This window comes from Mixophyes fleayi, chromosome 1, assembly GCF_038048845.1.
Source record: "Mixophyes fleayi isolate aMixFle1 chromosome 1, aMixFle1.hap1, whole genome shotgun sequence".
Lineage (NCBI taxonomy): Eukaryota > Metazoa > Chordata > Amphibia > Anura > Limnodynastidae > Mixophyes > Mixophyes fleayi.
In genome coordinates, this window is record NC_134402.1 from 1,100,662 (window position 1) to 1,227,014 (window position 126,353).

The window sequence follows — 126,353 nt, forward strand, 5'->3', positions numbered from 1 at the left end:
CAGTAGAGAACAATGTATCCCGGATTTTTATGTCTCTAACCGTCTCCTCCCAGTGTTCCCTGTAACATCTTGGTCACAAGAAAAATGGCCAATGTCACATGACTCTATCTTTAACGATATCATTGGTTACTCTATGGCTCAGCTGCTTTTGGGCGGAAGTTACACCTTGTGTGGGCGGAAGTTACACCTAGTGTGGGCGGAAGTTACACCTAGTGAGGGCGGAATAAAGAGAAGATAATCAGCAGAGAGCAAGAGGTGAGACCCTATAAGAGACAGCTTCATATCTGCTAGAGACAGCTCCTCACTGTGCTAGAGACAGCGCCTCACTGTGCTAGAGTGCTGAGACCCACTGGAATAGAGACAGCTCCCCACTGTGCTAGAGACAGCTGAGACTGCTCCCCACTGTGCTAGAGTGCTGAGACCCACTGTAATAGAGACAGCTCCTCACTGTGCTAGAGAGAGCTCCCCACTGTGCTAGAGTGCTGAGACCCACTGTTATAGAGACAGCCCCTCACTGTGCTAGAGACAGCTCCTCACTGTGCTAGAGTGCTGAAACCCACTGTGCTAGAGACAGCTGAGACTGCTCCTCACTGTGCTAGAGTGCTGAGACCCACTGGAATAGAGACAGCTCCCCACTGTGCTAGAGACAGCTGAAACTGCTCCCCACTGTGCTAGAGACAGCTCCCCACTGTGCTAGAGACAGCTGAGACTGCTCCTCAGTGTGCTAGAGACAGCTCCTCACTGTGCTAGAGACAGCTCCCCACTGTGCTAGAGACAGCTGAGACTGATCCCCACTGTAATAGAGACAGCTCCCCACTGTGCTAGAGACAGCTGAGACTGGTCCCCACTGTAATAGAGACAGCTCCCCACTGTGCTAGAGACAGCTGAGACTGCTCACTGTGCTAGAGTGCTGAGACCCACTGTAATAGAGACAGCTCCCCACTGTGCTAGAGACAGTTGAGACTGCTCCTCACTGTGCTAGAGTGCTGACACCCACTGTGTTAGAGAGAGCTCCCCACTGTGCTAGAGACAGCTGAGATTGCTCCTCACTTTGCTAGAGTGCTGAGACCCACTGTGCTAGAGACAGCTCCTCACTGTGCTAGAGAGCGCTCCCCACTGTGCTAGAGAGAGCTCCCCACTGTGCTAGAGACAGCAGCCCACTGTGCTAGAGTGCTGAGACCCACTGTAATAGAGAGAGCTCCTCACTGTGTTAGAGAGAGCTCCCCACTGTGCTAGAGTGCTAAGACCCACTGTAATAGAGACAGCTCCCCACTGTGCTAGAGTGTTGAGACCCACTGTAATAGAGAGAGCTCCCCACTGTGCTAGAGACAGCTCCTCACTGTGCTAGAGACAGCTGAGACTGCTCCCCACTGTGCTAGAGTGCTGAGACCCACTGTAATAGAGAGAGCTCCTCACTGTGCTAGAGACAGCTGAGACTGCTCCTCACTGTGCTAGAGTGCTGAGACCCACTGTAATAGAGAGAGCTCCCCACTGTGTTAGAGACAGCTGAGACTGCTCCCCACTGTGCTAGAGACAGCTCCTCACTGTGCTAGAGTGCTGACACCCACTGTGTTAGAGAGAGCTCCCCATTGTGCTAGAGACAGCTGAGATTGCTCCTCACTTTGCTAGAGTGCTGAGACCCACTGTGCTAGAGAGAGCTCCCCACTGTGCTAGAGTGCTGAGACCCACTGTAATAGAGAGAGCTCCCCACTGTGCTAGAGTGCTAAGACCCACTGTAATAGAGACAGCTCCCCACTGTGCTAGAGTGCTGAGACCCACTGTAATAGAGAGAGCTCCCCACTGTGCTAGAGACAGCTGAGACTGCTCCCCACTGTGCTAGAGACAGCACCCCACTGTGCTAGAGTGCTGAGACCCACTGTAATAGAGATAGCTTCCCACTGTGCTAGAGACAGCTCCTCACTGTGCTAGAGACAGCTGAGACTGCTCCCCACTGTGGTAGAGACAGCTGAGGTTGTTCCCCACTGTGGTAGAGACAGCAGAGACCGTTCCCCCGCTGTGCTACAGAGATTTCTGTTTCCTGTCTCTCATGATCTCATCCTTCTGTATATTACTCCAGGTGTTGCAGTGGTCACGTTGAGTCCATCTCAGAGTGAATGGAGTCCTTAAACTCTGTCGAGGATCCGCAGTTGGAAGATGGCGATGAGGATAATGTTCTGCTGGACGATGGTGATGAGGAAGATATAGATTTGGAACAAAACCCATTTGATGGGCTTCCATTTTCCTCTCGGTATTACCAGCTTTTTGCCAGACGCCGTTTATTACCTATTTGGGGTGTAAAGTACCAGTTCATGGAGAGCCTACAAAGCAGTAACATTGTGCTCTTGTCTGCAGAACCTGGATCCGGCAAAAGTACACAGGTGAACGTGGTATTTATTTCCCATTATCACACGGCCGCTGCTTGGATAGATTCTTTCTCTTCTTAGTGTATTCACTAATTATGTGGTGATTACAGACACTGTGCTAGTTCCTGACTCTGGGCAGTTGGTGATTACAGACACTGTGCTAGTTCCTGGTTCTGGGCAGTTGGTGATTACAGACACTGTGCTAGTTCCTGGCTCTGGGCAGTTGGTGATTACAGACACTGTGCTAGTTCCTGGATCTGGGCAGTTGGTGATTACAGACTCTGCTAGTTCCTGGCTCTGGGTAGTTGGTGATTACAGACACTGTGCTAGTTCCTGGCTCTGGGCAGTTAGTGATTACAGACACTGTGCTAGTTCCTGGATCTGGACAGGTGGTGATTACAGACACTGTGCTAGTTCCTGGCTCTGGGCAGTTGGTGATTACAGACACTGTGCTAGTTCCTGGCTCTGGGCAGTTGGTGATTACAGACACTGTGCTAGTTCCTGGCTCTGGGCAGTTGGTGATTACAGGCACTGTGCTAGTTCCTGGCTCTGGGCAGTTGGTGATTACAGACACTGTGCTAGTTCCTGGCTCTGGGCAGTTGGTGATTACAGACACTGTGCTAGTTCCTGGCTCTGGGCAGTTAGTGATTACAGACTCTGCTAGTTCCTGGCTCTGGGCAGTTGGTGATTACAGACACTGTGTTAGTTCCTGGCTCTGAGCAGTTAGTGATTACAGACTCTGCTAGTTCCTGGCTCTGGGCAGTTGGTGATTACAGACACTGTGCTAGTTCCTGGCTCTGGGCAGTTGGTGATTACAGACACTGTGCTAGTTCCTGGCTCTGGGCAGTTGGTGATTACAGACACTGTGCTAGTTCCTGGATCTGGGCAGTTGGTGATTACAGACACTGTGCTAGTTCCTTGGTCTGGGCAGTTGGTGATTACAGACACTGTGCTAGTTCCTGGCTCTGGACAGTTGGTGATTACAGACACTGTGCTAGTTCCTGGCTCTGGGCAGTTGGTGATTACAGACACTGTGGTAGTTCCTGGCTCTGGACAGTGGGTGATTACAGACGCTGTGCTAGTTCCTGGCTCTGGGCAGTTGGTGATTACAGACTCTGCTAGTTCCTGGCTCTGGGCAGTTGGTGATTACAGACACTGTGCTAGTTCCTGGCTCTGGGCAGTTGGTGATTACAGACACTGTGCTAGTTCCTGGCTCTGGGTAGTTGGTGATTACAGACACTGTGCTAGTTCCTGGCTCTGGGCAGGTGGTGATTACAGACACTGTGCTAGTTCCTGGCTCTGGGCAGTTGGTGATTACAGGTACTGTGCTAGTTCCTGGATCTGGGTAGTTGGTGATTACAGACACTGTGGTAGTTCCTGGCTCTGGGCAGTTGGTGATTACAGACACTGTGCTAGTTCCTGGCTCTGGACAGTTGGTGATTACAGACACTGTGCTAGTTCCTGGCTCTGGACAGTTGGTGATTACAGACACTGTGCTAGTTCCTGGCTCTGGGCAGTTGGTGATTACAGACACTGTGCTAGTTCCTGGATCTGGGCAGTTGGTGATTACAGACACTGTGCTAGTTCCTGACTCTGGGCAGTTGGTGATTACAGACACTGTGCTAGTTCCTGGCTCTGGGCAGGTGGTGATTACAGACACTGTGCTAGTTCCTGGCTCTGGGCAGGTGGTGATTACAGACACTGTGCTAGTTCCTGGATCTGGGCAGTTGGTGATTACAGACACTGTGCTAGTTCCTGGCTCTGGGCAGTTGGTGATTACAGACACTGTGCTAGTTCCTGGCTCTGGACAGTTGGTGATTACAGACACTGTGCTAGTTCCTGGCTCTGGGCAGTTGGTGATTACAGATACTGTGCTAGTTCCTGGCTCTGGACAGTTGGTGATTACAGACACTGTGCTAGTTCCTGGCTCTGGGCAGTTGGTGATTACAGGTACTGTGCTAATGCCTTTCTTGATCATTTGCACATTGTGCAGAATATAATGATGGGACCGTCACACTCCTCGCCCCTGTTTATTATTATTATTATTATTATTATTATTATTACCATTTATATAACGCCACTAATTCCGCAGCGCTGTACAAAGAACTCACTCACATCAGTCCCTGCCCCATTGTAGCTTACAGTCTAAATTCCATAACACACACACACGCATACACAGACACACAGACTAGGGTCATTTTTTAATAGCAGCCAATTAACCTACCAGTATGTTTTTGGAGTGTGGGAGGAAACCGGAGCACCCGGATGAAACCCACGCAAACACGGGGAGAACATACAAACTCCACACAGATAAGGCCATGGTCGGGAATTGAACTCATGATCCCAGTGCTGTGAGGCGGAAGTTCTAACCACTGAGCCATCGAGATGCCCTGAGCCCAGTACTTGAACGGTTTCCCTACTGTTGATGCCTAAGCCACACTCCTATCAGTTCTGTTCCACCATTATCGGGGACCTCCAGACTGTCAGTTCGGTTTCACTGTTCACGGGGTCGTCATCTGGTTAATATATGTATAATTTCTCTTTCCTCCCATTGGGGGACACTGCGAGACATTGGGGTATAGTAGTGGGCTCAGGAGTCTTGTCACTTTTACTTGTTAAGTCTGTGCACTCCTCCTCTACTTAACCCCCCCTCTCAGAGAGATCCTCAGTTTTTTGTAAGTGACTTGGAGCTAAGGTCACTGGACTGTAGGCTCCTGCCTGTACTCTATTAGTCTTTATAGATATAACATGTTTTTATTTTTTCTTTCCCTTAGGTGCAGCGCGGGACTCCAGCCTAAGACCCAGGAGAGTGAGTAGGACGCAGCTCTGCTCACTCGGGGTCCCAGCGCAGGTAAGAGAAGCCGGGGCTCACTTACCTTCACCTTCTGCCGGTATTTCCCCTTAGAGTAGCACAGGACTCCAGCATAGCGGACAAGGGGAGAGAGATGGCAGTCAGCTTCTCCTCCCATGCCGCTTCAGATGCCGGCAGGTCCCCGCTCGCCTCTATGGCAACGAGCAGCTAGGAAAAGAGGGGACAAGCGGCGCTCACACTCATTTAGAGGTGAGGTGGCCGTTTTTCATGACTCGCGCTCCTGGGCATTATAGGTGGATACAGCGCGAGTCCAGCGCTTCATGGTGGCCATTTTTGCGAGGTCAGGATGGCGCCTGAAGGCGGAGGCAAGCAGGGTGGACAGAAGCAGCAGGAAGGGGAGGAGAAGTAATGACAACTTCCTCCTCCCAGGCTGTATTTCCCCGCGCACAGGATCCAGTCTACTCGTGGGAACACGGAAGTAAACAGCGTGTCAGCGCTGGCCAGATCCTCTGCTTTGCCTCTCCTCTACCGACAGACATAACTGCCTTACAGATTAACAGGCTTGTATGACTAATGGAGTATTTTGTGGAGGTTTTACATATGTATGCTTTTGTCATGGGAGTTATTTCATGTTACAGGAATTTTCACAGACAGTACTGTATAACTTTTTGTTTGTTGTTATTTGGAGTGGTGCTCTTTTTCTAAAGAGACTTCCTAGCACAAGAGACTTTTTTTATAGTCTCATTTTGTCTATATTTCTTTTTATAATTATTTTAAGAAATAGGACAATGGCTGAGAAGGGGACAGCTAAAGGCAAGGGACGCTCTGGGCCTTCTGTTATGTATTTTACCTGTTCAAAATGTAATATAAAACTTTCTGTTGGGCACACAGACCGGGACGCCCTTTGCGCAGCTTGTACTGCGGAGGCTCAGGTGCGTGACAGCCCAGTCCGGGCGGTATATCGCCTGCAGTGGTGGAACCGCCTTGGCTGCAATCCTTCTCTTCAGCTGTGGAAAGACTGACGACAGTTATGCTGCGCGTGACAGAGGTACGTGAGAACACTATCCCACTTACACGCATAGGCAGTCAGTCTGAGGAATATGCTTCCACATCACAGGAGGGCTCATCCCAGAGGGAAGACAGGTTATTATCCGTTTCCCAGAGGAGTAAGAGACACAGGTCTGGACCTAGAACAGGATTCAGATCTCTCCTCGGCAGAGGAAGGTGAGGTAGATTTGAACCCGGAAGGGGAATGTCGTTATGACTCTGACTCAGTTTCCACTAGTGTGGATGGTTTCATTTTAGGAATCAGGCATACATTAGGGTATGCTGATCCTGAGCCCTCAGCGCCCATGGGGGTCTCTCTATTTAAAAGAGCTAAGGCGCAGTTGGCTACATTCCCCCATTCTCCAGAGATGTTGGAGATTATATTTGAGGCTTGGCAGCGACCAAGTAAACAATTTATGATGCCAGGAAAGTTCAAATCCCTTTATCCTCTGCCAGCTGAGGACACGGTAAGGTGGGAATCATCTCCTAAGGTGGATACCCCGGTGGCCCGTTTAGCTTCTTCATCTACTATTCTTGTCCAAGAACGGATAACCCTCAGGGATTACACAGATAAAAAGTGTGATTCTGCTCTTCGCTCAGCATACACGGCTGTGGGAAGTATGTTTAGACCCAATATGGCTGTGGCCTGGGCCAACAAGGCCGTGCAGTTATGGATGGAAGCTTTGATTAAAGGGCTTAGAGATAATATTCCGTGTACAGAGCTCTTACAGATGGCAGAGCAGGTACTGGAGACCTCAGAGTATGTGGCAAACGCAGCTATGGATGCGGTGTCAGTGAATGCTAAGGCATCTGCCCTGATTGTAGCAGCTCGGCGTAACCTATGGTTACGGACATGGTCGGTGGATGCAGACTCTAAAAGGGCTTTAGAGAATCTACCCTTTGACGGCTTAACCCTATTCGGGGCGGAGCTTGAGAGGGTCATTCAGGAGACCACAGGGGGAAAGAGCACTTCTCTCCCTACTGCTCCGAACAGGTCCCGTCACGGAAGGTTTCGTTCCTTTCGGAAGTTCTCCCGAGGGGGAGGTACCGTTAATAGAGGGCAATACTCAGCGCCTAGGGCTCCTGCTATCAGAGGCAGAGGAGGTAGAGGTGGAGGTTGAGCAGATAAGCCCTCCGCATGAAGGGGTTGTTCAGGGGGAGCATCAAGTAGGAGCTCGTCTCCTTCAGTTCAGAGATCAGTGGTGGATATCCACGCCAGATCTCTGGATTCGAGGGATTGTATCCAGGGGCTATGTAATAGACCTTGCCCACTCCCCCCCGTCACAGATTTTTTATCACCCCTCTCCCCTCTTGTCCCCTCAGACGGGTGGCGCTTCAGGAGGCTATTCAAAGACTTCTAACAGCGCAGGTTGTTGTTCAGGTGCCTCCTCTAGAAAGAGGTCTAGGTTTTTACTCGAACCTGTTTCTGGTACCAAAGCCAGATGGGTCCTTCCGGCCCATTCTGAATCTTCGGTCATTAAACAAACATCTGACTATTCAGAAATTCCGTATGGAATCCCTTCGCTCTGTAATAGCAGGAATGGAGAAGGGGGAGTTCTTGGCGTCCATAGACATCAAGGATGCCTACCTACATGTACCAATATGGGAGGGACATCAGTCTCTCCTTCGGTTTGCAGTGGGAGACGCACAGTTCCAGTTCAGGGCTCTCCCTTTCGGTCTGGCTACTGCTCCCAGAGTCTTTACCAAGATTATGGCCATCATGGCAGGTCTGTTGCGTCAGAAGGGTATAACAATTATACCTTATCTAGACGACCTTCTATTGAAGGCACGATCGGCAGTTCTTCTGTCTCACCATGTGCAGATAGTAATACAGTTTCTTCAGAGTCACGGCTGGGTGTTGAATTTACCCAAGTCATATCTTGTTCCAGCCCAACAAATGTGTTTCCTGGGTCTGCTTTTCAATACTCAGTCTCTGAGAGTTTACCTACTAAGGGAAAAAGTCTTAGCCCTGTGGAAAAGGACCAGAGTCATTCTAGTAAAAAAGAAAGTCTCAGTCCTCAGTTGCATGAAACTCTTGGGGACAATGGTCTCGGTTTTTGAAGCAGTCCCTTTTGCACAGTTTCATTCCCGTCCACTTCAGGCAGAGATCTTACTCAAGTGGTCAGGGTCTCAGAAGAACTTGGACAAGCAGATTATTCGTCTGTCCAGATCCACAAGGCTGTCTCTTGTCTAGTGGATGTCCCAAACCAATCTGGAAAAGGGTCAATCCTTACAGACCTGGGCTTGGACTCTAGTCACAACAGACGCAAGTCTGTTGGGATGGGAAGGTGTTACAGGAACTCTGAGGCTTCAGGGTCTCTGGTCCCCTCAAGAATCACTTCTCCCAATAAACTTACTAGAGCTCAGAGCAGTGTACAATACTCTGATAGGAGCCCAGAAATTTCTAAGAGGAAAGCCACTACAAATTCAGTCCGACAACGCCACCACGGTGGCATACATAAACCACCAGGGGGGCACTCGCAGTGCGGCTGCCATGCGAGAGACCAGGCGCATTTTGTCTTGGGCAGAGCATCAAGTGCCCAAGATTTCGGCCATTCACATTCCGTGGGTGAAGAATTGGGAAGCAGACTTCCTCAGCAGACACTCACTTCATCCCGGAGAATGGGCTTTGAACAGTCAGATCTTCTCCCTTCTGGTGAACCGTTGGGGCTTCCCGGACATAGATCTGATGGCGTCCAGGCTGAACCATCAGGTTCCACGCTATGACGCAAGAGCTCGAGACCCAGGGGCGGAAATAATAGATGCCATGTCAGCTCCATGGCCATATCAGATGGTGTATCTTTTTCCTCCAATACCTATGATTGCCCGGGTTCTAAAGAAGTTGAAGAGTGAGAATGTTCCCGCTATTCTAATAGCTCCATTTTGGCCACGCAGAGCGTGGTTCTCAGATCTGCTATTATTAGCAGGGGCTCCTCCATTCCGGCTTCCCATGCGGGCAGATCTTCTGGTCCAGGGTCCATTCCCTTTCCAGGGTTTAGATCAGCTGGCTTTGACGGCCTGGCTACTGAAACCCTAATACTTAAAGCAAAGGGTTTCTCTCGAGGTTATATCTACCATGATTAAGGCCAGAAAGCCTTCTTCTTCCTCTATATATTATAGAGTGTGGAAGACATATATTTTGTGGTGTGAGTCTAAAAGATTCCAATCCTCTAGATTTAAGCTTTCTCGTGTGTTGGATTTTCTACAGGATGGGGTTCAGAGGGGTCTTTGTCTGGGCTCTCTCAAAGGCCAGATATCGGCCCTTTCTGTTTACTTTCAGAAAAAGATTGCAAGTTATTCTGACATTTAGATTTTCTTGCAAGGGGTGTTACATATGCAACCTCCATTTTTCCATCCTGTCGAGCCCTGGGACCTCAATTTGGTTCTTCGCGCTCTTTCTAAGCCTCCATTTGAACCTGTGGGGTCAATAGACTTAAGGTATCTTACGTAGAAGACATTGTTTTTGTTGGCGATAGCTTCTGCTCGCAGAGTGTCTGAGCTTGGAGCAATTCGCTGTGACCCTCCTTTTCTTATTTTCCACGCTGATAGGGCGGTCCTTCGTACTAAACCATCTTTCGTTCCTAAGGTGGTTTCCAGGTTTCACCTTAATCAGGAAATTGTTGTACCTGTGTTCAAGTCAAAAAAGGATTCTTCAGAAGGGTCTATGCAGTACTTGGATGTGGTACGAGCTCTACAGGCTTATGTAGACCGTACATCTCAGGTCAGAAAGACCAGAGATCTTTTTGTTTTATATGACGCAAACAAGAGGGGTTGGCCTACTTCAAAGCAGTCAATTGCCAGGTGGATCACGTCCACAATTCGAGAAGCTTACATTGCAGCTTCTCTGTCCATTCCAGGAAATTTGAAGGCGCATTCTACTAGGGCAGTAGGTGCCTCCTGGGCGGCCAGGCACGGGGCGTCTGCAGAGCAGTTGTGTAGAGCGGCGACTTGGTCTTCCGTCCACACTTTCTCTAAATTTTACAGACTTCAAGGCTTTGCGGCGGCTGATGCAAGCTTTGGTCGCAGGGTTATGCGTGCAGCTGGTCCAGAGCATTCCCACCCTTGAGGAAGCTTTGGTATATCCCCAATGTTTTGCAGTGTCCTCCAATGGCAGGAAAGAGAAAATAAGATTTTTACTCACCGTAAAATCCATTTCTCTGACTCATTGGGGGACACTGCGCACCCTCCCTTGCTCTGTATATAGTTCTGTGTGTGAAAACTTTGGTTATGGTTCTTTATAATTTAAGACCTGTCCAGGTTATATTACCTCCTTTACGTTCACTCTTGGTTATTCAAAACTGAGGATCTCTCTGAGAGGGGGGGTTAAGTAGAGGAGGAGTGCACACACTTAACAAGTTAAAGTGACAAGACTCCTGAGCCCACTACTATACTCCAATGTCTCTCAGTGTCCCCCAATGGAGTCAGAGAAATGGATTTTACGGTGAGTAAAAATCTTATTATTTCCTGATGTGGTATGTGTGAGGTAACGTGTTGGTGCGTTTCTCCCTCTCGCAGGTCCCCCAGTGGTGTACGGAGTTCACCCTCTCCCAGCAGTACAGCGAGGGCTCTGTCATTTGCTCCCAGCCATACGCGGCTGCCGCCGTCAGCTTAGCCCTCAGAGTGGCGGATGAGATGGATCTCAACTTGGGCCATGAAATTGGATTTTCAGTCCCACACGAAGACTGTACCTCCTCTGGTACTATACTGAGGTGAGCAGGGTATCGTTACATACGTCTTGGTGCAAATCATCATGTGTATTGTGGTTATCAGATCTCTACGTTGTATGTACTACGCTCTATACCCCACTGAAGACCCAAGGAATGGAAACCAGTGGAAGTCCTGCATTGGGTGTAATATAGAATAATATTAGATTGTAAGCTCTTATGAACAGGCACCTCCAGCTTCATTTTGCCTAACTTTTATGTCCCTGTTTTATGTATTCCTTATTTTCCCCTTACAAACCAACGACAAGAGTAATGACCCGTAAATGTAATGTGTGTTTAATGGAATCATTTCCACAGTCACACTACACAGAACATACTATACATGTTTACATGTAGCCAATTACAGCCTCTCCCGTTTTATTAGCAGCGGGATAGCGCTCAGACCCCCTAGTTACTGCGCGTACTTACAGCGGCTGTGCGTTATATCCTTATTTATTGCCTTACATGGCAGAATGAACATGGATTTATTCAGGAATTGTTACCACGGATCATCCCAAAATGCTTTGTAATATCTAATAAAAAAACAAGCGATAACCAGAGAACCGCTATAGTATAATACCGCAATTTATTCATAAAAAACATAAAACTGATTATAGCGTAAAATAAGAATAAAACGCTAATAATAATGACAACACCGTTCATGGCAATGTTGAGCTTCACACATACAAATCTCATGGTAATTGCTATTTCAGATCACAACACGAACGTGTGAATAGTTCCAGAACTTAATGGTACTATAGATTGTTGTAAGGATCTTAGCTTTAATTAAACGCAATGATTATTAGCAGATGTTGGTGGTGGTAAAAGACAACCATTCTTTGTTTAGATGTAGATCGTACTGTGCAGCTGCTCCACATCCAGTGCTTAATGATATTAGTCAGAAATATGGTAAAATAGGAATGATCCAAACCCTACATCTGACTTGGGATGAGAACAATCTTTTGGTATAATAACTGTTCAGTCTGTTCATGCTGAGTCGCAAAGGAACATAGATAGATATATATATATAATCTCTCATTATTATGGTAGATTTATAAGGCTCCACAGTGCTCCGCAGCGCTGTACAGTAGGGAAAACAGGACGTACATGAAACAGGGACGTGCATGAAACAGGGACGTGCATGAAACAGGGACGTGCATGAAACAGGGACGTGCATGAAACAGGGACGTGCATGAAACAGGGACGTGCATGAAACAGGGACGTGCATGAAACAGGGACGTGCATGAAACAGGGACGTGCATGAAACAGGGACGTGCATGAAACAGGGACGTGCATGAAACAGGACGATACATGAAACAGGACATACATGAAACAGGACGATACATGAAACAGGACGATACATGAAACAGGACGATACATGAAACAGGACGATACATGAAACAGGACGATACATGAAACAGGAACATACATGAAACGGGGACGATACATGAAACGGGGACGATACATGAAACGGGGACGATACATGAAACGGGGACGTACATGAAACGGGGACGTACATGAAACGGGACGATACATGAAACGGGGACGATACATGAAACGGGGACGATACATGAAACGGGGACGATACATGAAACGGGACGATACATGAAACGGGACATACATGAAACGGGGACGATACATGAAACGGGGACGATACATGAAACGGGGACGATACATGAAACGGGGACGATACATGAAACAGGACGTACATGAAACAGGACATACATGAAACAGGACATACATGAAACAGGACATACATGAAACAGGACGATACATGAAACAGGGACGTACATGAAAACGGACGTACATGAAAACGGACGTACATGAAAACGGACGTACATGAAACGGGACGATACATGAAACGGGACGAAGCATGAAACGGGACGATGCATGAAACGGGACGATACATGAAACGGGACGTACATGAAACAGGACGTACATGAAACAGGACGTACATGAAACAGGACGTACATGAAACAGGGACGTACATGAAACAGGGACGTACATGAAACAGGGACGTACATGAAACAGGACGATACATGAAACAGGACGATACATGAAACAGGACGATACATGAAACAGGGACGTACATGAAAACGGACGTACATGAAAACGGACGTACATGAAACAGGACGATACATGAAACAGGGACGTACATGAAAACGGACGTACATGAAACGGGACGATACATGAAACGGGACGATACATGAAACGGGACGATACATGAAACGGGACGATACATGAAACGGGACGATACATGAAACGGGGACGTACATGAAACGGGGACGTACATGAAACAGGGACGTACATGAAACAGGGGCATACAAGGTAGACAAAAAAAACACAAAAAAACACATGGCATTAAACAAAGGGTGTGGCGGACCCTGCTCATTACAGAGCTACATTCTAAGTGAAAGAGGGCACAGCTGAAACAAGAGGAGCGAGTGTGGCTCAGAGTGGAGATTGGGACAGATGTGAGGGTGCATTAGTGTGAATAGTGTTATCGGGGGTAAGGTCTAATAAAGAGATGGGTTTTCAAAGAGCGTCTAAAGATTTGAAGGCTGTGGGAAAGTCTGATTGAGCGTGGGAGGGAATTCCATAAGTGGGGAGCAGTACGGGAGAAGTCTTGTAGGTGGGAGTGAGAGGTGGTTACCAGAGACGAGACAAGGCGCAGGTCAGAGGTAGATCTAAGAGGGCGGGAGGGAGAGTATTTCGATATGAGATTTGAGCTGTATGTAGGGGTAGTGTTGTTGTTGAGGGCTTTGTAGGTAAGGGTGAGTAATTTGAATTTGATTCTGGAGGACACAGGGAGCCAGTGTAGGGATTTGCAAAGTGGTGCAGCAGATGTGGAGCAGTGAGAGAGAAAGATCAGTCTTGCAGCAGCATTTAGGATGGATAGAAGTGTGGATATACGGGTGTCAGGAATGCCAGATAGCAGGAGGTTGCAATAGTCAAGACGGGAGATGATGAGAGAATGGATAAGAGTTTTGGTACCATGTTGAGTAAGAAAAGGATTTATTCTGACAGTTATTAAGGTGGAGTCGACAGGACTGGGAGAGAGTCTGGATGTGAGGAATAAAGCAGAGGGCAGAGTGTGACACCGAGGCAGCGGGCTTGGGAGACTGAGGAAATTGTGGCGTTACTACAGTGAGGGAGATCTGAGGGCAGGTGGTGACTCTGGCAGGAGAGAAGATAATAAGTTCTGTTTTGAACATGTTGAGCATTAGGTAGTGTTGGGACATCCATGTGGAGATAGCAGAAAGACAGTTACACGAGATAGTACAGAAGGAGAGAGGTCAGAGGAAGAGATATAGATTTGGGTGTCATCAGCGTAGAGGTGATATTGGAGGCCGAATGGGCAAATTACTGCCCCAAGAGAAGAGGTGTGTAATGAAAAAAGTAAAGGGCCAAGAACAGAGCCTTGTGGGACCCCAACAGATAGCGGGAGTGGAGGGGAGGATGTGCCAGAGGGAGAAACACTAAAGGAGCCGTTCTATAGGTAGTAGGTGAACCAGAGGCTAATGGAGGGAATGGGGTGTAGGAGAAGAGGGTGATCAACAGTGTCAGAAGCAGCAGAGAGGTCCAGGAGAATGAGTATGGAGAAATGACCCTTAGACTTAGATCATTGGTCACTGTTGTGAGAGCAGTTTCAGTGGAATGTTGGTGACAGAAGCCGGATTGCAGAGAATGGAGAATGGAGTGAGAGGAGAGATAGTGAGACAGGCGTTTGGAGGAAAAGGACACTAGAGAAATAGGGCGGTAGCTAGAGAGGGAGGCTGGATCTAGAGATGGTTTCTGTAGAATTGGTGAGATGAGCGCATGTTTAAAGGAGGATGGAAATCTACCAGGGGAGAGAGACAGGTTGAAGAGGTGAGATAGAGGTGGGCATGCAGAGGAGGAGAGGGAGCGGAGACGTTGGGAGGAAATAAGATCGAGAGGACAGGTTTTAGGGTGAGATGATAAGATGAGTGCAGAGACTTTGTCACCAGTTACTGGAGAGAATAAACTAAGGGTGGATTGGGGAGTGTAGGTAAAGGTGGGCAGAGTGAGTGGAATTTGTCATGAGGAAATATCTTGTGGAATGGTATCATTTTTGTCTTTTATAAATAGGTGACAAAATCTTGGGCAGTGATGGAGGAGGTGCAGATGGGCAGAGAAGGAGGAGGTACAGGTGGGCAGAGAAGTGAGTTGAATGTGGCAAATAGGTGATGTGGGTTAGAAGACTGGGTGGATATTAAAGATTTGACGATTGTTTGGGATTGAAAGGGCAGCGCTGTAAGATGAGAGGATGGATTTATAGGGGAGGAAATCAGGATAGGAACGAGATTTCCTCAAGTGGCGCTCTGCAGTACAGGAGCACTTTTGTAGGTAGCGGATCTGTTTGTTGTACCATGGCTGGGGTTGGATCATCGGAGACTATATGTAGCAGCTGGAGCTGCATTGTCTATGGTCAAGTGTTTGTTATAGACAGGGGCAGCCTGATTAGGACAGCACAACGCTGTCATTGGAGAAAATAGTTGTTTTAGTGAAAATGAGAAGTGGATTGGGTTAAGAGGACTTAGGTGGTGTTGTGTACGTGTGTATTTGGTTGTAGGGGGAAGGGCATGAGGTACGGTGAGGCTGAAGGAAAGGAGGTTGTGGTCAGAGAGTGGGAAGGCTAATTGGACAAATTAGAGATGGAGCAGTAGTGGGAGAGGACAAGGTCAAGAGAGTGTCCATCACAGTGGGTGGGAGATGAGGTCCATTGGAAGAGACCAAAGGAGGAAGTAAGTGAAAGAAGTTTAGTGGTAGAAGAGACAGTGGGATTATCAATGGGAATGATGAAATCACCTAGTATGAAAGTAGTCAGGTCAGAGGATAGGAAAAAAGTGAGCCACACTGCAAAGTTGTCAAGGAATTGGGAAACTGAACCTGGTGGGCGATAAATGACAGCTACACGAAGGTGGAAAGGATAAAATAGACGGATAGTGTGGACTTCAAAGGAAAAAAATGAGAAGAAGGTTTCAGAGGGTAACTTGGAGAAAGTAGAATTCTTACTCAAACACCTTGTCTGTTTCTGTGTCTGGGGTTATGGCTGAGGGAGATTTCTCCGTAGGAGCTGCAGGGGATGTAGTGTCAGAAGAGGTGAGCCAGGTTCCTGTAATAGTAACGAGGTTGAAGGATTTTGTAATGAATAGATCATAAATGGATGCAAGTTTGTTGCAAACAGATCTGGCATTCCATAGTGCACAGGAGAAGGAAAGAGAGGGTAGTGGAGATATATGGAAAAGGATTGGTGGGATTGCAAGTACAGGTGGATGGAAAGGTTTGGGGTGGAGCAAGGAATGTGAGCAGATAATGGGGATTGTACAGGGACCAGACTTAAGTGAGTTGTTACCAGCAGCAATGAGTAGGTGCAGTGTGAGAAAGAGGACATGTGAGGAGGATTAGTGGGTGTGAGGTTTATTTCTGTTTATGTAGCTGGTGAGTGCGGCGGGCGAAGGAGACAAAACAGTTCATGTGTACAGACTAGCGAGGAGGGAAGTAGTGAAGGGGAATCATAATAGGGGAGGGAGAAATAGGATGATGGATAAAGAAGAGGAGTTTAGAAAGAAGTACGGTGACAGTGAATAGGAGAGAGTGTAAATTGAGTGGGTGCACGATGGAGAGATGTGAATGAATGTGTATTAGTTAGGGTAGGTAATGAGAGAGTGGAAAAGAACAATTGATTCAAATTTTTGCAGGACAATGGATGAGGTGAAGGATACTTTACCGCCCCCTGGCTGTGGTTAATGGAATAGGCAGTTTCTGCAGCTCTGACATGACGAGGTCCAGGAGGATGCTGACAGCTGGGTGCAGAGGGTCCAGCAGACAAACAGAGATGGTAACAGCGATCACAGCTGAGCTCTGTAGGTCCCACGGCTGAACAGAAATGGTAGACCAGTAGATCCTAAAATAGCTTTGTTTTTGGTATGAAGTTGATCCTCAGAGCTGCTGTGATGTTTGACAACAATATTCAGAAATATCCAAGAGTTATATTTGTGAGAATAAGGAAAAGTGGGAGCTGGGCAAAGAGCTGAGCCAGTGGGCAGCTTACTATAACTGCTGTCCTCATGCCACATATATAGAGAGCGTTATATATATATATAGTCAGTAAGCCTAGTATATAATAGTCACATTGTTACCAGACTGGTCGGGGGGGGTGGGGGGTACATTTGAGCACTCATGCTCCCTACGCTCGCTCCTCCGTGCAGGCTCCTAGATCCCAGTCACGGTGCTGACGGTGTGTCCTAGTGCAGATGTAATAGAAGAGGTCTGTGTACAGCTTGTGTAGCAGCAGCTGCAGCCAGATGTATTCTCAGAGATCACTATATAACAACACGTCTCGTCTACTCTTTGTAGACTCTTTCCAAGCCACGGGCTAGTGAGCCGACTGGTCGGCTTTGTAAAGTGCAAGCAGAACAAGTCTTTAATTGGCCGCAGTTGCAGCCTAATTGTTATACAAAGAATCAGATTAGATCCTTGATTCAAAAAGGTATAATATATAAATACACCAATCAAATATATTAATCTTGTATGTAATTAATTACATAAGCATTCAGCTCTTCTAATGAGTACGGTAATAGCCCAGAGCGGAGGTTATGTCATTGACTGGCACTTACCTTTGTACAATTAAAGTTTTTTTTAGTGGATTTCTAAATAAATACATCTGTTTGAATGGTTCTACAGTTAGTGCGCTATCAAACCAGAGCTTCATCAGGAAGATCAACGAACCGTGGAAGCAAATCTGATAAACTCTAAAATAACTTTTAATATCCCCCAGAGCTTTAAGTCCATCATAAAGAAATGAAGAGAATATGACATAACTGTAGATTTCTCTGTAACAGGCTGAGCACCTGTGAGGGAAAGGCCCGTGTTTTGGAGGCCACCATGAGGCACGAGGCATATTCTACCTTTGTAGAAATGGAAGAAACTGTCCATGGGACTGATAGATATTGATCAGTTAATAAATATGTGGTATATTTAGGAATGTAATGTGCTAATATTAATGTATAAAGTGTAGCACATGGTATTTCCGTGAACTATTCTGGGTGTTGCTACTTTACACTGAGCTGAATGGACAGAAGTTGCAGTGAATGTCTGACCACCTGTGTAAGTGGACTGAACAACATGTACCTTGGAGCTCAAAGCTTTAATCAGATGCTGCGTGTGCTTGAGCTTAGCACGCCCTTACTGTACCTGACTACGTGCATACTCCCATTCTCCTCCGCGTTACACCTATGACCTCACAGCCTTTGTGCTCGTAGAGGAATTACTTGCACTTGTGTTCTCTGCAGTATAGTCCAATTCTGGCCATGTGCAGAGCAATTTAACGCAAAACACACATGTATCGGCATTTACGGTCCTTAATTCTACTCTTTGTTAGAAAATCTGCGCACAGCACACAGCATATAATGATTGTCCGAAAACAAGCACTCTGTATATTTCAGTAATCAAGAGCAGTCAGGAAAAAACACAGACTCTGAGGTAATGCAGTGATGAGTATTCAGCTAAAAGACAATGCAGGAATATAACAGTCTTTGTTGCACTACAGATATTTCTCTTTCCTGCCATTGGAGGACACTGCACCGATGGGGTGTAGTAGGTGGACTTTAGATCTTAGGGTTCAGAGATGATTACAGTATTTGGTTCAGTATAAAGGGTTTGGATTTCTTTATAATGATAAACATACTGACAAATTAAAGATATCTTTACAAGTGATTTCCATAAAGAGACTCGTTCTCGAGGGGTTTATTGTAAGATGCGGTGTTATCTGTCATCTGACCACTTAGTATCTGCGTCTTGGCTGTGGGGGTTCATGTCTAGATGATCCTGAGCAGTGTTTCTGGTTGTTTCTTTTGGTGCCTGTTATAGGTGCAGCTACTTTAGTCCCTTTGATTCTGCCCCCAGATTTTCTCTGGACCTTGGAGGTCTTTGACTTCCTCCAACCTCCTTCTGTGCCCGCACTGTCCTACGTGAAGTCTAATCTAGGCCCCTAAATCCTGCTGTATGAGAGACGGTGGCTGCCTTCAGTTCTGGAGGTTTATCCCATGATCTGGAATCGCAGTTGTCTGATCCTTGTAATAAAATATCATATTTCACAATTTTCTTAGTTTTCTCAGTTTCAATTTGCAGAGTCTATAAGAGCCGTGTTCAGCAATCTTCTTCTAACCACTCAATTATTGTAGCTCAGACTAAGTAACTATACACCATGGTATGTGCTACTTAATAAGACTGTAGTCTAGTAATTCCCATGGATTTCCTCATAAATCCTCTGCTCCGTAAGCGGTCAGGACATATTTCTAGATGGAGACAATGGCCGTGTTCTGTATACACCACTTGCATGTAACCAGTACCAATGCTTCCTGTGGGAACTACTTTTATTATTTTCATGTCTGAGAAGCTACAATTATCGGGTTGTTGACACTTGGGAAGATTTGACTGTGGGTTACAGTATGTTATAAATATAATATCTGTCCTGTGCAGATTTTGCTGGGACTCTCTTCTGCTCCAAGAATTGACCTCTAACCCATTGATGCAGACTGCTGGTGTGGTCATTTTGGATGAAGTAGATGAACGTACGGTGGCCACTGACCTTCTCTTGGGCCACTTGAAGGACGTCACTCAGCAGAGACCTGCCCTACGGCTGGTGGTGATGACATCACCAGGGCTACAGCAACGTCTGGTTGAGTTTTTAGGAACCAGTGCCTCCGTTGTGACCGTCCCAGCCCGGGATCAGATGCCGAGTGTTGTGTATCGACCGTCACATTCTCATGACCTGGTGATGTCTGCATGTCACATGGTTCTGGATATTCACCGTAGAAATGAACCAGGAGATGTGTTGGTGTTCTTGGCCAGTGAAGAAGTGAGTGGGGCCGTGTGTGCTGACCATGTGTGTGGTGGTAATAATGTGTAGATATCAGAATGTGTTCTTTGTTCTGTGCTTCACAGGAGGTGTGCCGATGCTCCACAGCACTGTCAACGGAAGCGGTATCTCTGAGTCCTAGTTTGGGGTCCCTGTTGCCCCTGACTCTGCTGCCCAGTGATGGGGGTTCTGTGCAGTCTGTGTATGAAGCTTCGCACAGTGAATCCAGTTACGAGCGCCATGTTTTTCTCTCATGCTCTCTGGCTGAATTATCCTTCTCTCTTCTGGGGATACGATATGTAATTGATACTGGAAGCGAATTACAATCTGTGAGTATAATGTGTGATGTTTCTTTCATTGTCTCATAATTTGTGTGTAGATGTCGCCTAGATACAACGGAACATTAATCTGACATGTGCGCAGACGACACGTGACTAAGCATGTTAACCTTGATGTTCTTCTACGTTCCCCTAATTACACATCTGCATGAAGTTCTCCACCTTCTGCATAACTATGAATATTTATGAGTATTAATGAGGGGGATCCCATGTCCTGGCGGGAGCATGCTCACTATGACATCATCAGGCTGCTAGCTGTCACTACATTGGCTCTGAATGGTCACATGAGCTCCATGTTACAGATACTCCTGACCACTCCTACGGGTGTTACACAGCCAGCCGACACTCACACGAGTAGTCACTGCCACCACCAGGCTCTTTCACCGCTTCTGGCTGTTGTATATAGCTGCTGCAGCACCTCTTTGCTGATTGCGTACTCTGGATCAGATCTGCAAGGTAGCAGGCAGGACACTGGATTCGGGTGGTAAGGTCTCATCTGTAGGTCACAGCAGATCCAAGCATCTTCCAGGAATTGTTCATAAAATTAAAAAACCCCAATAAGAAGCGTCAGTCACCTCCGGTTATATCAAGTATTCATTAAACAGATATCACAGAATACACCCAGATTCCTGATAGTCATTAAAAAACATTTATGTCCCCCTCTTTAACTAAATCATAAGTGAATTAGTAAGAGAGGGGTGCGAGCTGGCCAGTCGGCCCCTCCAGGTACTGTTTGAATCACTAACAATGTCCAGATAGGACTTGATATTAGTATATATATGTGTGTGTGTATGTATGTATATATAATATATATAGGATTTTTACATTAGATTTGATAATCTGGTAATTATTGTTCTTACCATTGTGGACATCTTCATCATCATATACATGTGTGTATGTATTTTATATGTGCTATGAATGATAAATAAGTTTGTAGATAGCGATATAGTTATATACATAATTTATTTTATTGATTTTGTATTCTGTTTAATGTTTATTTGATATACCCAAGGTGACCGGCGCTCCTTATTGGGCTGAATAATATTGGAAGCAGTTGGCGCCTCCATCCATAAGGAGCCGACTCTCGCTGGTTTGTTTCTTTTCAAACCTGGGTCCTAGGAGATTTGTTTTTTGTGTTTGTCAGAATTGTTCACAATCTTCAAGAAGAGTCGTGGTTATTGCTGTATAGTATCTGTTACACATCACTGAGAGCTAGTGCATGTGCACCCACGGATGGAATATACACAAAGCAGATAGAACGTCCAGTGCCCTCCCTGCTATAAACTGAAATGAGCACTTTTAATACTTTTATTTTTATTATTATTATTATTATCATCTTTAATCTATAAGGCGTCACAAAGGGTCCGCAGCGCTGTACATAACAAACAAAAAACAGTGATGACACAACATGATACAGAAAGAACAAAAATATATACACAGACACAGGTAACATGGTGCAAATCAAATTATTACTGGGACAATGAGTGAAAGTGATGGTAGAAATGAGCGAGAAGTAGGCCGAAGCTTAAGAAAATAGGGCTAGGGAAGCAGGCCAAGAGGTACAGGGGGTGATGGAATAGGAGAAGGAGCACACAAGGAAAGAGGGCCCTGCTCATGAGAGCTTACATCCTAAAGGAAAGGGGGAGACACAAATAGTGTGGTACTAACTGGGGGAGAGAGCCGGGACAAGGGAGTTAGGAGAAGGACTGATAGACTTGAATAAAGAAATGAGTCTTAAGGGCACGCTTGAAGCCTTTGAGAGTAGATACTAACCTGATAGAACGTGGAAGATTGTTCCACAGCTGGAGACGGGAGTGAGAAGAGGTGATCAGTGAAGCAGTGAGACGGCGGTCACAGGCAGAGCGGAGGGAGCGGCTAGGAGTGTAGGTAGAGATGAGATTGGAGATGTAGGAGGGGAAGATTGACTAAGAGCTTTAAAGGTGAGGGTGAGAAGTTTAAATGTAATTCTGTAGGCCATGGGGAGCCAATGCAGTGACTGTTGGAGGGAGACAGCAGAGATAGAGTGGAAGGAAAGAAAAGTGAGGTGCGCAGGAGCATTGAGGATAGACTTAAGAGAGTCAAGGTGAGAATCGGGTAGGCCACAGAGAAGGAGGTAGTAGTAGTCAAGGCGAGAGATTACAAAAGAATGAACAAGGGTTTTTGTAGCTCCCATGGTGAGAAAGGGGCGAATATTGGATATATTCTGAAGGTGGAAGTAGCAGGATTTTGAGAGGGACAGAATATGGGTGATCAAGTTGACCAATTTGGGAGAGGGAGTAGACTACAATGAGCCAACCAGTCCAGGACTATACGTAACAGAGCCAATGCACAAGGACCATGTGAAGTTAGTGGACAGACCTCTCCTCTTTCAGCACAGTGATTACATAATGGAGGAGATCTGAGCGCAGGGAGCAATGGCTGAACTACAACTGGGGTTTAAATACAATTTACAGTAATCTGTGATTCCCAAGTAACTGCATCATTGGTGAAGACTGACCGGTGGAATGTGGTTGTCGGTGATGCTTTCCCCCTACCTGGGCTCAGACCAGATGCATAATTAGCACTATGCTGTGGGCATCCTGCTCGTACGTCTGTCCTTAATGCGCTTTCTACATTTACAATGCTAAACACAGGGCGCACTGCACTGATACTAGCAATACGTTCTATCTTCTAGGTGGATTCAGCCACACAGCTCCCTCAGGTCCATGTTCCTGCTCTGTTACACACAGCATCATGATTTAATGACTCCAGTTCTGTTTTCTTTGATGCCTGATGTGAGCTGCAGTTATGAGGTTTATGTAAAGCCCATGCACATCATTGTAGCATGAAGAGGGGAGTTGAGTGTTTGAAGGATTGTACGTTGGGGTAGAGGGTGGCAGGGCAAGGAGTTCCTTAGGTGAGGAGAAGTCCTGGAGGCCGCAGTGAGAGGAGGTTATGAGGGGCAGAGCGTTGAGCGTAGTGTTGGAGCCAGGGTATATCTCATGAGGTCAGAGGTGTAAAGAGGGGAAGCATTAGTGAAAGATTGAACTGATTTCTGGAAGGAGTGAGGAGCCAGTGAAGGGATCTAGTGTGGGGCAGGAGAGGATGATTGGGTTAGGATGGATTGTAAAGGTGCAATGTTACATATGGGGTTAATTCATTTTATTTTATATAGATTTATATAGTTCACTTTGATGTAACATAGAATTCTTTTATGAAACAGTCCTGTGACAGGATGGACCTTCTATGCCACCCTGCTGTGTTGCTGGGGACCAGCTGAGCTTGCTTTGCCACTGTCTTTACCTCAAACTTGCCCCCTCCAAATGCTATGGGGGCGCTGTACTGCCACCACCAGGCTCCTTCATCGGCGCCTAGAACCGTGTCCTTCTTGGTAACTGTCGCTGCTGGTGTACCCCCTCGCTGGGCACCTGGGCTGGTACTCCTGACCTCTTGCCTTTAGATCAGGGTTGCTGTGGATGGATTCCCCCTGGCCTATCACACTTGCCAGAGCTGCTGGGTAGTGGGCAGAGCAGTGGTACTGGATACTGGGTCCAAACCACAGAACAGCCGGATAACGAATTCGATTAGGTCTAATCTGTAGGTCACAGGAATTACAGGAAAGTAGACGTCAAAGCAGGATCTTGAAGCAGTAATGTTTAGCTCAAGTGTCCTGATAAGGACCATTTATCCATTAGTTAGAGGTACTAGGGATCACCAAGAAGTACAGATGGTATGCACTAGTTAAAATACATTCAGTTTCTGACACGTTGGCAGGGAGTAAACCCTAACCCCTGCCCATACCAAGCCCACAAAGTCTGAGATATCATCAATGCTTCATCAGGATGTAATATATTTATTCTCTTAACTTGGATCTAATGCAATTTAAACTTAACAAAACTCGCATCAATCTGTGATTTCCCAAATTCCTTACTCTTTCATTGTTCAGGTGTTTTCCTTATCTGTCTCTAACACTGGGTACAAAGGATAACGACCCCCTGTTGTGCATTCAGAGATGTGTTGGTCACTTTAAGATGAAAAACTTAATTAACATGGAATTTCATTTCTATTATGATGTTACAATAACAAGTTGCCTCCAACATGGCATACTAAAATACATTACTGTGACAGGATGGGCCGCCTGTGTCTCTGTCTGTTGTTGCTGGGAACCAGCTGGGCTTACTTTGCCACTGTTCCCTTTCGTTATCCTAAATGCGCCCTCTAACTGCAGTAGGAGGGGCTTACAAATGCTGCCACCACTGGAATCCTTACCGGCATCCAGAACCGGGTTCCTTCTGGGTACCTAACGCTGCGAGTGTACCCCGTTACTGGTGTACCTGGGCTGGTACTCCTGACCTGTTCCTATGGAACAGGGTTGTTGTTGATGGATTCCCCCCTGGCCTATCACACTGGCCAGAGCTGCTGGGTAGCAGGCAGAGTGGTGGTGCTGGGAAGCTGGGTCCAAACCTCAGAAACAGCCGGGAACGGATTAGACTTTGGGTCTAATCTGTAGGACACCGGGATAGAGAAGTTTCCAAGCAGGTCTTTGAAGCAAGTGATGTTTATTTGCTCACCCTGGTTGAAGGTACTGGGGAGCAGGTCAGAAGGAACGAGAAGAACAATTTTCAATACAAGACAGTGCTTTTTATACAGATTTGAACACAGTCTAAAAGGGTAAGCCAGCCACTGAGGTCTGAGCTATTTTTAGAATCAGGATGCAATTTGTTTACCCAAACATGGATTTGCATGCAATGCAAAGCTAACAATATTTACACTTATCTGTGATATCCTAAAACTTGCTGTGAGTTCCTGCATCTTATCTTGGACACAGGAAATCTAACAGCAGTCTAATTAAACCTTCCTGCACCTTCAGGTGCTCGACTCTCACACATCAAAAGGTCTAATTAACATGGGTTCTTTCTTCAGACAGTTGCAGAATACACATTCCCAAAGAAAGGAACAAAACTACAAATTAAGTCATTTCCCCACATCACGATACACAAAAGACTTCCTCCACAAAGGCTTATTGTATCAGATGTATACCTCAGAAATAATGCATTTCCTCTAGCAAAGATAAAACAAACAAATTTCCTCCCCTGGTCTCAGAAATAAAGATATTTCCTTTACCAACATACCCACAATATCAAAAATAAGTACATTTGCAATGATATAAATAAGCGCCCTGCACTATTTCCTTTAAATAAATTTATACCATAAGTTATTTATAAGTGATCCAGTCACAATTACCAAACCAAAAATCAGTACTTTTACAATGATACATCGGCGCACTGCACCAGTAATTGGAATTAATTTATACAGTAAGTTACTTTGTCTTTTCCCCAGGTTTACAATCCTCGAATCCGTGCAGATTCTCAGGTTTATCGGCCGATATGTAAACGGAGAGCAGAGATCCGCAAGATGAGAGCTCAGGTTGAGGATGGTGAGTACAGTACTGGGGTGTGTGTATGGGGGCGTCTCATCCTAGTTATGTCACTGACAGTACTCTGTCATTTCTTCTCCATCTTGCAGAATTTATTATTGAACTTTATTCTTTAGTCTCTCCCCGCACAATGACATTACATTGTCGGATGACTCCCGTTTCCATTTTTACATTAAATCCCTTTTTTTTGCATTGGCCATTTCTCACGTGGGACATATTTGAAAGCGACAAGTGACTTTCAATGTTCTCTTCCTGGTAAAATACTTTGTAAAGAATTCTAGTGAAATCAACGTTTATGCTGCGCGGAGTCCAGTTATACTGTCCGTTCTCACACAAGAGGTCTGAGAGAGCTCAGGTATCCCTGTGTGTTACTACATTGCCTGCTGTTTGGATTATCATCATCATCAACATTTAAATAGCGCCAGCACATTCCGTAGCGCTTTGCAGTTGGGAACAAACACAGTAATAAACAAACCGGGTAATACAGACAGAGTTGAGAGGGCGCTGCCTGCAAGCTTACAATCTATGGGACAATGCGACTTGGATACATGAGGTGAAGTCTACAGATTGCATTTTGGTCCAGCCAGATTGCAAAGGTAAAAAAATAACACAGAAATGTTTGTCAGACAGTTGATGTCTTGTGTGAATTGTCTAACGGGTGGTAGTAGGGTAATCTAGTGAGGTTAGGAGGGTGGTGAGGAATATTATAAGCTTGTCTGAAGAGGTGATTTTTTCAGAGAACGCTTGAAGGTTTGTTATGAGAGTGGATGAGAGGCGCAGAACGGAGGTGTCTAATTGGGAGATATTTTGAGACCAGTGAGAAGATGTTGGTGCAGCTTTGTTGACGGCCTTGTATGTTAGTTTAAGAATTTTATATTGGATTTGTTGAAATACAGGCAACCAATGTAGAGACTGACAGAGTGGCTCAGCAGAGGAAGAACGATTTGCAAAGAAAATAAATCTTGCCGCTGCGTGCAAAATAGATTGTAGGGGTTTGAGTCTATTTAAGGGAAGACCTGTAAGGAGAGAATTACAATAGTCGATGCGGGAGATGATGAGTTCACGAATTATAGTTTTTGCAGTGTATTGTGTGATATATGTACTTATTCTGGAAATGTTTTTAAGATGTATGTAATGTGATTTAGACATAGTCGATATGGGGAACAAAGGATAGTTGCGAGTCAAGGATTACACCTAGGCAGTGAGCTTGCGGGGTGGGATTTATGGTCATGTTGTCAGCAGAAATAGAAATGTCAGGTAGATAACTTCTATTAGTGGTTGGGAATATTATTAATTCTGTTTTTGAAACATTGTAGGGCATCACGGTGGCTAAGTGGTTAGCACTTCTGCCTCACAGTGCTGGGGTCTTGAGTTCAATTCCCGACCATGGCCTTATCTGTGTGGATTTTGTATGTTCTCCCCGTGTTTGCGTGGGTTTCCTCCGGGTGCTCCGGTTTCCTCTCACACTCCAAAAACATACTAGTAGGTTAATTGGCTGCTATCAAAATTGACCCTAGTCTCTCTCTCTCTGTCTGTGTGTGTGTGTGTGTGTGTTAGGGAATTTAGACTGTAAGCTCCAATGGGGCAGGGACTGATGTGTATGAGTTCTCTGTACAGCGCTGCGGAATCAGTGGCGCTATATAAATAAATGGTGATGATGATGATGAGTTGGCGAGAGGACATCCCAGATGAAATGGCAGAAAGACAGTCAGTAACGCGAGACAACACAGATGGTGAAAGATCAGGAGAGGATAGATAGATTTGTATATCATCTGCATAAAGATGATACTGAAATCCAAAGGAGCTTATTAGTTTTCCAAGAGAAGCGGTGTAGATAGAGAACAGCAGAGGACCTAGGACTGAGCCTTGTGGTCTCCAACTGATAAAGGAAGCGGAGCAGAGGTGGATCCAGAGAAATTAACACTGAAAGAGCGATTAGATAGGTAGGATGAGAACCAGGATAGAACAGTGTCTTGAAGACCTAGGGATTATATCGTCTGTATGAGGAGAGAGTGGTCAACAGTGTCAAATGCAGCAGAGAGATCCAGGAGAATTAGAAGAGAGTAATGGCCGTCAGTTTTAGCAGTGATCAGATCATTGACAACCTTGGTCAGCGCAGTCTCTGTGGAGTGTTGAGAGTGGGAGTCTGACTGAAGAGGATCCAATAGGTTGTTTGCTGTAAAAAGTGTGTGAGGCGAGTGTAGGCAATTCTCTCTAGGAGCTGGGAGTTGGGAGATGGGGCGGTAATTGGAGAGAGAGTTTGGGTCAGAATGTTCTTTTTTCAGAATAGGAGTAATCACTGCATGCTTGTATAATGACCGGAAGATACCAGTAGAGAGCGAGAGATTGCATTATATATTAAATTGTATAATTATAATATATTACATTATAGATAAATATAGAAATTGACAGGTTCTGGGCGCTTGTGGGGAGATATGAAAACAGTTTAATTGTGATAAGACTTTATAAACAGTATGTTCCGGCCGGAACAAAACAGCATAGACTGATGTTGTGAATGCAATAAAAGTACATACATGTAATTACAGTAACAACAAATAAAAACAAATAATACATCAGACTCCAATTGGTTTACACAGGAGTCTATAGCTCGCTATGGCGCCGTGGGAGTATGCGGTGTAACAATTGATATGCCACCGTAATGTACGATAATGTAGAAAGCACTAGGCATAAAGAGTGTGGTCATGCAGATCGGTCTAGAGACGCTGATAGATCCCGGGATGCAGGAGTATTAAATAGTCTATGATTGATCAGTGCTGATCCCGCAGTAATCCTTAGTAATGTCGTATGATAATAGCGTACTGAATACTGAAAATATTATGATGCGAGTAGTATCGGCAACAATGAAGTCATTTGTCCAGTGTTGTGGATTGGAGAAATTACGCTGATAAATACAATGCAGGAATAATTAAAGGATCTGTAAAAACAGTTACTCACATGGTGCGGGAGCGTCTAAATGTCTGTGGTACAGACAAGCACTCAATGGCGGTCCCGCGGTCTGTACTGATGGTATTAATTGTTGGGTGCGAACTGAACGCTTACCTCCGATGGTAAGCAGGCACCCAGCAGGGTACCAGTAAATAGATCCGATTTGAGTCCTCCTGGTTCCCGGGAAATCCTCTCTCCTTCTCGGTACAAGTTGTGGCTGGACAGGAAAGGAGATAGTCCCGCTGTAAAGGGGCGTATGCGCGCTCCGGGCTGGTCTCCGTAGATAAGTATCTGTGAGAAATCAGTAGAAAGTCCTAGCATGCTAGACAGTGCCAACAGAGCACTGATGTATTGAAGATGATAAACAAATGAGGGACAGGTACCAACGCGTTTCGCCCGGGGCAATATCCAGCGGGCTTCCTCAGGGATAATAAAGTCCAACTGGTCTTCCTGGCCAGTATATGTAAGAGATCCGGATGTGCCAATAAACCAATTAGGCAATTGAGTAATTGGATGATAAAAAGATCAAGTGGTGAGCACTGGTAATTGCACAGATAATCCGGTAACTACGTAGTTGGATTGCAGGAACAAACGAAAAGTATAGTGTACAGATAATACAAATAAATACAGTGTATATACAATTAGCATAAAAAGTGATGGACCAAATGGATATGGGATAGATTGATGAGAACATGCATATAAATAAATGTTCATACATGGATGATAATAGTCATCAATGGTAAACTGAACACAGATGGATAAAAATGCATATTCCTGCATTGCATTTATCAGCGTAATTTCTCCAATCCACAACACTGGACAAATGACTTCATTGTTGCCGATACTACTCGCATCATAATATTTTCAGTATTCAGTACGCTATTATCATACGACATTACTAAGGATTACTGCGGGATCAGCACTGATCAATCATAGACTATTTAATACTCCTGCATCCCGGGATCTATCAGCGTCTCTAGACCGATCTGCATGACCACACTCTTTATGCCTAGTGCTTTCTACATTATCGTACATTACGGTGGCATATCAATTGTTACACTGCATACTCCCACGGCGCCATAGCGAGCTATAGACTCCTGTGTAAACCAATTGGAGTCTGATGTATTATTTGTTTTTATTTGTTGTTACTGTAATTACATGTATGTACTTTTATTGCATTCACAACATCAGTCTATGCTGTTTTGTTCCGGCCGGAACATACTGTTTATAAAGTCTTATCACCATTAAACTGTTTTCATATCTCCCCACAAGCGCCCAGAACCTGTCAATTTCTATATTTATCTATCCTTGGTCGGGAGGTTTAGGGATCTCCCATTCAATTTCAGGTTCCTATCTGGCTGCTAAACATATTTGGAGGAAGCGCAACCTATTCCCTTTTTTACTATATTACATTATATAATAGTTATAGGTGGAATGAGCACAGGAGACAGGGACCTATCAATCTGTGAGGGTTAGGGAACAAGAGGACAGGAGGTAGAGTAGGGAGATAAGAAGAGAGTAGATGCTTCATCTTCATTTGTGGATCAAATGAGAGGGTGACAGAGGGAGCTGGGAAGGAATTGAGCTGATTGCTGGTCCAGGGAGATTTCTAGCCGGATGTTATCAATCTTGTCCTTGAAATAAGAAGCAAGATTCTGGGCACTGATAGTAGATGGAGGGTTTGGTGTGAGAGGATTAAGAAAATATTTAATGTGTTAAAAAGGCGTTTGGGGCAGCACGGTGGCTTAGTGGTTAGTACTTCAGTCTCACAGCACTGGGGTCATGAGTTCAATTCCCGACCATGACCTTATCTGTGTGGAGTTTGTATGTTCTCCCTGTGTTTTCGTGGGTTTCCTCCGGGTGCTCCGGTTTCCTCCCACAATCCAAAAACATTATAGTAGGTTAATTGGCTTGTGTCAAAATTGATCCTAGTCTGTCTGTCTGTGTGTGTGTGTGTGTGTGTGTGTGTGTGTATGTTAGGGAATTTAGACTGTAAGCTCCAAAGGGGGGCAGGGACTGATGTGAGTGAGTTCTCTGTACAGCGCTGCGGAATTAGTGGCGCTATATAAATCAATGATGATGATGTTGGCAACGAAGAGTCGCTGGAGCCACGTGATCCAGGGCAGTTACTAGGGTTTGGTGAAAATGAGGAACTGCCCGATCAGGGGAGGAAAATGTAGAGATTGAAGAGAGAAGATGTTGGAGAGAGGTGGAAAACTGTTAAAAATTAATAGTTAAGATTTGTGCGGTATGAGGAGGCTTCGAAGAGTTTGACAGCAGGGAGGTTAGAGCATTGGGGGTGAGTGTGTAGCTGATTAGTTGAAGATCTGAGAGGGAAAAGGGAGTGTTAAGGAAATCAGAGACTTAGAAAAATCTAGAGCAGCGTTGGCTAACACTCCAGGTGTTGTAAAACTACAAGTCCCAGCATACCCTTCCAGCAATAAGCTGCTGTATATTGGCAAAGCATGCTGGGACTTGTAGTTTCACAACACCTGGAGTGTCACTGGTTAGCCTACACTGATCTAGACAATACAAGATCAAGACAGTGGCCATCCTGATGAGTAGCGGATTTAATCCACTGGGAGAGGTCAAGTGAGGAGGTTAGAGAGAGTAGTTTGGAAGCAGCATTGGAATGTGGATTAGAAATAGGGATGTTGAAATCACCCAGGATGATGATGGGGATGTCAGAGGAGAAGAAGTGAGGGAGCCATGCAGAGAAGATTTTAAGAAATTGTTGGTGTGGTCCAGGGATCGATAGATAACAGCAACACGCATAGAGAATGGGTTCAAAATCCTAACAGCATGTACTTCAGAAGATGTGACCGTGAGTGATGGGACATTTGGTAGAACTGTGAACGTGCACTGTGGGGAGAGAAGTAGTCCAACCCCCCCTCCTTGTCTGCCTCCCGGTCTGGGGGTGTGGGTGAGATGGAGACCATGTGAAAGGGCTGCAGGTGAGGCAGTGTCTGATTGTGTGAGTCATGTTTCTGTTATTGCCAGAAGGGTGAGGCTGTTTGCAATGTCCAGTGCAGTCAGAGAAGAGTCAGGTTGTGGTAGATGCAGCTTCTTTCTGGATATCTTCAGATGATCTGTTTGTTCACCTGTGTTGTTTAACTACATTTTGTAGACACTTTGTGAGAGAAACGCTTAGTGCAGAAAGATCGTCTGTTCCCCCACTGTGTGTCCCCCTAGCAGTGATATTATCCATGATAAAAGCTCATTAGGGAGTCTCCAGCTAGAGGACACAGCAGGTGCATGAGGCAGAGAGTTACTCAGCTCACAGGAGAGTGTTGGATGTTGTCCTCCTGTAGCAGTGATGTCGGGTAGAGTGTTTTTCTCCTGTAGAACTCTAAATTATGTTGTATCAATCTTAGTACACAGTACTAGCTCAGCAGCCAGAACTGTTCTACTAAAGCTCAACTGTGCGCAATCCCATCCTGGATGTCTGGGAGAGGACTTGGAGTGGGAGATATTCTGCTTCCGATGTCTGTGTGACTCCCTTGGTGTCATCTCTTAGGCCGAGAACAGTAAAACCCACTATTTATATGTAATCAAATATAATTCATAATCTACAATGGGGTAAAATAAGGATCACGGATGTAATTAGTGGGGTTGACTTTGAGGGGGCGGTACATTGCAAACAATGTTTTTCTCTCTGTCTCCATTCTTGTATGTGTATGTTATGACTCCATCTAGTGGTGTGTGTGTGTGTGTGTATGTGTGTCCTGGCTAGTGGTGTGTTACTATTGGTGTATGTGTCCTGTGTGTTTAGTGATGTTTTGTTATGTTTTCATTTTAAGGTATTTGTTATCGATTGTACTCAGAAACTACTTTTCAAACAGAGATGTCAGATTTTTCACCTCCTCGAATTCTGCAGGAGAATCTGAGCCGTATGGTCCTCTTACTGAAGAGACTGGACATTGCAGACCTTGGACAATGTGATTTTTTGGACAGACCTGGTAAAATACATTGAAATAAATGAGTGCATTGGTGTAAATTGAAGATTTGCTGTGTGCTTTCCCAAGTTTGCCCCAATTCTCTTTATACCAATGTGGATATCCTGACCATTCTTTTTTTCCCCATAACCTGTGATTCTCCTTCCCACACACTTTATATGAAATATGGATAAACTGTCTCATTCTCTCTCTCCCTATGAACAATCTGTCTTATCCCAAACCACGTGGATTCCCTCTCACATGTTCTATCTATATGTGGACAATCTGTCTTCTCCTGAACCTTTAGGAATCCCTCTCGCACGCTCTCTCTATATGTGGACATTCTGTCTTCTCCTGAACCTTTAGGACTCTCACTCGCACGCTCTCTCTATATGTGGACATTCTGTCTTCCCCTGAACCTTTAGGACTCTCTCTCACACGCTCTCTCTTTATGTGGACATTCTGTCTTCCCCTGAACCTTTAGGACTCTCTCACACGCTCTCTCTATATGTGGACATTCTGTCTTCCCCTGAACCTTTAGGACTCCCTCTCACACGCTCTCTCTATATGTGGACATTCTGTCTTCTCCTGAACCTTTAGGACTCTCTCTCACACTCTCTCTATATGTGGACAATCTGTCTTCTCCTGAACCTTTAGGACTCCCTCTCGCACGCTCTCTCTATATGTGGACATTCTGTCTTCTCCTGAACCTTTAGGACTCTCTCTCACACGCTCTCTCTATATGTGGACATTCTGAATTCCCCTGGACCTTTAGGACTCCCTCTCGCACGCTCTCTCTATATGTGGACATTCTGTCTTCTCCTGAACCTTTAGGACTCTCTCTCACACTCTCTCTCTATATGTGGACAATCTGTCTTCTCCTGAACCTTTAGGACTCCCTCTCACACGCTATCTCTATATGTGGACATTCTGTCTTCTTCTGAACCTTTAGGACTCTCACTCGCACGCTCTCTCTATAGGTGGACATTCTGTCTTCTCCTGAACCTTTAGGACTCCCTCTCACACGCTCTCTCTATATGTGGACATTCTGTCTTCTCCTGAACCTTTAGGACTCCCTCTCACAGGCTCTCTCTATATGTGGACATTCTGTCTGCTCCTGAACCTTTAGGACTCTCACTCGCACGCTCTCTCTATATGTGGACATTCTGTCTTCTCCTGAACCTTTAGGACTCCCTCTCACACGCTCTCTCTATATGTGGACATTCTGTCTTCTCCTGAACCTTTAGGACTCTCACTCGCACGCTCTCTCTATAGGTGGACATTCTGTCTTCTCCTGAACCTTTAGGACTCCCTCTCACACGCTCTCTCTATATGTGGACATTCTGTCTTCTCCTGAACCTTTAGGACTCCCTCTCACAGGCTCTCTCTATATGTGGACATTCTGTCTGCTCCTGAACCTTTAGGACTCTCACTCGCACGCTCTCTCTATATGTGGACATTCTGTCTTCTCCTGAACCTTTAGAACTCCCTCTCACACGCTCTCTCTATATGTGGACATTCTGTCTTCTCCTGAACCTTTAGGACTCTCACTCGCACGCTCTCTCTATATGTGGACATTCTGTCTTCTCCTGAACCTTTAGGACTCCCTCTCACACGCTCTCTCTATATGTGGACAATCTGTCTTCTCCTGAACCTTTAGGACTCCCTCTCACACGCTCTCTCTATATGTGGACATTCTGTCTTCCCCTGAACCTTTAGGACTCTCACTCGCACGCTCTCTCTATATGTGGACATTCTGTCTTCCCCTGAACCTTTAGGACTCTCTCTCACACGCTCTCTCTATATGTGGACATTCTGTCTTCTCCTGAACCTTTAGGACTCCCTCTCACACGCTCTCTCTATATGTGGACATTCTGTCTTCTCCTGAACCCTTAGGACTCCCTCTCACACGCTCTCTCTATATGTGGACATTCTGTCTTCTCCTGAACCCTTAGGACTCCCTCTCACACGCTCTCTCTATATGTGGACATTCTGTCTTCTCCTGAACCTTTAGGACTCTCACTCGCACGCTCTATCTATATGTGGACATTCTGTCTTCTCCTGAACCTTTAGGACTCCCTCTCGCACGCTCTCTCTATATGTGGACATTCTGTCTTCTCCTGAACCTTTAGGACTCTCACTCGCACGCTCTATCTATATGTGGACACCCTTTTCATCCAGCAATTTTATACCGCTCACAATATCCGGTGTTCTCCCTCTTGTTCGTCCTTGCTATATGTCAGATGGCTTCATCATATCCAGATCACTTATAGATGGATATTTTGACTTTCTCCTAGCCCCTGAGACTCTCATGCAGGCTCTTGAGGATCTGGACTACCTCGCAGCCCTGGACGACGATGGAAACCTGTCTGAGGTTGGAATTGTCATGTCGGAGTTTCCGTTGGATGCTCAAATCTCCAAGTCTCTCATAGCAGCCTGCGAATTTCAGTGCGTCAGCGAAATGCTCACACTGGCTGCCATGCTGACCGGTACAAGAGAGAGTGTTCCACATTATAATGGGAGGAGTTATAGGGAGGGGTTATATGGAGTAATAGTTGGAGATATAGGGAGGGGTAATATGTAGTACTAGCAGGGTTTATAGGGAAGAGGAATAGTGAGTAGTAGGAGAGGATCTATGGAGTAATATGAGAAGTTATAGGAAGGGTTATTGTCACGGATTTCCCAGGTATGACCACGGAGAGGGGATAAGTGGTTATAATGAGTTTATTAACAAACACAGATGACAAGGTAACTCACGAGACAGTTCAATGTGCAGATGAGAAACAACAGGTAACTGCAATAGTAGATTTCAACAGGCAGCGTGGAAATATAAGTACCAGGTATAATGGTTGAAGATGCAGGAGTCCAGGACACAGGTAACTGCAGTAGAGAATTCAATGAAGTAATATGCAGGAGTCCAGATAGCAGACAGAAGCTGAGCACATGGAAATGCTCACAGGAGTGACCTGATGATCTGGCCCAGACCGTATGAAGCAGGCAGGTTTATATAGGCCTCATGCAGGTGAGACAACTCTCAGTAATCAAGGAAAATGATCAAAGTAGCACAGTGGCCCCTTTGGTGGGCAGTGGTACTACAAGTAGAATACATAATGAATCCAATAAAGTCACTGCAGACAGCAGCTGCAGAGTGCAAGTCGTGACAGTTATATGGACTAATAGAAGGGGTTATAGGGAGTAGTAGGAGGGGTTGTAGGGAGTAGTAGGAGGGCTTGTAGGGAGTAGTAGGAGGGGTTGTAGGGAGTAGTAGAAGGGGTTGTATGGAGTAGTAAGAGGGGTTGTAGGGAGTAGTAGGAGGGGTTGTAGGGAGTAGTAGGAGGGGTTATAGGGAGTAGTTGGAGGGGTTATAGGGAGTAGTAGGAGGGGTTATAGGGAGTAGTAGGAGGGGTTATAGGGAGTAGTAGGAGGGGTTGTAGGGAGTAGTTGGAGGGGTTGTAGGGAGTAGTTGGAGGGGTTGTAGGGAGTAGTTGGAGGGGTTGTAGGGAGTAGTAGGAGGGGTTGTAGGGAGTAGTAGGAGGGGTTGTAGGGAGTAGTAGGAGGGGTTATAGGGAGTACAATTATTATGTTATTATTTTCCGCTGATGAAATCTCAGTACCAGCCAGCCCTGTTCAGCTTACACTCTGCCAGTTATATTACCCATTTATCTCTCTTATACATCCCCAGCCCCATGCTGCTTCCTGCCAGCTCCTCATAGTGACTCTGTGCTGAGCGCTCGTCGTGATCTGCAGGTGACTGAAGGTGATCACATGACTCTGATCAATGTGTACAATCACTACAAAGAAGGTGAGTACTCACATTCCCATGGTGTGTGTGTGTATGTATGTATGTATTTGTGTGTACATATATATGTGTATGTCTATATATATATATATATATATATATATATATATATATATATATATATATATATATATATATATATATATATATATATATATATATGTATATATATGTTAACCTGTGCATGATACTCATGCATTCTAGTCAAATCAAGCTACTTAAGGTGTTAAAAAGGTTCTTGTCATGCATTTGGGCCATAGCCCAGGCCTCAACCACCAACCACTCCCCACTGTCACCCCCGGCAACCACCAACCACTCCCCACTGTCACCCCCGGCAACCACCAACCACTCCCCACTGTCACCCCCGGCAACCACCAACCACTCCCCACTGTCACCCCCGGCAACCACCAACCACTCCCAACTGTCACTTCTTCAAGAAATATATATATATTTTTTTAAAATCTTTATAAACACTTTTAACAATTAACAAATTAAATTAACAAATTAAAAATTTTTTCCACACACACTAAGAATTTAGTAGGTCAGTGTATAACTCCGCCCAGCAGGTGGCGCTGCAGCTTGGTTTTATTTTTTCCACACACAGACAGACTAACACACACCACTAGACATTTATATTATAGATATATATACACACACATTTTCAATGTTATAATGGTCTCAAGCACTCTATGAATATATATTTTATGATATAAGAAATTCTCTCACAAAGGTAGAATAACAAACATAATGATTCATGATAATAAAGGTAACTATCTAATGATAATCTTCACTATGGAGTTAGGGACATGCAATAAATTGATAAGACTGAATGCGCATTAGCCAATACTATAAAGCATTAAGCATATAATTATGTGTGTGTGTATATGTATATTCGGCAACAAATGAACCGTCCATTCTTGAAGTTGATGTATTGGAAGCAGTAAAATGGGCAATGTGAGGATCTAAACAACTGTGACAAGGGCTAAATTGTGTTAGCTAGGTGACTGGGTCAGAGCATCTCCAAAACGGCCGGTCTTGTGGGATATTCCTGGTATGCTGTGGTTAGCACCTATCTAACCCCTCTAACCGCAGTAGGACGGGCTCTGCTGCCACCACTAGGCTCCTTCCCGGTGCCTAGAACCACTTCCTTCAGGGTAACTCCTGCTGGACACCTGGGCTGGTACCCCAGACCTCTTCCTTTAGATCAGGGTTGATATGGATGGTTCCCACTGGCCAGAGCTGCCGGTAGCGAGCAGAGCGGTGGTACTGCATGCTGGGTCCCAACCTCAGAACAGCCGGATAGCTGATTACTTCGGGTCTAATCTGTAGGTCAGGGGATTTACAGCAGGTAAGTAGGCACCAAAACAGAAATTGTTTTAAGCAATGATGCTTATTAGCTCGTGTCCTAATAAGGACAGTTACACACTAGTTTAATATGCAATAATGCATTACATGGTAAAACAGTCCTCTTTTTATACAGTTTTGCAGTCCTACCCTGGCAGATGGTAATCGAGACTCCTGCCCCTTTAACCAATCCAGACTGATTCATACAGTCTGCACATTAATCAACCCAGAGGGGTTAACACCTTTCTACAGTGCTGCTAGTGGCACCACAGCGTCTGATATATTACATCAGATATTTAACACCAGGGTGTGATATATTCTCTAAACTTGTTAACACAGTTTTAAACTTTAATAAAACTTGCATCAATCTGTGATTTCCCAAATCACTTGCTATTCTATTATTCAGACAGGTTGTAAGACTCACAATGAAAAGCTACACAGGAAAGAAAGGTAACGGCCTCCTGCTGTGTAGATAGGCTAAACAAGTGTTGGTGACTCACATGAGAATAATTTATTATTATTAATTTATAAGGCACCACAGATCCCATAGCTCCAGCTACAGAAGCAAGTAACAAATAGATGAGATAATACACGTAAGAAGCACAGATCAGTGTGAGTAATGCCATTAGTAGTTTCACAATTCAGAAATTGAGTTATTACTCACTGTGTCCCCGTTCTATATATATCCACATGTCATGCAGACATGTTTATTGAGCCTTGTTCCTCTGACCTGAGGGTTTACCGCTGATTTTAACATAGTTGGTGTAAGGAAATTTTTAAGATTACTATTCTATTTGAAAGCCACCTTTTGGTTGCTCACTCAGAAAATTTCCCAGAGCAGGGTCTCGTCTTAACAATTTACAATAATTTGCGATATATTCCTAATTTTATAAGTCTTGTTGTTATATTTAGAAATAAACAGCAATAAATTTCTTCTATTGTTCCCATGATTCTCTACTCGCCCTGGTTAACATATCAAAAGATCTTGTCTGTCCTAAGTGCATGGTTTTTAGCTTCTTTTATCATTTGAGCCGGATAACCTCTATGGAGAAAGGTTTTCTGCTTGTGTTAGATAGTCCTCATCCAGCGTACAGTGGCGCCGTAACCTGTTTATCTGTCACTTTTGGATATTTTTAACCCACAGTCTATAATGACCACTATTTTAATGAATATTGGAGCTCGAATCCACATTTTGGTCTTAATTAGTTGAAATAATTATTTCATTACTTACCGGAATGGTTACATCAAGAAAATTAACTGAAACAAAATCAATTGGTGAGCGAATTCTAAATTAAACAAATTATTATTTAAAAGTGACAAATTCAGGTGCTAAATCAGAACCACCTTCCCAAATTATAATATATTATCAATATAATGGCCATAAAACACCAAGTTCATCACATAGGGACCACCCAGATATACTGGTCCTCAAAGGCCCCCATATATAAGTTCTCATAACTGGGTGCAAACCTGGTGCCCATGGACGTCCCATGTACCTGAAGGTAATAAGTGGATTCAATAAAATAATTGTGAGTTAGAATAAACAGAATAGAAGCCAATAAGAACTCACATTGTGGCTCAGAGATCCCAGTGTCATTCATAACAATAAATATAACCGATTCAACCTCTGCCACATGGGAGATATGTGTATAGAGGGCCTGGGCATCCAGCAACCTGGGCACCAGTGTATCTGCTCAAGTAGTTTCAGAATATGCATTGTGTCTCTGACCTGGGATCTTTGAGTGACCCTGAAAAAATGTATCAATGTAAAATGATAAATTAGAAGTCAGGGACCCTATCCCTAAAATAATAGGCCGTCCTGGAGGTGAGTGAAGTGACTTGTGAATTTTCAGCAAATAATAAAAAAGATGTGTAGCAGGATGTTTAGGTAAAAGAGAATTAAACTCTTCCTTTCTTATTACCCCCATCAACAAGGACAGACTCAAGCTAATTCTTTAATTCTGTCTGGAATTTATTAGTTGGATCTTCAGAGAGGATATTATAAAAAGTGATTTTACATAATTGTCTGAAGGACTCCTTCAAATAGTCTGCTCAATTAAGAATTAAAATGCCCCCTTCCTTATCAGCGGGCTTAATAACCAAAAGGTATCTTTCTGAAGATTTTTGAGGGCCCTCCTCTCTAACTTAGGTTATTTCCTCCTAAATCTTATGTCAGATGTTTCCTACATATTTTTTTCAAGTTTTGCGTAGTATTCTTGTAAAACATCTGTATCGCAGGGCTTCTTTGGCTCAATGCACGACAATACATGATCTCTTCCTCTCAAACATCCTCAACCTTCTGGTAAAAACAGAAACATGGCTCATGCAATCAGACACTGCCTCACCTGCAGCCCTTTGACATGGTGGCCTCCATCTCACCCACACCCCCAGACCTGAAGGCAGACAAGGAGGGGGAGGGTTGGACTACTTCTCTCCCCACAGTGCACATTCACAGTTCTACCAAATGTCCCATCACTCACGCTCACATCTTTTGAAGTACACGCTGTTAGGATTTTGAACCCATTCTCTATGCGTGTTGCTGTGATCTATCGAGCCCTGGACCACACCAACAATTTATTGAACACTTCTCTGCATGGCTCCCTCACTTCTTCTCCTCTGACATCCCCACCATCATCATAGGTGACTTCAACATCCCTATTTCTAATCCACGTTCCAATGCTGCTTCCAAACTACTCTCTCTAACCTCCTCACTTGACCTCTCCCAATGGATTGAATCCGCTACTCATCAGGATGGCCACTGTCTTGATCTTGTTTTCTCTAGACTATGCTCCATGTTTGATTTCCTTAACACCCCTTTCTCCCTCCCGGATCATCACTTATCAGCTACAAGCTTTCCCCCAGTACTTTAATTTCTCTGCCTTCCACCGAGACGCATTATACCCACATAAATCTTAACTGTATTAATTTTCAACAGTTTTCCATCTCTCTCCAGCACCTTCTCACCCCAGTCTGTACATTATTCTCCCCTGATCGGGCAGTACCTTATTTTCAACAAACCCAACAACTGCCCTAGATGAAGTAGCTCCAGCGACTCTTCATAGGCCGCGTGAATGTCACCAGAGGTACAATAACCCAACACAAAATCTTCATAAACTTTATCACAAAGCGTCACTGACGTCGGTCTTGTACGTCCTTACATGTACTGTTATCTACCACTCCTATAGAAATGCTCTGGACACTGCTGAACAAGCATAATCTCAATCTCTCATCTCTGCTCAGGCTTCTAACCACAAACACCTTTTTTTTTTAATTAATTTTTTTCTTTCAAATTATTTTTATTGACATTCTGAAGCAAAGCAATACAGAATATAATATTGATGGATATAGTGTTTAAGTAACTATGTATTGAGAAATATCGTACAATCAAAATCTATTATGAATTGCAGGAGATAATTTTAAATACACCATATACCAATAAGGTTCTTAACATGTATAACCATGGTTAGTGTATATAACACGTATGAGAATTATTAGAGTAGTTTTGATAGAGGCTAAAGATGCTTAATGTGCTCTGTTACTGCCGTGTAGGAAGGTGCCCCCTTTTACAATAGAATAGGTGGATCATCAGCAACAATTCTCTACCATGAGGTTGACAAGAAACCTTTATACATTTGTGATTTGATATCCAGATGTAACGAGTCCATGTAACTTTCCCACATTTCGAAGAAAACTTTAACTTTAGACTCTCTAGTAAGTGAGGCTTCGAGCCAGTCTGTCTTGGATATATAGGACAACCTTTCTTTAAATACATTGAAGGGAGGAGTCCCAGGTTGTGACCATACCTGCAAAATGGTCTTTGTAGCCGCTGCACTGAAGGAGACATCTACCTCCCCTAGTCACGTTGACCTATAGGTAGGATGCCCAGGATTGTCCACTGAGGTATAAAAGGGAGATTATTTACCAGACACCTTGACCTTAAGCCAGAAGGCTCTAACCAGGGAACAGCTCCATAGACAATGGAATCAATCTGCATCCACTTCATGACAGCGTGGACAGCGCTGAAAACATGTTGAGCCCATCGTGATACTGCGGTGAGGGGAAAATATTTATTTAAAAATAATTCAGTATAAAACTGCGGAATTAGTGGCACCATATAAATGGTGATGATGATTCCTGGTATCAAAGAAACTTCTGGGTTCTTCAGAAGAGTATCTACAGGTAGATCTGGGAATGAGCGTAACCATTGAGAAAGACCTGTTCTAACCTTACAGTGATCAGTTCGATCTCTGATGAAATTATAATGGAGGGTAATGGCCTTACATGAGGAGGACTAAAGGGAGTCCAAGGATTTCTGCCATTCATCTGGTGAGAATTCTCGAATTACATTAGTGATATAATGGTGTATCTGGAAATATGCAAAGGGAAAGGGACTAAGAAAATTAAATTTCTCTACCGCCTGGGCATATGTAAGAGGTCGCTTGTTTGGAATATCCAGCAGACAGCCTATGTTAGTAATACCACGTTCTTTCCAAGTCACAATAGGGTAGGAGGATGAAAATCAGGGTTTAATGTGAGTGTTTGAAAAATAGAGTTATGAGAATTTAGATTTAATTTATGTCTCAAAATTTTTACGTATAATACATAATTATCTCTTATATCTTAATGTCCCGGACCTACATACGTAATAAGGAGACTAAGTTGACATTCAGAAGACAGTTACTTTCTAACAAAGTATTGTATAAATATTCATACCTAGTGACCAATCTCCTAGGTGGTTGTAAGGCTGAGTAGTTATAATGTGTGATATTTGGAAAACAAATCCCACCATTAGATTTTGGTTGTTGCAATTTTATCAAACTTATTCTTGGCCTTTTATTACAAATAAAGAGCGGAAAAGTGAGTTAACCAATGTAGTATCTCGTTGAGTGAGGAGAAGAGGCCGGCATTGTATAAAATACATTAGTTTGGGAAATGACACCATTTTCATCAAGTTTGCCCTTCCGAATAGGAGAGCCGGAGACGACCCCCCCCCCCCCCCCTCCAAGTCTTTGGTAATGGATGATATAACATTTGAGATATTTAAATGATATAAAGATGAAGGATTTTTGCTGATTTGAACCCCAAGATACGTAAAACTTTTGGTAGCCCATGTAGATGGGACATCTCTGCCCCATGCTGGGCAATTAGTTTCTGGTCTAAAGTAAAGAGCAGTAGATTTCTCTACATTAATAGATGATCCTCATATAGATCCAAACTCATCTATTTTTTTTTAATATTAATAGTAGTGAAAAATCAGGATTGGCCAAGTATAATAAAACATTATCAACATTATCAGCTGTGATTTTAACTTCACGGTGGCCAACCCTGATTCCTTGAAATTCCTGGTGTGGCTGGATCACATATAAATAACTTCTGGTATAAATTTGTTTAAAGGTAATAGAGCAGGGCGCTTATTTATATAATTATATAATTATTTCTGAGACTAGGGTAGAACATTTGTTTTTCTATTTTAACCTTTGTAGAGGAAATGCCTTATTTCTGATGTATATATCTAATACAATAAGTCTTTGTTTTGAAACATTTTTGTATATCTTAGTGTAAGGAAATGGTTTGTTTGGGGTTGTACCTGTCTTTGGGAATGTGTATTCTGCGACTGTCTAAAGAAAGGATTCATGTTGATTGGATCTTTTGATGTGTGAAGGTTCACTTGAAGGCAGGAAGGTTTAATTAAAGATGTGCTGCTAGATTTCCTGCGTCTAAAAACAAGATGCAGGACATCACAGAATTTCTAGAATTTCACAGATAAGTGTAAATATTGTTAGCTTTGCAATGCATGTAAATCTATGTTTTGGTAAACAGGTTACATCCTGATTCTAAAAATAGCCTGTGTCCAAATCTGTATAAAAAGCACTGTCCTGCACACTGAAATGTATCATTCAGATGTTCCATCTGACCTGATCACCTGGTACCTTAAACCAGAGTGAAAGCAAATAAACATCACTTGCTTCAAAGACCTGCTTGAAAACATCTTCAATATTGCTGTAATCCTGTGACCTGCAGATTAAACCCTAAATCTAATCCGTTCTCCGGCTGTTTCTGAGCATGGACCCAGCTTTTCCGGCACCACTGCTCTGCCTGCTACCCAGCAGCTTTGGTCAGTGTGATACGCCAGGAGGATCCATCCACAGCAACCCTGATCTATAGTAAGAGGTCAGGAGTACCAGCCCAAGTACACCAGCAACGAGGTACGCTAGCAGTGACAGTTACCCAGAAGGAACGTGGTTCTGAGCGCCATAAAGGAGCTCAGTGGTGGCAGCAGGCTCCACCCATTGCAGCCGGAGGAGCATATTCATAACGAAAAGGGACGGTGGCAAAGTAAGCCCAGACGGTTCCCAGCAACAACAGACAGGGTGGCATAGGCGGTCCATCCTGTCACACCTGGGTTTGCTGCAAAATGCGTAATAATGGGTCTAGAGATATGTTAGGAGGGGTGAAAGTGGACAACCTTGGCGTGTACCACGGTGCATCTCTATCCTATTCCCACACAAGCCTTTCAGAAGAAATGTAGTATTAGGTGTATTGTAAAAATAGCGAATAAGACCAATAAAGGCGTCTCCAAATGCCCTACCTGACAATATGTTATATAGATGAGGCCACAAGATTGTGTCGAATGCCTTGTTAGCATCCAGACTAAGCAGCATAGTTTGTGTTTGTGGATTATTTTAAGATACAACCGTGGCTGCAATTGCGGCTCAAATACCCTTAACCGAGGGGCGACCCTTCACAAAACCCAGCTGGTGGCTCGTCAACAGATCAGGTAGAAAGGTTTGTAATCTAGTGGCCAGAATTTTGATATCATCATTGAGAAGTGTGATAGGTCTATAGGATGACACCAGCTGGGGGTCTTTAGTAGGTGTTGGAAGAAAGATTGTCTGGGCCTCGTTACAATTTGGATAATGTGGATTGTGTTTATGGATTGATTGATATAGAATTAAGAATGAGGTAACCCTTTTACGTTTAAGTGGTGAATTTAATCCTCCAATGTTCCAGCACGTTAGTTTAAAGAATAGGTTGTTACCTAATTGTGTGGGGCTATGTGTATAAGTAAGATATAGTTAGTAGAAATAAGTAGAGCTCATCCTAGCCCCTCAAAGGGCTTGTTTGTAAGACCCCCTTGTCCCAGCGAGCGAAGGAACCAGAAGTTATGGAGGTTCCCGCACGACAGCCATCAATAGATTCAAAATTGGATGACAAAATTCCTAGATAAATGGAATAATATAGAGCACACAATAGCATTATAAGAAGCAATGCCTCAGAATCTAAACCATTTTCATTTTTCCAACCAGTTAAATTTGTGTTGTGCATCCACTTATCAAGTGGGACACAAAACAAAGTAATTAAGAATAAACAAAACAAGAATAAGAATAGTAACTGTATAGAACTACACCCTAAAGAGGGTGTGGGGGAGTCAGTAACAGAACATATGCATCAATGAATTTACTAGAAGCAAAATATTAGACTCTGACAAATTACATGTTCATTAAGGATCATCGCGACTTACGTGATCGTGGAGGAGAAAATGAGCTTTGGCTTTGTTCGGGTCTGTAAAGAACAGCTGGATACAGGAGGGTGAATCGCTGATTGTCAACCAGGTGCCGACACACTGTTGAGAATTCTTTTCTTTTTTGTTCCATGGAGGTGGTTGAAATCTTGGAATATCATGATGCATCTGTCATCAATTGACAGTTGTGGTTGTTTTCTGAACACCATTAATATCTTCTCCTTGGCCCTGAATCCAGAAACCTAGCGATAGCCGAACGAAGGCGAGAGTCATATTTGTGTTTGGGGCCCAGCCTGTGTGCTCTTTCAGTTTGGATCGGTTCTGTATCAACGTTAATGCCTAGAGCCCTAGGCAATGTAAGGCTCAAGTATTGTGCCAGGTGTTGGCCTTTAATCGGCTCCGGTATCCCTATAAATCTCAAATTGTTCCTTCTGTTTGTATTCTCCAAGTCCTCCATATTTTCAGTAATTGATTGGAGCACCCTGGTGTGGGAATCAAGTGGTGCTTGACGTGGATGTGCCGAGTCCTCCACATCGCTGGTGCCCTGTTCCAGACTGGCAGTTCTGGAGGTGTTAGATTCACTTGTGGCACGTGACGAGTTCTCCACATCGCTGGTGCCCTGTTCCAGACTGGCAGTTCTGGAGGTGTTAGATTCACTTGTGGCACGTGACGAGTTCTCCACATCGCTGGTGCCCTGTTCCAGACTGGCAGTTCTGGCGGTGTTGGATTCACTTGTGGCACGTGACGAGTTCTCCACACCGCTGGTGCCCTGTTCCAGACTGGCAGTTCTGGAGGTGTTAGATTCACTTGTGGCACGTGACGAGTTCTCCACATCGCTGGTGCCCTGTTCCAGACTGGCAGTTCTGGAGGTGTTAGATTCACTTGTGGCACGTGACGAGTTCTCCACACCGCTGGTGCCCTGTTCCAGACTGGCAGTTCTGGAGGTGTTAGATTCACTTGCGGTGCGTGCCGAGTCCTCCACATCGCTGGTGCCCTGTTCCAGACTGGCAGTTCTGGAGGTGTTAGATTCACTTGTGGCACGTGACGAGTTCTCCACATCGCTGGTGCCCTGTTCCAGACTGGCAGTTCTGGAGGTGTTAGATTCACTTGCGGCGCGTGCCGAGTCCTCCACATCGCTGGTGCCCTGTTCCAGACTGGCAGTTCTGGAGGTGTTAGATTCACTTGTGGCACGTGACGAGTTCTCCACATCGCTGGTGCCCTGTTCCAGACTGGCAGTTTTGGAGGTGTTAGATTCACTTGCGGCGCGTGCAGAGTCCAGTGATGTTCGAAGATCTTCAAATTTCTTATTAATTTGTTGCATGATCAATTTTGAAATCTCCTTTGCCACTTCAGCGATTGAGTTAGGAGCTAAGACCACCACTTCTTCTACTAGTTGTGATGATTGTGAATCCGAGTCCTCATCTAGGGAGGGTTGTGAAGATGAAGATGATTTGTTAGCTGGTTGTCTTGTTTGGCCCATTTTCGATGGAGTACAAAGTAGAATGCCTTTGGATGAAGAGGATTTGTCAATACATTTGTCCATGACAAGCAATTGATAGCTGGAAGGCACAATCACCCTAAGATTAGAGTAATGTTATGTCACACAGTAGTATTTTTTTTTTTTGTTAAAAGATCTGAAAATTACTTCCCCTAAAGAAAGGTGATCAAAATTACATTTTATCAATATAAACAAAAATATATGTTAATAAAGTCTGAATAGAGAGGACAATGTCAAAAGTGCTAACGCAATTTTGTGAATAGTTACAATGTATCAATTAAGTAAAAAAAAATAATTCAAGCACAAATAGACGGGGTAACAGTCTATAGTTATTGAGACAATAACTCGAGTAGTATTTGTGAAGGATCACCTGATGGCAGCTAACCTTTTACTGCAGTTGGTAAATTTGGGAAACTGACACAGTACAATACGGTATAAGGGGCAATATGGTATAGTTAGTATATAGGGAACAGCAGTTTTTACAAGGTGAACCAAAATTGAAAGTATTGGCAGTTGGGCGTTAACAATCTACATGGGGGCAACAGAAGTAGTTTAATAAGAATGTAGGTATGAAATACCCAAAATTTGCAGTGTATTATAAGGCTACTTTGAACAGGTCCGTACCCTCATTCACCGGACCCTACATCAAAACTTCACTCACCAAGTAGAGCGTAGCCCACAGGACCACACCCCTATTGTTGGACCCCACACGCTGCTGACCTGCTAGTAAACCAAATTTTAGTAATTGTGATGTTGTCAATATAGTGTAATTTTACTATGTTTTAGCAAAATATAAATATCTGCAAATATTATTTATATTCAGAAATTGAGTTAGTGAAGCACCAATTCACTTACCTTCAATATCAGAACAATGAGAGAATGCTTTGTGATTGTTCTAGGTTAGTATATCTATGGAACAAATATAATACATTTAAGTAATGATACTATCTCAGAATAAACACCTTTTTAACACATTTAAATATCTTCTAGATCCTCCCACCCCAAACCCTCCGCCTACTATAAGTGCTCAGGATCCTGCCTCCTACTTCACCACCATTTATTTATATAGCGCCACTAATTCCGCAGCGCTGTACAGAGAACTCGGTCACATCAGTCCCTGCCCCATTGGGGCTTACAGTCTAAATTCCCTAATATAGACACACACAGACAGAGAGAGAGAGACTAGGGTCAATTTGATAGCAGCCAATTAACCTACCAGTATGTTTTCAAGGACAAGATTGATAAGATCTTGCTAGAAATGGTATCATCTCCCTTCGACAAGCAATCAGCTCAATTCCTTCCCAGCACCCTCTGACACCCTCTCTTCATTTGATCCCACAAATGAAGATGAATTATCTACTCTCCTCTTACCTTCCTACTCTACCTCCTGTCCTCTTGTTCCCATTCCCTCACAGATCAGTAGGTCACTGTCTTGTGTGCTCATTCCACATCTAACTAAAATCTGTAATCTCTCTCTCTATACTGGTATCTTCCCATCATTATATAAGTATCTAGTGATTACTTATATTCTGAAAAAACTAAATTCTGACCCAAACACTCTCTCAAATTACTGCCCCATCTCCCAGCTGCCGTGCCCCTCCAAGCTTCTTGAGAGAATTGCCTACACTCACCTCACACGCTTCCTTTCCACAAACATCCTACTGGATCCTCTTCAGTCAGGCTTTTGTTCTCAACACTCCACAGAGACTGACCAAGGTTGTCAATGATCTGATCACAACTCAAACTCAATCTTTTAAAAACAGAGTTAATAGTATTCCCATCCGCCAACAGAGGTTACCTGCCTGACATTTCTATATCTGTTGACAACATGACTATAAATCGCACCGCACATGCTCATTGCATAGGAGTTATCCTTTCCCCCCCACATCAACTCTCTAACTAAATCATGTTACATACATCTATAAAACATCCCAGAATACACACACGTCTCACAAGAGACACTGCCGAAGCTGTAACTGCTCATCTCCCGCATTTACTATTGCACATCCCTCCTTACTGGTCTTCCCCGGATCGGACTCTCACCCCATCAATCTATTTTGCAAGCAGTGCCTCAATTTGGTTTTCCTTGCAAATCGTTCTTCCTCTGATGATCCACTTGTCGGTCTCTACATTGATTATTATTATGCTGTATTTATACGGCACCAGAGACTTCCAAGAAGGACATTGAAGACGAGCCTGGTCCATATTATGAATCACCGTCCATTTCGTATGAAAAATGTTTCTCTAAACATCGCATATTGGGAGTAAATAGAGGCTGGTTTAAAACATATCAGTTTCAATGTTGAGTAACTTGCAGGGGGTGCTTTTGTGGGAGCTTTAAGAACTATTCTTGGTTGGCAAAAAAACAAACTACCACATACTACATCATATGGAAATCTGCTTGAGCGCTGCAGGGCTAGGAGTTCTACATCTTGATATTGATATTAAGAATGCAAATTACACTTTGGAAAGAATAATGCAAGAATTCCTTGACATCTTCGCTTTACAAATAAGATTTGAATTGCTTTAAACATTTGCATTCGGCAGATTACATCAGTGTTCTGTGTGATGAAACGACAGACATCTCAGTTTTGAAGCTGATTTTTATATACATTATATACGGTTGTCAAAAAAGAGATTACTGTCAGTCAACATGTAGTATCATTGATGGCAAAGCAGAAACTATAACTAACAAAGTAATTGTAAAAATTGCCAATATAGAGTTGAAAAACATCTAGTTTGTTGGGTGTAGGCTGTGATGGAGCCGCGGTCGTGATGCGGAGCACAGAGGAGTAGCAGATGAAACAGGTGGAGTAATGGTCATTGTATAAACCACCGCCTGGCCCTTGCGAGGGCCCAAGCAGCTGCTGAGGGGCCTTATTTAGTGAAATGTAACAATATCTGTTAGATATTAGATAAGACAACTGGTTTAACTGAAATCCAGAATATATTGAACTGTCCTCAGATTAAACGTAAATTGGCTGCTGCCACTAAGTGGCTGTCTGTTGACTTTGCTAAGAGAATCCTTGGTGAGTGGGCACTGGTAAGAGGCCACTGAACGAGATGACATCACAGCTGAAGGTTGAAGCAAATATATGAGAACATACAATTCCACAGCTTCACTTACGATGCTTTCAGATCTGCTGCCTCATTTGTCTAAATTGTCTAAAGTTTGGCGAAGGCAAGATGTCTTTTTAACAGAAATAGACCCCATTTTAGATTCCACAAAACTGTTTATGGAACTGAAACACTCACCTGCTCATTTTAAAAATCTTCATCTGCCTTTAGCTGGTTACTGCTCAGTGTAAAGCAATGGGCATGGGGTATGGAACCAGTGTTACAACCCTTTAATCTAATCCACATCTGAACTGCACTTTTCAGCCATGTTGTTATCAGGAAGGATCAGTGATGTAACTATAACATCTCCTTGGAAAAGTACTTCAGAAGTTACATTCCCCCTCCACAGGGAACACTCAGGAGTTGAGTGAATTAAGCTACCGTTGTTATATCTGTTCTCTCCACTAGTGAGCTCTAGAGACAGTCAGGAGCCTGACCCAGCAGGGGTCACCTGAGGGAAGACACCTGGGGAGGTAGGGGAGGGGGCTGGATAGTGTAAGCAGTCCACCAATCCAGACCTTTTACAACTCTCCTGGACAGGCAGATCCCAAGGTGGGATTAGGAGGTGATAAAACAGGCTACCCTGGTAGCTGGACCTGTGTGACTAACTTTTGGCCAAGAGATGATGCTGTGGAACATATCTCACTGGATTTATTTGAACTGATTTCCTCACTTGTTGGACCTGCCATCGTTACTGGGCCGTGCTGTATTTAATCCTGTTCTGCAGAATAAATCATCCTTCTATTTTTCCCCTAATACCGTGTCTGAGTGATTTGGGAACCTCGTATCTTCACAGTCAGACCTTTACATAAATTATTCTGATGCTAATACTGCTTTTAAGACTAATATCTATGGTAAATATATAGACACGATTATTAACCACCTAGAAGCATGATTTCCAGATATAATCATATCCTGTGTTTCAAGAGTTTTCAGCACAGACAACCATGATCACAATGAGGCTTGTGAGATTCTCTTTGAGCATTATCCTAAACATGGATGTCCTGCAATCCTAAACTATTAGAATAGTAAAGTAGAATGGGCTGTTGCATCCAGATTGTTTGAGCTAGAACCCTACAAAAATCTAGATTCAAAACAAATAATGCAGACATTTTCAACAACAACTGAGCTCATAGAATCTTTTCCAACATCCAAATATGTGCATAGAAAGGACAATGACCACACCTGTAAGCTCAGCTGAGTGTGAAAGAGGATTTTCCACTCTAAAGCGAATTAAAACCTGTTTAAGAAATCGCATGAAGCAGAGCACATTGAATAAACTGATGCTGATTTCGCTAGAGGGACCAAATCCTTCCACTTGCGCTTCTGGGTAGTGGGTATAGCTGCTGCAGCTGCTCTTTTCTGCCTTATTATGGCCAATTCCTTCTTTGCAATTACAGTAGGACTACTGGATAGCTCAGACCACTGAGGCCAGACATCTCCTCCTAGAGATAGATGGTCTGTAAGTCTTATCCCTCTGCTGAGGTTTATACTGGCGTTATTCACCTAGAGAGAGACGGTCTGTCAGTGTTACCCCTCTGCTGTGGTTTATACTGACGTTATTCACCTAGAGATAGACGGTCTATCAGTGTTACCTCTGCTGTGGTTTATACTGACGTTATTCACCTAGAGATAGACAGTCTGTCAGTGTTACCTCTGCTGTGGTTTATACTGACGTTATTCACCTAGAGAGAGACGGTCTGTCAGTGTTATACTCTGCTGTGGTTTATACTGACGTTATTCACCTAGAGAGAGACGGTCTGTCAGTGTTACCCCTCTGCTGTGGTTTATACTGACGTTATTCACCTAGAGATAGACGGTCTGTCAGTGTTACCTCTGCTGTGGTTTATACTGACGTTATTCACCTAGAGATGGACGGTCTGTCAGTGTTACCTCTGCTGTGGTTTATACTGACGTTATTCACCTAAAGATAGACGGTATGTCATTGTTATCCCTCTGCTGTGGTTTATACTGACGTTATTCACCTAGAGAGAGACGGTCTGTCAGTGTTACCCCTCTGCTGTGGTTTATACTGACGTTATTCACCTAGAGAGAGACGGTCTGTCAGTGTTACCTCTGTGCTGTGGTTTATACTGACGTTATTCACCTAGAGAGAGACGGTCTGTCAGTGTTACCTCTGCGCTTATTGAGACCATCTTCTACTTTTTGTTTCTTGTTTGTTATGAGCTTCTCCATTGTCCCCTGATAAGAAATAACGTTCTGCTGTCTGTCCTCCTGCATTGTATAATAATATAGTAACAACTTATCTTTGTGTTTCTAGAGGGTGATGGCTGGTGTGCCCATTCTGCCATATGCCCGCGGGCTCTGCACCATGCTGACCTGCTCCGCGCAGAACTCACAGATATCATGCAGAGGATCGAACTTCCAATCTCTGTCCCAGCTTTCCCTGATGAGGACTGTATTCTAAACATTACAAGGGCACTGTTATCCGGGGGCTTCCTGAAGGTGAGACTGTTGTCCCCACCACACATAGAGACTTAGTGAGAAGATCCGTCAAGCAGTCCTTATGCAAAATATTATGTCGTATTATAAAGTAATAATATATCTCCACGATGGGGACCTGGGATCTCCGGCGATTTCATGTGCAAAGTCGCCATATGTATTAACCTGCGGTATTAACATTCCAAAATCCAATCTCTGGTGATGTGTTGAGTTCAAAACACCTCTCCCGGCGGCCATTCAGTCACCGGAGATTCAACAGAAAGAGACTCTCGTCCGAGATCTAACAGTTGTTCTTAGAGTGATCTGACCATTCCTCATCTAACAGGAGCACAATACAAGGTGTAATGAGGGTAATCATGAATTCATGTTTACAGGGGTAAAAAATATTTTCTGAATAAATTAGAGGGCCAAATTCATTAATGATTATATGTAAGGGATTATTTAAAAACATATTATATTATAGTTGCTTACTATTTCAGTGGGGTGATAAAAATGTTATTCTGATAGGGAACACCTAATATTTCCATATGGGGACACCATTTAACGTACGTACCTGTGTCACTACAAGTGACAGCATGCACATGGGCACAAGAGGGCCCACTCAGTTTTTCATAAAATAATTTGGGTCCCGTAGAATAATGAATAATAACTTTTACTCCTCCAAACAAGAACTCCTGATCACCCTCATAATTAAATCTTGTATGGTGCCCCCTGTCATGTTCGCATTGGCCCCCAGTGGAGAGCTAACGTGTTTGGTGATCTCACCCATGCAAAGCAGCGTGTTCATTCCGGTGAGTTTCACAGAAATCTCGGGCAAGTTTACAAAATCACAGCTTCATACACGTGGGGACTTGTATTCTTAGTATGGCCAAAAGTAGGGACATCGATTTGTAGTCTATTTGGTTACATCACTTTACTGCCTGTTTACTATCACCTTGCACATCAGCGGGTTCAAACTCACCCGACAAAAGACAAATCGCAGCTTGATTAATTGTGCCCCTGGTCTTATCTAGATATATAACCTAGACTGTAACCCACGTGTACATCTGTTTCTCTAATGTTTAATAATCACAATAAGGTTTCCCATCAATTCCAGAATTCCTTATTTAGCACTAACATTCTCAACACATTCAGAAAACTAATACTCATGTTATTGGCAGCAAAACAAATCTAACGCATTATTAGGGTGTTTTTGTTCCCCTTTAGTTTGGTAAAACCTGTAGCAAACTTATAGTCAGAGGTGGATTCATCCAGGAATAACATCGCTGAATACACACACAGCGTACGGCTAAACAGAACATTGCTGGAGATGCTCTGCACCTGCCCTGGGGTCAGTGTCCACCCAGCGGACGGGTTGTTGAGGAGCAGAGGGGAGGAGATGAGGGACGGTTCCTGGTGAAGTGTGGACTAGGAGTGTCGCTGAGGCGAGTTTATGGCGCAGAGTAGATACAAGATCTCATTTTACGGATGGAGATTATTGATGTAGCATGGAGAGGGTGATTTGTAATGATGCTTCTTGTTGTGTCATTATCTCAGGACTGGAAGACTCTAAGGGTCGCCCTGTACTTGGGACCTTCCATGTTACAAGCAATGTGATGAAACGTTTCAGAGAACTGTCACATGACCGTCCTGATGTTCCTAATGCTCCAAATGGAGAACATCATAAATGTTTTATCCAATGAAGGAGTGGGTAATACGTTGGGTAATACGTTGGGTAATACGTTGCAGAGATGTCTCCTGCGAGGGCAGGATAGGTGGGCACCTTGGTGTGTGCTGAGTGGACCATCCAGACACAACTTACTGTGGCCATCGAGTGCATTTCATACATTACCTTCATTGATGGCAGCTTCATATCTTTGCATTGTGTTTGTAGTTTCCCAGGGCAGCAGGTTCCATCCGTGTTTTTCACTCCTTCATTTCAAATAAGTTTTGGGTAAGACACCCGTCAGGGGGAACCAGAATACTAAGTGAGCAGTACAGAAGCTTCATCAGCTATTTAAAGTAGCAGAGGGGGGCAGTGAACTATACAGGGATCAAACAGTCTGCTCCCCCAAGAGGTATCGTTTCTGCTGGTTAATAGTATAGGAAACATATCCACAGTAACAGAGGACAATGCAGATCAAACAAATGTGTACAAATGTCTGGAGCTTAGGAGATAAAATCCCAGATCTAAGTGCGATAATGACAAGGGATGATCTGGATATTGTGGCTATTACAGAGTCATGGTGCAATGAAAGTCATGACTGGGACATCTCTATACCGGGATATACTTTATTTAGGGCAGAGTGGGAGGAATCGGAGGAGCAATGTATATGAAAACAACCATAAATGCTACTTTAATACAAAGTATTGAAGCAAAAACTGAGGCCCTTTGGGTGACCATAGAATCGGGGACAAGGCTGTTCTTCGTACTGGGGTGATCTATAGACCATCAGGTCAGGAAGAAGAACTGGACAGGAACTTACTGCAGGACAGCAATAAAATGGCATTACAAGGAGAGGTAATAATCATGGGAGACTTTAATCTACCTGATGTGAACAGTGAGGGGTCTTCTGCAGGTTCCACTATAAGTAGGGACATTCTGGAGTCCTTGCAGGAAGCATCCCTCAAGCACATGGTGAGTGAGGCCACACGTAAAGACGCAATATTAGACCTAATTCTTACAAATGGTGATAGATAATCTGATGTAAATGTGGATGAGAACCTAGGATCCAGTGACCATCAAGCAGTATGGTTTAGTATAAAGACAGACTTATACCACACAAAACAAAGGTGTTAGATTTCAGGAAGGCTGACTCTGCACAGATGGGAAATGTGTAAGTGACTCTTTGGCAGAGTGGGGGAACTTGAAAGGAGTGTAGGAGAGGTGGGAAAAATTAAAAAGTGTAATACTTAAAGCAACCGACCTCTGTATCAAAGGGGTTAAGAAAAGTACAAGGACAAGGAAGTCAGTGTGGTCTGCAAAAGAAGTAGCAAGTATTGTGAAAGGAAAGAAGATGGCCTTTAGGAGATATAAGCAGACCCAGAATAATGCAGACATAGAGGTGTATCTTGTTATACAGAAGGAGGCTAAGGGGGGATCAGATGTGCAAGCTGAAGAGAATATGGCCCAGTCAGTAGGTAAAGGGGGCAAAACTTTATTTTAGGTATATAAGTGAAAGGAGAAAAACAAAAGGAGGAATAATAAGACTAAAGACAGAGAGTGAGGGTCTTGTTGAGGGAGACAAGGTAATAACAGATCATCTTAATAATTATTTTTGCTCAGTGTTCACTACAGATAGAGCCGGGAAGGGGCCACAGTTAAGTTTCATGTATACTCATAAACATGAGGTAGATACAAGTACATTACAGAGGAGTGGATAAATCAATGGGGCCAGATGGGATACATCCAAGGATACTAAAAGAGCTTAAAGGGAGCTGGTAACACCATTAACAGAATTATTCAATCAGTCACTAGATACAGGAGTAATTCCAGAGGACTGGAGAAGAGTGAATGTAGTCCTACTGCACAAAGTGGAAGCAAGGAAGAGGTAACTACAGACCAGTGAGTCTTACATCAGTAGTAGGGAAACTGATGGAAACACTCTTAACAGAAAGAGTTGTAGAATATCTCAAATTCAGTAAATTACAGGAACCCAAACAGCAGGATTTACTGGGGGGAGATTGTGTCAAACAAATCTTATTGACTGAGTGACTAAAGTAAGAGATCAAGGAGAGGCCGTAGATGGAGTTTATCTAGACTTTAGTAAGGCTTTTGACACTGTCCCACATTTCGGACTGTTAAATAAACTTGAAACTTTTTGATTAGATTCTAGGATGGTTGAATGGATAAGATCTTGGTTGCAGGATAGAAAACAGAGAGTTATAGTAAATGGAGAACATTCATAGGAGGGAAAGGTTACCAGTGGAGTACCCCAAGGATCTGTACTTGGACCAGTGCTTTTTAATATCTTTATTGGAAACATTACAAATAGTATTGAAGGGAAAGTATGTCCTACTGTAGATAACGCATAGATATGCAGCAGGGTAGACACACCAGGAGGGGTAAAACAAATTATTGATGATCTAGGTAGACTAGAGGAATGGTCAAGAGAGCGGCAACTACAGTTTAATGCCAAAAAATGCAAAATCATGTACTTGGGTCTCAAAAACCCAAAGTCTAAATATAGTAATAATGGCACTATAATTGAAACTACTGAGGAGGAAAGGGATCTAGGAGTCATTATCTCAGGTGACATAAAGGCAGGTGAGCAATGTAACAAAGCAATGAGGAAGATGTCAGATGCTTGGTTACATAGGGAGGGAATCAGTAGCAGAAAGAAGTAATAATACCACTGTATAGGTCATTGGTACGACTTAGCCCCCTCTCCACCCTGTCGCCACATAAGACCTGCTCTGGGTCTAGTTCTTGCTCCAAGCTGATATTGACTCTAACTTGTGGGGGAAGGGAGGAGCCAGACAGAGGCACCAGAAGGAAAATAATGAGTAACGTTACATTACGTAACTGACTAGTTTTACACCATGTAGTAGAAACCACAAAGAAAGCAGGAATTGTGTTTCCAGGGCACTCTTGTCGTGAGGGAAATAATCCAATATTAAAATATATAACCTACATTGGTATGCTTCAAAAACAGTTATAGCAAAATATTTAAAGAGATTATAATGAAATGTTGAGATGATGCAAAAAATACAGTTAAAAAAGTAGAAAAACTCCCCAGCTGGCCTGATATTAATATGTGTAAGTAATAATCCACTCTATTAGGATTTAATAATAATGATGTCAGTCCTACAATCACACTTGGTAGACTATATTACTTCATTCAATCCGTATCCCACCTAGTATGTACTGTTACATGGACTTACAGGCACCCTGTAGAGATATTCCAGGCTCTATGAGCTATGTAACAGCAAGTGATTCACTTCTCCATATATCAGCATTCCAGAGATCTCTATAATTAGGGCAAACCTATATAGATATAGCCATAATCTCACAGTAGTATAATGCTGCTGACAGCCGTCCCTACAAGCTCAGATAAGAGTATTCACGCTGGATTAACTGCTACACGTTAACTAACATTATGAGAGTGGAATGTAAACACAATAAATATCATCCAGCAGAAATACTCTTAGCTGAGCTGTAGGGACGGCTGTCAGCAGCATTATATTACTGTGAGGTCAGCAGCATTATATTACTGTGAGGTCAGCAGCATTATATTACTGTGAGATCAGCAGCATTATATTACTGTGAGATCAGCAGCATTATATTACTGTGAGATCAGCAGCATTATATTACTGTGAGGTCAGCAGCATTATATTACTGTGAGGTCAGCAGCATTATATTACTGTGAGGTCAGCAGCATTATATTACTGTGAGGTCAGCAGCATTATATTACTGTGAGGTCAGCAGCATTATATTACTGTGAGATCAGCAGCATTATATTACTGTGAGATCAGCAGCATTATATTACTGTGAGGTCAGCAGCATTATATTACTGTGAGGTCAGCAGCATTATATTACTGTGAGATCAGCAGCATTATATTACTGTGAGATCAGCAGCATTATATTACTGTGAGATCAGCAGCATTATATTACTGAGATCAGCAGCATTATATTACTGTGAGATCAGCAGCATTATATTACTGTGAGGTCAGCAGCATTATATTACTGTGAGGTCAGCAGCATTATATTACTGTGAGATCAGCAGCATTATATTACTGTGAGATCCGCAGCATTATATTACTGTGAGATCCGCAGCATTATATTACTGTGAGGTCAGCAGCATTATATTACTGTGAGATCAGCAGCATTATATTACTGTGAGATCAGCAGCATTATATTACTGTGAGATCAGCAGCATTATATTACTGTGAGGTCAGAAGCATTATATTACTGTGAGGTCAGAAGCATTATATTACTGTGAGATCAGCAGCATTATATTACTGTGAGATCAGCAGCATTATATTACTGTGAGATCAGCAGCATTATATTACTGTGAGGTCAGCATTATATTACTGTGAGGTCAGCAGTATTCTATTACTGTGAGGTCAGCAGCATTATATTACTGTGAGGTCAGCAGTATTCTATTACTGTGAGATCAGCAGCATTATATTACTGTGAGATCAGCAGCATTATATTACTGTGAGATCAGCAGCATTATATTACTGTGAGATCAGCAGCATTATATTACTGTGAGGTCAGCAGCATTATATTACTGTGAGGTCAGCAGCATTATATTACTGTGAGGTCAGCAGTATTCTATTACTGTGAGGTCAGCAGCATTATATTACTGTGAGGTCAGCAGCATTATAATACTGTGAGATCAGCAGCATTATATTACTGTGAGGTCAGCAGCATTATAATACTGTGAGATCAGCAGCATTATAATACTGTGAGATCAGCAGCATTATATTACTGTGAGGTCAGCAGCATTATATTACTGTGAGATCAGCAGCATTATATTACTGTGAGATCAGCAACATTATATTACTGTGAGGTCAGCAGCATTATATTACTGTGAGGTCAGCAGCATTATATTACTGTGAGGTCAGCAGTATTATATTACTGTGAGGTCAGCAGCATTATATTACTGTGAGGTCAGCAGCATTATATTACTGTGAGGTCAGCAGCATTATATTACTGTGAGATCAGCAGCATTATATTACTGTGAGATCAGCAGCATTATATTACTGTGAGATCAGCAGCATTATATTACTGTGAGATCAGCATCATTATATTACTGTGAGATCAGCATCATTATATTACTGTGAGATCAGCATTATATTACTGTGAGATCAGCAGCATTATATTACTGTGAGATCAGCAGCATTATATTACTGTGAGGTCAGCATTATATTACTGTGAGGTCAGCATTATATTACTGTGAGATCAGCAGCATTATATTACTGTGAGGTCCGCAGCATTATATTACTGTGAGATCAGCATCATTATATTACTGTGAGATCAGCATTATATTACTGTGAGATCAGCAGCATTATATTACTGTGAGGTCAGCAGCATTATATTACTGTGAGGTCAGCAGTATTATATTACTGTGAGATCAGCATTATATTACTGTGAGATCAGCAGCATTATATTACTGTGAGGTCAGCATTATATTACTGTGAGATCAGCAGCATTATATTACTGTGAGGTCAGCAGCATTATATTACTGTGAGGTCAGCAGCATTATATTACTGTGAGATCAGCAGCATTATATTACTGTGAGATCAGCAGCATTATATTACTGTGAGGTCAGCAGCATTATATTACTGTGAGGTCAGCAGCATTATATTACTGTGAGGTCAGCAGCATTATATTACTGTGAGGTCAGCAGCATTATATTACTGTGAGATCAGCAGCATTATATTACTGTGAGATCAGCAGCATTATATTACTGTGAGATCAGCAGCATTATATTACTGTGAGATCAGCAGCATTATATTACTGTGAGATCAGCAGCATTATATTACTGTGAGATCAGCAGCATTATATTACTGTGAGATCAGCATCATTATATTACTGTGAGATCAGCATTATATTACTGTGAGATCAGCAGCATTATATTACTGTGAGATCAGCATTATATTACTGTGAGGTCAGCATTATATTACTGTGAGGTCAGCATTATATTACTGTGAGGTCAGCATTATATTACTGTGAGGTCAGCATTATATTACTGTGAGGTCAGCATTATATTACTGTGAGCTCAGCAGCATTATATTACTGTGAGGTCAGCAGCATTATATTACTGTGAGGTCAGCAGCATTATATTACTGTGAGCTCAGCAGCATTATATTACTGTGAGCTCAGCAGCATTATATTACTGTGAGGTCAGCAGCATTATATTACTGTGAGGTCAGCAGCATTATATTACTGTGAGGTCAGCAGCATTATATTACTGTGAGGTCAGCATTATATTACTGTGAGGTCAGCAGCATTATATTACTGTGAGGTCAGCAGCATTATATTACTGTGAGGTCAGCAGCATTATATTACTGTGAGATCAGCAGCATTATATTACTGTAAGGTCAGCAGCATTATATTACTGTAAGGTCAGCAGCATTATATTACTGTGAGGTCAGCAGCATTATATTACTGTGAGGTCAGCAGCATTATATTACTGTGAGATCAGCAGCATTATATTACTGTGAGGTCAGCAGCATTATATTACTGTGAGGTCCGCAGCATTATATTACTGTGAGATCCGCAGCATTATATTACTGTGAGGTCAGCAGCATTATATTACTGTGAGGTCAGCAGCATTATATTACTGTGAGGTCAGCAGCATTATATTACTGTGAGGTCAGCAGCATTATATTACTGTGAGGTCAGCAGCATTATATTACTGTGAGGTCAGCAGCATTATATTACTGTGAGATCAGCATTATATTACTGTGAGATCAGCAGCATTATATTACTGTGAGATCAGCAGCATTATATTACTGTGAGATCAGCAGCATTATATTACTGTGAGATCAGCATCATTATATTACTGTGAGATCAGCATCATTATATTACTGTGAGATCAGCATTATATTACTGTGAGATCAGCAGCATTATATTACTGTGAGATCAGCAGCATTATATTACTGTGAGGTCAGCAGCATTATATTACTGTGAGGTCAGCAGCATTATATTACTGTGAGGTCAGCAGCATTATATTACTGTGAGGTCAGCAGCATTATATTACTGTGAGGTCAGCAGCATTATATTACTGTGAGGTCAGCATTATATTACTGTGAGCTCAGCAGCATTATATTACTGTGAGCTCAGCAGCATTATATTACTGTGAGGTCAGCAGCATTATATTACTGTGAGCTCAGCAGCATTATATTACTGTGAGCTCAGCAGCATTATATTACTGTGAGCTCAGCAGCATTATATTACTGTGAGCTCAGCAGCATTATATTACTGTGAGCTCAGCAGCATTATATTACTGTGAGCTCAGCAGCATTATATTACTGTGAGGTCAGCATTATATTACTGTGAGGTCAGCAGCATTATATTACTGTGAGGTCAGCAGCATTATATTACTGTGAGGTCAGCAGCATTATATTACTGTGAGATCAGCAGCATTATATTACTGTAAGGTCAGCAGCATTATATTACTGTAAGGTCAGCAGCATTATATTACTGTGAGGTCAGCAGCATTATATTACTGTGAGGTCAGCAGCATTATATTACTGTGAGATCAGCAGCATTATATTACTGTGAGGTCAGCAGCATTATATTACTGTGAGGTCCGCAGCATTATATTACTGTGAGATCCGCAGCATTATATTACTGTGAGGTCAGCAGCATTATATTACTGTGAGGTCAGCAGCATTATATTACTGTGAGGTCAGCAGCATTATATTACTGTGAGGTCAGCAGCATTATATTACTGTGAGGTCAGCAGCATTATATTACTGTGAGGTCAGCAGCATTATATTACTGTGAGGTCAGCAGCATTATATTACTGTGAGATCAGCAGCATTATATTACTGTGAGGTCAGCAGCATTATATTACTGTGAGGTCCGCAGCATTATATTACTGTGAGATCCGCAGCATTATATTACTGTGAGGTCAGCAGCATTATATTACTGTGAGGTCAGCAGCATTATATTACTGTGAGGTCAGCAGCATTATATTACTGTGAGGTCAGCAGCATTATATTACTGTGAGGTCAGCAGCATTATATTACTGTGAGGTCAGCAGCATTATATTACTGTGAGGTCAGCAGCATTATATTACTGTGAGATTATGGCTATATCTGTATTAACTGTATTTTTTGCATCATCTCAACATTTCATTATCTCTTTTTAAATATTTTGCTATAACTGTTTTTGAGGCATACCAATGTAGGTTATATATTTTAATATTGGATTATTTCCCTCACAACAAGAGTGCCCTGGAAACACAATTTCTGCTTTCTTTGTGGATTCCACTAAATGTTACAATTTGTGTGGGTGCCCCTCCCCTCCTATGTACGATCATACATCTATAGAGGGGTTTATATACTTCTCTGTGCGGTGTCACAGATACAATTCATCCTTAATTATCATGTTCATCACCAGGTGGCTCGTGACGTGGACGGCCAGGGAAATTATGTGATGCTTACACACAAACACGTGGCTAATCTGCACCCGTCCTCCGTGTACTATGGATGCTCTGATCCTCCCACCTGGGTTCTGTACCACGACTTCACCATCTCTCAGGACAACTGTATCAGTGTCACAACAGAAATCCTTCCCGAAATGTGAGCCCTCAATCCCCAAATGCTCCTCCTCTGAAATCTGTCCCTTCACCAATAATTACTGCATCCTAAATCTTCCCCACATCCATAACCTCAAACAGCTGCTGTATTGTCCCAAACCACACCCGAAATAAGTCTGCCATGTCCCAATCCCCCAGTACAGCGTTTACATCGTCCCAAATCTCATCCCATTCAGATACCCCTCAATGACTGTATTATCCTAAATCTGCCCGACCACCAGCAGCAGTTGCACTGTACCATATCCCACCTCCACAGCAGCTACTTAGCCCCAAATACCCCCCACAACAACTGCATGATCCAAGATCTCCCACTCCCACCTATAACAACTGCTCCACCCCAAGTCCACTCCACAAGCAGCAATTGCACCATCACAAAGCCCAAATGTCCCCTTTTTCTGCATGCTGAGATATCTCCCCTCCTAACCGCAATCACTTGATCACAAATCTTTCTCCTCCTGGCGATTGTTGCATGACCCCCATATTTCCATTCGGTGTTACTCATTGTTTCCCAAATTCCAAGTGCATCATCCATCCTCTTATCTCTCTGCCGCTCCTTTGTTTCAGCCTTTTCAGGTCCTATTTGTTCCAACAGGTTGGTGGAGTTTGCCCCTCAATACTACTTGAGTAACCTCCCCGTGAGTGAGAGCCGCGATCTACTTATGGAGTTGCGGGAGAAGCTTCAAGACCAAGAGACTCTTAGGGTCCAGAGTGAAGAAGAGGATTATACTGAGGAGGAGGAGGAAGGGAAAGACTCCTGCTCTGTGCAATGAGGACACGCTCCACTACTGGAAAGCACTTTATATAGTTACTGAGCCAACACTACAGTTACTCTCCGGAGTAAGGAGCAGTATTGACGTTATCCTGCCAATAACTGGGGGGGGGGAGTCTGTGTGATCAGATTACGTCTCTGTCTCTAACGTTCTGCTATGTAGCTTAGTGTGTATAGTACTTGTATGGTTCAGTTGTCCTCTCTCTTGGTACATCATTCATTGGTACATCTTTAGAAGGTAGGTAGAGAACTGGCGCAAGATAGAAGTTGGGACATTTATGAAACTTTATAGTTTTTGTAGATGTAGAGCGTTGTTAGTTGTTGTTTTGTTAGCGTTGTTAGTTGTTGTTTTTTTAAACTGTTCCTTTTGTGCAACATCTATCTTTTGTTTTTATAAGAAATGCCGCCTGCTGTGTGTGGTATTGTGCCGGATGTGTGTGACTAATCACAGCCAGCAGGGGAATGACTGATCCTATTACCTGTATGTGTTGTGTAGTGTCTATCTCTGTAAGACGCATGTAATGACGTGCCCACGGTCTGGCAATGCTTGGTGAGCTGCGCAGCTTTATTACTAATTGTTCTCTCCACTAATAACTAACATGTTGGGAGTGAAGTTTGTATTAAGCATGGCCACGTTGTTGGGTCACGGGGCTTGTCGGATCTTGTGTCATTGAATAATGGGCCAGGGATGGTTCTGGGTAAAGTGCGTGTAGCTGTATACACTGATTATGTCAGGAGCAAGTCTCAATTGGGCAATAAATCAGCATAATTGTGTGAGATTATATCGGGGCTTCCTGATAAGTGCTGGGACGTTGTGCAATGCTGCTTATGTGAATTATCTCCAGAATGATCATCTCTCTCATCACTACAAATGTCTGTACTGTATAGGGACTGTGTGACAAAGATCACAATAAATGTCATGAAGAACAACTCTAATCTCATGTCAGTAAATTGTAACATGCATCGTTATAAACTCCAGGCGCTTCTGTCAGTAATTACAATGGCGTGCAAAAGTATTCAAATCGAACGTCAACAGATTTATCTGTATTACAAATGACACTTACACAGATTGTTCCAGACAGTATTTTATTGCTAACCATTAGGCCCTTACTGAATTAGGAGTTTGACATTTTACTTTGTCTGCAGATTTTTAAAAAACGGAATAAAATAATTTGCATAAGTATTCAATCCCATGAAGACTAGTACTTTTGCAATAACCACTTTAAGCCTGTTGGGTAAGTTTCTGCCAGGTTCGCACACTGTTTAGGAGTGATGTTTGCCCATTCTTCCTGGCAGATTTGCTCCAGGTTGTTCAGGTTGGTTGGATGACGCTTGTGGGCTGCAATTTTCAAATAGTGCCACAGATTCATAACTGCAGAGACCTGGCCTGTGACCTGGCCTGTGACCTGGCCTGTGACGTGGCCTGTGACGTGACCTGTGACGTGGCCTGTGACGTGGCCTGTGACGTGGCCTGTGACGTGGCCTGTGACGTGGCCTGTGACGTGGACTGTGACGTGGACTGTGACGTGGCCTGTGACGTGGCCTGTGACGTGGCCTGTGACCTGGACTGTGACCTGGGCTGTGACCTGTGACGTGGGCTGTGACGTGGGCTGTGACCTGGCCTGTGACCTGGGCTGTGACCTGGCCTGTGACCTGGGCTGTGACCTGGGCTGTGACGTGGCCTGTGACCTGTGACCTGGGCTGTGACGTGGACTGTGACCTGTGACCTGGGCTGTGACCTGGCCATTGTCGAACACTCACATTTCTGTTGTTCAGCACCCCAGTGTTACTTTGGCCTTGTGCTGGGGATCATTGTCCTGCTTGAAGGTGAACGGTCTCCCAAGCTTTAGTTTTCTAGCAGATTGAAGCGGGTCGTCTTACAGTATCTCCCTGCACCATTCATCCGTCCTCCAGTCTCCCCACAACATGATGCTGCCACCCCAGTACTTCACTGTTGGCAGGGTGTGTGCTGAGGAATGGGCACTGTTAGGTTTGTGCCACACACAGCATTTTGAATGTGGGCCATAAAGCTTAATTTTTGTCAACTGACCACAAAGCCTTAGCCCACATTTTAGCTGGGTCACTCTGATCTCTGGCAAACACCAGACATGGTTTGATGTGGGTTGTATGCAGAGCTCTTCATATGGATGACTGGTCGTCTGACCTCCAGTCTCAGCCACTGAACTCAGCAGCTTCTTCATAGTGATCGTTGTCCTCACAGGTCTCCTTGCCCTGATGCTGAGTGTTGAGGGACGGCCTGGTCTAGGCAGAGTCTGGCTGGTACGATGCAGCTTCCATTCCCTCACCACTGGTCCAACAGAGCTCACTGGGTGATCCAAGCCCTGGGACATTATTTTTTACATCTTCCTATCTTGTGCATTTCTATAACTTTATCTTTAATGTCCTTAGGATGCCCCTCGGTCTCCATTATCACAGTATGAGCAATGTTATGTGAACTAGGGAGTCTTTATCCATCAAACGTGATTCACAGGTAGAAGCTAATATCTTTCATCTGTGTAAACTTGGAGCTTCCACAGCACATGGGGTTGAATACTTCTGCAAGTACAATTTTTCCATTTGTATTTCTTTTTTTAAATCAGCAGACAAAAAAAAAATAATTATGAGTTTGAAAATTTACTTTAGGAGCCTTCTAGTCCACAATAAAGATACTGACGGGAACAATCTGTGTAAGTGTCATTTGCTGACTTTTAGGAGTTGAATACTTTTGCAAGCCGCTGTATTTTTATTTTATTTTATAAAGAACCTGGAAATGCAGTTCTCAGCCGCATGTAATCTGACAAAACCATTCCCAATAAAGGTGTACAAGAGGCCAACTCTGATCTGGTGCAAAACAAAGTCTTCTGTAGGGTGACGTAGTAGAAGGAACAAACTTGAGGTCATAGACCAGTTTTTAAAGTTTAAACTGTTATTAACCTTTTAAATGGAAATGTCCTCTCGCCCCCTCAACACAAGGAAACCATTAAACATGAGCCCTCTCCACGCCGTTCTCTTATTTCAGTAACCTTGTGTCTGTGGTTCTCCTACGCCGTGCGTTACTAGGACGGCACTCGCTCTGCCGCACTCCTCCCCTCTGTCTGCCGCCATACCCAGAAATCCAGGCATCTCGGTGGACATCTAGATGCCAAAGATATATATTAGTAAGTTATGGTAAATTATAAACTTTTATATCTAAGTTTTTACCATTCATTTTTTATTACATAACCTGACTTTTATTTCGTTGTTTCATGTCATTTTGTTGTTTCATGTTATTTTGGTTGCAGGTTGGCAGCTCCACTGTTTTGGAAGCAGCAGATGTATAGATAGCATAATATAAAATGTACAAAATGCAGTGTTTTTAGTGCGCCTGTATATACGTCTTCAGAATCTGGATGCACATGGTGAGTTTGCATAAACTAAAAGGAAAGTGCAACAAGGTGATCCAACTTAGATGTACGATGGCCAAGTATTTGGCAGTACTTAGTGCACTATCCACACATCTGGTTTCTGTAACGTACAGAATGAAAGTATTGGAGGATGGGTGCAGAGAAGAGTAGAAAGTGAGTTGGGAAGATAACAGAGCGGCTAAAGAATGTGATAACTTTTTCGGAAGAGGTCAGGTTCAAACCTTTCAGAACTTTAGGAGAATAGCCAGAGTATAGATGCAGCAGGGGAAATGGAAGTCGATGATAAGGGGAGATGAAGACATTATTATTATTATTATCATTTATTTGTTAGGCGCCACAAGGTTTCCGCAGCGCCGCACATAGTACAAACAGTAGACTATACAGGGTATAACAGTACAGAACAATAAACAAAAAGTACCAATACTTCAGAAACTCCAGGCAGGCAGATGCAATAGACACGGAGCAGAAGAACGGGTAAGGAGACAGGAGGGAAGAGGGCCCTGGTCATGCGAGCTTACATCCTAAGGGAGGGTAAAACAGACCAGGCACAAGAGGAGCCAGTTAAGGGAATGGGAGAGAGGGGAGAATGAGCGGAGGAGATGGGGGGTTAAGTGGATGGTTGGTAGGCTTTGAGAAAGAGGCGAGTTTTGAGTGCACATTTGAAGGAGCACAGAGTAGGAGAGAGGCGGATGGAGCGAGGGAGGTCATTCCAGTGAAGGGGGGCTGCACGGGAAAAGTCCTGGATTCTGGAATGAGACATATCTGGAAGAGTGGAGAACACAGTGAGGAGATTTTGTTACAAATCACCTGTCCTCGCTCCAGCACCGCGATCCTCTCTCTCTTCCGGGTCGCGGCGGCGCTGTCACGTGACAGTCGGGGCGGGGAATTCAAACTTGCTAAACTACTAAAGACCTGCTCTGACGCCTGGGCAGCGTTAGAGCAACTTCCTATGTTCCCTGACTTGGTGATTCCTCGTGATTCTCCGTGTACCTGTTGTCCTTGCTGACTGCTCAGATTATCTCCACTCCAAATGTACCAAACCCAGACTTGTACCACGCATTATCTTTATCCAGTGTACCAGACCTCGGCTATCCTGATACTACCATCCAGTTCCAGTGTACCTCCTATCCTTACCTCTAGAGGCAGACCAGTGGACCGCGACCTGCGATCCTCCGCAGCAAAGCCCATCCCGCCTTGCGGCGGTTCTTGGTGAACACCAGGGGGTTCGTTAGACTCCGCACCACCGGCCGGCCAGCGCTGATCTAGAGTAAGGCAAGTACTCCATATTTATACCTACATTCTGCATTGTTGTACACATTACATAATTGTTACAGATTTAAGACAAGAGAGGATGCAGTTGCTGCATCATTGAGGGCTTACAAGTGAAGGATAAAAACTATGATTTATTCCCTGCCAGGATACGGAAACCAGAGCAAAAGCTGGAATAAGGATGGATGTGGCTGATGGTTTTTAATTGGAAGCAGCAGGACTGTGAACATGATTGAAAGCCATAAAGGTTGGGCAGGGCTGAGACAACAGTGGACTTTTGTTGTGGGAGCGATGTCCATCTTGTGGATCAGGCAGAAGGTGGGAGCACCAGTAGTTCAGTATAGAGGGTGACACATCCGATTTAATAGGAGACCTCAGAAAGGTGATCAGCGGTGTTGATTAGAAGAGTGATATATCTGCCAACTCTCACCCACAACTTATTAAGTTAATACAGTGATAATTGTCCTCAACATAAACCTGTAACGTGTGAATTGATACAGTTTTCGTGAACTTACAAGTCCTCAGAAAATGACAAGTGTCACAAAAAACTGACCCCCAGTACAGATATAGTGACTGGGGATTTACAGGTAATATAATAATTCTGGATTTTCAGAATGCTAAACTTTTGTTTGTAACTCTGTACATCTTTATGTACACAGATATTACATACTGAAATAAAACGATACAAGAGGGTGAAGAGGATTTGTAATCTAAAGAGAGAAGGCAATAAGTGAGACGAAAGGTGTGATCTAAGTTGTGACAATCAGGCTGAAACTGCTGAATGGATAAAGGAGAAGTATAAAGGAGGAAGATGGACTATGTGGAGTAAGAAGAAGTATAAAGGAGGAAGATGGACTATGTGGAGTAAGAAGAAGTATAAAGGAGGATGATGGACTATGTGGAGTAAGAAGAAGTATAAAGGAGGAAGATGGACTATGTGGAGTAAGAAGAAGTATAAAGGAGGAAGATGGACTATGTGGAGTAAGAAGAAGGATAAAGGAGGAAGATGGACTATGTGGAGTAAGAAGAAGTATAAAGGAGGATGATGGACTATGTGGAGTAAGAAGAAGTATAAAGGAGGAAGATGGACTATGTGGAGTAAGAAGAAGTATAAAGGAGGATGATGGACTATGTGGAGTAAGGAGAAGTATAAAGGAGGAAGATGGACTATGTGGAGTAAGGAGAAGTATAAAGGAGGAAGATGGACAATGTGGAGTAAGGATAAGTATAAAGGAAGAAGATGGATTATGTGGAGTAAGGATAAGTATAAAGGAGGATGATGGACTATGTGGAGTAAGGAGAAGTATAAAGGAGGAAGATGGACAATGTGGAGTAAGGAGAAGTATAAAGGAGGAAGATGGACAATGTGGAGTAAGGATAAGTATAAAGGAGGAAGATGGACTATGTGGAGTAAGAAGAAGGATAAAGGAGGAAGATGGACTATATGGAGTAAGGATAAGTATAAAGGAGGAAGATGGACTATGTGGAGTAACGATAAGTATAAAGGAGGATGATGGACAATGTGGAGTAGGAAGATGGACTATGTGGAGTAAGAATAAGTATAAAGGAGGAAGATGGACTATGTGGAGTAAGGAGAAGGATAAAGGAGAAATATAAAGGAGGAAGATGGAGTTAGGGTGTAGGGGAATGGTCTCATGGAATTAGAGAAGCCCTGTAGACTGATTATCTTGTGGACCGCTCAGGAGTTACATCTGTTATAAGGAACAGGTACCAGCAGTTGTGTTAATTTTGAGTCATTTACTATGGAATTCAATCCCGTGATCTCTGTTGCTGGATTATAGTGTATTACCCATTGTTGCACTGTATAATTACTGTTTGTTGCTAGTTATGGTTACTATCACTGTTTGCAATACCACTGTTTATCCTCACTATCATTTTGATACCTCTCACTGCTGACTGTTTGCTCAATATCCTGTGTATTGTATTATGTACTGTTCATGGTCATACTTCTACCCCTCCCTGGCTGCCTCTCATCACTTACCGAATACCACTCCCCCCTCCCTCTTCCCTACTGCGTCCCCATACCCTATGGTTCCCACTCTTCCCCTCCTCTACTGTGCGTCCTAAACCCAGCACACCACTGCACACTTTCAATTCTACCAATCCCATTCACAGTTCCCCACTTTCCACTCTCCCTTTTTCCTGTGCCCTTTGGAGTGCCAGATTCATCCGTAATAAATTGCTCTTTGTCCAGGATCTCTTCATCTCCTCTTTTAACCTCCTTGCCATCACTGAAACCTGTCTCTCCTCTCTCTGATATCGCTTTCCCTGCTGCTTGCTCTTATGGGGGCCTTCCCTTCTCTCATCCCATCAGGGCTGGGGACTGTTCTGGCGGTGGTGTGGACATCCTCCTTTTCTCCATCTCCACCTTCTGTGTCATCCCTCCTGGGCCTTCTTTAACGGTCTCCTGCTTTGCGGTCCACTCCATCTGTCTCTTCTAACCTTTTCATCTCTGTGTCACAGTCATTTACCAGCCCCACTTCCCAATTCCTTGTTAACTTTGTAGCCTGGCTACCCTGCTACCTCTCCTCTGACCTCCCCTACATCATCCTGGGTGACTTCAACATCCCCATCGATAACCTCTCTGACCCAGGTTACTTTAAACTTCTTGTTCTTTCCTAATCTTATAGCCTATCACAAGGAACCTCCTCACCCATACATTGTCTCGGTCACTCTCTTGACCTTGTCTTCTCCCACCTTTTGCACTCTTTTTGACTTGGCTATATCTTCATTCCCTCTTTCTGACAATCATCTCCTCCCTTCACCCTCTCTTCTCCCTTACCTCTCCTCCCTACCAAATACACTCTCGCTCAGCATAATCTTGATACTCTGGACCTTGCGATCTTTTCCTCTTCCCTTGAAACTCTTCTTTTCCCCTTAACCAATCTGACCTGCCCCAACCTGGAACCTCCGTCAACAACCACACCCTCTTTTCTGCCCTTGACTCTGCCTGCCTTGCCACTACTGTTTCTCTTAGCCATTCCAACCCCCAACCTTGGCACTAAAAACTCTCACATGTTTCCTTAAATTATCTTCACCTACTGCTGAACGCCACTGGAGGAAATCTTGTTCCCTGGAAGACTACTCCACTTCAAGTTCATTCTCTCCTCCTACAGCTTTGCCCTCTCCCTTGCCAAACAATCCTTCTTTAAATCCCTCATTATTTCCCAGTCATCCAACCCCCATCGCCTCTTTGACACTTTCAATTCCTTACTTCCCCTCCCTCTCCTCCCCTTTTATCTTCCATTTCTGCCTATGACTTTGCAACGTTCTTCTCCAACACAATTGATGCCATCAGAACTGAGATCGCCTCCACCCACTTCTCTCGTATCCCCCTCCCTCACCCATCTTGTTGCCCTCTAACTATCATCTTATGCCCCCCTTCCTCCCCACCTTGGGTGAGGAAGTCCATTTTCTACCGCTTCTAACTGCCCCCTCGATCCTATCCCCTCCCACCTCTTCAGATTCCTCTCGCCTATTGCCTTCTCCCACCTAGCCTACCTCTTCAATTTATCACTCTCCTCTGGAATTTTCCCCTCTCCCTTCAAAGAAGCTTTAGTCTCACCCATTCTAAAAAAATAAAAATCTTTATCACACTACCCTGTCCAATTATTGCCCCATCTCATCCCTTTCTCCTCTAAATTGCTCAAATAGCTAGTCTACAGCCAACTCGCTAACTTCCTCCCCGACATCTCCCTCCTCGATCTTCTCCATTCTTGATTTCACCTCCTCCACTCTACAGAAAGTGCCCTAGCTAAAGTCACTAATGATCTTTTATCCGCCAACACTAAAGGTGTTGGCGGATATAAGATCAGGTTGTAGATATGTCCTCTAGGACATATCTACAACCTTTGATACAGTTGGCAACCTCCTGCTGCACACCCTACACTCCATGGGCCTTTCTGACACTGTCCTCTCTTGGTTCACCTCTTATCTCTCCAACCGCTCCTCCTCCCAATTTTCCCTACTTCCCATAGGAGTCCCTCAGGGCTCCATCCTCCTCTTTTCTTTTGTATACCTCCTCACTGGTTGATCTTATCAGTTCCTTCGTCCTCTAGTACCACCTTTATGCTGATGACACCCAAATCTACCTCTCTTCTTCTGTCCTCTACCCTTCCCTCCACACTAAAGTGTTCTGCTGCCTCCTTGTCAATTCCTCCTGAATGTTCCAACATTTCCTCATACTCAGTATGGCCAATCTGAACCTCTAGTCTTCTCTCCCTCAAGAAACTCCTTCCCTCCTATACTCTCCATCACTTTTGGTGCTTCCAACATCTCCTCTTTTCCCCTAGTTCGATGCCTGGGTGTCAACCTTGACTCCTTCTTCTCATTCACCCCCCACATAAAATCCTTTGCTAAATCCTACCGCTTCCATTCTGCAATATAGCCCGGATCAGACCCTTCCTCTCCATTGATGCCACCCAAACTCTCATCCATTCTTTGATCATCTCCTTCCTTGATCACTACAACTTCCACCTTATTGGCCTCCCTCTCACCATCTCGCCTCTCTTCAGTCCATAGTCAATGCTGCAGCCTTGTTCATCGTTCTCCATCTCCGGTCTTCGTCTGCCTCCCCTCTCTGTCAAGGTCTACGCTGGCTCCCTCTCATTTACAGAATCCTCCTCAAACTCCTCATAGTCACTTATAGCCCTCTCTAACTCCACTGCTCCTTACCTCTCCCACCTTCTCTCCATTCATACTCCATCGCGCCCTCTATGGTTAGCCATTGACCACCTCCTCCCCTCCCATCTGGTCACCACTTCTCAGTTCCGCATTCAATATTGTTCACATACTCCCTTCTCTGGAACGCTCTCTCTCGTTCTATCAGGCTATCCCCTGGCTTGCAAACCTTCAAACGCTCCCTCAAAACCCATCTGTACAGGGTAGCCTACCCTTCCACTGTGTAACCTTTCCCATGCCCTCCTCTTTCCCTCATTATTATCCTCTTTCACTAACCGTACTTCACCTCACTCTTCCTCTGCTCCTACTCCCTCTTGCTCCTCTCTCCCGACAGAGTTATTTTCCTCTCTCCCTATCTCCCCACTTGGTGTCTCCTTTCAGTCTCCCCCTCCCATCTAGATTGTAAGCTCCTTTGGGAAGGGCCCTCTTATCCTTGTGTCCTCTTCCGCCTGTGTGCCTTTGTTTTTGGCTCCCCCGTCTCCTTTCTACATCTCGACACTTCACTCCTGTCCCTGTGTCTCAGCTTCGCCATTGCCTTTGCTACTCCATCACTGCCCTGATCCTGTTATTGCCCCCACTGCTGAGCACAGGTTCAGCTTCCTTTAGTTCATTCCCCACCTCACTCCATCCCTTTCCCACGTTCTCTTTGTTCTGGACTTGTACCTCTTTGCCCTGTGCACTTGTTCCCAGCCAAATTTGTGTTTATTGCTCTTTGTCTTTATACTGCCCTTTATGCCATGTTCTGCTTTGTCCCATGCTCTATATACAGCGCTATAGAACTATAATAGTAATAGAGCCATTAGTTGTCTGTGCCAGGAGCCTGTATATAAGTTGTATAGGCTGCTGTTTATATATTGTGTGAGCTGATATTACTTATTTTTCCCATATATTGTATAACAAGATCTAGCATTTTGTAATGTGGACATTGTTGCAGTCTGTGTTGACACTTCTTAAATTGCTGAAAGGTTTGGCTGTCCAGGCTAATATGTCAAAGAAGATTAAAATATCTCTGTACCTTCCCCTCCCACTCGGCCAGAGAGTAAATCTAATCACTTGGTCACATCTCTGATTGTAGATTCTGCCTGTGGAGAGGGAAGTACAACATGATGTGAAAAGCCCAAAAGAGGAAGCTTGTAAGGTCCCAGTAAGCAAACTGAGTATTTTTACTATATCCGTCATCTGGAAATAATTGTGCACAGAACAAGGTGTCTTCTTCTTTAATCTGTCATTAACATTGTTTAGGAAAGTGCAAAATGTGGGTGTATGCTCTTCTGTTTGTGAAGATGGACCATCCGGTATAGATGCACCCCCACATTATTGTCTCTTCGACTTCTTCTGTGTCCTGACTTGAAATATACCAATGGACCTTCACTTCCAGCCCCACATCGATTCCTGATCACCCCTTTAATAATTTCTTCTGAAATACCGCTCATTCTAATTTCATTTATCATCTCACATTAATCATGAGAGGAATGGGCCAGTGGGAGCTGCTGGCCCCTGTTAAACAGGGTGTTCCTTGTCACACAAGCCGAAGTCTAAATTTTGCATGTGTGTATAAATAGGCATATTTGTGCTACTGCCATCAGTACATGTAACATTTTGCAACTTTACAGGTGTTAAAACGTGGCCCAGGAATACATGCGCTTCTCTGCAAAACAGGTGCATTCATGCGGTAAGATAGATGCAAAGACATATGAACAGCTGGAGGTGGGTGAAGGGGAAAAAATAAATTACATTCCAACAACTAGACAAAAAAGCAAGAATGTCAGACCCACTGCTAATTCAGTCTCTCTCAAATCTTACCTCATGTCTCATAAGGCACCGGGGTCTCCCTCTATATGTGCTGGTCCCGCATACTGGGATTGCTACCATCTTCTAAGATGGCCTCAAGAGGACCCCAAATTCATACATTCAAAACAGCTGCGCTACCCCAAGATTTTTATGCCACCAGATATTTTTTTTGCTTTTTGGATTCAAGCTGGCAGATCCTGGGTTGAAGATTTTTTTGCTATGAGCCAAAAGCTCCTCTGACAACCCTTAATGGTTAGCTGCTGTCAATGAATTACCAGCACCTGAGACTTGTTATTACAGGCCTATATAAACTGCTTCCTGTATCAACAGAGTGCCAGCTTATTGAATCACTTTCGTAGTCTTCTCTCTTGGATTACCTTCTCTGGCTATGACCTTTGTATGACAACCCTCCTGGCTATTAACCCTTTGGCACCGGGCTACAACTCTACTTACTTTTATCCTCAGCGATCTTACGAATTACTTATCTGGCTAGCATCATGAACATTAAAGTACCAAAGGTACAAATACTTTTTGGTTGTTCTTCTTAATTCATGATTTCTTTGTTTCCTGATGAATACTAGTAAAGAAACATTTTTATTAAACAACCAGTATGTTTCGTCCTGTTATTTGTAACGCCCAGCAAGCATTCCAGGGAAATTATACACAGAATCAGTAAAACATGCAATTCCATAGCAGAGATAAAATACAAGGATGTAAAACAGTGCAAAGAAGAAGAGAGTGAACCCCGACTTGCTGTGCTGAAAATCTACAGTTCCTCCATCTGGCTGATGTCAGAACCACAGTTTGTAGCCCCGAATGCAGCCCTTAAACCACATGGTAGGGATGTCTTTTGAAGTATTCACCAGGAGCCGCTGGTTCATAGCTCAGACGAATGTAAATGTTAAACTCTTTATGAGTAAGATGATGACAAATGCCCTCTCCACTTGTTTATATCTACTTTACATTTCATATAAAATAAAATTATATTCTACTCTGACACCAGTTGGAAGCTTTATGTGTGATAAAAAAAAACAGTCAGTATTTAACTTATGTGCAAAACAAAATACTAATTTGCACCCCTTGCATTGTAACATGGTTTTGTCCAGGAGACTGAAACAAGAAGTTTCTCAAGATAAGATCCTTAATGAATTAGGCCCCTGGTACCTTCAACTAGTGTGACTGCAAATAAACATCACTTGCTTCAAAGACCTGCTTGAAAACGTCTTCCATGCTGAAAATCCTGTGACCTACAGATTAGACTCAAAATCTGATCCGTTTCCGGCTGTCTAAGGTTTCGACCCAGCTTCCCAGCACCACCATTCTGCCCGCTACCCAGCAACTCTGGCCAGTGTGATAGGCCAGGGGGGATCCATCCATAGCAGCCCTGATCTATAGAATGAGGTCAGGAGTACCAGCCCAGGTACACCAGTAACGGGGTACATTAGCAGCGTCGGTAATCCAGAAGGAACCCGGCTCTGGATGCCGCTAAAGGAGTCCAATGGTGGCAACATTTGTAAGCCCCTCCTACTGTGGTGAGAGGGCGCATTTGGGATAACGAAAGGGAACGGTGGCAAAGTAAGCCCAGCCAGTTCCCAGCATCAACAGATAGGGTGGTAAAGGTAGTCCATCCTGTCACAGATTTCTGGTGGCAAGCGGTGGGATAACTGCAGACGGCTTTTCATGCACCAGTCGGGAGAGCCAAGTTATTCAGGAGAGGAATAACTGCAGCCAGGAGAAAGCACAGGATGTCTGATTACACCAACGTGTCCAGGGCGGACCTCGAGATTCTGTGCAGTGCCAAGGGCATGACATCAACCATTCGCCAAACGGAGGAGATGAGAGAGGAGCTGAGGGAATGGCGCCAATAGCATGGTACCCAGGTGGAGGAAACTGATGACAGCAGTGGCCAAGGCAGCGGTCCAGTTGATGACCGGGAACAAGGTGAACCAGACCACCTGACAGCAGCAACCTCTACACAACAGACTATACCCGCGCAACCAGCCCCTCAGTCCTATGATGAGCGCAAGGCAGTCGGGCTAAAGATCCAGCTGGTGGCCTTAGGGGACAATACAACTGCAGCTGAGTGGACACAGATCATCAAAGCATGGCATCAAGAGGGAACGGCGCCAACCATGCAGCCAATGGGGGAGGTGCTCCCCAGGGATCAGGACTGTCATATCTTCCTTGCCTTAAATTTGAGGACTGTGTTGGGAATATTGATGAGCACCTGCAGGTATTTGAAAGGACCTGCAGGCTACACGCTGTACCCAGAAAGGAATGGGTTAAGCATCTGGTGCCCACACTGCAAGGACATGCAGTGGAGGCCTACCGTGGAGTGCCCACGGAGGACTTTGTGGACTATGATATAGTGAAAAGGGCACTCCTTAAACAGTACATTACCCCAGGGATCAATCGTCTGAAGTTCCGGGACCTCCACGCCACCCATGAGGAGTTTGCCAACCTGCTGCGGGAGTCTGCCAGGAAGTGAGTGCATGGAGCAGTTGCCCAGGCCATGCAGGAGATAATAGTCTTAATGTGCCAGGAACAGTTTCACCACTGGTGCGCACCGAAGGTGACAGAATGGGTGCTGGACCGGAAGCCAGGCACCCTGGAAGCAGCCGCCCAGCTAGCGGATCAGTATGTGCCAGTGAGGGCACACTAGCAGAAGCGCCAGGTTAACAGCTAACACCAAAAGACTGTACAATCAAGGGGACACCTCTCTTCTACTCACCCCCAAAAGCAAGCACCTAACCTTTTGGGTACCATTCTCCAGCCACAGCCCTGTTCTGTCCCTGAGAGTTATCAGAGACCACCGGAGCCCAGGCTGGAGAAGAGGTGCTACAACTGCATGAAAACCGGTGGACTGTTCGACAGCCCAGTACCCCAGACTCGTGCCCCTAATCCAAGTCCTGGAGCCTGGCTGACTTGCTTAACTGGCGAAGGTGAGCGATTAGAGACTCCAAAAGACCCCCCAAAAACATGTTGAGGAACCTGCAGCCCGTCCAAGTGGTAACCCTGCAGGGTGAAGGACTTAGAGACTCAGGGGCCTCAATTACGGGCAGCACGATGGCGAAGTGGTTAGCACTTCTGCCTCACAGCGCTGGGGTCATGAGTTCAATTCCCGACCATGGCCTTATCTGTGTGGAGTTTGTATGTTCTCCATGTGTCTGCGTGGGTTTCCTCCGGGTGCTCCGGTTTCCTCCCACACTCCAAAAAAAACTTACTGGTAGGTTAATTGACTGCTATAAAAAATTGACCCTAGTCTGTCTCTCTGTCTGTCTGTCTGTCTGTGTGACAAAACGAGTGTGATATGTGAATTATAGCAAATACTTTTTATAGCCTTCTTTTGTTTCCCCAGCTCACCAGACTATAACTGCATTGTCCATTAACATGTGGCTAAGGGGACATTGTAGTTCAGTATACATATGTATATTGTTTATTGTATATTAATAACTTGAAGTAAGGTTGCTATTCATTGTCTTTAAAGTGAAGCCAGGGGGATTATGGGTAGGGATCAGGTTGCCATGTGCCTGAGTAGGAAAACTAATTAGTGTCCATTGTTCTCACCAGGCTAGTCCAGACAGGCCATCTAACAGGGGAGGTTCTCTGAAAGGACAGCTCATCTTCACTCCCCTGTCCAACCCCCCCCCCCCTAGTCCAGCACTGACCAATGGTTAAGAAGAATAGATGCAGGGGTTTGCCCAGGGAGGGGAAAGACTGTGGAAATTAGACCTGTGATATATAAGGAACAACTCCAGGGGGGGAGGGTGTTCATGCTTGGATTTCATTCAGGAAGGTGCAAAATGGAGTTTTGAATTGTCGTTTTCTAACTCGAGTATATATATGCAGCTGAGAGGGATCCATGGGTCATGAAGTCTGGACAGCAGGTGACAATATCTCCTTAAGTTATTGGGGTAAGGGACAGATGATGTGGTAAATCTGCCTGGCATTTATTTACTGTTTGTACATAATATTGTAGTGTGATTTGTATGACAATAAATATACTGTTGTATTTTTATAACTGCATTTTGCCTGAGTGACCATACGAATCCTAGAAGGTACGGAGTAGCACTGGGCCAGATAAACCCGATATCTTCACATTTTTGGTGGCAAGCAGTGGGGTCACTCAGTCCCAGGTCCTATCTGGGTAGAGCTGCAGGGGAACTGTATCGTGATACATTCCAGGGCTCTGCAAAGCAGTTGGCACTAGAAACCAGTTACCACATTATCCTGAACTTACTCCTAAAGGCTTTAAGGTAGAAAGTGTCACGAAAAGCGTTGTGGGCTTTAGGCGAGGGAAGATGCCGCCTAAGTGCCGATTTGATAAGGGGAAGCGCACCCTGACAGAGGAGAGCGGAAGATGGAACCGTGTCTCAAAGAGGGGAAATCACAGTGAGGTGATCCCTGGAAGTAAAATGGCTGTGAGCTCTAGGAACAAGAGAGCAGATCACAGCCCAATGTTGCAAAAGTTCCCAAAGGAAGGGATGAAGCAGTCCAGTACACCCAGGAGAAAGTTGTACTGGGATGAAGGACTGTGGGAGTGTCTGCAGGATGGGGATATGGATGTGTTGCACCACCCCACCACAATGCAGCACATTTTGGATTATTGGGATGAGGAGTGCCCAAAGATTATTATGTGGGAAGGAGCCAGTCTACAGGAGAAATTGGAGAACCTGTTGGATGTGTTCCTAATGTTGAAAGAGGAGGCAAGTGCCTGTAATTTTCGGGATGAACCAGCATGGGATGATTTTACGCATGAAGTTATTTGTACTATGCAGAATCTGGCCAAGGGAGAATCCAGATACAACAATAATCAGCAGTACAAACAAGACGTAAATGGACTATTACAGCACAGGAACAAGCCTGATGAATCCCCTGCAAATGTATTAATAGAATCTGTCCCATTAGCAGATTCTACAGATTCACTAGAGACAATGAGTATGGAGGAGCTGATAGTGGAATGCCAGATCCGGGGTGTACCTTACCTGTACAGCACACACATGGATATCCTGAAACGTTTGTTAAAAGATCAGGAGAATCCCATCAATGCCTTTAGTGTTTATAGAAAATGGATGCTCACTTTAGGTCCCCATATACATCTCTGGGAACAAATGCAATGTCTGCAACAGAGTTTTGAAGAAGCAAAGGATGAGGTATGGCGGCAAGGATTTACGGACACTGAAATGTGGCAGGATCAGTGTTATCGAGTGAATACTGAAAAATGCCAATTGGAATATCTTTTGTCACACTCTAAAAAGATGGCTGCTCAGTCTGTTAATCAGGGGGAGGTCCATCCCAGTGGATTAAATACAGTTGTCCAAGCTATTATCTTGGGGGAGACTGGAGAAGAACTGCTTGGTGAGGATGTTGTACCTCTGACTACTCAGAAAGGATTAGGAGAAATTCTCCCATTTGGTGACTTGGATGGAAAAGAGCTACCAAGTAAGTACCATGTAGTAGCATCTTCTGATAATTTGCCAGTGTTATTGGAACCTGAGACTGTGTCTGAGTTAGAACAGAATTACAGAAAAGACCAGTTATCCACCCCTGCTGTGCCTGAAAATGTTTTGGTTAATGAAGTAACACAGGATACCGTATGTGTGCTCTCCGGGGCAAGTGATGTACAGCTGTACCCAATTGTGGCAGAAGAGAATCATAAACTTGCGCAACATATGATCTCAGCAGAAATCATGTTTACAGACTGTAGGACAGAATTAATGGGAGAGGATAAAGGAATTGTCATGTCAGAGGCCACTACCATGGGTTCCTGGGAAAACTACACTTATGCCCTCCCCAATGCAGAATTGGCAGATGAGGAGATGTTTACTGAGTGGGTGTCTGAGAGGGCACCAGCACCGCAAGATTCACCAGCCCCACAAGCTTTGAAGCATCTCACTCCAGCTCCAAATCTGGGAATCCAGGACTCAAAACCAGAGGCCTGCACTGGACCATCCACTTTGCTTTGCTGCCAGGAGGACAAGTCTGTGTCCAATGAGGATTCACACTACCCCGATGCGCCAGAGGCGAGGGAAGTAGTGCAACATTTGGATGTGGTAGCAGGGGAGGGGAGATGCACACCAACATACTTACAGAGGCACCCACATGTGGTTTGGGAGGGGGACAGAGGATTCCCCATAAGCAAAGAATTAATGGAGCCACCACCTTTGCCTGCCACTGGGCAGTTTTCCTTTAAGTGTTTGGGGGAGGGGGGATTGGATCTTGGCCAAAAAAAAACGGACAAAGAGCCAGAAAGTTTGCCTGCCACTTGGCAGTTTTCACTCGAATATGTGGGGGAGGGGAGCATGGTCTCCAGAAACAGAGGACAGGCCAAGGGACTATTTGCAGTTGGGCAATTAAGGGTGGATAAGGCACCCAAGGGATGTTGGACTACAATTGTAATACAATGGATGTATGCACCGGAGTGGCCCAGTTTTATTGTTGTCTCATCTTATGACACAGGGCAGCATAAACCCCTACTCCAGCTGGGTGGGAAGATATGCCTGCAGCCATGGGACCCTGGTGGGAGAAAGAGGAACTGTGTACTGCGGTCTACCTTACCATCAGACCCAGGAGAAACCACAGCAGGCTAGAAACTTTGGACTTGTAAGAAATGATTACTTGGGGCTAGGGAGCCACTGGGGAACAAGGGCTAAAAAAAGTAGGGGAGGAATGTGACAAAACGAGTGTGATATGTGAATTATAGCAAATACTTTTTATAGCCTTCTTTTGTTTCCCCAGCTCACCAGACTATAACTGCATTGTCCATTAACATGTGGCTAAGGGGACATTGTAGTTCAGTATACATATGTATATTGTTTATTGTATATTAATAACTTGAAGTAAGGTTGCTATTCATTGTCTTTAAAGTGAAGCCAGGGGGATTATGGGTAGGGATCAGGTTGCCATGTGCCTGAGTAGGAAAACTAATTAGTGTCCATTGTTCTCACCAGGCTAGTCCAGACAGGCCATCTAACAGGGGAGGTTCTCTGAAAGGACAGCTCATCTTCACTCCCCTGTCCAACCCCCCCCCCCCCCCCCTAGTCCAGCACTGACCAATGGTTAAGAAGAATAGATGCAGGGGTTTGCCCAGGGAGGGGAAAGACTGTGGAAATTAGACCTGTGATATATAAGGAACAACTCCAGGGGGGGAGGGTGTTCATGCTTGGATTTCATTCAGGAAGGTGCAAAATGGAGTTTTGAATTGTCGTTTTCTAACTCGAGTATATATATGCAGCTGAGAGGGATCCATGGGTCATGAAGTCTGGACAGCAGGTGACAATATCTCCTTAAGTTATTGGGGTAAGGGACAGATGATGTGGTAAATCTGCCTGGCATTTATTTACTGTTTGTACATAATATTGTAGTGTGATTTGTATGACAATAAATATACTGTTGTATTTTTATAACTGCATTTTGCCTGAGTGACCATACGAATCCTAGAAGGTACTGAGTAGCACTGGGCCAGATAAACCCGGTATCTTCACAGTCTGTCTGTTAGAGAATTTAGACTGTAAGCTCCAATGGGGCAGGGACTGATGTGAATGAGTTCTCTGTACAGCACTGCGGAATCAGTGGCGCTATATAAATAAATGGTGATGATGATGATGATGAGTCCCCATCTTATTGATCCTGCTGCAGTATTACAGGGTCGCACTGCCAAAGTTAATATGGCAGATGGACTGGAGAAGCAAGTCGCTGTCGCAAGGGTGTATCTGGACTGGGGAGATGGCCAGGAGTTCCGAGATGTTGCCGTTATGGATGGCCTCCGAACTGATGTGATCTTAGGCAATGATGTTGGCGGTGGAATTGTGACCGCATTTCTCAACTCTACTACCTGGAGCCAAGCTCCTAAATTATAGTCTTCAGGATCTACACCTGCACAACCCAGCCCAGTGAAAAGACCTCAGCTGCTAGACAACAGCCATCACCAGCAACCACAGCTTCAGCCAGCCCTTTGCCTCTGGAAAGACTATGTCCCCTAGCAACACAGAGGATGTTGTCTCTTGACAACCTGATCTTGTGGGGGTGCCCTGTGATGATCCTGTCCCTAGCAGTATGCCAGCTCCAGCGGTGAGTAAAGCAGAGCACAGTGACCCCCCCCCCTTTGACCCTAGTAACCCCAGGGCAGCTCAGCTCTCTGATCCCTCACTGGAAGGCATGAGGCGCCAGGCAGATGGCAGCATTCCAGCAATGGAGGTAGGGAGTGTGACCTGGCGTAAAGGGTTGTTGTACCGTGTAGCTAGGAAGCTAGATGTTGATAGACCAGTCCGGGAACAAGTTCAACTGGTGGTACCACAGGGCTTTCGCACACAACTGATGTCAGTTGCCCATGAAATCCCTATGGCGGCACACCAGCGAGGAGACCGAACACTGAAGCGCCTGACACAGAACTATTTCTGGCCTGGAATTTTGGATGACGTCCGGGCCTACAGTAAGTCCTATGATGTGTGTCAGCGTCTTGGGCACCCTGGGGAACCTTTTCAGTGAGTAGCTGTGGACAAAGTTGGTCCCCTGCCTTTACCCAGTAGATCGGGGAAGAGGTACATCCTCACTGTGGTGGACCACGGCACCCGGTATCCAGAGGCTGTAGCTCTGTCCTCCATAACTGCGGAAAAGGTACCAGACGCACTTCTAGGAGTATTTATCAGAGGGACACAGTTCATGAGTGAACTGGTCCATGTTATGATTCCTAGTGCATTCACGAAGCCGCAACGGAAGTATAATAAAGAAAATGTCTTTATTCAGGCAAACACATAAACAAGGATTCAGAACGTGGGATAAGCAGATTTCCAGGTTGCAGTATAAACAAGAATAACAACAGGCAAACAAGCAGGGTCCAGGAATCAAGCCAAGGGTTACAACAGGAGGTCAAACAGCAGCAAAGCAAACACTGGAGCAGGGATAAACAGGAGACCAGTAGCAGCCAGGTACAAATGATGAACTGCACTGAGCACAGGTTGAGGCAGGTATTAGAAGTTCTGATCCGGGTGCAGTTCTAAGCAAGGAAGGAGGATTAACTCCTTCAGGCATGGTGCATAGTTCAGGGGCAGAACAGCAGCACCTCTGGTGGATTAAAGGTACTGCTTCCACATACAAAACATAGGCATAGTCGTAACAGTCCAGTGTCTCTGGGTAAAGTGCGGAGTGTGGCAACTCCGTACTGCCCCCTACCATCCCCAAACTACCGGAGTGTGCAAGCGGTTCAATGGCACTCTGAAGCACATGCTACGGGCATTTGGGACTTTGGAGGGGGGGGGTTGGGAACGCTACCTGCCGTACCTCCTGTTTGCTTATCGGGAGGTGCCGCAGGAGTCCTACCAGTTTCTCCCCCTTTGAACTGCTAAATGGTTGCAGAGTCAGTGGGCCTCTTGACCTGTTCCGGGAGTCTTGGGAAGGGGAGCTAACCACCCAGGATGTCTCTGTGGTGGAGTTTGTGTTGTCGCTCAGAGATCTGTTAGAGAATCTCATGGGGCTCGCTCAGACGAAACAGAAGACTTGGTATGATCAGGGCTCGCTTGCCAGAATGTTTGACGTAGGGCAGAGGGTCCTTGTTTTGATGCCCACGTGCCAGAACAAGCTCCAGTCTGCCTGGGCTGGACCGTACACGGCCTCAAAATACCTGATTGACATCACTTACGTGGTGTCATTTGATAGCAACGGTAGGTGGCAGCGGACCTACCACATAAATATGTTGAAGGCATACCACGATCGTGTGGAGTTGGTAGCAGCGGTTTGTTGCTTACCGACTGAGGAACCAGGAAGTGACCCACTACTTGACCTCCTCACGGATGCCAGAGGTGAAGGTAGTGTAGAGGAAGTGGGCTGGGATGAGCAGTTGAGTGCCCACAAAAGGGAGCAGCTTGAGGCAGTGCTGCGGCCCTTTGCGACTCAGTTCAGTAGATGGCCCAGGTGGACTTCCTTGGTGATGCACCATGTGGACACTGGTGAGCATAGGCCAGTTAGACAACCCGCGTATCGGGTCTCACCCGATACGCGGGTGACCAAGGAGAGTCTATACAGGGAGATGTGGGGGCTGCTTGAGCTAGGTATGATGCAGCCATTGCGCAGTCCATCTGCTTCCTCCAGTAGATAAGGCAATGCAGTTTTGTGTATACTACAGCCAGTTGAATAATGTGCCCATGTCAGACACCTATTAATGATTTTGTAGATAAGTTGGACAAAGTTTAGGGTTACCTAAAAGACACTTCCATTTTCAGCAAGAGTTGGGAAGATAATCTGGAACAAATAGGGCTGGTGTTAGGGAAGATTGGGTTGGCATGTCTGACTGTGAAGAGAAATGCCAGATGGGGATGTCAGAGGTACAGTACCTGGGTCATCACATGAGGGGAGGTAGGGTTAGGTCAGAACCAGCTAAGATAGAGACAATCCTAGACTGGCCCCAGCCCGCGACCCACCTACATGTACTGGCATTCTGAATGACTGCAGGGGACTACAGATGTTCTTTCCCAGACTTTAGTACTGTAGTGAAGCCCCTGACAGATCTCACTAAGAAGAGACTCTCCAAAGTAGTTGACCGGACACCCGCTTGTGAGCTGGCATTTCAGTCGTTAAAGGAAGCCCTGGTTCATTCTTCAATACTGTTGGCGCCCAATTATGACAAGGACTTTATTGTGCAAACTGACACGTCACAGTATGGACTGGGAGCAGTACTTAGGTGATACCAGATGGGCAGGAGCACCCTGTGGCCTATTTGAGCAGAAAACTGCTAAACTGGTATGTGGGGTATGCCACAATTGAGAAGGAATGCTTGGCCGTTGTGTGGGCAGTGAAAAAGCGTCAACCTTATTTGTATGGACGACATTTTACTGTGGTGACTGATCATAATCATTTGAAGTGGCTACAACACACCTCAGGGGAAAATGGTAGATTATTCCGCTGGAGCCTTGCACTTCAAATTTTTGACTTTCACATGATTCACAAGCAAGGAAAGGCTCACAGCAATGCGGATGGACTGTTTCGGCAGGAAGAGCCGTAACCCTTGGGTCGCCCCTGGTAACCCTAATAGACTGCGGACCAGGAGCCAAATCAGTGGGACATGGCCCGCTGGTTGCCCACATGGACAAGGGGGAGAGGAGTGTGACTGTATCACTTATAAGTAATCTTGGAAAGCAACAGAGGAACCAGATTGCTCAAATACCTCTGTTAAATGACATCATCAGATGTAGAATTTTAGATATGTCATCTGATGTTTTGCTCAACTTGCGGAAGAACTCAAGAAAGTATCTCTATCTTTTACACTTCAATTGGACGAAAGTATGGATGAGGCTCTATGCAGTCAACTCCTGGCTGTCACACCTGAAGATCTGTCCGTACCCCGACTGGATTGCTGTATTCGGAATGGAACTGAAATGCTGTCAGAATCCAGAGTAGATGGAACCAGAGTGCTGGAATTGGACTGGAGCCAGAATGCAGACTGCACTGTCAGAGCTGGGATAGTAGCAAGACTGACGCAAAAAGTGAGACTGCACACTGCTGGGAACCAGGTTGGCATCTGAAATAAAACGTTGCACTGGCAACAGGTAAGGGTTTCAGAAAGTCCTTTTATAGTTGTTGTTGATTTCTGATTGGAGACTGCAATCAGCTGGGCAGAAGCAGCAGTTGCTGAGATGGATCAGGTGACTATATCCAAGATGGCAGCTCCCATGGGCTTGTTTTGGAGGGAATTTGAAATGGAGGCTGTTATCACCTGATTGGCTGAGAGGAATCGTGACTGAATCCAAAATGGCCACGCCCATACTCTGATTCTGGAGTAATCTCTGGAGTGGAGACAGACTGGACAGCATTTTGCAGAGAGGTCTGAAACCAGCAAAGCCTGAGGACCGTAGGGAAAACTTGGAAAGGCAATGAAGAGGTAAGTGGCAGAACCTGAGAGTCTGGTGTGTGACACTGGCCTTTATGAGATATGCCACCAACTTGTGCATGGGAGGACTTTTCTTCTGTGAACCTCTGTTGGGTATCGCAAAACCTCTTGATGTTTACCGGCTAATTGATGATCTTTTCAAAAATTTAGTTGGACTGGAAAGTTAAAATTGGGTTTCATAACTACTGGTGCAATGTGAGGCTCCACATGTTATTATTATTATTATTATTATTATTATTATTATTTATTATTATTATTTATTTATTTATAAGGCGCCACAAGGTTTCCGTAGCGCCGAACACAGTACAAACAATGGACAGTACAGGGAATAACAGTACAGAACAATAAACAACTAGTACCAAAACTTCAGAGGCTCCAGGCAAAGCAGATGTAATGGAGTAGGAGCAGAAGAGAAGGTAGAGAGACAGGAGGGAGAAGGGCCCTGCTCAAAAGAGCTTACATCCTAAAGGGAGGGGAAACAGACAGCCGGCACAAAGGGAGTCAGAGGGGGGGGAGCAAGCGTTCACCCCAACAGAGAAGGAGCAAGGAGATGGGAGCGAGCATGGAGAGAGGGTTAGGTGGAAGGCTGGTAGGCTTTAAGGAAGAGATGGGTTTTGAGTGCCCGTTTGAAGGAGCACAAGTTAGGGGACAAACGGATGGAGCGTGGGAGGTCATTCCAGTGGAGGGGGGCAGCTCGGGAGAAGTCTTGAATGCTAGAGTGGGATGAGGTGATCAGAGTGGACGAGAGGCGACGGTCCTTGGCCGAACGCAGGGACCGGGCGGGAGTGTGGATGGAGAGAAGGTTGGAGATATAGGGGGCAGTAGAGTGGGAGAGGGCCTTGTAGGTGAGGGTAAGAAGTTTGAAAAAGATACGGTAGGGGAAGGGGAGTTACATGTTAAGGTAATCCATTGTTTTCTAAATCATCTCTTACTATAAAAAACACTTAGTCACAAAACTTAAATCAGCCATGGATACCACTGTTCACGCAGTGTTTCAAGCTCCGAACCACAGACTCTTCAAGGTATTCTGTCAAGAAGTTGTAGCTGCTCACAAAGTGTTGCTGTACCACACAGAAGAACGCTGTCTTCACTCGGGTTATGGAACTTAGAATTGAGAGAAAACAAAAACACGCTGTGTGAAGAGTTTGAAGCCCAAGATTTCATTTTATCATTGGCCTATCTTGCAAATATATCTTCACATTTGAATTAACTGTTCTGGATGAGAAAATCCCTGCTTTCCAACAAAAGCCTGCTCTCTGGAAGAAGCGCGTGGAGAAATACAATTATGCACATTTTTTTACTCTGGAAAATGTTCTTTCAGGAGAGAGCGTCCCAGGTTGGATACAAAGTGATGTGGTAAGGCATGCAGAAAATATCATAGACACATTTGATAAATGTTTTGTTCTAGAAGAATTTAAAAATGATCAGTGGATTTTAAACCCATTCACCTTTAACTTGGACTCAATGGATGATGCTGGCATAAGGATAGATGACCTCATTGATTTACAGGGCAAGGTTTTGCTGAAATAAAGTTTATTCAGTCAAGATATTGGTGAATTTTGGTGCTCACAAATAGAGGAATACCCAGTTTTGGCAAAAAAGGCCCTTTCCATCTTGATTCCATTTCCAACAACATAGTTTGTGAATCAGGATTCTCAACGTTGATGTCTGTGAAAACACAGGCAAGAAATTGGTTGGATTCCAGGCATGACGTGCGGCTGCTTTGTCTACGATTGTACCCTGAATTTGTGGTCTCATTGGTCAGAAGCAGCAATAAGTATCTCAATAAATGTCACTGAGGACTTTAAGTGACTTCATAATCTTACTGAAACACAAAAAGTTCCTGAAGAAAAAACTTTTCTTTACTATTTCTATGTATCTGAGGATGTTAAAATGAAATCTCCCTGTCAATTACGTAATTTTTCCATTATTAATTCCTTTCGTAAAAGGAGGGGAGGTGTGAATTTTAAGTTTACTTTCAGGGGAGGTGTGGGACTAAAAAGCTTAAGAACCGCTGCTCTGTACCTCTTACTCTGTATATTCGTTATTTTTCCTATACCCTATACCCTTTACACTCTATGGGCCTGAGTCATTAAGGAAGTAAGGCAAAAAAAGGAGTAAATGTTCTCCGGGACATGCGAGGGGTGCAAATTAGATTATTATTTTGCACATACGTTAAATACTGGCTTTATTTTTACACTGAAATTTAAAGTTGATCTAGGACATGTCCTACCCCAACTATAAATCTGTCCCACATTGTAAATTTACCTCCCCTCCAATGCAATATGGTTTTGCTCAGGTGCAAAGTTACTCCTTTTTTTTTTGCTTTATTTTCCTTAATGACTCTATATCCCTTACTTTCTACACTCTAAACCCTTCCTATACCCCTTACACTGTATACTCTATACCCTTCCTATACCCCTTACACTGTATACTCTATACCCCTTACACTGTATACTCTATACCCCTTACACTGTATACTCTATACCCTTCCTATATCCCTTACTTTCTACACTCTAAACCCTTCCTATATCCCTTACACTGTATACTTTATATTCCTTACTCTACAGTCTCTATATATCCCTTGCTGTGTACACTCTAAACCAGTGGCTCCCAAACTTTTGCAGTTCGTGGCACCCTTAGAGTCTCCAAATTTTTTCAAGGCACCCCTCCAAAATAATTACTGAGCAGTCCTGTTTTAGAAGTAGTTGGGTCAAAAAATTGTAATAAGTATTTAGGCCAGGACAGAAATACTTATTTAATTGTATGCAAAAATGCCCCCTCTGCATCCAGACACTCTGCCCTCAGGCACTCTGCCCCCTCTGCATCCAGACACACTGCCCCCTCTGCAGCCCTCTGTCACGCTGCCCCCTCTGCAGCCCTCTGTCACTCTGCAGCCCTCTGTCACGCTGCCCCCTCTGCAGCCCTCTGTCACTCTGCAGCCCTCTGTCACGCTGCCCCCTCTGCAGCCCTCTGTCACGCTGCCCCCTCTGCAGCCCTCTGTCACGCTGCCCCCCTCTGCAGCTCTCTGTCACGCTGCCCCCTCTGCAGCCCTCTGTCACGCTGCCCCCTCTGCAGCCCTCTGTCACGCTGCCCCCTCTGCTGCCCTCTGTCACGCTGCCCCCTCTGCTGCCCTCTGTCATGCTGCCCCCCTCTGTAGCCCTCTGTCACGCTGCCCCCTCTGCTGCCCTCTGTCACGCTGCCCCCTCTGCTGCCCTCTGTCACGCTGCCCCCTCTGCTGCCCTCTGTCATGCTGCCCCCCTCTGTAGCCCTCTGTCACGCTGCCCCCTCTGCTGCCCTCTGTCACGCTGCCCCCTCTGCTGCCCCCTGTCACGCTGCCCCCCTCTGCAGCCCTCTGTCACGATGCCCCCCTCTGCTGCCCTCTGCAGCCTGCTGTCCCCCTCTGCTCTCCTCTGTCCCCCTCTGCTGTCACGCTGTCCCCCACTGCTGTCACGCCATCCCCCTCTGCTGCCCTCTGTCACGCCGTCCCCCTCTGCTGCCCCGCTGTCCCCCTCTGCTGCCCCGCTGTCCCCCTCTGCTGCCCGCTTTCCCCCTCTGCTGTCATGCTGTCCCCCTCTGCTGCCCTCTGTCTTGCCATCCCCCTCTGCTGTCACGCTGTCCCCCTCTGCTGTCACGCTGTCCCCCTCTGCTGTCACGCTGTCCCCCTCTGCTGCCCTCTGTCACGCCATCCCCCTCTGCTGTCTGCTGTCCCCCTCTGCTGCCCCACTGTCCCCCTCTGCTGCCCCACTGTCCCCCTCTGCTGCCCCACTGTCCCCCTCTGCTGCCCCACTGTCCCCCTCTGCTGTAATAAGTAATAAGTATTTAGGTTAGGACAGAAATACTTATTTAATTATATGCAAAAATGCCCCCTCTGCATCCAGATACTCTGCCCCCTCTGCAGCCCTCTGTCATGCTGCCCCCTCTGCAGCCCTCTGTCACGCTGCCCCCTCTGCAGCCCTCTGTCACGCTGCCCCCCTCTGTCCCCCTCTGCTGCCCTCTGTCACGCCGCCCCCTCTGCTGCCCTCTGTGCCCCTCTGCTGCCCTCTGTGCCCCTCTGCTGCCCTCTGTGCCCCTCTGCTGCCCCCCTATGCTGCCCCGCTGTCCCCCTATGCTGCCCCGCTGTCCCCCTCTGCTGTCACGCTGTCCCCCTCTGCTGTCACGCTGTCCCCCTCTGCTGCTCTCTGTCAAGCTGCCCCCCTCTGCTGCCCTCTGTCCCCCTCTGCTGCTCTCTGTCCCCTTCTGCTGCCCTCTGTCACCCTCTGCTGCCCTCTGTCACGCCGTCCCCCTCTGCTGCCCGCCGTCCCCCTCTGCTGCCACGCTGTCCCCCTCTGCTGTCACGCTGTCCCCCTCTGCTGTTCTCTGTCACGCCATCCCCCTCTGCTCTACGCTGCCCCCCTCTGCTGCCCCTCTGTCCCCCTCTGCTGCCCCGCTGTCCCCCTCTACTGCCCTGTTGTCAGGCTGTAACCCTCCGCTGTAACGATCCTCTCACTCTGCCCCTGGCCAGCCATAAAAAAAAGAAAGAACACAAACTTACCAATCCGCGCGGCGCCGGGACCCAGCATCCACCTCTCTCCCGCAGCTTTCACTGAATATCGATGTTAGTGACAGCTGCGGGAGAGAGGAGGCTGCTGGGTCCCGGCGCCGCACGGATTGGTAAGTTTGTGTTCTTTCTTTTTTTTTATGGCTGGTCCCCAGTGACAGGGATGCCGCGGCGCACACTTTGGGAACCGCCGCTCTAAACCATTTCTATACCCCTTACTCTCTATACTCTAAAACCTTCTGCGGCCGGGTCCATCTTGAAATGTGCTCTGGTGCCGGGAGGTGGTATATCTATAGTTTGAAAAAGATAAAAAAACCTGCACTAATAATTAATAATCTGTTTATTCCAAGCCCTTAAGTGAACATTTTTTGTGTGCACTTAAATTAAGGCCATTTAACAAAGTAGTAAATTAACTTAGTCATTATAGAAAAAAGAAGAGGAAAAAGTACTTTTCTAGGGTGCAATCCTAGGTCTGTAACTGTGATACCTACTAAGAGGGATTAGTAGCTTAATCCACTAGAGATCAATCACTGCACAGATTTAAAAAAATAACTTTTATTTCAAAACATTAAAACTATTTTTTTTTTAAAATGCGAAATATAAAATAACAGAAGGCTAAAGAGTCATCACAGCTCTACCTCCTGCCAGGGTAGGGCTGCAAAACTGTATAAAAAGAGCCCTGTTTTACTATGTAATGTATTATTCCATCTGTAACTTTTGTAAGATCACTAGTACCTCAAACTAGTGTGTAATTTATTAGGACATGAGCTAATAAATCATCACTGCTTCAAGATCCTGCTTTGATGCCTACATACTTGCTGTAATTCCTGTGCCTATAGATTAGACCAATCTATTCTATCACCCGCCTGTTCTGAGGCTAGGACCCAGCATCTAATATTAAAGCTCTTCCTGCTACCCTGGCCAGTGTGATAGGCCAGGGGGAACCATCCACAGTAACACTGATCTGAAGGAAGATGTCAGATGCCCAGCAAGAGGATACACCATCAGCAAGAGCAAGAGTTACCCTGAAGGAAGCGGTACTTAGCGCAGGGAAGAAGCCTAGTGCTGGCAGCAGAAGATCCTCCTAATGCGTTTAAAGGGGCACAATTTGGGATAAAGAAAAGGGGATGGTGACAAGGCAAGTCCAGCCAGTCCCCAGCATCACAACAGGTTGGCATAAGAGTTCCATCCTGTCACACCTTCCTATACCCTTTACTTGGTATACTTTATACCCTTCCTATACCCCTTACTGTGTATACTCTATACTCTTGTGTGTCAGGATGGACCTCCTATGCCACCCTGTCCGTGTGTTGCTGGGGATCAGCTGGGCTTACCTTGCCGCAGTCTCCTAATCTTTATCCCAACTGTGCCCTCTAACCGCAGTAAGAGGGGCTTTTGCTGCTGCCTCAACTAGGCTCCTTCACTGACACCTAGGACTGCTTCCATCTGGGTGACTCTTGCTGCTGGTGTATCCTCTTACTGGTACACCTGGGCTGGTACCCCTGACCTCTTGCCTTCAGATCAGAGTTGCTGTGGATAGTTCCCCCCTGGCCTATCACACTGGCCAGAGCTGCAGATAGTGGACAGAGCATTGGTACTGGATGCTGGGTCCAAACCTTAGAACAGACGGATAATGGATAAGATTGGGTCACATCTGCAGGTCACAGGAGGTAACACCACCCCCTGAACTCTTTGCTGGACCCAAAACGTCTGACATTTCACATCAGTTATGTCGAAGTTATATAATTGGATGAACGAAAGTATATTGGTTAATATTGTTTTACCGTGTGATTGAGATCAGTAACACGTGGCATGGCGTGATCACGCGGTAAAATACGCAGGCACACTCACACTCTCACATGTAGTTTTATATATATATATTTCATATTTATATTGGTTTTATTCCACAGTGATTTATGAGCAGATAGTATTTAGTTTATTATTTAGTTTATATATTAAGGTTATATGTACACTTTAGTGATATTTATGATTCAGGTGTTTTAAAAGGTAAAGATTTTGGTCTCATTAAAGCTTATTTCACCAGCATTAACCTGGTGTGGACCGAATAGCGATCGCATCGATCGCAAGATACAAACAATATGAGATTAATGCTCAAAAATACTTTTGTGTGGGTCAGTTTGAACTGGTCATTCAGAGTCAAATCATGGGAACAATAGGGTGGGGGAAGTTTCCCCTCACCCTTTGTAAGGATCAAATGAACTGACCTATAACTTCCAAGGAACTGAAATATCATTAACCCTGGACCAATGAAGACCTCACTAAGTGTTATCTGTACAAGTATATACAAGCATGCTGGCTTTTGTTCTATCTCTTTTGATCCTGGAAACGTGAGAGCATTGGTGCATTCATTGAACCTGGGTGAACCCTATAAGGAAGATGTGATGTATTTTGGTTTTTATACTTTCCTGCCTTAATGTAATATCTTTAATATGTATTATGTATGGGCTATGCTGTACTGTATTATAATTATATATTGAACTGCTAAATTTTGCATCTGCTAAATAAATTATCTTGTGCTTTGGAAACACAAGAAATCGCTTAAACAATGCTTATTGGAAAACGATAGAATTACTTTAATAGTTATTTAACATCACAACCTCCAATACTGCAGGTAATGTGATTTTAAAACAACAATATTGGCATCAATCTCTGTGTTTCCAAATCACTTTGCTGGTTACATTGATCAGACAGGTTCTAACACACAGGACAAAAGTCATCCAGGGAAAGAAAAGTAATGACCTCCTCCTTTGTTTTCAGCTAAACCAGTGTTGGCCACTGCACATGAAGAGATCTAATTAGCCTTAATGAGGATTTCATCTAGAAATGTTACAAAACCAAATCATTGGTGCCCCGACCCGTTGCGTCTCACTGTGCTCTCCCAAGCTGCATCCCGGCCATCACCATGACAACCGGGACATCACTTGCCCTCCATCACAGCCGTTACCATGGCAACGTCTGGGACGCTCTTTTCTGACAGCGCCGTGTCCCGGCATGTTGGGCAGTAGACGCGTGCGCAAAATGCCTAATATATTAACAGCCTTCTGTGGCTGATTATGTAGCCTGTGCCTCCTCTCTACTGATTGGATCACTTGTGTATTTAAGGTAGGGCAGGCTTAGCCTGCCTGCCGGTTATAGCATTCACTCCTGTGAGGATTGCTGACCTGCTCCATATCTGTGTCTTCTTCTGAATTCTGATTGATCTTCTGTTGTGACCCCTGGCCTGAATTTTGGACTCTGCCTGAATGCTTATTGCCCTGACCCTCGGTTCTGTTATTGGATATCCCTGCTCGCTGCCAGCCCTAAATTTATTGCCTGTCTCTGACCATCCTGTCTGCTATGTACCCATGACACGGTCTGTTTCTGACTACCGCTACCATCCAGATTCTGCCTCCTACCTTCTTGCTGCAGTGTTGCTCACAAGTTTGCACTACGCTAGAGTTAAACCCTGTGCATCCAAGTACCTGTGAGCATGTCTAGCTCTGCAGGAAAGGTGGCTGCTATAGGCGAAGACCTCTATCTCCCATTCTGCAAGTTTATGACAATAGTCGCTAGCTGTAACAGTCATGACATGCTATCTCAGAAGTTACAAATCAAATTTCCTCCAACACTTGCCTATTGTATCAGAAATCAGTACATTTCTGATACAAAAATATAACATAGTATCAAAAATCAGTACATGTGCAATAATATGAATTGGTGCCTCTGCTACTAATTGAAATAAATTTCAACAACAAATTATTTCTACATGATCCAGCCACACTTCTTCCCCCTCTTGTTCATACGAGCAACCACTGGGTCATGTCCCAACAATTTGGCCCCTAGTCCCGCAATCTCTTGGGGTTACCAGAGATGAACCAGGCAATCAGGTCTTATTGCCGAGATAGTCCATCCACATTTCTGTGGGCCTTTCCTTACTTGTGAATGATATGAAAGTCATAAACTTGAGGTGCCAGGCTCCATCGCAAAAGTCTGTCATTTTCCCCTGAGGTGTGTGGTAGTCACTTTAAAGGATTATGGTCAGTGACCACGGTAAAATGTCATCTATACAAATAAAGTTGAAGTTTCTTCACTGCCCAAACAATTGGCAAACATTAATTTTCAATTGTGGGTTACCCCACATCATTGATCAGCAGTTTAGGCCTCTGGGAGCTCTTGCCAATCTGGCTCCACCTGCACTGTGACGCATCAGTTTGTCCTTGTCATATTTGGGTGCCAACAGTACAGGAGCACAAACCTGGGCTTCCGTTAGTAACTGAAATGCCAGCTCACAAGCGGGTGTCCAGTCAACTACTTTGGGGAGTTTGTTCTTAGTGAGATCTGTCAGGGGATTCACTACAGTACTAAAGTCTGACACGAAACGTCTGTATACCCTGCAGTCCATAAGAAGGCCAGTACTTGTGTCTCAGATTGCCTTTACATTAGCTTTTTCTGGCTTAACCTACCTCTCCCCACATGATGACCCAGGTACTGCACCTTTGACATCCCTATTTGACACTTGTCTGCTCTGATGGTCAGACCTGCCCACTGAATTTGCTCCAACACCTGCCCTACGTGGTTCAGAGGGTACTCCCAGGATTTACTGAAAATGGTGCTGTTATCCAAGTAAGCCTGAGAAAAGCCTTTACACCTTTCCAGCAGGTAATCAACCACACGCTGAAAGGTAGCTGACTCATACTTTATCCCGACAGGACAAATGGGGTGATAAACGCCGACGGTTTTTGATCCTCTTGGGTCAGTGGTATCTGCCAATATCTCTTGCTCAAATCAAAAATCGAAATATACTTTGTTCCACCTAACTCGTCTAACAGAACGTCAATTCGGGGCAGGGCATAGTTGTCAGACAAAGTGGTAATCTTTTCAAAACTGCGTTGTCTTGTCCTTCTTGGGAACCAATGCAATGGCAGATGCCCATGGACTATGTGATGGCTGGATCTGTCATGACTTAGACCTGCTGATCACCGACAAGTGCCCACGCTGTCACTTTTTTGTTCATTGCCGGCAAAATCTCTCTGGAGAGACGCCGCGGCTCTCCTGTTCTGTTGCCATCTTGTCGGGTTATGCTCATGTGCGGACCCAGCATCTTCACCATTCACACCGTTTCGCCAATCAGCTGGCCTGCTCCACTAAAAAAGGCACCTCCTGCAGGCAAATGGTGCTAGATCTTCTGGTATCCCCTACTGAGCAGTTACTCCCAGGATATGGCTCCAGTATCTCTCCGCTACTCTGCAATATGCCAGTGCTGTGTTATTCCTTCATTCATCTTTGCTGTTTCCTGACTGTCTGCCGGGAGGTCTCGATATTAGTTTGCGCTTGACCATCTGGTGCTTCTCTCCGCTACAGACAAGTTACAGAACATTTCGCCTCTCGGTCATCCTGATTCTTGGGGCTTTCCAGCTCCACAGGACTTCCACAGTAACTACAGTTGTAGAACATCTCACCTCTCAGCCATCCAGAATCTAGGGCTCCCATGCCCCACCATGCCTTCCTTGTTTCTCCAGTCCCTGCATACTAGGTTCTCTCTCCAGGTTCGCTCGTGACCCTCTGTGAGGACGTTCATCTGCAGTTAGGGAGCTGCTAATTTCATACTACCTTGCAGGAATCACTGGTGAACACCTCCCTCTCTATTAGATTCCGAACCTCTAGAAGGGTAATACCAACCAGAGAAACCTTTCGGGATGTTCTCAGTGCCCTTAAGTGTGACAGGATCACAACTAGCTCAATCCTCTCCTGCACCTCATGGTATATACTCTCCTTGGCTTCTAGTAAGACCCGATAAGCGGGTTGCCTAGCTGGCCTATGATCACCAGTGTCCACATGGTGCATCACCAAGGAAGTCCGGCTGAGTGTCCTACTGAACTGAGTCACAAAGGGCCACATCACTGCCTCAAGCTGCTCCCTCTTGCGGGCACTTAATTGCTCATCCCAGCCCACTTCCTCTACACCACCTTCACATCTGGCATACGTGAGACGGTCAGGTAGTGGGTCACTTCCTGGTTCCTAAGTCGGTAACAGCTACTACAGTCTCCATACACTCAGTGGTATGGCTTCAACATGTTCATGTTGTAGGCTCCCTGCCGCCTACAATTACTATCAAATGACACCACACAAGTGATGGCATTTTAAGACCGTGTACTGTCCCGCCCAGGCAGCCTGTAGCTTGTTCTGGCGCGTCGGCATCAGAACAAGGACCTTCTGCCCTATCTGAAATATTTTGGCACGCGAGTCCTGATCATACCGAGTCTTCTGTTTGACCTGTGTTATCGCTAGGTTAGCCTGCGCAAGCCCCAAAAGATTCTCTAACCAATCTCTGAGCATTTACACATACTCCACCTCATAGACATCCTGGGTGGGTAGCTCCCCTTCCCAAGACTCCCGGAATAGGTCAAGAAGTCCACGGATTCTGCGGCCATATAGTAGTTCAAAGGGGAAGAAAGCGGTAGACTCCTGCAGCACCTCACGATTAGCAATCAGGAGGTGTGGCAGGTTGCATTCCCAGTCCCCTCCTCTGAAGTTACAAATGCCAGTAGCATGTGCATCAGAGTGCCATTGAACCACTCGCACAGTCCGTTAGTCTGGGGGCAGTAGGGGGCAGTACGAAGTTGCCGCACTCCGTATTGTCCCCAAAGACACTGGGGAACTGTGTCCCTTGATCGGTTAAGATCTCACTAGAGAGCCCTACACTACTAAATACTCTTAGCAGCATGTCCGCTAGCTTTTCTGCAGTTAAGAAGGACAGAGCTACAGCCTCAGGATAACTTATATTGTAATCCACCACAGTGAGGATGTATCTCTTCCCTGATCTACTGGGCACAGGCAAGTGACCTACTATGTCCACAGCCACTTGCTGGAAAAGTTCCCTAACTATTGGCAAGGACATGAAGGGAACACAAGCACTGGGGCATCCAAGCTGATACGTATCACAGTAGACTCGGACATCATTCGACATTCCAGGACAGAAAAAGTTCTGTTTCAGGTGCTTCATTGTTTGGTCTCTTCCCTGTAAGGGATTTTGTGAGTATTAGCTGCGCATGAAAGCCTCGTGGTACCACCAGTTGAACTTGTTCCAGGACTGATCTATCCCCATCTACCTTAGCTACTCTGTACAACAACCCTTTACACCAGGTCACACTCCCCACCTCCATCCCTGTGAGGCTGCTGCCAGCATGGCGCCTCATGCCTTCCAGCGAGGGATCAGAGAGCTGAGCTGCCCTGAACTATTTCCTGCGGCCCTCACTATCGTCTAAGTCGGGATACTCTGCAGGACTGTTTGTCACGATTTGCGTCCTACAGCTCCTGTCGTCCAAGTACTATGTTAGATTTTTGCATTTATATGTATCCTACCTGCAATACCCCTGTTTCACCAAAGGGACCACTGTGGTACATTGGTTGCTCTCCTACCTGCCAGAGCTAAGCTCATTACTCCAGGATGCTTAGCACCTGTTTCTGGCCTATAAAGACTTCTTTCCCAAGCAATCCTGGCCAGTTCATTGGTTGCCTTGTCCTCTGCTTATTCTCCTGTGAGTTTTCCTTGTTTGACTTCCTGGTTTTGACCTCTGCTTGTCCCTCCATTTTGACATCTCTTTCTGTGACCCCTGACTCGGCTTTATGACAATGCCCACAGTCTTCATCCTGTGTGTCTTCTCCACTGTATATTGATAATGCCTCACAGTCCATCACATCTTTTCTACAGTATTTCCTGTGTATCGGTCCGCAGACTATTGCACCCTGTGTGTCATCTCTACTGTCTATTGGTAACGCCTCGCAGACCATTGCATCCTGTTTCCAGTATCTCCTGTGTATTGGTCCACAGACTATTGTATCCTGTGTGTCATTTCCACTGTCTAGTGGTAATGCCTCGCAGTTGATCACATCCAGTTTTGAGTATCTTCTGTATATCAGTCCGCAGACTTCTGCATCCTGTGTGTTATCTCCTTACTATAACAGCCATACTCTGCTGCCTTTTCATGCCTTACCATTTATTGCATCACTTACCTGTGTAACCTGTGTTAAATAAAATCTACTTTTTTCCACTTGTATTTTCTCAATGGTTTTTATATTGGGAATCCTGACACCGATGGAGCTGGTATACTGCTAGGAGCAGAAGCATTAACGGGCACCCCCACAAGATCACATAGGCCGGAGACAACATCGTCTGCATTGCTAGGGGACGTAGTCTTTCCAGAAGGAAAGGGCTGGCCGATTCCTGAAGAAATAGCAGCTTGAGTCTGTTCATCTGGCCTGGCTGAAGCTGTGGTTGCTGGTGATGGCTGTTGTCTAGCAGCTATAGTCCTTTTCTCTAGGCTGGGTTGTGCAGGTGTAGATTGTGAAGTTTAAAGTCTGGCAGCTTGGCTCCGGGTAATAGAGTTGAGACCATTCCACCCCCAACATTGCTGCCCAAGATCACATCGGTTGGGAGGCTATCCATAATAGTAACATCTCACAACTCCTGGTCATCTCCCCAGTCCAGATACTTCCTTCTCCACTCCATCTGCCACATTAACTTTGGCAGTGGGACCCTGCAATACTGCAACAGGATCAATAAGATGGGGGCTCACTACAGTGATTGAGGCCCCTGAATTTCTCAGTTCTTCTCCCTGCAGGGGTCCCACTTAGACCGGCTGCAGGTTTCTCCATAAGTTCTTGGGGGGTCTTTTGGACAAACAAGTGACCCTCTCCACTGAGTCACCTTCAGACATGCCACAATCTGTTGGACTGGCAGGGGTGGAAACAATCGATACTGGCTCACCTTCGCCAATTTAGAAAGTCAGCCGGGCCCCAGGACTTGGATTACGGGCACGAGTCTGGGGTGCTGCGGCTGTGGGACAGTTCATCCTTAAATGACCAGTTTTCCAGAAGCTGCAGCTCTTCCTCTTCATCCTGGGCTCCAATGGTCTCTGATAACTCCCAGGCACAGGGCGGGGTGGTGGCTGGCGAATGGTACCCGAAGGGTTAAGTACTTGCTTTTGGGGGTGAGTAGAAGAGGGGTGTCCCCCTGTTTGTACAGATCCATTGGGGTTGGCTGTTAGCTTGGCGCTTCTGCCAGTGTGGCCTCACTGCCACATACTGATCTGCCAACTGGGCAGCTGCTTCCAAGGTACCTGACTTCCTGTCCAGCACCCATTCTGTCACCTCCGCTGTGCACAGGCTGTAAGACTGCTCTTGGCACATCAAGTCTATTACCTCTTCCACGGTCTAGGCACCTGCGCCACGCACCCTCTTCCTGGCAGACTCATGGAGGTTCTTGGCAAGGTCACGGAACTTCTAACGATATGTCTCTGGCGTAAAAGTGTACAGTTTAAGAAGTGTCATTTTTACTATATCAAAGTCTGCACAGTCCTCCGAGGGCACCCCACGGTAGGCCTCCACTGCAATGTGGGCACCAAATGCTTAACCCATTCCTCTCTGGGTACAGCGTGTAGCCTGCAGCTCCTTTCAAATACCTGCAGGTGCTCATCAATATTTCCAATAGTGTCCTTAAATTTAAGGCAAGGTAAAGCTGACAGTACTGATCCTCTAGGGGGCACTCCCACCCTTGGCTGAATGGCTGGTACTGTCCCCGCTTGGCGCCGTGACCTGTGCCCACTCAGCTGCAGTCACATTGTCGCCTAATGCTGCCATCTGGATCCTTAGCATGTTGCCCTGTGCTTATCGTAGGACAGGGGGACTGGTTGTGCGGGTACAGTCTGTTGAGAAAAGGTCTCTGCTGTCTGGGGGTCTGGATCACCTAGTTCCACCTAATACCAAACAGACTCTCTAACTTCACATTTTACACTTTAATAGCGCAAATTACACAGGTCTGCAACCAAAAAGCTGTTTTCATAATTTTATCTGATTCTTATGTTTTTTGGTGCGCTGAATTCGAAAATGACCACCGTTTTTTCCTGGGACGTCAGGTTTTTTTCACAATCGAAATGTGCCTTGGTCAAACAGGTAGCTGGAAATTGCTAAATTTCAAATTCATCATACTTGGGGGGAAAAAAACTGAACATGGAAAAACAAATTTATTTTCACTGCCAGTGCTCCCAAAAACATGAAAATACATGTTTATTGGTCCTGATGGTGATCACTGCATTGTTGAGTGTGCTTGCTAAGGCCTGCCCGGACATGTTCTTTCATGCATTAACTTGTTCTCTGATTCCTCCACAATCTTGTATTTCATTTCAGTCGTCAGCCTGCTATTGTCTGTGTGGTTCAAAATTAGTGCAATGCCTCCAGAAAAGTGTGTAAATTTGCCTGACAGTTTCTGTTTCATATGTGGAGAGTTCATGGTGAAAAAGCAGCAGTTGAATATTACGGATTTTGTTAAGAAAGTTTATTTTGTTTATTTTAAATTAAAACTTAGTGACCAAGATAAAGTTTGGGCTCCTCATAAAGTATATAAGCGGTGCGTCGAAGATCTTCGTAATTGGGCAAAAGGCAAGATAAAAGCTTTTCGATTTGGAATTCCTATGATGTGGCACGAGCAAAAGAATCATAGTGATGATTGTTATTTCTGTTCCTGTGATGTGAAGGGGTACAATTCAAAGTGGAAGTGCACCATCACGTATCCCAATCTTCTTTCTGCTATTCGTCCCATTTGCCATGGTCCAGACGTCCCTGTGCCCGACCCTCCTACAAACCTGGATGAAGTCAATTGGCCTGACGAGAATAGAACTGTACCTCAGCCTGAAGATGGATCAGGTTCTTCAAATGTTGAAGTTGATGAACCAAAACTTTTCTCGCAAGAGGAACTCAATGATTTGGAGAGAGACCTAGATATACCTAAGCAATCTGCTGAATTACTTGGTTCTAGACGTAAAAGCAAAAATTTGTTGATGAAAGGTACATCTTTTGCCTGGTACAGACATCGGGAAAAAGACTTTGGGCCTGAGTCATTAAGGCATAAAATGGGAAAATGTTCTCTGGGACAAACCATGTTACAATGCAAGGGGTGCAAATTAGTTTATTATTTTGCGCATAAGTTAAATACTGGCTGTTTTTTCATGTAGCACACAAATACTTGATAGCTTTATTACTACACTAAAATTTAGAGTTGATCTAGGACATGCCCTACCCCAACTATAAATCTGTCCCCACATTTTAAATTTACCTCCCCCTCCAATGCAACATGGTTTTGCCCAGGTGCAAGTGTTACTCCTTTTTTATGCTTTGCTCTCCTTAATGACTCAGGCCGTTTCTGTCTTACTTTTTTCATGAGGGCAATTTGGTGTTTTGCTCTGATTTAGAGGGGTTGATGGCTCTGTTCCACATTCACTATGATTCTTCTGAATGGAGGCTTTTCATTGACTCTTCCAAAGGAAGCTTAAAAGCAGTTTTACTTCACAATGGTGGCCGTTATGCATCCATTCCTGTTGCTCATTCAGTGTACTTGAAGGAGACTTATGAGAACTTGGAGTTGGTACTCAAGAAAGTGGGTTATCAAAACCAAAACTGGTTGGTATGTGGGGATTTAAAAGTATTGTGTATGCTGCTGGGACAACAGGCTGGGTACACCAAATACCCTTGTTTTCTATGTTTATGGGACAGTAGAGACCGACAAAATCTCTGGAAGCAAAAAAATTGGCCTCCAAGAAGTCTAGTTGGTGAAAAGAATGTTCTCAGAGATAGATTGGTACCCCCTGAGAAGGTTGTATTACCACCACTCCATATAAAATTAGGATTAATAAAGCAATTTGTTAAGGCACTTCCCAAAGATAGCGAATGCTTCAAGTACTTGGGATCCAAGTTTCCAGGTTTAACGGAGACAAAACTGAAAGAGGGGGTTTTTGTTGGCCCGGATATTAGAAAACTCATATCCAACAAAGACTTCATCAGTTCAATGACTCCAACTCAAAAAGAAGCGTGGGTCGCCTTTACTGTGGTCATAAAAAAACTTTTTGGGAAACCAAAAGGACCCAAATTACAAGGAAATGGTGGAAACAATGTTGAAAGCGTTCCACAAGCTTGGTTGCTCCATGAGCTTAAAAGTCCATTTTCTCAACTCACACCATGACTATATTCCTGAAAATTTGGGAGCAGTGAGTGAAGAGCAGGGAGAAGGTTTCCATGAAGATATAAAAGAAATGGAAAGAAGGTATCAAGGGAAATGGAGTGTTACGATGATGGCTGACTACTGCTGGATGTTGTACAGGGATCTTCCGGAAGCCACCTACAAGAGGAAAAGCTCAAAAAGAAGTTTAGAGTTTAAAAAAAGACGATTTCACAAGCAATCTACTTGAGTGTGGTGTTAATTTTGTCGTCACCTGTGCAAATGAGTTAATATTTTACATGTAAATAAAATATTTGCGTTAAGAGATTTTTTTAATTGACCACCAGTTTGTTCAAAAACCGGACGTCCCAGGACAAAGCGGCTGTCATTTTCAGATTCAGCGCACCAAAAAACGTAAGAATCTGTCAACTAAACCAAAACAGCTGTCCAAAATTTTTTTTTTGCAGACCTGTGTTATCAATGGATTCATTTCATATACCATATTTACACTGAAGATATGATTTAGGCCTTAAAATAACTGTAAGTTCTCTATGTTCACGACAACCTTATTTGTGTTAAGATAATTCTTATTGTTTTTGTTTTGTTTTTTTAATTTTGTTCTCCCCATCTCAAACAGATCAGCATATTTCAGTTTGTTTGTTGGTCCAGGTGACATATTTGTGTTGCATTTGTATCCTCCTTCATTTTCTGCCGGGTATGTTGGCTCTGTTTCCTGAATTCCAAAAGCGCCCCTCATGTCGCAGTAGGAGGAGCCTGCTGCCACCACTAGGCTCCTACACTGGTGCCTAAAACCGAGACTTTCTGGGTAACTTTCAGTGCTAGTGTACCCTCACTGGGCACCTGGGCTGGTACCCCTGACCTCTTCCTTTAGATCATGGTTGCTGTGGATGGTTCCCTGGCCTATCACATTGGCCAGAGCTGCAGGGTAGCGGGCAGAGTGTTGGTACTGGATGCTGGGTCCAAACCTCAGAACAACCGGATAACAGATTAGATTAGCATGAGCTTGAAGAAGTGATGTTTTATTAACTCAAACAATCCTAATAAGGACACTTACACACATCAGTTTGTGGTACTAGTGAGCTTTCCAGAACTTTCCTTTCCTCCTTTCTTACACAAACACATTTCCTCCACCATGGCTACAGTACATTCCCAATACACAAATATAATACGGTATCAAAATCAGTACATTTGCAATGATATAAATTGGCGCACTGCGCTAATAATTTAAATATGTTTATACAAGTTATTTATAACCGATCCAGCCACAAATAGGTATATGTTGGGATAATGGCATTAGCTTTGCTAATTGAATAGAATTTGTTCATTTTATTTTAACACTTCAAGAAGATATTTGGGTCCCAAGATGGGAAGTGCCCCCTGCGACATCCCCTACCCTGGATTCCCCTGCACAGCTTCCAGCCCCCATCGTCCAGGTGATACCCCCCCCCCCTCATCCCTCCCTTACATTTTTAAAAAAATTAAAAAAGAATATAAACATGTTTGAAAATTATTATTCAAAATATTTTTTGTCTGTTACTTCTGTTCTTTTGTTACATACATTGATGTGTTTTTTAATACAAACAAATGACAATGTGTATTCAGGTAAATTTGGGACATTATGATGGGGCATTTAGAACATAAACTAATATCTAATATACTTTTGTCCTTTTCTACAGGTTTAAATAGCAGGATTACTACAAGCACCATCATCCTCCGTGGCTGCAGAGCCATGCTGGGACCTGTAGTGTCCTAAAGATACATTTCAATATTAATAACACAGACACAGTGTAAACAGCATTTGTAATGCAATAAATCACACATTATTGGTCACCTACATGATAGTGTGATCCAAATAGAACCGAGACCCAGATAGATGATGCAACATCAGCTCCCCTGCAAAGGAAGCTCGTTGTAAATACATTATTATTATTTTTTTTAAAATTTATTTTATTAAACATATAAAATTAGAATAAATTGTTCAGTTGCGTTGTGTTCTGGTGAATTGAGTTAAAGTGACTCCTTATTGAGCAACCTCGAGTTTACTTTCAGGACAGTTAATAATTATTACTATTATTATTATTATTTATTAATTCATATATATTTTGTTGAAGTCGTATAATTGGATGAATGAAAGTATATTAGTTAATATTGTTTTACCGTGTGATTGCGATCAGTATGCCACGTAACACGTGGCTTGGCACGATCACGGGGTAAAATACGCACGCACACTCTAACATTTATTTATATATTTCATATTTATATTGGTTCCATCCCACAGTGATTTATGAGCAGATGGTATTTAGTTTATATATTATGATTATATGTACACTTTAGTGTTATTTGAGGTTGAGGTTGCAGGAACTGTGTCATGTTTAGTATCATTTTAATACCCTATTCATCAGCAGTTGTCCAGTTTATTCGCCGAAGAGATCGCACATTGCATACTCTAGCGATGTTAAGGAAATAAATGTCTAAAGTGATACCGACTGTAATATGTAAATGGACTAGCTTAAACTGGTTTCTGGGTGGAAGAATCATCTGGAATGTTGACCCTCACCCTTGGAGGGGGTTGTTTGAATTAGCTTATGACCTGTTTACACTGGACCCTTCTGAAGCCTGGACCTATAGAAGCAAGCCACGTCATCTGTATTGTTGAGGTGACTGAAAAATCTTTTTATAGCAATACCAGCACATGAGTAGGACAATACATAGAGGACTTTATACAGTGACACAGTTACCAACTGAAGTAGCTGATAGTAAATTCCACACTTACACACACGACTATACATGGCTGTCACACCAGAGAGAACATAGCTGTCAAATAGACAGCAGGGTTTTATGTGACAGCTAACAAATCTATGTTTTGTTTTGTTTTTCATTGTATTGTTTTAAAATGTGAACACACACACACACACACATGCACGCATACACTTATTGGTTAATATATGAAGATTTGTGTTACCTGAAGAATAAACTGGAAGGTGAAGAGATGTGGTTAGGAGTCTGGCGGACCCTGGAGAGATGGACAAGGTAGACCAGTAGCTCCTAGACTGTATCTTTCAGACCTAGTGGAGGCAGCACATGGTCTGGCTCAGCTGGGTACAGAAGATATGTGCAAGCTGGTTGGAGTATATTGGGGTGCACCAGCCGTTTCTCCTCAAGCTAGTAGGAAGGCAATGTCCTGTCTTGATTGAGAGAATGTCGGGAAGATGATACCAATAGAGCCATCCCATATCCCTCCTACAGATGAGTTTACTCCAGGTGAAACAAATACATGTCATCCAATTACCACCTTGCAGGATCTTCAAGTATACACTGGTGTACTGAAGAAATCTATCTGGGTAAAGCTGTATTGAAATGTGTCTAATGTATTACTGTGTCATACTCAAAGCTTTTGTTATTCAATGTGATAGCCCTAGAGTTATAATAGGTGATAGGGGTATTCATGTTATTGATAATAAATGTATAATGTATGAGCAGTGATAACAAATTACATACTTTTGATTAGCCACAAACCAGTGTGAACATAAAGTAACGGTACCAGTTAGAGGGAATTGAATAGAATGATGGTTGAAACTTGATTGAAGTGGCTGGTAGCTTTGGCCACTTGTCCTCCCCACTATCAAGATCACTTCTGAGCTGCCTCCTAACCTGTTGACTTTTGAAATGTTTATGACTTTTCTTGTGATGAGTTTGTAACTGAGAGACTGGTCTAGGCCTTGAGAGGAAAGGTAAATAGTGAGACAGCAACCAAGAGTGTTCAAAACACTGTCTCCTAGGCTCAGGTTATTTGACAGACAGGTACCAAGTGTAGGCTACCAGCATCACAACCTCAAGGGTAGCAGAGACACACTGGTACCCATTCCACCCACTGCAGAGGAGCCAACACCCAGAGAAGGGTCCAATTACACTCATGAATCTGTTCTGGGAGGGCTCGAATGCAGTTAGTAGCACCTGAGCCAAAGACTAAGACAGTTGTCCAGCATGAAGTTGTAGTTTTTCCTGTTCTGTGTTTCTCTCATTTCATTCTCTTTTCAGAACAGTCAATTCTTCTAATTGAGGACAGGTGACAGAGGCTGGTTCAGGTAGTGATATTGAGGAGTTGTGGATAAAGGAGAAGTTGGTAGCACAATCGGTCCAGCCAATTACTCTATTCAATTTAGGGGTAAAGGAAAATTTGTAAAACCTCGGAGCTTGGAGAATGTGCGAGGGGCTATTGTCTGAGTAGCATTACGTCCGTAAGTAAGTTGACCCCATAGTTGAAGAGAGGTACATCCAGCGATGCCAGTCCAGTAATATTCGGACTTGAGCAGGCATCCTTGAGAATGATTATCATTCCTGGGTGGGTAAGGTTGTAGACCAAAAGGTGCTGGGTGTGCTCTCACGTGCCTCAGTGATTATATCGAGTAGGACTAGTTCTGTTTCCACTAAATATTCCTGAGGTACCCGAATTATGGGTGGGAGGTCATTAGGGAAAAAGTACGACTGCTAGGTCCCTTAGTCTGGAGTCTCCTAATATTTGACAAGCCGACCACTGTTTCATGTACAAAGAAACTTGAGTATTGGGAGACTGGGAAGAACGAACACAATAGCCTCCCCCCCTTCCACAAGTGTTGATGAAAAGAACTAATGACATTATTAGAATGTATATACTAATGCAAGCTGAAGGAGATTGTATATGACATTATTGATAGACATAGGATGATGTTATTAGTGAACATGTACTATCTAAATGTTGTCTGAGCTAAAAGACATGCTTTGGACCAGGGCCGGACTGGGACTAAAAATCAGCCCTGGCATTTAACTTTCACAGGCCCAGTAGGAAAGAAACTGTGTGCTGCCGCGCAGCGGTGGCGCTGAAAAGGGCGTGGCCACATTGTGTTGTGGGTGTGGCCAACATGGGGCATTGATACATACATTATAATAAAACATTATATTTATCACGCCATCCCCCCACCCCTCTGTACTTATCTATGCTGCTGACATCCATCAGGGTGGGAACTTCCTATAGAGGCAGCAGGGAAGCTCTCAGACTCACGAGATTACCAAATCTTGTGAGACTTAGAGCTCCTCGGCTTGCTCTGCAGGCTGGGTCCTGTCCAGGGACTGGGAGCAGCTATCCACTCCCTCCTAACCAGAGCTGGATTAATGCCTGGGGGCACGGGGTATTTAAGACAGGGGGCCCCTATTATGTAACATGGTTATCATATTAGACACAATGTTAGACAAATACACAGGCAATACTGTGTGCAATACTGTTAGTTGCCCGCAGCTCTGCCTTCACAAGCAGTACAGTGTGAAGTGGGACTTACCTCCCAACTGTCCTTGTAGTCGGACCAAATCTCACTAAACGAGACAGTCACCAAAATTCGGGAATTCCTCACCAGTGTTCTTGTCACTTTCACCACCTGTGGCTGCTGGTGTCTTTAGTAGCTGCTTGTCTGGATCCTCGAATGCTGGAGGCCCTATTTTGAAAAAAAAATGGGTACATGTAAATTAGAAACCTCCAACCAGCCCTGGTGTTTAATCAATGCAACCCATGTTTTATAATTAGGCCTCCCTCCAGTCTAAACATTAAAATACTAGTATTCACGTTTAATAAACCTATATACCTTCCTCCAAACAACCCCAACAATAAATTAAATCGCATTTACGTTTAAGAAATATATCTATTTCCCGCAACCATCACTGCCATTAAATAATTCCTATTCACATTTAATAAATAGACGTTATTTTTTCCCCAAACAGCCCCACTTTCAATTAATAGCCCCAAATCATATTATGCCACAATAGTGCCCCAGTTCGTACAATAGTACGCCCAAATGATATTATACCACAATACTGCCCCCAGTTGATATTATGCCACAATAGTGCCCCCAGTTGATATTATTCCATACCATAGTGCCCCCAAATCATATTATGCCACAGAGTGAACATATTAACACCACTAAATTATTGTCACAAATCGGGATCTTAGCTGCACTTACCTCATCTGCCGCTGTCATATCACGGCTACCTGGGTCCCTTCTGGTCGTCTGCAGCATTCCCGTTCTCCACACCTCCGTTTGTAAACAAACACACACTGTTTGTTCGGCTGCATGGGCGCGGCCATCTTGGATACAGTCAGGTGATCATTCCAAACCAACCAGATTCAGAAGCTGTGATCACATGAACTGATTAGCCAATAGTTGTTTGGGACATCCTATTTAAACCTGCTGCTGTGATCTGTTCATTGCCAGAACAACACACTTCTCTCCAGAGGATAGTTCTTGGCTCCTGGTTCCAGTGTTCCTGTGTTCCTGTCTGCATTACTAGTGCACTGTTCCTGTCAGCATTTCCAGACTGCTCATTCCCCTGCTATATTTTACATTCAGCAAGAACATGAGCAGGAAGATCATCCAGGCTGCTAGTTTCTGTTTCAGTCCTGCTCCAGCTAGGCCCAAGGGTCCCGAATCCGATCAAGAAATTCAGACGACCGTGACAGTTTGTTCTGGCCCAATGGATCTGCTAGGGGAACATACCCCGAGGGAGGGCTCTGTCCAAATATTAGCTGAATGCATTGAGAGACAAGAAACTAACCAGGGGCGAATTTTGAGATTGCTGCAGGATGTTTCTACGCGTTTGGATACCTTGCAGTTATTCCGCAGTCAACCATCCCATACTCCGTCTGAGCCAGTAATACCTGCTTCACTAACTACTTCATCCAGACTCCATCTTCCCACGCCAGCTAAATACGATGGCGATCCGAAGAATTGCCGCGGGTTTCTCAACCAGTGTAGTATACACTTTGAATTACAACCCGGGAATTTCCCTACTGCACGTACCAAAACTGCTTATATTATTTCGCTACTATCAGGGCAAGCTCTGGCATGGGCATCACCACTCTGGGAAAAATCTGACCCAATTTTATTTGATGTTGATAGCTTCCTGTCTACCTTCCGCAGAATATTCGACGAGCCTGGAAGAACAACGTCAGCCGCTTTAGATATTCTGCAGCTTCGGCAAGGGCAGCAGTCCGTAGGCCAATATGCCGTTCAGTTTCAAACTTTCCTCTGAGCTGTCTTGGAATTATGATGCTCTTGTTGCGGTCTTCTGGCAGGGCCTGTCTGACCACATTAAGGATGTATAAGCATCTCGGGACTTACCTACAACACTAGACCAATTGATTACCACCTGCAATCGGGTTGATCTTCGGTTCAGAGAGAGAGCTCTAGAAAAGAGGAAGCTGAAACACCCCAAGTTCCGCCCTATTCAACGGGTCCGTGTACCGTCTCCTTTCCCTGAAGGACCCATGCAATTAGGCAAAGCACGTCTTTCACCCACCGAGCGAGAATGGCGAGTTAGAGAGAAACTTTGCTTATACTGTGCCAGTTCCGGACATCTGTTACATCATTGTCCTCGTAAGCCGGGTAAACACACCCTCCTAGCTGACGATGAGGTGAGCCTAGGAGTGGCCCATCGCTCCCCACAAGGCAAGGACTGTATTATCCCAGTCACTCTGAAACACGCTCAAGGCTCCCAATACATTTCAGCCCTGCTGGATTCTGGAGCAGCTGGGAATTTCATGTCTGCCAAATTAGCTGCTGAACTAGCCATTCCACTAGTGAAAATTCCAGTGACCATCTTTCTCTCTGCGGTTGACGGTAGCCGTATTCCAGGGGTACCATTACGCATCAGACTTCTCCAGTGACGCTCCAAATAGGAGTTCTGCATTCCGAGTCTCTTACCTTTTTGGTCATCCCAGAAGCCACTAGCCCTGTGGTTCTCGGGTTTCCATGGCTTCAAACGCATAACCCCCATATTGACTGGTCGACTTTACAAATCTTGGCGTGGGCTCCAACTTGTTTCGGGTCCTGTTTACAACGTGTTCTTCCACATTGCTCCACCTGTGATAAGGAAGTTTTGCCAGTTCCTTCTGCCTACCAAGAGTTCACAGACATTTTCAGTAAGCAGGCCGCTGAAACTCTACCACCTCATCGGGATTGGGACTGTCCCATTGATTTTGTTCCGGGTAAAACCCCACCGCGTGGCAGAGTCTACCCTCTTTCTATCCCTGAGACAAAATCTATGTCTGAATATGTAAAAGAGAACTTGGAAAGAGGCTTTATCCGCCCATCCTCTTCACCGGCAGGGGCTGGGTTCTTTTTTGTAAAGAAAAAGGATGGTGGATTACGTCCCTGCATCGATTACCAAGGTCTCAACGACATTACCATAAAGAACCGGTATCCTCTGCCCCTCATCACAGAGTTATTTGACAGAGTCAAAGGTGCCCAAATATTTACGAAGTTGGATCTCCGCGGGGCCTACAATTTGATCTGTATCAGTCGTGGCAACGAATGGAAAACTGCCTTTAACACCAGGGATGGGCACTACGAATATCTTGTCATGACATTCGGTCTGAGCAATGCCCCAGCAGTTTTTCAGAACGAAATCTTTCGGGACTTGCTGTACCATACTATTGTGGTATATTTGGACGATATCCTCGTTTTCTCCTCTGATATCCAGTCCCATCGCAGACATGTTAAAGAGGTCCTCAGCCGTCTCAGAAGGAATAAACTGTATTGCAAGCTTGAAAAATGCACCTTCGAAGTTGAATCCATTCCATTCTTGGGGTATATCATCTCGGGCACCGGTCTCCGTATGGACCCAGAGAAGGTGCAAGCTATTCTTAACTGGCCTCAACCATCTACACTAAAGGCAGTACAGTGATTTCTGGGATTTGCTAACTACTATCGAAAATTTATTCGTGGCTACTCTACTGTAGTAGCACCACTCACCGCCCTCACCAGGAAAGGCGCTTATCCTGCCAAGTGGTCTGAAGAGGCCCAATCTGCTTTTCAACTTCTGAAACAAGCATTTATTTCTGCTCCCATACTGAGGCAACCAGATTTAACCTGTCCATTCTACTTGGAAGTTGATGCCTCATCTGTCGGAGTAGGGGCAGTTCTCTCCCAAAAACCAGCTGATGAGCAATGGCATTCCTGCAGGTTCTTCTCCCGAAAATTTTTACCAGCTGAACAAAATTATGCCATAGGGGACAAAGAGCTGCTTGCCATCAAATTGGCGCTTGAAGAGTGGAGACATTTACTTGAGGGAGCTCGTTATCCTGTCACAATATACACGGATCACAAGAATCTGCTCTACCTTAAAACTGCACAGTGCATGAATCCACGTCAGGCCCGATGGGCACTATTCTTTTCTCGATTTGATATCCATGTCACCTTCCGTCCCGGTTACAAAAATCGCAAGGCCGATGCTCTGTCAAGTTCTATGGTAAAAGAGGAAGATTCCATCACTGTGGATCCACGGCCTATTATCAGCCCACTCAGCATCGCAGTCAGTAGACCCGACAATACACCTCCCCAGGGGAAAACTTTTGTTCCTGAGAATCTGCGTAAAAAATTGCTCCAATGGGCACATTGTTCCAGATTTGCCGGTCATGCTGGCATCCGCAAAACTCAATCTTTCATATCGAGAAGCTACTGGTGGCCTACGCTTCATCAGGATGTTCAGCAATTTGTTTCCGCATGTGGCAGCTGTGCCCAACATGAAAGTTCAAGACAATCTTCAGCTGGTCAACTTTTGCCTCTGCCTATTCCCACCAAACCCTGGACCCATATTTCTATGGACTTTGTTTCCGATTTGCCCAATTCTAATAATTTCAATACCATCTGGGTCATCGTTGACCGATTCTCTAAAATGGCGCATTTTGTTCCTCTCCGTGGACTCCCATCAGCACCTATCCTGGCTCAGCAATTTATAAAGGATCTCTTCCGTTTGCATGGGTGTCCTGAAGAAATCGTCTCAGATAGAGGAGTTCAGTTTGTGGCGAAATTCTGGAGATCCTTGTGCCAAGCACTACAGATCAAACTAAACTTCTCTTCGGCCTATCATCCCCAATCCAGCGGGCAAACGGAAAGAGTTAATCAAGACCTAGAAACATTTCTCCGTTTGTACATATCCTCTTCTCAAGACGACTGGGTAGATCTGCTTCCTTGGGCAGAATTCGCTCATAATAATCATTATCACGAATCCTCTGCTTCCACTCCATTTCATACGGTCTATGGCCTACACCCCAGGGTACCCTTGTTTACTCCACTTCCTACAGCCTCAGTACCTGCCTCTGAAGTTTTCCTAAAAAAAAATTCAGGCCACTGGCGCCAGGTACGGGAATCTCTACTTAAAGCGTCCCAATGCTACAAAATTCAGGCCGACAAAAAGCGACGAGCCATTCCAAGCTTGAAACCTGGAGACAGAGTCTGGCTGTCTACCCGCAATCTACGCCTCAGAGTTCCATCTATGAAATTCGCTCCTCGCTTTATTGGACCGTTTAACATCTCCCGAGTCATCAATCCAGTGTCCTACAAATTACATCTACCATTTTACCTCAAGGTACCCAACACCTTCCATATCTCTCTCTTAAAACCACTGGTGCTAAATCGGTTTTATACACCCAAACTGGTTTCTCCTGAAGTGCAGACTGAACATGGTGACGAATATGAAATTAAAGAGATCTTAGACTCTTGGTTTCGACATAAGACCTTACAATATCTAATTGACTGGAAAGGCTATGGTCCAGAAGAGAGGGCCTGGATCAAAGCTTCTGATGTTCACGCTCCATCTCTCATCAAAAAATTTCACCGCAAGTTTCCAACTAAGCCCCAATCTAAGTGTCCAGTGGCCACTCGTAAGGGAGGGGGTACGGTCACAAATCGGGATTTTGGCTGCACTTACCTCATCCGCCGCTGTCATATCACGGCTACCTGGGTCACTTCTGGTCGTCTGCAGCATTCCCGTTCTCCACACCTCCGTTTGTAAACAAACACACACTGTTTGTTCGGCTGCATGGGCGCGGCCATCTTGGATACAGTCAGGTGATCATTCCAAACCAACCAGATTCAGAAGCTGTGATCACATGAACTGATCAGCCAATAGTTGTTTGGGACATCCTATTTAAACCTGCTGCTGTGATCTGTTCATTGCCAGAACAACACACTTCTCTCCAGAGGATAGTTCTTGGCTCCTGGTTCCAGTTTTCCTATCTGCATAACTAAAGTGCAGTGTTCCTGTCTGCATAACTAAAGTGCAGTGCTCCTGTCTGCATAACTAAAGTGCAGTGCTCCTGTCTGCATAACTAAAGTGCAGTGCTCCTGTCTGCATAACTAAAGTGCAGTTCTCCTGTCTGCATAACTAAAGTGCAGTGCTCCTGTCAGAATTTCCAGACTGCTCATTCCCCTGCTATATTTTACATTCAGCAAGAACATGAGCAGGAAGTTCATCCAGGCTGCTAGTTTCTGTTTCAGTCCTGCTCCAGCTAGGCCCAAGGGTCCCGAATCGGATCAAGAAATTCAGACGACCGTGACAATTATATTTGTATACACTGTGAGTTTATATATTCATTAGGAATAATTATGGACTATACAGCATCCCCCCCCCCCCCATTTTCTGTGTGGCATCCTTTCTCTTCCTCCCGTGTGGCATCCTGGGTCTTCTCCCCTCCCCTCTGAGTGGCATCCTCCTGTCTCTTCTCCCCCCCCTTCCTGAGTGGCATCCTGTCTCTTATTCCCCCCCCCCATCTCCTGGGTGGCATCCTGTCTCTTATACCCCCCCTCATCTCCTGGGTGGTATCCTGTCTCTTCCCCCCCCCCCCCCGAGTGGCATCCTGTCTCTTATCCCCCCATCCCCTGAGTGGCATTCTGTCTCTTATACCCCCCCATCCCCTGAGTGGCATACTGTCTCTTATACCCCCCCATCCCCTGGGTGGCATCCTGTCTCTTATCCCTCCCCCCTGAGTGGCATCCTGTTTATTATCCCCCCCATCCCCTGAGTGGCGTACTGTCTCTTATCCCCCCCATCCCCTGAGTGGCATTCTGTCTCCTATACCCCCCCATCCCCTGAGTGGCACACTGTTTCTTATACCCCCCCATCCCCTGAGTGGCATCCTGTCTCTTATCCCCCCCCCCTGAGTGGCATCCCGTTTCTTATCCCCCCCATCCCCTGAGTGGCGTACTGTCACTTATTCCCCCCCTGAGTGGCATCCTGTTTCTTATTCCCCCCCCCCCTGAGTGGCATCCTGTTTCTTATCCCCCCCATCCCCTGAGTGGCATCCTGTCTCTTATCCCCCCCATCCCCTGAGTGGCATCCTGTCTCTTATTCCCCCCCCCTGAGTGGCATCCAGTTTCTTACATCCAGTTTCTTCTCCCCCCCATCCCCTGAGTGGCATCCTGTCTCTTATTCCCTCCCCCCCTGAGTGGCATCCTGTCTCTTATACCCCCCCCATCCCCTGAGTGGCATCCTATTTCTTATCCCCCCCCCATTCCCTGAGTGGCATCCTGTCTATTATAACCCCCCTATCCCCTGAGTGGCATCCTGTCTCTTATTTCCTCCCCCCCCAGTGGCATCCTTTCACTTCTCCCTGTTTTCTATGTGACATCATCCCTCCTCTCCCCGTTTTCTATGTACAATCCTCCCACCCCCCCTTTAGTATACTCACCTTCATGTCTCTACTCGTTTCCGCTTTCTTCTGCCTTTTTCTGCTTTCTTCTGCTGTCCGCTCCTCAGACAGCTGCAGGACCCGGCCAGGACCTGTGCAGCGCTGCGCGTGGCACATTTCATCTGGTGGCTGGTTCCTGGGCAGGAGCCAGCCACCAGGAAGCCTGTCAGTGACAGGCTGTACGACACTGACTGCCCTGGACGCGATCATGTGAGTATACAAATACTCACATGATCACTGCGCAGGGGACCGGACCGGCCCAACTGACCATTGGCCCTTCTGACAAATGCCAGAGGTGCCAGATGGCCAGTCCGGCCCTGCTTTGGACAAATGAACCTATTAGACATGAAGAACTGTAGTAGAGTATTCTGTATAACTGATACATGTTCTATTGTACTCTGTTCCTTTCCAAATAATGTATTACATGTTTTATTGTACCCTTGAAGGGCATAAAAAAAGGTTACCTCCAAGCTCCAGAGGTATACGGTCTATAGTAAAAGAAAAAAATCGTCTTGAGGATTAAGACTCTCTCTTATGATAATTTGTTTAGATCTACAGACAGCGTGGTCATGCGCCAAGGGGGACTTACATTACAGAGCAATGAAACGTGGTACTGAGATCCTGCATATAAAATCTTTAGGTTGATAGTTTATTATAATATCAAAGGGTGGAACTGTCGAAGTCGTATAATTGGATGAACGAAAGCATATTGGGTAATATTGTTTTACCATGCAATTGCGATCAGTATGCCACGTTATACATGGCATGGCACGATCACACGGTAAAATACGCACGCACACTCTCGCACTCTAACATTTAGTTATTTATATATTTCATATTCATATTGGTTCCGTTCTACAGTGATTTATGAGCAGATAGTATTTAGTTTATTATTTATATATTATGATTATATGAACACTTTAGTGCTATTTGAGGTTCAGGTTGCAGGAACTGTGTCATGTTTAGTACCATTTTAATACCCTATTCATCAGCAGTTGTCCGGTTCATTCGCCAAAGAGATCGCACTTTGCATACTCTAGTTAGTGATGTTAGGGAAATAAATGTCTAAAGTGATACTGACTGTAATATGTAAATAGACTAGCTTAAACTGGTTTCTGGGTGGGAGAATCATCTGGAATGTTGACCCTCACCTTTGGAGGGGGTTGTTAACCTGTTTACACTGGACCCTCCTGAAGCCTGGACCTATAGAAGCAAGCCACGTCATCTGCATTGTTCCCTCTGTAACACTGAGTGTATATAATACAGCTCTAGCTGGTATTCGCCCAGTCTTCTCTGACCACAGTATTCTGGAGTGAAGTACTGTAAGCTGGTACCAGTGGAGCGCAGCTTAGCGAGCGCATGCGGGTGCGGTATGTGTATCTTTTTGGTATTGGCTGTACTGTATTATAATTATGTATTGCACTGCTAAATTTTGCATCAGCTAAAATAAACTACTTTGTGCTTTGGAAACACAACACAATCGCTTATACAGTGCTTATTTGAAAACGATAGACTTACTTTAATAATAAATATATATAATGTAAATCCAAATAATATTGTATGTACCCCAACAACAGTTCTGCACAGTACACTCATACACTCAGTATAGTAACTATTACAAAATAAACTAATCGCATCTCTTCTGCAACCTGCTCCTCACCGGCCTCCCTCACTCCCATCTCTCCCCCCTCTGCTCTATACTCAATGCGGCCGCAAGACTCATCTACCTCTCACGCCACTCTCCCTCTGCCTCCCCTCTCTGCCTTACCCTACACTGGCTCCCCTTCCCCTACAGAATTCTTTTCAAACTCCTCACCACCACTTACAAGGCTCTCTCCCACTCTACTACCCCTTATATCTCTAACCTCCTCTCCATTCACACTCCTGTCCGCTCCCTGCGCTCGGCCAATGATCGCCGCCTCTCCACTCTGATCACCTCTTCCCATTCCAGAATCCAGGACTTTTCCTGTGCAGCCCCGCTTCACTGGAATGACCTCCCTCGCTCCATCCGCCTCTCTCCTACTCTGTGCTCCTTCAAACGTGCACTCAAAACTCATCTCTTTCTCAAAGCCTACCAACCATCCACTTAACCCCTATCTCCTCCGCTCATTCTCCCCTCTCTCCCATTCCCTCAACTGGCTCCTCTTGTGCCTGGTCTGTTTAACCCTCCCTTAGGATGTAAGCTCGCATGAGCAGGGCCCTCTTCCCTCCTGTCTCCTTACCTGTTCTTCTGCTCCGTGTCTATTGCATCTGCCTGCCTGGAGTTTCTGAAGTATTGGTACTTTTGTTTATTGTTCTGTACTTTTATAACCTGTATAGTCTACTGTTTGTACTATGTGCGGCGCTGCGGATACCTTGTGGCGCCTAACAAATAAATGATAATAATAATAATAATAATCTCAACACTAAGCAAGTCCATGGAACGGACCCATTGGTATACGGACATTCACCAAGTTCTCTAATATCCATAGTCCGTTCTGCCCTCAGCTGATGATATCCGTGGTTGGACTCACGTGTCCAACCACAATTTTTAAGATTTTTTACGTTGCGTAAGTGACCAAATTCATCTTGGTGCGTATCTGCAGATCTGTTGAATCCATGTGTACATTTCTTGAGCTCATGTTCGTATAAATTACATTACGCAAGTTGCGCTCGGAATACGTCCACTAATGATTCAGGAACTCTATACCCGTTACTCTGTATACTCTATATCCTGTACTCTATACCCTTCCTATATCCCTTACTCTATATACTCTATACCCTACATATACCCCTTACTCTGTATACTCTATACCCTTCATTTACCCGTTACTCTGTGTACTCTATATCCTGTACTCTATACCCTTCCTATACCCCTTACTCTGTATACGCTATACCCTTCCTATACCCCTTACTCTGTATACTCTATACCCTTCCCATACCCCTTACTCTGTATACTTTATACCCTTCCTATACCCCTTACTCTGTATACGCTATACCCTTCCTATACCCCTTACTCTGTGTACTCTATACCCTTCTTATACCTCTTACGCTGTATACTCTATACCCTTCCTATACCCCTTACGCTGTATACTCTATACCCTTCCTATACCCCTTACTCTGTGTACTCTATACCCTTCCTATACCCCTTACTCTGTGTACTCTAAGGGCCTTATTCATTAAGGAAAGTAAAGCAAAAACATTTTCTCCTGGATAAACCATGTTACCATGGACAGTGTGCAAATTATTTTATTATGATATACATACTGGCTGTTTTTTCAAGTAACACACAAATACTTGATAGCTTTAATTTTACACTAAAATTTTAATCTTTATTTATAGGGCGCCACAAGATTTCCGCACTGATGTACAGAAAACAGACATTGTGCCAGATAGGGTACATGTTAATCTCATGCAAATTAGACCTTTCCATTTGTGAGTGACCCAGACATCTGTTAGCCTTAATACACAGCTGGGGGTCATTATCTTTTATCCTGTCTTGTTAAAAAGATAGACGAATTACATATATAATGCAACCAGCAAATAATTTACAGATTGATGTGAACTTTGTTAAGTAATTTGCATTAAATCCAAGATTAGAGAATATTTTATTTCCTGATGGTAAACATTGAACGTAATATGTCAGACTTTACAGTGCCAGCTAGGATCATGGGACCGGGTTGCCCCCTGCCAATATGTGTGGCAGAATCAGTATATAAGGAGCTCTGTTTGACGATGTTAATTAGTATTATACCATCTGAGCTTCTGGAGACCACTAGTACCTCAAACTAACATGTAACTGTCCTTATTAGGACTTCTTCAGCTAATAAATTTCACTACTTCAAGATCCTGGTTTGATGACTACTTACCTGCTGTAATTCCTGTGACCTACAGATTAGACCAATCTAATCTGTTATCCGGTTGTTCTGAGGTTGGGACCCAGCATCCAGTACCACCGCTCTGCCCACTACCTGCAGCTCTGGCCAGTGTGATAGGCCAGGGGGATCCATCAATAGCACCATGATCTGAAGGAAGAGGTCAGGGGTACCAGCCCAGGTACCAAGTAAGGGGGCACACCAGCAGCGAGAGTTACCCAGAAGGAAGCAGTTGCAGGCTCCTCCTACTGCGTTTAGAGGGGCGCAGTTGGGATAAAGAAAGGGGACGGTGGCAAGGCAAGCCCAGCAGTCATCAGCAATGATAACAATACTTTGTACACTATATACCCTTCTTCTACCACTTACTCTGTATAAGAGTATATCCCTTCCTATAACCCTTACTGTATACACTATGCCCCATCCCTGGCACACTCTCAGTATCCTTCCTCTCACACCCTGAGCTTCCTCTGGCCTCAGGCACATGAGATAACTGTGTGAGGTTGTAGTGAGTCAGGTTCCTTGTTATCACCTTATCTGTGAGGCCATTCTGTGGTGAGACGACGTCCAGGAACCTTCTGATGTCACACACACAGATACAGACTGTTACACTGTCATGTTCTCCATTAATCACCCATCTCTAATCACCCCATCTCTACTGCTCACTCCCTGATCTCTGTCACTTTCCTGTCCTCGCCCAGACACCCCCTCATGGAGACCCCACAAATCCTGGTGACTGGGATAAAAGGAGCCCGGTATAATGACAGAAACATTACAGCGCTGAACGTCCCAGAGGGGAAGGTAAGAGGATATGTTCTCATTGATAGACACACACTACATCCAGCTCACACACTGCTACACTACTACACCCAGCTCACACACTGCTACACCACTACATCCAGCTCACACACTACTACACCACTATATCCAACTCACATAGCTACACTACTACACCCAGCTCACACACTGCTACACCACTACATCCAGCTCACACACTGCTACACCACTACATCCAGCTCACATAACTACACTACTACACCCAGCTCACACACTGCTACACCACTACACCCAGCTCACACACTGCTACACCACTACATCCAGCTCACACACTGCTACACCACTATATCCAGCTCACACACTGCTACACCACTACATCCAGCTCACACACTGCTACACCACTACATCCAGCTCACACACTGCTACACCACTATATCCAACTCACATAGCTACACTACTACACCCAGCTCACATAGCTACACTACTACACCCAGCTCACACACTGCTACACCACTACATCCAGCTCACACACTGCTACACCACTATATCCAACTCACATAGCTACACTACTACACCCAGCTCACACACTGCTACACCACTACATCCAGCTCACACACTGCTACACCACTACATCCAGCTCACACACTACTACACCACTATATCCAACTCACACACTACTACACTACTACACCCATCTCACACACTGCTACACCACTACATCCAGCTCACACACTGCTACACCACTATATCCAACTCACATAGCTACACTACTACATCCAGCTCACACACTGCTACACCACTATATCCAACTCACACACTGCTACACTACTACACCCAGCTCACACACTGCTACACCACTACATCCAGCTCACACACTGCTACACCACTATATCCAACTCACATAGCTACACTACTACACCCAGCTCACACACTGCTACACCACTACATCCAGCTCACACACTGCTACACCACTACATCCAGCTCACACACTGCTACACCACTATATCCAACTCACACACTACTACACTACTACACCCATCTCACACACTGCTACACCACTACATCCAGCTCACACACTACTGCATCCAACTCACATAGCTACACTACTACATCCAGCTCACACACTGCTACACCACTATATCCAACTCACACACTGCTACACTACTACACCCAGCTCACACACTGCTACACCACTACATCCAGCTCACACACTGCTACACCACTACACCCAGCTCACATAGCTACACCACTACATCCAGCTCACATAGCTACACCACTACATCCAGCTCACACACTGCTACACCACTACATCCAGCTCACACACCGCTACACCACTACATCCAACTCACACACTGCTACACCACTACACCCAGCTCACATAGCTACACCACTACATCCAGCTCACATAGCTACACCACTACATCCAGCTCACACACTACTACACCACTACATCCAGCTCACACACTGCTACACCACTATATCCAGCTCACACACTGCTACACCACTACATCCAGCTCACACACTGCTACACCACTATATCCAACTCACACACTGCTACACCACTATATCCAGCTCACACACTGCTACACCACTACATCCAGCTCACACACTGCTACACCACTACATCCAGCTCACATAGCTACACTACTACATCCAGCTCACACACTGCTACACCACTATATCCAACTCACATAGCTACACTACTACACCCAGCTCACACACTGCTACACCACTATATCCAACTCACACACTGCTACACCACTATATCCAACTCACATAGCTACACTACTACACCCAGCTCACACACTGCTACACCACTATATCCAACTCACACACTGCTACACTACTACATCCAGCTCACATAGCTACACTAGTACATCCAGCTCACATAGCTACACTACTACATCCAACTCACATAGCTACACTACTACACCCATCTCACACACTGCTACACCACTACATCCAGCTCACACACTGCTACACCACTACATCCAGCTCACACACTCCTACACCACTATATCCAACTCACACACTACTACACTGCTGCATCCAACTCACACACTGCTACACTACTACATCCAGCTCACATAGCTACACTACTACATCCAGCTCACATAGCTACACTACTACATCCAGCTCACACACTACTACACCACTACATCCAGCTCACATAGCTACACTACTACATCCAACTCACACACTTCTACACCAATACATCCAGCTCACATAGCTACACCACTACATCCAGCTCACATAGCTACACCACTACATCCAGCTCACACACTGCTACACCACTACATCCAGCTCACACACTGCTACACCACTACATACAGCTCACATACTGCACTAATACATCCAGCTCACACACTGCTACACCACTACATCCAGCTCACATAGCTACACCACTACATCCAGCTCACATAGCTACACCACTACATCCAGCTCACATAGCTACACTACTACATCCAGCTCACATAGCTACACTACTACATCCAGCTCACACACTGCTACACCACTACATCCAGCTCACATAGGTACACTACTACACCCAGCTCACACACTGCTACACCACTACATCTAGCTCACACACTGCTACACCACTACATCCAGCTCACATAGCTACACTACTACATCCAGCTCACACACTCCTACACCACTACATCCAGCTCACACACTGCTAGACCACTACATCCAGCTCACATAGGTACACTACTACACCCAGCTCACACACTGCTACACCACTACATCTAGCTCACACACTGCTACACCACTACATCCAGCTCACATAGCTACACTACTACATCCAGCTCACACACTACTACACCACTACATCTAGCTCACACACTCCTACACCACTACATCCAGCTCACACACTACTACACCACTACATCTAGCTCACACACTACTACACCACTACATCCAGCTCACATAGCTACACTACTACACCCAGCTCACACACTGCTACACCACTACATCCAGCTCACACACTGCTACACCACTACATCCAGCTCACACACTGCTACACCACTACATCCAGCTCACATACTGCACTAATACAGCCAGCTCACACACTGCTACACCACTACATCCAGCTCACATAGCTACACTACTACATCCAACTCACACAGTACTACACCACTACATCCAGCTCACACACTGCTACACCACTACATCCAGCGCACACACTAGTACACAGCAGCTCACACACTACTATACAGCAGCTCACACACTGCTACACCACATACAGCTCACACACTACTACACAGGAGGTGGTAATATGAACAGTGTGTGATACAGGGGGGTAATATGGACAGTGTGTAATACAGGAGGGGGTAATATGGACAGTGTGTGATACAGGGGGGTAATATGGACAGTGTATGATACAGGGGGGTAATATGGACAGTGTGTGATACAGAAGTGGGTAATATGGACAGTGTGTGATACAGAGGGGTAATATGGACAGTGTGTGATACAGGGGGGGTAATATGGACAGTGTGTGATACAGAGGGGTAATATGGACAGTGTATGATACAGGGGGGTAATATGGACAGTGTGTAATACAGGAGGGGGTAATATGGACAGTGTGTGATACAGAAGGGGGTAATATGGACAGTGTGTGATACAGAGGGGTAATATGGACAGTGTGTGATACAGGGGGGTAATATGGACAGTGTGTGATACAGGGGGGTAATATGGACAGTGTATGATACAGGGGGGTAATATGGACAGTGTGTGATACAGGGGGGTGTAATATGGACAGTGTGTGATACAGGGGGGTAATATGGACAGTGTGTGATACAGGAGGGGTAATATGGAAAGTGTGATACAGGAGGGGTAATATGGACAGTGTGTGATACAGGGGGGTAATATGGACAGTGTGTGATACAGGGGGTTAATATGGACAGTGTGTGATACAGGAGGGGGTAATATGGACAGTGTGTGATACAGGGGGGTAATATGGACAGTGTGTGATACAGGGGGGTAATATGGACTGTTTTATACAGGAGGGGTAATATGGACAGTGTGTGATACAGGGGGGTAATACGGACAGTGTGTGATACAGGGGGGTAATACGGACAGTGTTTGATACAGGGGGGTAATACGGACAGTGTGTGATACAGGGGGGTAATACGGACAGTGTTTGATACAGGGGGGTAATATGGACAGTGTGTGATACAGGAGGGGTAATATGGACAGTGTGTGATACAGAGGAGTAATATGGACAGTGTGTGATACAGGGGGGTAATATGGACAGTGTGTGATACAGGAGGGGTAATATGGACAGTGTGTGATACAGGAGGGGTAATATGGACAGTGTATGATACAGGGGGGTAATATGGACAGTGTGTAATACAGGAGGGGGTAATATGGACAGTGTGTGATACAGAAGGGGGTAATATGGACAGTGTGTGATACAGAGGGGTAATATGGACAGTGTGTGATACAGGGGGGTAATATGGACAGTGTGTGATACAGGGGGGTAATATGGACAGTGTGTGATACAGGGGGGTAATATGGACAGTGTGTGATACAGGGGGGTGTAATATGGACAGTGTGTGATACAGGGGGGTAATATGGACAGTGTGTGATACAGGAGGGGTAATATGGAAAGTGTGATACAGGAGGGGTAATATGGACAGTGTGTGATACAGGGGGGTAATATGGACAGTGTGTGATACAGGGGGTTAATATGGACAGTGTGTGATACAGGAGGGGGTAATATGGACAGTGTGTGATACAGGGGGGTAATATGGACAGTGTGTGATACAGGGGGGTAATATGGACTATTTTATACAGGAGGGGTAATATGGACAGTGTGTGATACAGGGGGGTAATACGGACAGTGTGTGATACAGGGGGGTAATACGGACAGTGTTTGATACAGGGGGGTAATACGGACAGTGTGTGATACAGGGGGGTAATACGGACAGTGTGTGATACAGGGGGGTAATACGGACAGTGTTTGATACAGGGGGGTAATATGGACAGTGTGTGATACAGAGGAGTAATATGGACAGTGTGTGATACAGGGGGGTAATATGGACAGTGTGTGATACAGGGGGGTAATATGGACAGTGTGTGATACAGGGGGGTGTAATATGGACAGTGTGTGATACAGGGGGGTAATATGGACAGTGTGTGATACAGGAGGGGTAATATGGAAAGTGTGATACAGGAGGGGTAATATGGACAGTGTGTGATACAGGGGGGTAATATGGACAGTGTGTGATACAGGGGGTTAATATGGACAGTGTGTGATACAGGAGGGGGTAATATGGACAGTGTGTGATACAGGGGGGTAATATGGACAGTGTGTGATACAGGGGGGTAATATGGACTATTTTATACAGGAGGGGTAATATGGACAGTGTGTGATACAGGGGGGTAATACGGACAGTGTGTGATACAGGGGGGTAATACGGACAGTGTTTGATACAGGGGGGGTAATACGGACAGTGTGTGATACAGGGGGGTAATACGGACAGTGTGTGATACAGGGGGGTAATACGGACAGTGTTTGATACAGGGGGGTAATATGGACAGTGTGTGATACAGAGGAGTAATATGGACAGTGTGTGATACAGGGGGGGTAATATGGACAGTGTGTGATACAGGGGGGGTAATATGGACAGTGTATGATACAGGGGGGTAATATGGACAGTGTATGATACAAGGGGGTAATATGGACAGTGTGTGATACAGGGGGGTAATATGGACAGTGTGTGATACAGGAGGGGTAATATGGACAGTGTGTGATACAGGAGGGGTAATATGGACAGTGTATGATACAGGGGGGTAATATGGACTGTTTTATACAGGAGGGGTAATATGGACAGTGTGTGATACAGGGGGGTAATACGGACAGTGTGTGATACAGGGGGGTAATACGGACAGTGTTTGATACAGGGGGGTAATACGGACAGTGTGTGATACAGGGGGGTAATACGGACAGTGTTTGATACAGGGGGGTAATATGGACAGTGTGTGATACAGGAGGGGTAATATGGACAGTGTGTGATACAGAGGAGTAATATGGACAGTGTGTGATACAGGGGGTAATACGGACAGTGTGTGATACAGGAGGGGTAATATGGACAGTGTGTGATACAGGGGGGTAATACGGACAGTGTGTGATACAGGGGGGTAATACGGACAGTGTTTGATACAGGGGGGTAATATGGACAGTGTGTGATACAGGGGGGTAATATGGACAGTGTGTGATACAGGGGGGTAATATGGACAGTGTGTGATACAGGGGGGTTATATGGACAGTGTATGATACAGGAGGGGTAGTATGGACAGTGTATGATACAGGGGGTAATATGGACAGTGTGTGATACAGGGGGGTAATATGGACTGTTTTATACAGGAGGGGTAATATGGACAGTGTGTGATACAGGGGGGTAATACGGACAGTGTGTGA

The 126,353-nt window shown here is 44.8% G+C and overlaps 2 protein-coding genes across 3 annotated transcripts in view; both read left to right on the forward strand.

Moving 5' to 3' along the window:
• The first annotated feature begins 201 nt into the window (after window positions 1-201).
• On the forward strand, window positions 202-64,142 carry DQX1 (DEAQ-box RNA dependent ATPase 1). 2 transcript variants are annotated; one of them, XM_075178952.1, is made up of 12 exons: window positions 202-255; window positions 2,078-2,378; window positions 10,738-10,931; window positions 19,431-19,809; window positions 19,896-20,138; window positions 25,467-25,563; window positions 32,310-32,468; window positions 34,742-34,933; window positions 36,127-36,246; window positions 52,006-52,190; window positions 62,245-62,426; window positions 63,036-64,142. In XM_075178952.1, the coding sequence occupies exons 2-12, from the start codon at window positions 2,115-2,117 to the stop codon at window positions 63,211-63,213; spliced, it is 2,193 nt and encodes a 730-aa protein (XP_075035053.1). In that variant the 5' UTR covers window positions 202-255; window positions 2,078-2,114; the 3' UTR covers window positions 63,214-64,142. The 2 variants fall into 2 exon arrangements, with proteins under 2 accessions (XP_075035053.1, XP_075035137.1); XM_075179036.1 differs by lacking the exon at window positions 62,245-62,426 and having other exon boundaries at window positions 63,036-63,189.
• Window positions 64,143-119,747: 55,605 nt separating this feature from the next.
• The window catches only part of LOC142103644 (interleukin-12 subunit beta-like), a 29,615-nt gene continuing 23,009 nt past the window's right edge, over window positions 119,748-126,353 (forward strand). Inside the window, exon 1 of the mRNA XM_075187753.1 lies at window positions 119,748-119,953. Coding sequence (XP_075043854.1) covers window positions 119,864-119,953 — 90 coding nt within the window. The 5' untranslated portion in view covers window positions 119,748-119,863. The remainder of the gene's footprint in view (window positions 119,954-126,353) is intronic.

Coding starts and splice junctions, on each gene's coding strand:
- DQX1 (XM_075178952.1), top strand. CDS start 2,115: ATGGAGTCCTTAAACTCTGTCGAGGATCCGCAGTTGGAAGATGGCGAT. Junction 10,932..19,430: donor TCCTCTGGTACTATACTGAG/GTGAGCAGGGTA, acceptor TGTCCTGTGCAG/ATTTTGCTGGGACTCTCTTC. Junction 34,934..36,126: donor ACTGGCTGCCATGCTGACCG/GTACAAGAGAGA, acceptor ATACATCCCCAG/CCCCATGCTGCTTCCTGCCA.